The sequence below is a fragment of the Ixodes scapularis genome, unplaced genomic scaffold, assembly GCF_016920785.2.
Source record: "Ixodes scapularis isolate PalLabHiFi unplaced genomic scaffold, ASM1692078v2 PGA_scaffold8__174_contigs__length_109621045, whole genome shotgun sequence".
Lineage (NCBI taxonomy): Eukaryota > Metazoa > Arthropoda > Arachnida > Ixodida > Ixodidae > Ixodes > Ixodes scapularis.
Genome location: NW_024609883.1, coordinates 51,582,120 through 51,725,527, shown reverse-complemented (window position 1 = coordinate 51,725,527; position 143,408 = coordinate 51,582,120). Strand labels below are relative to the sequence as shown.

Sequence of the window (143,408 nt, the reverse complement as noted above, 5' to 3'; positions counted from 1 at the left end):
CCCCACCCCTGCCCGTTTCGATCTGGATGAGCATCGTACCGGCGTGCGGTCGTGTATCACTACTGCGTGATGCACGTTAAAGACCCCAGGCTAGCGGCTGTACCGCACTGGCTAAATTTCTCGTCTACAGCTGGGAGACTCGTCGCCCCTGTGAGGCAGACCAAGTTCTAGGCTGTATAAACACACACACAACCCAATTTTTTTTTGATAGACAGCTCTGTGTATGTCCTGTCCTGTCTGTGTGTAAATGTTTAATGTTCAAGCTGATTCTCATAAACACGGGCGACCTTTCCACCACCGCTTGTCTGGGGTTCGTGTCCGTGCAGTGGTATATCGACGCTAACACGATTTAAACGCTTCGTTGACTGCTACAAACTCGATCGCTACGAAGTCAACACAACTGTCATCGTTGGTAAAAGCCCCGTGCCAGTCGTTTGCAAAGCGACGTAAATGGAAACAAACCGCCGCGGCGTTTTTCGCGGCCTCGAAAAATGCAGGAGTGAGCCGACGTTAAAAAAGATACGTTTGAACTACGAGAGTGTCAGCAAGAGTCACGCAAATACCTGTTCACACTCGGAGCGGACGCGTGCGTTTGATCGAAGTGCTGGATTCAGACTGCGTTTCGGTAAGCGCTTCGGGACCGATCTTCTACGATTGCAACTCGATACTGACGTGACACTTGGCAAAGAAAGGTTGGACCGGGATCGCGTAGCTCCCACAAACTGATATAGCTCGACAGTTAAAAATGGCATACTAATAACAAAGTGTACATACCGTGTTGCGAAGGTAATCCATACGGCGTTTATTTGAGCTCTATATCACACAAAACAAGGAGATAGAATCGAGGAGTCCCTTTTCGACGACAGCGTTCGTCACCGCTGCCTCGGAAAACAAGGTGATCGAGATGATAAGGGGAATAGGTTGACCTCTGAAATTTAGTTCAGCTATCAAACTATTCATACGGGGAGGGTCCACAAGGGTCGCGCGGGCATATTCCATTCAGCAAGCCAGCCGGTCGTGGGCAGACGGTCTTGGCCAAGGACCGTCTGAGCAATGCTGCGCCGGAACGGGTCGGAGTGCCTGCTAGGCCTATATATTCTGCCGAGCTCGCTTGGTCGGTGGGATCTTTGCCTTTGTTGCCTTTTCCGGGTGTCTGTGGATCCAGCGTTCATGTTCGTCGTGGTCGGTTTCAAGTACTTCTTCATTTTTTTCTTGCTGCTTGAAGTCGGGCTGCGCAAGAAGAGGTAGAAAAATAAATGTCCGTTGGTCGTCGCGACCGAGCAACTGAGCGACGTAGTCGGCCATGTTAATTTAATCGTAGAAAGTGCGTAAGACAGCTTCGGAGCTGTCGTAGGATTCTGTCGTAACCTGCGCCTAAGTTACCACAATTTCGTTTCGAGAATACGGATTTTCTCTGAAATTTGTCGTGCGCATTTTTTTCGTCGTAAGTTCGCTTTGAGAATCTGGCCTCAGTCCCACAGCAGGTGTTGGATGGTCGGACGTGTGGGCTGTTGGTAATCCAGACACCACGTACCTGCTCCTTGTTCCGAGGGTTCGGCAGTGCCTTCCGTGTCTTGGCTGTCGGCCGGTGGTCGGGGTTGGACAAAGGTATGCGGTCCGATTCAGGTAGAGGTGTCGGCTACGGATTGGTGTTGCCGCACGTCCGGTTTGAGACGTATGCCCGCCACTTCTCAAGGACATCTGGTGTGTCGGCGAACCCAGTTTGTGCTTTGTAGGTAAGAACTTGGCCAAGTCGGGGGATACCTGGAGGAAGGCGATCCGGATCAGGTTGTGTAACGTTGACCAGGTCAATCCTTTGTTTCTGGCGTTACATGCGTGCAATGAGGGCCGGGTCGATGACATGGTCCGAGACCTTTGTGTTATCCACCGTGTACCTGCGTGTGAGGGGATCGATGTTCTTCCTTAAGAGGAGGCGGTCAGCTTCCAGAATCTTGCGCGCTGTCTGATGTGACAACTTGTTCTCCTCGATGCCGGTGTGACCAGGTAGCCAGCGTACTGTGGCCGTAGCGATGCAATTTTTTAGCATCTTGCAGTGGCGCAAGATGTCTCCCGGGAGGGTGAATGGGCGAGGCGGGTGACGGAGAACCCGCGCTGCAGCTTGGCTGTCCGTATATATGAAAGCTTGCACGTTTGACACCGCTGTGTCGTGGTACGGGTCTTATAACGCATCCTTGACGGCTAGTGACCCCTGGTCGTGTCCGAGCGGTGAAAGGGCGTGACCTTTGTTGTTGCGTCAGTGTATGTGATTCGCCTGCAGGAAACTGGATTCTTCACGCCCGTGAATGCGAGCGAGATACTGGCACCGAGCGTCTTGGGACTCTCTCCGCATGCTGCCTGGGAAGGGCTTTCGGTCAGTGATGCAGGTCACCTCCCACGGAGTGTGTAGTGGGGGCCGAGGTGCGTCTTCATAGTCACGTACCGTTGCCTTGAGGATCTGGCGTCCGTACCGCGAGTTTTTGTCGAAGAAGTTCGTGGCTTTTCAGTTGAGCATCTACGGTGGCACGAAGGGGTAGCATCCGAGAATATCGGAGCAGCTTTTCCCTTGCGGTGTGTCTGAATAAGCCCGTGATTGTGCTGATGGCATCATCCATTTGCTAATAAATATTTTCTGTATATTATTTTTTTGTCGTTGTTGTTGTTGTTTTCATTGCACGAAAACTGTTTGTTCAATGGTTGCCGATGGGGATAAGGGTAACGCTTCTTGTTAAGCTTTTTCCCTTTTTCTCCACAACCTCTTTCTTTTAAATGAAAATAACGATTATTGTTATTTCCAGGGCGACCTACGGTGGAGTGAACTATCAGCTGAGCGAAGCCTATGGGCAGCAGCTCGAGACATCTCAGATAAAACCCCACATATTAACACCATTTGAAGACGCCTGAGATCATTAACTGCTCACCTTTACTATATATTATTGTGCTTCGACGTCTTTTGAGGAATATATTATATTGTAGAGTGCGACAATATAAACGGCACATACAATTCTCGTCCTAAAAATAATTGCCTAGGGTCAACGTGTGCTTAGCGCATCCGCATAAATAGCGTAGGCGAGCGGGTCTTTTTATATTGTTGGAGACTGTACACTGAAAAAGTCAGTGAATAAATGCTGAGTACAGTGTACGGCCATTGTATGAACTGCTGAGAAATAAGAAACGACACTGCAAAAATATATATTTTGGAAAAAATATTCCATTTTTGTGTTCCATTTATTAAATATATATGCAACCATTTCGTAGCATCTTCGACCTCGACGTTACTTTTAAACATAATTTTAGCAAAAAGACACGTGTACACATTGAGAGTTGAGACCCTAAAAGTATTGGACGAACCCTTTGTATTTACCAAGTAAGAAAAATATTTAGGATAATAATATGTTAACTATAGATAGTATCCGATAAAATTCCACCATAAATAAAATAAACCTCCAAATTAAGAGCATTAGTAAAATACACCGAATCGTGGTTATGCTAGAAGAGCTAATAAGAAGTCAGTGGAAAAGAAAGATATAAATCAAATTCATGTGGTACTTGTCTAAACCCTACTTAATTTGACTTGCGGAAAGCCCTTGACGCAGTATGTCTGTATTATATAAGTTGCATAAAGCCGAAGTAAACATAACAAATTATGTGTTGCGTAAACATTTTATTTGCATGGTTATTTCAATATCTTAATCTGAATTGGTGAATGTCAGTAATATGATATAAAAAGTATAATACTGAAATTGGACGAACCCGACGTAGGAAAATAAGTCAAATCATCTGTGCGTCACACTTTTTTTTATTATAAATGTTTGCTATACGATCTATCAGTGCACCATTGAAACTTTCACAATCTGGAGAAGCTTTGTTGCTGCTCTACGCACAAGAGCTAGGTATAGGCGTATGTATGAATTATATTTTTATTCTACATCTCTGACTAAAATACCTGGTAGTTTGCTCATTATTCATGTAGTGATTACATTGATTGATTAGTTATCTTGTATTTTATGCGTGCTTTATATTTGTTCTTCGTCAAATGCCTTGCGAAATAGCTATTGATTGTATCAAACTAGTGGAGTGCGTCCCCACCCTGCACTTGTGTTTTATTAATTTGAATCACGTATGCCAGCACCAAAACTGCGAGGTTGTTCCTCTACGCTATAATAAACATCAATTCATTGTCTTCACTGAGAGTGTGCGCTGCGGACTCTTGATGAATAAAGCATTTCAGCCATCTGTGCCGTGATTTATTTATTTATTTGCTCGGTTCACTCCTTCCAAAGTCCTCTATCGCAGACTTATAACAAGTTTGGCAGGGGACTACATCGGATTGTATTCCCATCTCTCGGCCGGTGACTTGACGTGTGCTTTATAGTCCTGTGGTGATAAGAAGCAATTTCATTCATTTCATAAGAGCTTGACAGGAAGGTGTAGACACCTGTTCATTCCTGTAAAATTATATGTTTATTCCTGTAAAATTGGAATTCTAGCGTCCTTATTTAAGTGTATGCGAGGCATTTGACGCAAAGGGCTGAGCAAGCTTGAATCCCGAAGTGGAAGATAGAAAGTAAGAGCTGTACGGTAGGGTCACGTACATATGAAGGTACAGAAAAACTCTGAAGGCACGTAAGATCGCGTGCTAAGAAAGATGTAACCTCGCGCGTTGCGCAGAGCATGCCTGAGGCGCTTGCCGGTTTCTGCACGTTTGACTTCCGTAATCGTCTGGGCGAACTTTATTTCAGCCTTTGTTGCATTCGCTTTGTGACCACCTATGTACTATGTGCAATTCCCGTCGACAACAAATGCGGTGACCTAGCATTAAGATAAGAAGTGCGACATAATCCGCTCGTCAGGAAGGAATCTTAGGGTTTCGCGTTTTTGGCATATGGCATATAGGGTAAATGAAAAAAAAACAAAAAAGCGTTCTAAAGCTGTTCATGAACAAGAGAGATGTCAAGCTCCACGAAAAATAAACTATTGACATAGAGCTTTCTCTTTTTATTGTCTTTGTTGACCCGGCAAACAGCATCACCCCTCCCCCCCCCCCCCCCCCCCCCCGACCTCGCATTCGGCCTGCATATCCATCGAGATGGAAGATCCAACGAGTCGAAAAATCCAGTTGATCACGTGACAGGCAAGACGAAATATCTTTCGAGACGAAATATCCAATTGAGAAGGCAGCGTGTCTGAATATCCACGGATATGGAAGATCCAACCAGGCCTGAATGTCCACCGTGAATGAATATCCAGCCATACGGATGATTCAACCAGGTCTGAATGTCCACTGAAATTAGATATCAAATTCGGCAACCGTGGAGACGTGGGATATTACTGTATGCTGCGCAACGTAACAAGTTAGAACCTAAAGTAACAGTTTGGTAAAAATAAGTTTGCTGCTCGTAGTTGAGTAAATCTGTTTCTGACGATACTGCTCTCTGTGAATAAACGGGCGGTGAGAGAAAGCGTCACTGAATAAAAATTTTCTTAGCGATTCTCGCAATTTTTTGATAGATTTAAAATAAATGCCCCTGGTGTTCTGGCCTCCAGAGAAAACGGCCGGTTTCATGCACTGCTTCGGCAAAACTATACAGGTCTCCCTACTAGAACGAGCCAAGCTTAAAAAAGGCAGACCGCTCTATGCGATGAAACCAACTGTTCTTTGTAATCGTCTTGTGAAAGCGCAAGTATTTAATTTATGAACACTAATTAATTAATTAAGGATGATCTTTGAACTTTATGCTGGCCACACTAACTTCGCAGTAGTTTTTTTTTTTTTTTTCAGACTGGTCATTGAAGTTTTTAATGAACGGGAAACCAAGCAAAAGACTGCCACATTTCTAAAGGAAATACGAGAAGGAACCTGATTTCCTCAGGTTGTGCAGCATGCCGCAAAGAATGAAATCCAGGCTCTTCTGCTGGACCCACTCACTGTGGCAAGACCATGTCTCGGCAAGAAACAAGAAGCTTGACACAGAAATGGAAGCGTCTACCTCATTCACCCGTGGCCATGGTGTAACCTACCAGGACGTCTGCAATTACGTGGACAGATAGAGCCGCGAGCATTTCCGTGCTCCCAGGGGCTACTTAACAGTTCGTTCAGTACTCCTGTAGTGACGTATAGAGTGAATAAATATTTTATATTTCCCTCTCAAGACATGGAGAAAGGTGCCGCATGCCGAGATCGTAAACCTATCACTCTACAAAGCTTCGTCTCCGTAGCTTTTTTTTCGTGTAAATAGTTGGCCTTGTGTGCACCAAACACTTATTGTTGTATTTGTTTTCATTTTATTCTTAATGCCTAATTACTGTGCCCTCGCTTCTTTCGTTTTTGCCACATAATTTAATAATGAAACAATAACCCGTATAAAACAAGTTTCTAAAATAAATTTTGGGTTTTGTGCTGACGAGGCCCCGCAAACTTCTACATCTTTTTTCTTCATATTTTTTTGTTATTTGTAGATGTTCCGCATAATTAGCTAAGTTTAACCAACTTGCTAGAATTCCCCTTAGTGACCAACATTCTTTTTAACACATTTGAAGATCTATCAGCTCAAAATATGTGAACACTGCGAAACGCATTGCTCAAAGCAAATAGCCAGAGAAATGAGACTGCATTCCGTTCTTTGTAGAATATCCTCTTGGTCACGTGCCTAGCGAGACGGAATACCCATAGAGAAAGGATGTCCAACTGAAACGGAATGTCCAACGGGGTCCAAAGTGTCTGAATATTCATCGAGCCTAAATATCCACAAATGGATCTCTCGGCTCGTTAGATAATTTCACTCATCGGATATTCAGGCTCTGGACATTCCTACACGTTGGAAATTTCCGCTCAACTCTCCGCAATGTGGCTTTTCTGTTCAGAAAATGCATTCATCCTCCAGGTTCCTGCTCTTACCGGTACAAGGTCGCTTTCGAAATGTTTGGGTCACGCGCATGCCCACTGGATGTTCAGGGGGCCAGTGTTCTGTTTTCTTAGACGTAAACCTCAATAAACACCGATATTTGTTCGACACCAAAACACACCACCGAATCTGTGGGAACATAGGCCCGCAAAAGTACCCCCGAAATAAAAATATATATATATATAACCTCCACACTCAAGATATAAAGAACCTATACTCATTAAAAGGCAATACTACCTAAACTACGGCAGTTATTTACTGATTTCAAAAGATGAGTGTTCCACGTAATGTAAAAAGTCGATATGAAGATTTTGGTTCCCAAACTAGAAAATGGCGCTGATACACTATATTCCTGCTATGGGCGTTCAGTACAAACTTGGCGGCCTCGCCACTCCTTAAACTCGGGGTGGCTGGTTAGCAGACGCTCACGCGTGCGGGCCCCCGCCTATCTGCCTAGCCTTGCGAGCCACCCAGAGTACCTCAAGTTTCGCTAATGATGATTATTATTATTATTATAATTATTATTAAATAGAAAATTAACGCTTTTCCGTGTAGAATACCGTCTGCTGTCTTAAAGTGGTCTAGGCAGAACTACCGTCGACGCGCGAATCCGAAAAAAAAGCAAAAAATGAAGATAAAACTTGTGCTCGCCAGAGGAGGCGGGAGAAAATGTCGCTACCTTTCCGATTCAGGGACCCTACTGCTTCTTGCATGATAGTACCGCCTCCCGCAACAATTCTTTTTTTTTTTAATCTTGAATTTGTACCAAATCTACCATCCTGCGGCGCCACCAGTATCAGGAACAAATCACATCTCACCGTCGTTCGTTACCTATTCCAGCTACAGCAATCCATGGACATATTTTATACTATTTGGGGAGGTTGCTAAATAACCATGGCGCGGCGCTGGTTTGTCCATGATGGAGGACCATAGACCAAGTGTTCTTCTCTGTACATTTTTAGGTTCTTTGAAATCGTCATGCACAAATTTATGGCCTCATTTTGATGTCCTCTGTGAAACACCGTCAGCTATGTATTGTGTGGCGGAGGTAACGGGTGACGGGTGATGTGATGGAGGTAACGCCCGCTCAGTACAAAAATGGTAAAGTCGCAGGCAGTTTCTCCTAAGCCCCCGCAAAACTAAAGAGATAATGGGTCACTAAGTTTTTTGTATACTCTAGAAAATGAAACTCTAGGTATGAAACACTGGTACGGAATCTAGTAGTTCTTGTGGATCATTCGTTCTTTTCCTTTGGCTCTCGTGTGAGCTTTCTTGTTAGTCAATATCTGTATGATGGCAATAGTGGCTCATTTAATTGGATTGTTTCATACTCATCATTGTACTGTTACGCTCCGCAATACCTATGTGCGTTCAAGACTTCCCTTTTTATTTGTTTCATACAAATTCTTCTTTTCGCACAATTAAAGTTTTTGACAATTACCAAACGTAGATTGTAAACCTGACCAAGGACAAAATATTTTTGAATGAATTGTTTTTATTAACATAATTTTACTTTCGGAGACTACAATTGGAAACATAGCTAAAATGCACTAGTCTGTTGGAGATGTTTAGTTTTTTGCGTTGGTTTATTCGTAGTTTAACAAACAGCCCTACTGTTATTTCTTCACAGAGTTTCACATTCCATTACCACAATTCTAGAAATATTAAATTATTTTATTGTCTATTGCAATTTGTCGTTGGTTTCATGAAGACAACATTTGAGAGGTGCAGTTTACTAATGGTTTATGTTTTGCGCAATGTTGACCTTTTAAAAAACAAAAATGTATTGCGTGTGTGTAAAACATTTTACGTACATGAATGTTTGCTTTGCCGCGAAAAATGCATATGCTGAACTGAAGAAAACCGTAAAAATTCCTAACATACCTGGCACATATTCTACGCCAAGTATGTTAGAAATTTTTTGACGGATTTCTTCAATTCCGTATATGCATTTTTTCGTGGTAAAGCACAAATTTATGTACATAAAATGTCTTACTCACACGCAATCAACTTTCGCTTTTTAAAAGGTCAACTTTGAGCAAAACATAGAACCATTAGTACTCGTTGCATTGGCGGCAACAAATCTAGTTATTTTTAAATTCACTCACTACCTCTGGTTGCGTAAATAATAAAAATAAACTCGAAGTTATTTAATTTTACTTAAACGACGCTCTTAAAGTATTAATTATCGTGATAATTACCGTAACTATCTGAAATGTATGGTGCATGGTGTGGTGTTTCACTTGAGAACTAGCAATTAGTGTTTTCAAAGCAATACGGTGACATCTTTGAGGTACTTATTGAAATTAAGCCCCCTTTTCTTCTTTTTCTAAAAAAGATCGATTGTATTGCTTTTTCTAAATTACCGTTTCTCCAGTCTGTAGACGACAATCATGAAGACGTCTAAAATTTCACTAATTGTAATTAACTCATAAACAGACGTGCATTCCTTTAGTTCTCAGTGATTGAGTAATGTCTAATGTAGTTTTGAACTTTGACAACAATATTATCAAAAATATTATAAACATTTAGCAGGTCTAATCAACGGCAATATCGTGTTACGGTTGTCTCAGATTAGACATAAAATTTTGCTTGATTTTACCTTCTGATTTTATGGTCGCATTAACAGGGCACGTGATTCATCTTTACGAACGTCAGGCGCAGCACTGTGGAATAAGGATAATACTCGGTTCGAGTATACCTGTCTGTGGTATTAAACATTATTGGCCACAAAAAAAACGATAAGGGTTTAATGTGCACCGCGTGAACATGTCTCAATCCGGGGCAATGGCTATCTCAAGGAAGGCTGTCATTTAGGCAAAATACAAGTTTCAAGAGCGTTCTCTTGATTAGTTTACAGCGATGAGGAAAAAAAATATCGCGCATCGGGTTTCATTCAATACATTTCACATCTATGTGAATTATGTGGATCTGAAGTGATTCTACCTGAAGTGATTCTATCTCTATCTGAAGTGATTCTCTAGATCGCCCTTGTGACAACAAAGATCACATCATTAATGGTTCCATACTTCAAGGAACTGTTCCAAACTTCACCAACATCTGAATATGAAGCATTCTAGAAATAAAACATTGAACAATTAATATATTTTACTCGTGCCATGCTGATTTACTTGGATTCGTAACTTGTTTGCACCGACGAAAGACTATAGATTACTATGACATGTGAAGAGTTGTGTGCATTATATTGCATTATTTGTTATTTCTGCCTTTCTTAAACAGACTATTACGTTTACAAACATTTATGCCTCGAGCCCTGACTCGTTATTTCCTAATACTTTCGCAACATTGAAGTAACTCGTTTTTCCTGTGGTGTGTCTGTTATGTTCAGATTTACCAAGGCTTTTATTCGGTCTTCTTTTAACTAAACTGAGAATAAAACTTTCAGCCTTTCCACTCTGGCGAAGAAGGAATACCAGCGAAGCTGAACTATGGTGGGAATGAAGTAATGGCCGGCCGCAAGTCAGCAAGGCAGAGTGGAAAGGCTGGATAGGTTGCTGCCATCTATGAGCGACTGCGGCAACCAGACAACATGCAAGTCTGTTGTCTGGTGGCCGCCGCCGCTTATAGATGGTGGTAGTTTTCCAGAGTTTAGTGTCATTATTTGTTTGCTGACGGACACGATACTGGGAAAACTAGCCCTTTACAGCTCCGTTGTAAAAAGAATTTAAGATGGCTTCAAGGATTCCCGGCCCTAAAACACACATTCTCAAGGCACGAGGTACAGTCTTTGAATATATTTCAACAAAATGCTGTTTTTTACGGTAACGTTTGTGGGCTCTGGCCTGCGGGCGTTCCTTCGGCGCCACTGTTTAGTGAAAGACAGGGTGCGCCTAGCACGTGCAATTTGTGCAGCCCGTGCACGAACTGCAGTGAACAAGGAGGTGGTGCCCCGGCCACAAAAGGCCACCACAACAAGTGGCCAAGATACCTCTGGGTCAAGCAATCATTACCTGAAATAACCAAAACCCGTGCACTGGCATTTAAACGTCATCACATTGAGATCGTGCGCAGACACAGGTTGACCACGAGTGCTCTATCAACGTTCGGCTGGGCCCCGTGTCCTGTCAGTGCGTTGAAGGACGGTTGGCGTCGGGCTTTGGCACGATTCCTGAGTTGGCGCCATTGGAGTTTGATGACGTTACGGTGAAGTATAGGAGGCTCTTTGCAGACTTCGATGATTCTAGAAGGTGTTGGCCAAGCGCCTGCCAGGGATCTTCGCGCGCAGGTGTACCTCGTCAATCTCTAGCCGTCTCTCTGTCTAACACTAAACATAGACTCTTGTTTTGGAAAGCCTGAACCCCGCATTATTTTCCTGCAAGTCGAGAATGTAGCGAGGCAACCTTCTCACAGCCCAAGATTTTTTAAAGGTATTTTTCTCTTCACCTCCTGTGGCAGATGGACACCATGCATCGTCTATTCTACACCGTATCTGTACGCTCCGATGATAGATGGGTTATGTTGAAACGAAGAAACGCCTTCTCCCAAGAAGTTTTTATAAGGACCTTGAAATTACGTCACGTATGTAGTCGAATTATATTAGCACTAAGAGTGAACATGACTTGAGTGTCTACGCTTTGGCGAGGCACGGGGTAGCTCTTAGTTACAAGCTAGAGAAGACGCCGGGTGAATTACGACGCAGGAATAACCTTCTTCCACATGAATGTAATCCAAACCGCAACACGGTGAGACACTCCTAGATAGCAGAGCCTCAGTAGTATATTTTCGGCATCGCCTAAAGAAGACCAAGGCTGGGGACAAATTGAACGCGAACGCCGCGTCTGCGTTTCGCCGATATTCCTTCTCAGTCGGCGAGAACTTGAATCCGAGTGGAGCGCTGAAGCAGCACTTGTGCCCAATTTATGCCCCGCGTTTGCCTTATTTATGTGTCGCGGAAAATTCAAAACTCCGGCTCTAGAAGGCGTTGCATTAATCGGGCCGGACGTTTCGTCTATCCAAGCATTTAGGTTGGATGGGAGTTTTATAATTAAGCTCTTTCCGAACCTCGTCACTTTTTAGGCTCATCATGGTGATGTTGCTGACTGGCTTTACACCTTCTCTCTGGAATAGCAGGCAGGTAGATTGTGCATCGCTCGAATTAAAGAGCGACTGAAACTTTGGAGTTTTGACTCTTTTCTTGTACATCTTGAAATTACGACATGCATTTAACTGCATCTCAGGAACGCGGTGAGCCTAGTAACTCGAACGGCTCTTTGTTCCTAAAGTATTGTAAGTTATTGTTAATTACTGAAAGCATCGATTTAGCTTCATTTAGAGATCAGACAACATATATAAGTAAGGTCTTTACTATAAATTCCAGGTACCGAGCGGTGTGCCCTTTACACACTTGAACAAAAATACACGGAACACGCTCACTGACATAAAAAAGGTAATGTTTCGCTTTTGTTTCAATAAGTGGCGCTCCCTTCAAGGTGCAAGGTAACGCCACAAAACTGTGCTTGGAAAAATTTTAAAAAAAAAAACTGGGTAGCCCTATAGCCCTATCGCTGGCTGTCGGCACGCCATACTTATGGCGCATCCAAACTACCAAGACTAAAAAAAGGGAGCGGGCACTTTCAATGTCTGTAATCTGCCACACGTTTTACTGACCGGAAACTCATTCCCCGAGGATTAAGGTGCGCTAGCTACTAACACCTTTAAATACAAACTCTTCGCAGAAGGACCTTGATTGTGAAAGCGCGACGCTAACTGATAAAGAGCCATCCCGGAACACTGCAGACACTGCGCGAGCCAAACCTACTTCCTAACCAAGCGCCTGACCAATTCAGAATGCGCTTCCTCAATTTCACCGCTTAAACAATAGTGCACCGCAACGCTGAATACGTATCGCTCACAATGAGGTATTCGGGCAATCTTGCGTCGAGTGTTTTGCTCTTCAAGAACCGACGACGAACAAAAAAAAATCTCCTCTCCACGAAACTTGAAGATATATTAGGAGAAAAGTGCGGCTGGTTTCCCTTCCAGTCAAGAGACTTACTAAGATCGGCACACCGCGTAGGTGCGTGCCCGGCATCCCGAAGCGTCCGCACACCGCTATCTTTGCTACCGTTACCAGAAGCCCACGTCATCCGGTGCTAGAAGCACCGTAAGCGTCTGCACTGTATTGCGGCCTCAGCAGTAGTGAAACAGGCCGGGATGAGTGTGGAGCCGGCCACTTGAGGAGGCATTCCACGAGCGCGGATTGTGCAAGACACCTGACCCCGGCATACTATTCTCCACGGAGGACCAGGAGGCCAAGGTCATCCGAGAAGCTGCCGCCGCCGCCGCCGCCGCCGCTGCTTGCCCCAGGAGATCCTACCGGCGAGCCGGCTATGGATGAGCACGCTCGTGGTGGCATGCCATAAAAGTGGACTCACAAACGCGTGCCGTCGTCTTCTCAAGGACAGGTCGGTGAACTGGGCAGTCAGCGCCGCAGGCGCGGGAGCTTCTTGTGGGGCGGAGTTGTTTATGTAAGAGCTCGACAGCGGCTGCACATTTATCACAAAAGGCACTGCTTCGCACGAAGCCCGCACAAGAAGGAACGCTCGAAAGGGGACCATGCACCCTCTAATTCGGTTGCCCCCCTTGAGACCATCGACTGAAGTCACGTAATCGGTTCACGTTGGCTAACCCCAGCAGGCATCTAAGGAGCGAACGCTACTTTTTGATTACCCTGTTGTTGCAGTTTTGTAACTTTTCCTTTTACCACGGTGATAACGAACTTTTAGTAAGGGGCATTGTTCCTGTGGTGTTTGCTCTTGGAACACATTACGTCAAATTGCTAGGGTGCAGCCAGGTACGTTAAACTGCATAGATGTTGGCTGCGTGCAGAAAGACCGCATACGAGGCACATCAGTCAATAACAGCTATTCTTCCTGGTGTATCTCTACCTGTGAGCTTATATTCTTCCAATTTATTTAATTGGGTTTATAGCTGAACTAAGTTTTCTCATTCGTTCTTTTTTTTTTATATCTCATTGCTCGGGAAGGAGCAAATACGTGCCCTTACAATTAGCTTCATTTTAAATAGAACAAAAAATGACGTCTTTTTTATGAAAATGATTCAACTTCTAATTTTCTTTATCGTTTACCAAATCATCCATTTGTTCTAGTGCTGTCTAGTTCTCCAAACAATGTTTCTGATTTTTGGTATGGCCTTGACCACACCGAGTACCATGGACGCAATGCACGTAATGCATTGCGTCCATGGCGCTCGATCACACTTCATTGAGGTGACATACGTCACCTCAATGGAGTCCCTCAGAATTATGGAATACTGATGGTGATGGGCCTCAAAATGTTCAACCACTTTGGTCTCTATATTGATCACATTTTGAAGTTTAGGCTAAGTATCGGAAACCAAAGCGCAACTTCAGTGTTCTAAACCTGAGTCGCGTCTTTTCCAGAGCATGGTGGTGTCATTCATATTTCGAAGCGTTCAGACGCACAAGCTCCCCGTTGTTAAAAAAAAAATGTATCGATTTTATTGTCTGCATTCATTGTCTCGTAATCCGCCTTGGTGAATGTGTTCCGAAGTGCTTGCTAGAGTCCAGCTCGGGTGTTTGAATCTCAGCCGAGGCGTCTGCAATATGACGACGAGTCACTGTAGCAAATACATAGTCTAAGTAAACTCTCTGCTGGACGCTAGGGATCGCTATGGGCCATCAAAATTAACCTTATATATTTTGCTGGTGCGTGCAAAATGCAATTCGTTGCATACATATTACACATTGAACCAAGTTCAACCAACCATAGACGATTTCCAAGGGTTCACATGTTTGGTATTCTGAGCTTTTTCACTGTTCATTGTAAAGCATGGTGATATGCTTTTGGATAGTGCTTCTTTGTGTCGATTGATTACGAATAAAGTTAGATTTAAATTGTACTAACCTCCGAATCCCCGAAGAACGGGTCTTTCATTTCGGCCTTTTCTTACCTTCCCTAGTGAAAAAAGCCATTTGTATGAGAAATTTTTTGTGTCCAATAAACACATATGAATCATACAAGATATATAAGAACACACAAGAACCATATAAGAACCATGTAAGAACTATATAGGAGCGATATAAGATATAGTAGAACCATATAAGAAACTTATAAGAAACTCCTCACAGGTCTGTTATATGGCGCTTGAATGTTCTCATATATCTCATATAGTTCTTATATGGTTCTTGTACGTTCTTACACATCTTGTATGATTCATATGTGTTTATTGGACACAGGCATTTCTCATACAAATGAGAATTTTCAATAGAGTTACCTAAGGAAACAAAATGGCTTCACTTAAGGACAGGTGCCATTTCGTTTCAGAAACCCACCCCATCTTTTCCTTGGGTAAGCAGCGGACGAAGGACTCTTTCGCTGAGTAAGGAAAGGATGAAAGTATCTGGGGTCAAGATTATCGTAAAATTTGGTCTCAGCAGTGCTCAACAAATACTGAACATATGTATTTTATCAATTATTTTGACATTTTAAGTGTCTTAGGAAACCAAATATCTAAAATTGAGAATGATGTGTTGACCGTGCATTACGTGCATTGCGTCCATCGTCTGATAACAACAGGCAATTTCCTCGCTCGTTTATTTTTTTTTTTTTTTTTCATCAGCACTACCATTGACTTGAAAAGAAGACGAGTCGTAAACGTGGAACCAACAGCTACTTTGTTTTGCATTAATTTTGAGCAAACCCGATGCTACAAGAACAAGCATTTTGTTTTGAATGGCGCATTCACCTTCACGAGCGCGCGTGCATGGAGGGCCCGCTCAAAGAGACGCGCTCGCTCCTGTAGCTCCTCTTCCGCACTTACCCATAGCGAAACGATGTATAAGTCAAAGGTGTCATCGGTTTCCAGTGAATCGAATCGGGCCAAGAAATTCAACGACTCAAGAGATTCAATGTACCTAAGTCAAAAGGACCAACAGGTCAGAGTTTCAACGAGTCATAAGATACAATGACTCCAATGGTCAACTATGAAAGAGATTTATGGCTAGTTAAAACTGAACTAGATAAGTTAAAACTGAACCGAATTAGATATGGGGGCTAGTAAGAGATCCACTCAAGTTTTGCGGTTGTTTTTGTTTTAGAGTAAAAATTAAGGTTTGCTGTAAGACGGTGTTCCGAGTGCTCCATCTAAGTTCTTGTGCTCCAATCTAGTAGCACAACACTCTGTCATCCCGAGTCCTGGAATATATGTGAAATAAATTTAAGCTGCGTTTTAAAGGCGAAGGAAGAGGAGTTGAGAGGTAATACTAAATCTCCTGACTCGTTATACCTTTTGACTGGTTCAACATGAGTCAAGAGATCAAATGTGGGCCGAGAGATCCAATTAAGAGGTTAAACGAGTTAAGAGATCCACGATCAGCCAAGATGTCCAACCACTAAACAAAAACACAGAAGAGCTATAAAAATGGTTTGATACTTGCTCAAAATTCATTAAGCACTCTTTTTACGTCGTTTGGGGCGTGATTGCCATATAAAGAGAGCTTTCTTAGATCTATGCAAGCAATGCAAAGTGTTCCCTTCCTTGCTATCCTTCCTTCGCAGTTAATACTGGAAGCAGCTCAAGACTAACATTACTTTTTTGCCTTGCAAGCTCTTTGTGAGGTTGCGTTCATCAGGAAACCTCGTTGATTGCTGCTGCGCCCTGCTGCTATACGTTTTCTGCATCTCGCTTGCTTGGCCCCCTTACGTTTTCCACCAGCTTACCTGGCACGAGCATCTTCGGAGTAGAAAACGTCGGCATGCAAGAAAAACACTGCCCTTTTCACATTCATTTCACCTGTGCTGACTCCTTCGGCGTCGAAAAGCGTCCAATGCTTGTTATGCCAAGTGATCTCCTCAACGCGGCGACGCTTGCGACCGCTCGTCCACAGTCTACATCAGGTTTGTCTGCAGTCAACAATGGTACCTTCCTTGCCCAAATGACAGGTTAGTTCTTCTTTTCCTTGATTTCGACAAAAAGACACGCGCTTAAATGAGCGAGGACGTTCGGTAAATTTTACGGACAGCGTCCAGGTTAAATTTTGGCACTCCTGAACATACTCACAGCTGATTCCGTTGGCGTAGCTTGACAGCAAGATCCGACTCCTTTGCATTCTTGCTTGAGGTGAGACGTTTCTTGGAATTTGCTGATGCGAAATGCCGTCGATGTACGCGGATTCAAATGTCACTGGTTCACGCAACGGGGCCGCAAAACCCGACTTGACACGATACCAAAATGCACTGCCCAACCACACCCTCGGTGGACGCGCTTGGCTAGACGCGAGCAGCGCGGTCGCTTCTTTCGCCGCTGGTGGCGACAGCCATCAAACGCGCGCTCCGCTTATACTCTACAGCCCCTATTCCAGCACACTGTTCCAGTAATCAACGACGCGGGAAAAATTGCCAATACCCGAGAACGTCGCTATCTTGAAGGCGGAAAGGAAAGGGATCATCTAAGGTAGCTGCGTCGCTTCCTTTGATTTGTAAGGGAACGAGTAAGAAAACCTTACATTAAAGGAGCCAATATAAGGTAATGCCGATTCATGATTCCAAAGTGCGCACACTTACCAAAGGAAAGGTGCTGATCTAAGGAAAGGAGGCTTCTTGTATTCGAAGATCAATAAGATTACGCGATCGTTGAACATCTAAGTAATTTTAAAAGTATTCATATGTCCAACTTTTTTTTTTTATTATACTTTAGTTTTTGTGAGCCAGAGCGCAGTAGAAAGCTAGAGGACACAGAAACAGACGCACAGGCACAATGTACAAAGTCATGGCGTATTCATTACGCTTGGTTTAGTTAACCCGTGATAAGCAGAAGGAGGGCGACGCCATGACGTGGCGCTTGTGGCATCACTTGATTGGTCAAGTAAAACAAAACGTAGGTCACAGCATTACCATCCCACATCGACTTATGGTTTCCTGTTTTACATCTATTTTATTAAGTGCAAAGACCGCTTCCGTATATCCAAAGAAGTACATGAGACATCCGTTGAGGTTCGGTGTGTTCATCCAGTCGGTGAAACGTAGGGTTCAAACCTTGGGCGGCCCCTTTCCTGCAGATTTTTTGAGGTGTACGCTTATAGTATCAGTTGCATTGGGACGTAAAAACCGAATATGTTCTCTAAACAAAGCAGCTTAGAGCTTGCGTTACTTAATTCTTCTTTTCCTACACTGGGATTTGTACGTTCATCTCGTATTTTACGTACGATCAAATAAACTAGCTGAGAAGTAGGAAACGGCGGGGAAACCCTGGGAGGTAACGAATACCGAACACGCATCGGAAAAGTACAAGTATTCGCGGATTTTCTTCTCTGAGTTACTTGGTCAAAGGAATGCACACGAGTCGTTGACAAAGCAAACACCCGGAGACCTGGCTGCATTCTTCTGAGGTAAGTACGACCAGTTTGTTGACCACTAGCAAAATACTCTTCCTACAGCATGGCTTTCTGGTCGCCTGCTTTGGTACCTAGTCGCCCCATCCACGTGTCTTTATAGTGCATAAGGCTTCTGGGCTCCTGCCATAGCACGGCTTTACGATTATTTATATGAATGTACTATATGTACAGCGAGCGAACGAGAAATTGAAACAGGGTTTTTTGGCACATAATTAAACTACGCATAGCACAAATGTGGAAAATCCCTAAGAATGTAACCTGCTGATGAGATTTTTTACTGAAGAAAATTTTGCAGGTGCCCACAATACCAAAATTCGGTTTGATGAATAGTATGCTTAGGTGAACGTCGCTCATAAAAAAAAAATATTGTTTTTTGTGTTTTCTTTACACTGGCACCGTCATGTGCTTAAACTTTCGTGTGCAATCACCGCCGATAGCGTCACATACTCACGGCGTTTTCAGCTTTCTACGATGCATAGTTTCCCTATGCGGGCCCAAAATCTGAGTCAATTTTTCCCATCGATTTTTGGAAACGCAAATACAAAGCAATCTTGTACGCTGAAATCGGAAGTAAATTTGGATAGGCCTTACTTAAAACAGAAACCTTGCGTCGGTCGAACCTCGTAATAAATTATAAAACCGCTTATCTCTATACCCCAACCAACTCGACTATACATGAATAAAGCCATTCCTACAAAAGTAGAAATTCCACTAAATTAGAGGCACTGCAAACCTCTCGCAGGTTATAAATTTAATTTCTATTACAATCCAAACAATTAAAAACAAGACGTGACAGGACGACACTCTTTAGTTTCAGAGAGATACATTTGTTGATATCACTTATACCCACAGCCCTCAAAAATAACATGGAGCCGCTAAAGCTGGACTTCCTTCAAACCAGATTTAGCTAGGGCAGATATATGGGTCGTGGTTTAAATTACTACTGAACCTAAAATTAAAGAATACGGTACTGCTCAACAAAAATGAGGCACACAAATATGGGTTTATATCATAAAAAGAAAATTATTATATTATAAAGGTCAAAACCACACATGGCCACAACATATGTGCAACATTATTTCACTAACCACTATGTCTAAGAAAACATTAATTGGAAGGGATCAGATATATTTAAGAACCCACTTCGTCCCAACAATTACTGCCAAGAAAACAGGTCCTGATGAATTAGCCGAGACTGGGGCGAAAACTTAGAAAACATCAACACACCAGCTCGCCTGCGCGCTCACTGTAATTTCATAACAGTGGCCTCAGATTCTTATTACATATAAAGTTTTCACTTAACAGTATTATGCTGCTGATTTATTATTAATATTTAACGGTGTCTAACATGAAGTATGATATCGCTGCTTCATCCACATTAAGTACCTGATTACACCCCTGGTGTTTTACAACTCTAATAGTTATTCTATTTTTTTTATTAAAGTGAGGAGTAATAATTATAGTAGCATGTTTTAAATTCCCACTCTGTGGGACTTATTTCTTTTGTTAAATGTGAAACTTTATTATGAAATGTCTTAATTGGGCCTGTAGCAGAGTGTAAAAGTTTATCGTATTCATTCGGAATTCTGAAGTGGTTCTCGTTGTTATTAACTTGTACTTCTTGCAAGCTTCGAAATACATAATTTTCATATTTTTTTAGTTTTTAGCTAAAATCTCTCAAACAACTTTTTTATAATGTCTGAAGAATCAGAGGGCTCTCTTCCAAAGACCAAACGCATACCCTAAAACTAGACTCCACGGAAAGGTATAGCTCTCCAAAACAACGTATACTATTTATAAAATCACAATACACTACCGAGAAACTTCAAGGTTCCCCATATTTTTTAATTAATAAACCACAAAACGTAAATTACGTTTTGTCATTTACTTTAGAACACTTTGCTACTTATTTGTATAGTAATAACTAGGTTTATAAAATACGTTAAACTTCGTTTTATTATGTTAACAGGAAGTACTATTAATGATCAAACGACAGTCAAACCAGTTTGAATTTCAAGCGGATGCTGGTAACATTTGCATATAATTTTCCATCGTTTCTTTAACCGAAATATTTCTAGGATGTTATTACATTTACAAATATACACATGATAGGTAATTCTGCCTGAGATTCATCCTGGTTTATTTATGGTACCACAATGACTTTAAATTTAAATGTATATATATATATATATATATAGTTTTTAATTTTCCTGTGCTAGTTTTACTCAAATTCAGAGAACAAGAAACGCCAAAAATAATTGTAACCGCCTGATTTACTATAGGCGTTGATACAAAATCACTTCATACATATAAAAATATTACTTTGTACAGTATTGTTGTGCCGATGTTAGTTCTGTCCTTATAGTTTAGTCTTATAAACGATCACTTGATTGCTTGTAACTTAGACGCATATATGTATAATTAGTTAAATTTAAGAAAAAAGCAAAAGAACATCCAGCTATCTAGTCACAACTTTGTTTTTTTTTTTACACTTTCCAGCTCCTAAGAGCTCGTCTATATAGTCGTCATGAAGTTGCATTAAAATCGTTTCATGACCGAATCACTACTCACTTCAATATTTTCGACGTTGAGGTAGTAAGATATTAAAAATGCAAATCTATGGCAAGTAGGTAATCAAAGGTCTAGATGTACGCAATGAAATGTACAATATCTATACCAAAATCCAACATCGAATCAATCCCGACAAATGACCTCACTCTTTTGGAGATTCGCCTTGCTTTAGGCCGCAATAGCCTTGAAACATGATTTCGTTCATGTCTAACATAAAGACAGCAAAACTGTTATCAAATATTATCTCAGATCTAGGAACAATTCAGCAAAGATTAACCTTTCCATTTCGTCGCAAAAAATGTTATGTCTTGTTGATGTCCTAGGGAAACCTTCAATGCAATTCTCACTCGAAGGGGACAGTAGCAACTGGAATTTTTGTGGCGATCTTTAACAATGGTACGCATACGTAGTATAAAATATAAGATATATTTTAGCGTTGATTACCTTCCAGGGAATGAAAAAATCGTTTTGAGCTTGCTCGAAGGATTTTGTTTCGACACATTTTCCAGCGAATAAAATATGTTCGTCGGTGCACATTAAACATGTCTCGACAAAAGCTCTCGTAACTTTTTAATGTTAATTATAACCTTTAGAATTATATTTATTTTGAATTAAAATTTTATTATCTTAGGTGAAAGCCAAAAAGTGGAAAACCCAAAACCAAGCAAAACTTTATATACGAAACAGCTAATTGATCCTTCAGAAAGCGACCAAGCTCGTCCGCGTGAATTTAAAGCGAAGGCTGCAAAATGTAAAATTGTCTTAAAAAGAAGTAATATAAAGAACCTTTTGACCTGAAAAAATTTCCAGAGAGCTAAGAACAAATAGATTTTCCTTATGGTGCATGGGCGCCTTAAGTTCCGTTCAATAAAATTGTCAAACTGTTTTGTACAACACTCGAGCTCCATATTCGGTAATTAAATCAATAACCACGTTTAATAAAAGATGTCGATACAATGGTCTTGGCGTATATATAAAAATTTGATACGTGAAGGGAAAATCAATCTTATCTCTGGGTTTTTTGTGTCTTGGTTTCCTTTCAGACGAAATCACGTTTTTCTGCAATTTAAGCGAGTCATAAAAATAATTATCACCCGACGTGTCATGCTCCGTTTACCCTTAGGCTGAGAGTAGAAGCTCCGCCTTCAGCGCGATCCTTCTGCCCTTGCTAACACAAGTGTGAACGTGCAGGCAGGCGCAACCAAACCACCGCGGAAGCCAGCGAGCTCGCGCTGAAGGCGGAGCTTCTAGTCTCGGCTTAAGGCCAAAAGGAGCATAGTCAAATTTCATTCACATAACTCTAAAAACGGAAGCTCCTGAAAACAAAAATACTGTCAAACAAACCTAACCCTTAAAAAAAAAGAAAAAAAAAACCGCGAACCCTCATTGAACGACGACTTTATCTAAACACTCAATCGGACAGCCCATCTCACATCGAATACCCGGAGGCGCAATGCCCCGCATACATTGCAGGAACGTTCTCTTCCTCCCATACCTTTGCACCCCAGAAGTGCAAGTCGAGAGCGCGGAACGTGCAGACGGCGGTCAGCGCAACACCTCTTTTTCGTTCACCCCCAAGCTGACAGTGCGATGGGAGCCACGCGTTCGCAGGACCAATCAACTCCCTTCCATTCCCTGACTCCTCTGTGTGCTTGTTTGTAGGAGGAATGAGCGAGAGCATGATCACGTGACGAAACGTCGGCGTGTGACTGGTTTAGAGAGCACGTAAGTTTCCACCGCACTGTCAGCTTGGCAGTAAACGGGCTGTCCCGGCCTTGGTTACCGGTGGCGGCGCCGGCGGCCGGTCCAGAAGCTGTCGCGATGACGCGGACGAATCGGCCGAGCATCGAAGACGTGCCTCCAGGGGCAAGGGAGAGCGGATGCCTCGGGGTGGGGCCTTGACGTTGGTCAGGGTCAAGGTTGCGGCCGGCCGGACGCTCTCCCGAAGAAGAGGATCGCCATCTCTCCGCGGGCATATCTGCCAGTCTCTCCGGTGTCGTGCTCCGCAGAGGAGTTCATCCTTCAGACCGGTGTCCCGTGGTCGCTCGAGCGGCTGCTCTTCTCAACTGTCTCCCCGATCGCCGACAGGATGATATACAGGTAGGGGCTTCATAGGACTCCGTCTGCGTGGTGCATCGATCGTTCCCGTGATCGAACGAGTTCACAAAAAATGGTTTATCTGTCGTTCCTATGGTTTATAAAGTTTAAATATTGATAAACATTTCATCTACTAAAATGTTCGTAGATGGTGATGCAAAATAACAACCCCTTGTGTGTTCTCGAATAGCTTCAAGACTGGTTCAACTCTCATACAAAATTTTTTGAACTACTCAGTCAGTGTCAAAATTGCAACCTCAGACTATATTGTATATGTAAGTACGGAAGACCAAGAGGCGGACCAATAGGTTCTCAGCGATCGAATACGGTCATGCAAACTTATTCACAAAGCCAGTGGTATTCTTAGATCCGTGTGGGGCGACGGCCGTTTTGAAATACTTTGTTTTGTTTTACGTCATGCACAGGTAATATTATATCGATTGCATCTACTTCTTAAATTGTACAGCAGATACTAGATAATGCTAGAAATTCATTGAAACAGCAGCACTAAATTCTTCAAATTTACTGCTGTTTTGTAACATTAAGCGCCGATTGTATATATCAATTTCTTCTAAATGTATAACTGTGAGTAAATAGTTCTACAGGTTTATGAAGCCAGATTGCCACTTAAACTTATTTGATAGAAATACAGCTTCAATGAAGATGTCTCGCCTATATCTGAGAAAAAAAGAACAGGCTAAAACTAAATTGACATTCGAAAAAATATTTTCACTTTTTTATGACAGGCATAAAAATCCCGCATTACAGACTTCTTTTTTTAATTTCCATATGATTTTGCTTGAGCCTTAACATGATTCTAAATTTAATCTTGCTGCATCCTGATTATGTTAGATCAGAATAAAATTAGATCATTAATTTCAAAGGTGGAGGGGGGGGGGGGAGGGGGGGTTCTAAAAAAATTTCAGACACCAATCGCTGCTCGTTTCTTCAATTTTACACTGCATGTGTCTTCTGCCAGTATTGCTGCTCAATGTACAAAAATGCTTCGTTGCCATGTAGAGCTTCTCCGCTATAAAAATATTGTTAACACTAAATATATTCTTGTATTAGGAATAAATCGAATAGTACCTAATTGCGATACAACATTTTTTTGGAAAAAGGTATTGAAAAGTGTGCTTTTACCTAGCCCAGAGAGGCTTCAGTCTGCGATAGTTACTCGATCCTCAGATGTATGGGAGGGCCGATGCTAATCTGAATAAATGTGACCGTGGTAGATATTCTTCCGAGAGTTTATTTAATTGTGTAGACGTGGTCAAGCTCATTTTTAACTAGGCCTCTACAATTATGTCAAGTAGTTTAATATAATAAAAGTAATGGCTACACTGACAGAACTATAAAGAAATGCACTAGAAAAAAATGACCTCGATAAGAGCTCTTTTTTTTTCAAAATTGCCTTGACGTTGGTTATTAAACTTTTAGCTGCATTTGTATCCCTATGCCTTTGTAACTTTAAAAGAATTTGATAAAATCCTGTACTTCCAGAAACATTTCACTTATAGATTTCATGCCGTCCTCAAATGACAACAAGAACCTTCTAAGCCAATTAAGTATAATATCATCACGACTATGGCAAAAATTAATTTTACTAAATTAATACATAACCCAAGCTTCGAGGTATCACATATTACTCCTTCCGAATAAAATGGCTAGTTCCCGACGTTCTTAAAATAATACGGAGAAGTATCTGGTATGTTGTACTGAATCTTGGGACTTATATTATTGCTGTCTCAGCACTTGGTAAATTCAGGGACATCGACGCCTAAAAATAAATAAGCGCAAAAACACCGAAACGTGCCACACGTATTTTACGTACTTAACTACTGAGTCTGTTTGTATCTATATGGTTTTAAAACCCGATGTAATTGAGTCCTCCAAATTTTTCAGAACATGAATGCCGTTCGGTACTTTCATTTACCGCGAAGTTTAATCATTAATGCTTAAATTTTATCAGTTGTGACCATAGGTTACTATGACTTAAATAGAAACACACCATCCTTTTGAGAAAAAAAATGGTCAAAGCACAGGCAAGCTGGTGTATATTAATCATGATGCTCTGAGACTAAAAAGGAAACTTGAAGATAAAAAGACGGGACAGAAGAAAGTTAGCAGCACGGGTATGTCCACTTTCTCCTTTTTCGTCTACTTTGTCTTGCAATTTCCTTCCCAGTCTAACGGTTTAAACATCATGATCCTATCGATTCTCCCAAATCACTAAGTGATTATTATTCAATTTTATGTGCGATAAATAACAATACGGTTCAGTTATAGCTACTTTAAAGTAGATCGTGGTGAACCCCTGCTGGCTGTTTATGAGCGAAAAAAAATATTACTAATTTCTTTTTTATACATTTCGCCATTGCATGCTATTTCTCATTTTTAAAAGATCTTGTTCCAGGTATCTACCGAATACCTACACAAATCTAATTACTGATGACCGCACTATGCCTAATAAACTTTGAAAAAAAAATGTTTGTTTTAAATAGTTATTTACAAAAAAAAAATAAGTTGGCTAACTTTAACTGAGATTTAACAAAAACGACCTTCGGTCATATTATAAGAAGTTGCGCATTGAAATGAACCTGCGGTGAAAAAAAAGGTTATAAAATATAATGAGTTTCTGTGTTGTAGGCTTGAAATTAGATAGGTTGCAAAATTCGAGATGGTACGTAAGCTCAATGAGATGCCTCCCTCTCCTTCTCTACCTTCATTGGTTTTCGTCTCACTCATCCAGCTGCCTATCAAAATGTCCAGAAAAAATACCATCATATCAATTACAACATAATTACAATTGATATGATGGTATATGATAATACCATCATATCAATTACAACACAACACCTTCTCCTCCCTTTTTTTCTTTTCTTTTTTCTTGAGGCGCGGTAAAACCTCGTTGCGATTGTGTTGCATTAAGCAAACATAAGAATATATAATTTCTTCCTCTCATTTATGAATCCTTATCACCAATGAATCGTTACCTTAAAACTATTTGTATATTAACATTTATTTAAAGTCAAAACTATTTTAAATTATTATTTTTAATTTATGAAGCACTTCACTCCCGTTCAATATTATCACTTGACAAGTCAGGTCACACATCAAGCACGCTGGACTCATTTATTCTAGGTTAAAACTGCTTGATCGAAATAAAAAAAAAAAATGTTTGGAGTGTCTTATGAGCGCTATGACTTTGATTGACAAACTAATATGACACGATAGTAGCAATAATAATGACAATTGTACAATTAATATTAATAATAATAATATTACGCTTCATTATCTGGTAGTGTCCAAATTAGCTTTAAGCATTTTTTTATTTCTACACTACAAACCTAAACAACAAAAGCCCTTATCTTGTATGAATCGTTGAAAACTGCTGCTCTTTAACCATTGTTGATATAAACAGAACCATAAATATCCAGAAAAAGCAGTACATAAATGTCAGAGTATTCAAGCAAACATAAAACGTTAGAAAAAAAAAGGACACTGTAAAATATTATATTTTGTAGTATTCCCTGTAAAATATATTTTCAACCGTATAAGCATACCAAACAGCACTGCATAGCCGAGCTCTATCCACCCATGGCACCCAAGTACATTCCCAATTGCACAATGGTAATTGTGTAATTGTAAATTGATAAATGTAAAGTACAGAATCTACATGCGCAGGTATTTTATTTTTAGAAAAATAAACACCACAACCCTCTTTTGTTTGGGGTAATAAGATTGGTTTTTTTTTATATATACATTGTCTTCATGGTGTGCAGCTTGTTTCATATTGAAAGCAAACTTCTTCCATGAAAATATTCCAATAAAAATATATACATAAATTAGAAAAACAGTCGGCGCAACTTGCGTCTCTCAGCCCGTTAACTCAGGCTGACTTCGCATGGAATGGTCGATAATTGCCAAAGACAGTCTTCAATATACACCGCTCTAAAAAAGAGGTCCTAAATCAGGCGGAGTTTCCAGCATTATTGAGCAGAAACCATTCGACTAATAACAATTTGTGCGCTGCTGTTTTTGTCTACTGGACTGCACGTATCTCTCTACTACAGGAATATAGGGTAGCTCTCTTCTGTGGGGTATTACACGCCGCGCTTGCGTCCGCAACCCATTGCCTCGTAATTTTTAGCCCGGGTGATAAGACGTTGGAAAGCTGTATTGGGCGTGGTTTGCACACCTTCCGAAGCTATGGGCACGCGCATATGTTCAGCTACAGAGATGGCACGCAGGAATCGTGGAGCTATTGGACGTTGTAACCAATTGCTTTTGTTCCCCCCTTTTTTTTTTCTTTTTATTCTGCGTCTGGCCGATGACGCTGTTCACATTTGGCTGCAAATCTAGCTATTCGCCACAGTTTATTTTCATTTCCTTTTGCTTTCTTATCCTTCCCTTGAAGGTAATGTCAATTACACAAGCTTAGACAGTTTCACGACCCGCATAAAATATTGTCTAACAATATCACTGAGCGGGCATCGATATCGCAATACGTATATTGATTTTTTCTGCACGCCTATAATCCAGACAATTCTTTCCTTGTGAGAACACAAGATAAACAGATGATGATAATGATGCCGCACGCCGAGTCCCGCGTACAAGCACTCCAGTGCTTACGCGAGTCATTCTACCGCTTGGTTTATAAAAAGTACTAAAAAACAGGTACGTTCAATGTTTAAACAGTGCGGCGTTTTTTTGTTCTTTTGTTTGCCTTTGGCCTGCCTAGTATGGCTGCATTTGGTCCACGCTGTAGATAGGAAATTTAGCCAGTTTAGTACGTCTGCTAACCTGGGGCCTTTAAGGTACATCACGCAATAGTGTTACACGACCGCACACCGATACGATGGTCATTCAGATCGAAACGAGCAGGGATTGAACGCATGATCCGTGGGGGTGCGAGCTTTTGCTCCACGTGCTTCGAGCTACGGTACTTTACCATACTCGGTCACCGATGACAAGCCACGGCGCGATCAAATCAGCCAAGTTGCTCACGGGCGAAAGGAGCACGTACCAATCATATTCACATTTCGAACGGCAGGTGGCAAAATCAAGTTAGAACCATTGCCTCCTATATACTGACAAAGCTTGGCAGATCGCCACGAGAAGCGGCCGCCGAAACGGAAACAGTGGAGCGGAAATAACGGATGAAAGAAGAGCCACGTGACTGGCGCCCCGCTGCGGCGAGACGCCGAAACATACTTCTCCCGAGCAAACAAGTGTGTTTCGAATCCTCGCCGCTGCAAAAGCGGTGCGCCGACATCCAGGGTCCCCGGGAAATCCCTCTTTGATGCTCTGTGCTACCAGATCCTCGCGCTCCAAATCTGCGACCGGGCACTCTATGGCTCCTTCATTAAACTGCCAGGATTTGTGAGTATAAAGGAGGCTATGTTAGAATCTACTAGAAGCAGTTTTACGTGGTAATCAACGCAAGCATTGGGTGAAGTAACACATCACCTATGAGTAACAGCGTTGACGACGATGCAAAATTAATTGAGCGAAAAGTGAACGAACAGCCTACGTGCCACAGCGACGTGTACATTTATTTTCTGTTCTTTCGTTAGTGCATACTTTCGTTCAGCCGGAATATAACTGCCTGCATCTCAATCCGGCCTGTATTTTTTTAAGAATCTGCGAGCTGGCATCGCACCCTCGACGTCCTCACACGTAACGGCATTACACACGACGGCACTACGGAATAAGTTAGCCGGGATTCACGGTCGAAAGCGACAAGCGTCCGCTGCGACGCCGGAATGATAAGGAGACCAAAGCCGGACAAGGATAAGGAGAGTCTCTTGCGTGAACGAGCCTCGAATGCATTATCACCGCCATTTTTTTTAGTTCGCACTACGCAAGTACAGGAGATGGTCGCAAAGACAAGCCGTGGTCATTTCCCATTCCTTCCTTTACCCTTCGTTGCCTGTGTAGAGCATCTTTGATGTTGGTTGTGAAGTAATCTCCCAAGTAATCTCCCAAAGCTTTCATGCGATCGGATGTATACGTTCCCTATAAAATACTCCTCTCTTTTTTTTTCCCTCCTTCCACATTCTTTTATCTTTCTCTCGTTGTATCGCACTCCTTGCCAAAAAAGAAATGTGTTGAAAACATTTTCTGCGGCGAAGGGCACTGCGAAAGTGTCGCACCTCGTGAACGTTCAAACTAGGACACGATCAATTAGTGGGTTTTAAAATAACGTACGGGACCAAACGCAAGCGCTTTGCATGCACAAGAACATACCGTGCTCGTCACTGCGTATGCACCACACGACACCGCATCTACGCGTCTTAAGTACGTACATGATTAGTATGCGTTTTTCTTAAAGTACAGCGCAAGTGCGTGTAGCCCGCTTCGGTGTCGCTCTCGTTGCTCTGCAGTCGTGGTCTGCGCGCGTTCACTTACCGTTTGCGTTTTTATACGTATACTAAAAGACTTCTCGCGACATCCACCGCGATGTTCCGCAAGATCTTTGCGTTGTGTCGTGCGAGGGTATCGACGCTAAGCTAAAACTCACTAATATACACGTGTGGGACAAAAAGATGGGTATCCATAGCGCCGGTTGGGGTTGTTACTTGCAACTCCAAAAGAGGCGACGCCCCCAAGTGGAAAAAGCGTAAATGAGACAAGTGGTGACCTATCGATTACGCGTATGAGTGTGCCACGACATCTGGTGTGACCTGGCGGCAGGAATAAGAAACAGAAAAGGGGATCAAATGCACGTGGCTTAAGTGACGAATCCATGATCTCGAGAGCACTGTGTAGCCATACAAAAGACGCAGGAGCGGACGCGTGGCGTAAAAGAGTGCTGATTAGACTAGGGTGAAGATTTGCGATGAAGTGTATTTGTTCAACGTATTTGAACAAAAAAAAAAAAAAAAACTTAAACTAGCTCACGAACAATTCTTGTTATTTCTAGTTTTCTGTTTTTGCTGACTTCTAAATTTCTGAATGGCCAATTTCGCGCAAGAATTAGGATCATTTCACCCTTCTATTTTGAGAAGTAACTGTTCAAGTAAAGCTTTACAGTTTTAGTGCTGCCCTCTTTCGGCGACATGCGACAACTATAAGGTCATAATATGTTACGTCATTTCCAGACCTTGCTACTGCTATTAAACAAAAATACGAAAAACGTAGAAGCCGTCAAGTGGAATCTGAGATCGTCTATCTGTCGTGGTAACTGAATCCACGGGCTGTAAGCATCCTAGAAAATTCGAAATAACACTCATGGGCTGCCGATTTCCCTAATAAAAATATAATCAAAGATTGCTACAAGCCCCTTTTTCCGCGCCTTGGAGCACATACCAGGGGGCGCCGACGGAGGGCGTTTTCAAACAATAATTGCTGCATTAGGTATCCTTCACCCAATGATTTGACGTTTCTGTCAAAATAGAATGCGCAACGTGCCTAAGAGAGCAGTTATACTGAAAATTGGAATCTCCATGAAATTAACTATTTTCATTAGGCAAATTTTATGGGTGTACATAAAAAACATGTTTCTACAAAAATCCCTTTAGGATTATTATTCTGCTGATAAATAATTCAAAACGTACTGTACTCAACATACTAAAACATTTCGTGTGGGATGACCAAACATCACAATAAAATCATATATTGCATAAATTTCTATGACTTGGAATGTTAATTACAGGTGTTTTAAAGGCATATGAACTGAGTATAAAATATTTTGAGGCATTTGGATAACGACTATTTGTACCACTTCAATCCACGAAATTCCAATCAAGAAGACTCACCAGCATTTGCTTTTAATTTACTAATTATGATCACTCTGAGTAGGTTTTTGCTTACATTTCATTTTTACGTTACCATTCTAAGTATTTGGCGTTTTATAATACCATTTTTTTTTTTCGGAGCCTTGACTTGTACATTCTCTTCTACAATAGCACATGGCAAAAACTTCTCATGACCTTGTCCCCAACGCAAATAATTTGCATATACGTATTATATAATTTTATATATACTTGTTTTCTATTATATGTAGCGTGTAGAAAGCATGCAATGTCATATTTTATTTAAATTGCCGGTAAACAAATTCGGGATAGGCTGCTCAGTCACAAGTCAAAATTGAAAGGGCTCTGTTTTAATCTTTTTTTTAAACAGAGTCAATATTTTTTTTTTAATTAAGAAAACCAGAACTTTTGTAGGTATTTATAATAGTGGAACCTGACCTTCCGGATTTCTGCTTCTCTGCAGCTCTGTGTGATCTCGATTAGTGCTTTCTTTGTAATTGCGTAATGCCTCGGAAACATGCCAAGTAGGACAAACGCATTCGCTCTCTTCGTTGGCCTTTAAAACCTCAACACAAAAAAAAAAAATATAAAACTGTGGAGCTGTAATTGATGATTTGATAATAGCAAGGTTAAAATCATGATAAAAAAAATCGGAATCCAGAAATTAAATGTCTGGCAGTGGTTTATTTCTCCAAAGCACACTACAATTATACAAAGTTGGCCAAGGGCGAATGCTACAGCCCCCGTGAGCCAATCAGAGGGAACAAGCGGGATACGTGAGGCGTGCACACCATTGGCACAATAGTTGCAACGCATACACATTGGCACAATGCCATGTGCATCGTTTCGACGTTGACTGGTTCATAGGGGTCGTAGCATTCGCGATTTGCCACGTTATGCTGACACAGAAAAGTTCGTAGTTAGGTATCCAAGGTTATGCATTTGGTCTAGTACCGCTTTCACAGCGGTCGCACTGGCTAATTGTGTGCACTTCGAGCGAGTACACCTCAGCTCCCCCATGTGTCCCTTCAAATGCCTCGGTGGTACACGCGGGACGTTAGTGCCACTTTGTTGGCGTTTTCCCCGTTCATGAGTTACTACGTCTACCTTCAACCAGCTCGCCTGCAGTCTCGCTTTAGGTGAAGTGAGTTCGTCGACCCCAATTGAAGCTTAGTGTGTTCTTCATTCAGCAAGAGACACCAAAAGATGCCGTCTGGCACCACGCGCACTAAGGACAAAGTGCACGCGCTTCAAGTGATACTAAATTAGCCAGCCTGACAGGAATATAAGACACGCTCTCTTACTTCACTTCTTGCTCGCTACTTGTGTCACCTATTGGGCCATATGCTGACAGCCGCTGTAACCGCGTTCCAGGAGCACGGTGTCCCTGCCGGCGATGGCGCTGGTGCTGCTGATGCAAGTGATGACGGTCCAGTGGGCGGACACCATCCTGCTGACCGACCTGGAACTTCTCAGGCAGGCCGTGCTCGAAGCGCAGACCGTCCTCAACTACAGGCTCAGCCACGCGCCACTCTACGGTGAGCAGTCCCCAGATCCCGAAGAAGAACCTCTTACGGTGATACCCGTTATTGGCGAGGTTATCGCAGCGGATACAGGAGTGTGTTTGTGTCTCGATCGTGGACCACTAAATTCAGTGGGGAATCAAGGTGTCGAGTGACGTCATAACACGTGATGTCACAACTTCCCCTCTAAATTTAGCGGGAAAACGTGTTCAATCAATTTAGACTGAATTTAGTGTGACTTGACGTCACGCTGTCACAGAACCACGTCTTGTAACGTCAAAATGTGACTTGCAGTCATGGTATCATGTGACGTCCCAGTGCCATATGATGTCATGGTGTCATGTGACACCATGAGGGAGCTCACGTGACAGTGACACACCAAACCCGACCGCTTAATCAAGTGCACTTAAGTCCACCAAATATAAATATAGCAGTGTAACTGCGTGCAGCAGAGTGTGTCAGATGTGACGTCGTGCTACTCAAAGGTGTAAAATCTGCGTTATAAGAATTTTTTTTTCCCATAGGAAAGCGGCGGCTATTAAAAAGATACGCCCGTTTTCAGTGTAAACAGCATAACAGTTCGTATATCATAAATAAAGTAACAACGTTGCGATTTCGACACAAAGCAGAAGAGGTCGTTCGCCGCCACTGCCGTGCGTGTACAGCGGGTGTGCAGCATGCAGTGGTGGCGATGAACGGCCCTCTTTCATTGGCGCGCCTAGCGGCAAAACGCTGCACTTGCGACGACGGAGGCGGCTCATTGTAGTACAACTCTTTTGCCAGGCACTGAAAGTATGTAGGAGGCGCTGCCTGGCAGGAGGAGGACGGCAAGCCGACTCTTTTGGGATGCTTAACCTCCAGCATGCAATCGTTGTCTTTCGCCGTGCATTGGTAGTGCTTTGCACATTCGAGGATCACGAGACGCCCAAGCGTTATTAGGGAGTTTTAGAATAGGCAGCGCCTACGCTTTGGGTAACCCAATCATCGGAATTAAAAACAGCGCGGAAAGACGAGGACCCAATCAGCTTGGGACATCGCACTGCGAGTGTGCAGAGCTTTTATCGAGAGTTTTAGAAACTGTCTATTGAAGGCAGGAATCTTGCGGTGGGAACAGGAAAACCTATAAGGACCTCCCCGAAGTCTTCATTCCGTCAATCACTGAAAACTACGGAAGGCCATTAGCGAGCGGAGAGTTAGAAAAGTGGACACCATTTGACCTCTTGACATATCCTAATTTTCCGAGAGAGGTCAACACTATTCCCTTCAAATCCGAACAAACTAGGAAGACAAATGTGTACAAATTATGCGTCTGGACTCTAGTGTGTTCCTTAATTCCGTTGTTCGTTTCAAGGCTGTGCTTGGAAACATCCGATCCCAACTTAAGAAGTCACATTTCATAAATTGGACAAGACACGACTCTTTCCTCAAGCGATAAGTTTATGTCCTGCCCCAGTGATTTTTTTTTTTTTTTTATTTGGATGGTAGGTGCTCAGAACATAAAAAAGCGTTCACTAATAATCATTTTAAAGCTGCGGAGACGGGCTATTTTACGCTCTTGTGTGATCTTGGGAACTAGCGAAAAAATTGATAAAGCTCTCACGGTGGCTCCACGGCTGATGCAGGTGCAAACAGAGTTTGATGATCAGCACATACAGACGCGTGGCACCGGTCAATGACGCGAGCTTGAAATTCCGAACACCGTCTGGCAGTGTCCATTTCGCGGCCTTCACCCCCAATGTTGATGCTCTATCACTGCTCCAGGACCCGTAAAGCGCCTGTGCAGGTAATCGTTTTAGCGTCCCCCTTGAAACAAGATGCCGACGGAAAGCTTCTGTTTTCAATTATACAAACTTCGTGAGCTGCAATGAACCCTTCATGGCTGTTTGATCAATCGATGTTGCTAAAGGAACGGTCACAATCATTAGTTTCACTGCACTGTCTTTTTCTCTTCAACCCTCTCTCTTTCTACGAGTGCGAAGCGACCCGCTAAGGTTTTTCGCTACCCAACTTCATAATTCTGTCACGTATAGTTTAGCCTTATCTGTTCTGGAGTTTCATTTTTACATAGAAAAGCGTCATCATTCAAGATTGATGTCCAGTTTTGTAATTATCTGCAAACAGAATCGGGAGAAGGTTTGAAGACGCTCCCGGAGGTATAATCTTCTATACAACCTAAACCCCATTCCGAGAACGCAAAACCTGCCTATGAATGCATTATTGGAAACCAACTATTACGAAAACTCTGTGCACGACCGACGCCTAGAAAAATATCAGGCTTCAGTGCTGGTCAATATGAAGTCAAGGAACAGGCAGAAGGCGGACCGGGGCTGGATGAGTCCAACAGCGTGACGCCACTGCCACCATCCAATTGTAATTCTACGTTTTATTTACACCGTTGTCTCCATAACATTCAACACTGCGATTTCTGGCTATCAGCAGCCTGATACTGAAAAATATCTGGTGTTTCTCTTTTTTAAGAAAAAAGGAACGTGTCTTTCGGCCTGCGTAAATGAACCATGCATCGCACGAAGCCGGAGCTCCGGCAGAATGTGACACTAACGGTTGGGATATGACGCAAAAGTTTGAGAACATCTTATCACGTTCATATACCTTTCACCGATATTTAACTTTCATATACCTTTCACCGATATTTAACTTTCATATACCTTTCACCGATAAAACTATATTTTCTGACTCCCCGGCCTTTGCCCTTTCTGGTATGCTATTTAGTATCGTGAAATTCATAATAGTTATTGCGAAATCAGCAAATGAAAATGATGCAAAAAGCAACATTCAAATATACCCGCCCTTCTCAGTGCCGTGACGTCAGTGGAAGGCAGGCTTGTCAGTCGGGCGACCAGTCTAAAAAATAGAATACGCCAATCATTTGTTCCGTGCTGGAGCGCGGGGACTGGAGCGAGCTTCCAAAGCATTCATTTGACACCATGAAACTGCTTCGAATCAGTTGGGAACAAATTCTACAGTCCAAAGAGTGAACCCCTGCACTTCCACTGACGTCCCTTTTTCGTTGTTGCCAGTAGAGACTTCCGTTTGAAAAACACGATGAGGACCAAAGTTGTAAATTCAATACTTCGTGAAACAAAAAAATTATTTTGACCTAATATTTAGGATAATATTTTGGCAATGTTGTTTGGCGAGTTTAGCAAAATTTCAAGCAAATCGGGGACCATGAAGAAATCGGCGGAGTACCCCCACGCGATCGAGCCCCTGTGTTTGGAAGCCTGAACAACTTAGTTGATGAGGCAGAGGTAGCCATACGTATCGTCACTCGAATTATACGTTACTGGAATAGCGGATTTCTATTCAATAAGGGTAATAAAAAGGTTCCATTATAACCGTAGTGGATTGCTTTAAATGACAAAGGTAGTTTATTTCTTGAGTGCTGAAAAACTCTTTTTTCCCTCCGTCTTGCAGACGGCTCGGCCAACGGAGCCCCTTCGACCTGTCCGGGGTCGTCTCTGAGGCACCAAGCCAGCCGTGCTTCGACCATCAAGTCCCGACGCATGGCTCAGGCAGCCAAACTCTTTGAAGAGACAACCAAGGCCCTGGTGACGAGGTGACCCTTACTAGACGCTTCTCTCTCTCAGCTAAAGCTGATGGAATAATCTAAAGCTGGAGGATCAAGATTGGATCATGGGCATAACATCGGGTGTCTTTGTTGGGACTGTCTCAGATGGAGGATCGGTTGCTTTCCTTGCTGCCGCGTTTTCAGGTTCGTTCATCACCCTGGCAAAAACAAGCATCAGTCTGCTGGACGCCACATTAATATGCTCTGTTCAGCCCTAAACTGAAAGTGCGTTGCAAGTTGCGTGCTCGTTGTAGTCATGCGTCCATCCTTCGCAACGTCATCCCGCATTCGCCCATACAGACTCGCAGAAAGCAGAGTCAGGTGATGAAAGGGAAGCCATTGATTGGTCCAAGCTCCCACCACGCTATCAGCTTAGCGGTATGTGTTGTACAGGTACCGTCGGTTTGCAAACTCCCATAGACAGAAAATTGAGTCACCCCTCCCCTTGGTGTTGGTCCCCAGTTGACTCAAACAGTTAAAACGAACTTCATGGTTGGATAGTCTTGGAAGGTCCTCCCCCTCTCCCACAGACGCACACATACGCATCACAGGCCTATATGCCCAATGAAGTTTACCCCAATAAAATGTTCAGTTCTACTAGTTGGTTCATGACTGGATAAAAGCGCCGAAGGACAGAGACAAAGTGAAAGAGGTAACGACAACGCGGAGCGTATTTGCAACTGAAAGTTTAGTAGAAGCACAGTGATTTAACTACTTTAATAAAACCACGTCACTTTCAGCCACCCCACTCTCTCTCCCTATCTCTATTTCTAAAAATAACATTCGCTTATCTAACAATGCCACAGACGGCTCACTGATACACTTTTCGGCGCCCCCATGTTTTGATGACGAACGCTTCGTGAATTTCCCTAGTTACTTTACCCCAATGTTCACACATTCCCCATTGTTTTCAAAATCTGGGGAGGTTACTCACCAACACACATGAGCTGCTTATGAGTACTAAAGCAAGAGGAAGATACTTAGCGGAAATATTACACCGTAGAATGTAACTACTCGACCGCGACAACTATCATAAAATGATCGGCTGGTATCACCGGACATACACGGCTACCGTCGTAAAATGAGGATTCATTCTGCATTGAATTTAACATCGAAAGCAGCATTAAAGTGCATGTTTGGATACCCAAAAGTTCAGTAAACACCAGTAGACGCCAGCTCACTTGCGCCGTTGCGTAAGTTCGGTATATACCAACTTACTTGCACCCTTGCGTTCCACCCGAATACCTTTCATCATCCAAAGCGGCTTACATACCAAAATAAACGAAAATAAAAACAACATACACAAAAGAACAAGTTCGGTAGTTTTAACGCTGCACAAACCAGAGTCAAGAACAATCATAACGCGACCATAACTATGCCTCCAAAAAATTTGTCTTTTTTTAAGTATCACCCTTAGAAAAAAAAAATCTTTCACTTCCTCATGCTTTTTATGGTTGTGCGAAAAGTACAGGAAACTACCTCGACGCAGATTATTTCAAAAGATTAATACGCGTTGGCAGTTTGAGATTAACAATCTTGTAAAATACATCGCGCGATGCTTTCATTTCCTCGTTGCCTACCGCTCAAACCAGGATTCACGTCACGATCCTATAAACAGACGACAGGAGTAAATTGCGACCCTTGTTAACTCCGCAGTAATTCACTCTCGATAACGGGGACGAGGTAGCGTAACCCAATAATCGATTAAACGAGCATCTTCTCCGACTATTCCGGGAACACCACGATAATCACGAGCCGCCGCGGTTGCGCAGTAACTAGGAAGTATATCCCACCGGCGCTGATTGTACCGTCGGGCAAACCGAGTAATTACACTCTCACGACACAAAAAATAACCTTCAGGAGCCCGCGTGTGTCAACCCGTCGAAGCTGTACGATTCCCGCGTCTAACGTCAGCTAGAAGCAACGGGAAGGGAAGATTTATATCCTTTTGTCTGTACGCGACGATCCAATGCATACACAAGCGGGAGGAGGACACGACAGTTAGTGTTCTCTAGTCGTCATTTTTCTTCCCTCGATTGTCACGTCTTCACCATGTTACGCAAGTAAAGATAAAAAAGAAAAGAGAAGCTCGAGGAATTTGAGTTTTCTCAATGGAGGCGCCGCCTTGCGTAAGCGCGTCCCCTATCATCATGTCGGCTCCGTGACTCTCCGCAGTGGCGAAAGCGCGCGCCCGTATACTTCAGACACGATGATGACAGGCAATATCCGTAATCTGAGAGGGCCTAATTTTTAGGGTGGATCAATTTTTAAACGGGAGAAAGAGTCAGAAAGTCCGGCGGCTTACGGGCTTGCTCAAGATCCGCTTGAGGCTTAGCATACGAACAAACGTTTTTTTTTTCGAGTTCGAAGACATGCCACGGCAAGAGAACTTGCGTCGAAGTATCTCGTTCAGCAGACACAGGATCCGGTACTGCTCGCGTAACACTGTTGATTCTTCGCCTGACTATTGGGGTAACAGGCTATAATCAATCTAGGCTGTCAAAAAGCAGACGTGTTGCAGAAACCGTAGGCGTATATGAAGACTCCAAAACAGGAGACGCAATAGAATGAAAATCGCCGCACCGAATAAATGCCTGTTTACTAGAACCCCACTCAATCGCCTACACGCAGACGTTCGCCACAAGCACGTGCTTATGGCGAACGTCTGCGCGTAGTCTGATTATAGACTATAACGTCTGTTAGGTTAAGAAAAGCAGGACAAGCATTTCCCACAAAGCTTGCATCTTGCCGTGATTGGTTGTTTCCTCCACTCCAGGCGTTCGCTCCGCTAAAATGGAAAGAGGGGAGGGTTTCGATGGAGGTGCTTGTTCAGCCATTCTTAACATACAACAGATTATAAGGCAGGTACAATGAAATACAATGATGTTTGCGTTACCAGGCAGACAATCGGCAGACGACCGCGTAGGGAAGCGGAAAGTCCGCCAGTGTAAGGTTTGCACAAACTTTAATCTATCCACAATGGAAACGGAAGGGGAAATCCAGAGTCAGTTTCGCACATTGTCGCAGTCTGCTACTTTGTGTTGGGGGGGTGGGCGAGGAATCGAAAGAAAAGGGAAATAAAGATCGACGTCAGGCGACGTATCTATAAGTTCAAACCGCGAGCATAAATAAGCAGATAGCTGAAAATAAGACTATGTGATCAGACTATCTGGTTTACGACTGCAGATTTAGCGCGCGTTGAAATCACCTACTCCTCTAAAAACATTTAGGGACATCTCCTCAATGAAACGTATATTGTGAAAACACCGCATGGTCTCAATATCCCTCCCTAACGAGCATTATTTTTGCCACGGGGAAAAAAAGGTTTAACTATAGACGCTTTACGCACGCGCAAGATTACAGCCGCCATTGGTGACCTTCTCTTGTCTTGAGAGATACCGAGCCACTGAAAAGGTCGTTGACGAGCTTCCACAAAGGCCAACGCTGGGGAGATGGACTCAGTACAATCTAAAATGGTAATAGCCTGGCCTGTTATGGTAATAAGGAAGTGAAATAAATGTAATAAGAGGAAACAAAAACTGAAGGTCGGTTATGGCGGCGCCCATGCACTGCTGCTGCAGTGCATGGGCGCCGCCATGTTGACGTTGACGTAACCGAGTTAAAGCAAAATAAAGTCGATTTATTTGCCGATTGGAAGGCGCTAGGATTCAAGGGGCTCATGCCAATAGTTCCACTTTTCTCTTCGCTGTATCTGTTTGTTACTGTAGTTATGCAGAAACAATTTACTTTTTTGTCGCCCAACCATGGCTACCGCATAACTCGAAAGCGGTCTATACTCCTTTCCACGTGAAAATGACAGTTGACACGTACATCGCAGCACTAAATCAACAACAAAAACGGCGATGATGCAGTGCCGACTTGACCGTATAACTTAGCACTGATGCAGCACTGTATCGCCACTGTTTCCCCGCTACATGTATCAGTGACGTAACTTGAAGTCAGCGCTATTTCCAGCGCTGAGGAAGCGCTGTGGGAGCCAATGCTATGCGGAGCGCAACTTCGTCTGCTTCTTGCACAGGTGTTGCGATAATGTCAGAATGCCAAGCTCTCATTAATGCGAATGTATTAACTGTCCCATGGAGCGCAGCCGGCGGCGTCTGTAACCGCGGAAAACGGCACTTAAATTGGCTGCGACGCGTCATATCAGATGCTTTGTCACGGTAGCCGGCGCGGCGGCGCCTCGGAAATAAAACACAATGAAAAGCACAGTAATGCAGATGCCTCGTCGCGGAAGCCATCGTGAAGCCGGCAAGTTTCGCCGCGCATGCGCAGTGATGTCATCGCCGCAGCGCCGTGTACGATAGGAACACGTGGCGCGCTCCTGGTAGGAATGCGCTGCGCGTAGGAATGCTTTTGCATTCCTACACGTAAGTAGTTTAAAATGTCTCTGCCGAATTTTTTTCGCTAAACTATTGCGGTCAGTGCAGCTGAGTTCTTCGGCCAGAGGGACATACTATAGGAAGTTAATCGTCACGATAAGTCGAACAATCTACTAGAATTTGTTAATTAACTTTTTAATTAGTGATACTACATACATATATGGTTCAAATTAGGAACATCTCGAGCGTAATCGAAAACCACTAAATCAGTCATTTTTAGAAAGACTTCAAGCTCGTGGGAAGCGCACCTGGTCGTGCGCTTAAATTATCACTCGCCCAACAGGCGCAAGGCTGGCGGTGAAAAAACACGCATTTTAAGAGAGAATAACGGCGCGGGCGCTTCATCGCACCGGTAGCCTTGTTCCTGCTGCACGAGGGGTAACTTTAGCGCTCTACCGCGTTCTCCACGTGCTCCAAGTTCTTTTTTTTTTTTTTTTTTTTTTAATGATTGATTTAGTAGTGGTTTTCGGTCACGCTCAGCACGTTTCTTATTTAAACCATACGTTTGTTTTCTCCAATGAAAAAGTTAATTAACATAGTTTAGTTTGATTAGCCGACTAATCGCGAAAATTAGCCCCCCATATTACGTTCCCTTGGCCGTATAACTCACCCGGCGCAAACCGCATAAGTGACGCTTTCGCGGATTTTCTAAAACAAATTTGTAAAGCCTAACGAAAACACCCCGTACATTGCGGTAAAACAAAGTTTCGAAGAGCCTGTCTGCTAACGCCACGGCGTCTCTTGAGTTTGACGGTGCACGCGTAGCCAAAGCCCGCCGGAAGCCAACGAGCGGGTCTGGAGGCCGGGCGTTCGAAAGAAACGCCCTGCCGTTCTGACCTTTGTCGCTGACTAGGCGGGCAGCAACTGAAAGAGAGGAGGAGACGAGAGGAAACGTAAAAACACCGAGCGCTGGTTGGAACGATCAGTGGGTAGACCTAAAGCTAGCTGTCTCTGTTTCCGCTGCCATAACCTCCTATATCCTGACAAAGCCTGGCAGATCGCCACGAGAAACGGCCGCCGAAATGGAAAAGGTGGAGCGGAAGACAACGGAGAAGAGGAGAGCCACGTGACTGGCGCCCCGCTGCGGCGAGACGCCGAAACACACTTCTCCCGAACGAACAAGTGTGTTTCGGGTCCTCGCCGCTGCAAAAGCTGTGCAAAGGTGCCGATGTGGGTTAGTTGGTTCATACTGACGAAAAGGCAAACAGCGCACAGTAAACGGGTGCGAACCTATCTTCAGTAAGACTGGTATCATTGGCAAGGGGAGGGACAGAGTGAATAGAGAAATTTTAGAGGCGCATGCAATTATCAAAGCAGGCGCGAACTGCGTAAGCCAAACGTCACTGGGCCTGAGTAGCAAAGAGATTGTTTTTTTTTTTTTTTGACACGTGGTGAAAGTATCATGTCACATGGGCGGAGTTGCTGTTTTCTTTGTTTTTGTTTTCATGTGATTAAATTTCAGTTGAGAGTCAGCGCTTGTCCTGTTTACACTTCCTTTCGTCCCCGATTACTGTGCGCTGTTTGCCTTTTCGTCAAAAGCTGTGCGCTGACATCCAGATTCCCCGAGAAATGGCCCTTTGACGCTCGGTGCTACCTGATCCTCGCGCTCCAAATCTGCGACCGCAAGCACTCTATGGCTCCGTCGTCGAACTGACAGGCTTTGTGAGTATAGAGGAGGTTATGGCTCGGCGTTCTGACGTCCACGCTCGCGCTCTTTTCTCCTCCCCTCCCTCAATGTCTGTCCTCGTAGTTCACCGTATTAGAACAGCGCACAAGCAGAGAGGAAGAGAAGAGGACACGAGGGACAGAGCGCCGACTCCCAACCGATGTATTGCGAAAGAAGTTCATACGTGTCTATGAATATATTGAAAGAAGTTTTAGGCAAATCGGTGACAAGGAAAATTTGGCCGGAGTCCCCCTTTAATTCGCAGTCCCTCTGCTCGCACATCATAAAAAAAGACACTGTGTTCGCTCCATATATGATGACACAACAGTGTGTGAGCATGTTCGGAGTGTGTTTGGTTTGTGCATGTGTATGCTAAGAACTTGTTTGCAGGCGGTTTTTGTTTCTGCTAATGTGACAAGATCAGGAAGAAACGCCTGTTAGTCAGTGTCTGGAGACTGTCTTTTGAAGGATGTATTAGCGGCGCGAACACGTCTTTAGGGGAGTGCATATTTTTCGAGTGCGTACAGCCTCGAGACGCGTTGTCAACCCTGCCGTTCTTTGACCGACGTATCTCCTTTCCCACGTAGGCTCCCGGGCGGCCTGGAAGCGGCGCAGTCCCTGCAGTCCCTGGCCGACCAAGATCTGTCTTTGGAACAGGCGAGCCAGGAATGCAACCTGGACTCACGAATCGTGCCCTGCGACCCGGACTCGGCCTTCCGACGCTCCGAGGGTTCCTGCAACAACCTGGCCAATCCGCGCTGGGGCATGGCCGGCAGCTGCATGTCCAGACTTCTGGAGCCTGCCTACCAAGACGGTGAGCGAAGATAGAAATCCTGAATTCTGTAACGTAATATGTGAAAAGAAACTGACAGAGCAGTGACGTCATCAGCGTCGTGTGACCAAGTTACGATGACGTCATTGCCGTCATGTGACAACTTCCCGTGACGCTGATGACTCCTGGAGGTCCAGCAGCTCCTACCTAACAGGACGGCGAGGAAGAGATTTTGAAGCCATTTCTTTTTAACGTGTCGAATATATAAGAAACCGACGGAAAAAGAGACATTAAAATTACGTCATCAGCGTCGAGTAACGTGTTCTCGCGTCGCTGAAAGCTCCCGGAGGTTCCTGGAGCCTGCCTACGAAGACGGCAGGGGAAGGTATGGAGTCGCCCTCTTCAATAAAACAGATAATAGTAATAATAATAGTTTATTTACCATATACATGTATGTATGGCGGGAGCTGGGGAAAAAAGCTTGCAAGGAGCTTGAGTGGTCCCCAGCCCCTCGCAGGACCACAGCGGTGTCAAAAATTATACAAAGCAAAGATTAAGCAAAGCAAAGAAAGGAAGAGAGAAACAGAAAAGCGACATCAAAGTGACGTCATCTGAGCGTCACGTAGTCACTCGACATTAAGGAGTTTTCGTAGATCCTTTCCGCTGTCCCGCAACGTTCCCCGCAACCCGCTACGAGGTCCGTGACTCTGCAGACAAGACTAGCGCCGCGCATGAGTAGTGGAGTCTTCGTTCCGGAGAGCGTAACGGAGGTGGGAAAATGCTCTACGAAAACTCCCTTTTGCCATGGTGGCTACGTTACCACCGTCCCATAAGTTTAGTGGACGGTGGTCACGCCGGACCGCTCAATTCAGCTGATTTGATTTACTAGGTACATCTATAACTTTGGTGGCCAATGCAACAGTGTCAGCTTAAACGATCATATGACCATAGCGAGAACCACTGGCGTTCTCGTCGGACGTCACGGTTTGAGTCTCGGTACATAAACGACACTGAAACCTTTCCACCCAGAAACGCGTTCTATGTGTGCATATTTCGTCGGGTATGACTAAAGTACTGCCACAAATATTTTATTCGAATCTGTGAAAATCAAAGTAGATGCTGGCCACGGGCCTAAGTTGAGCTAGTTGGGTCTTTCTTACGATGGGCCAGCTAAGCAAAGATACCACGCAGAAAAAACACTATACACACTGCTGGATCATTAACTGTTTAATGCTCCTCTTTTTATTTTTCTCTTTGCAAGTGATCGATAATTTCTTTTTCTTTTTATCGTGTAATTCATAATTTTTTTTTATTATTTTTCTTTAGGTCGTTTTTTGATTTTTGCTTTTCCGGTTCTTAGGCGGTTGCGCATTCTTTTTTAGGGGTAAGGCTGGCGCATTCTTTATTTTATCCTTGCCCGGACACCGTGGCTCCCCACAGGAACACTTCCTCCTTGTGGTAGAGTGCAACTGAAGAAGCACTAACACAGTTCTTCCCGTTGTCCTTGATGGCTAGGGCCTCTAGCAATTCACGCGCGAGTCGGTTTCTGTTTTTTCCAACAATGCCAAATTCGTGTAGTTTTGCTTCACATTCGCATGTACGGCAGTGAGCTACTAAGTGTCCTGCTGCTGTTAAGGCTCGTAAAGATGCGGCATGCTCTCTTGTTCTATAGTTTATACAGCGTCCCTTTTGGCCTATATAGCATCTCCCACATGTCATGGGAATCTTATAGATGACCTCTCTTTGACATTGGGCATACTTGGTCTCGTGTGCCACGCCACGTTGTTTTGCGTGCGTGCGTGCGTGCGTGCGTGCGTGCGTGCGTGCGTGCGTGCGTGCGTGCGTGCGTGCGTGCGTGCGTGCGTGCGTGCGTGCGTGCGTGCGTGCGTGCGTGTGTATGTGTGTGTGTGTGTGTGTGTGTGTGTGTGTGTGTGTGTGTGTGTGTGTGTGTGTGTGTGTGTGTGTGTGTGTGTGTGTGTGTGTGTGTGTGTGTGTGTGTGTGTGTGTTGCCTTGTTGATTTTCCCACACATGGAAGAAGCCTTGTTCGGCGCGGGACACACGACGTGTACCCCTTGCCGGCTTGCTATCTTCTTTAGCTTGTGGGTGCCCTGCAAGTGTATTCTTAGCATGGAAATACCTCCTGACAACAAAAGTCAAGGCAACCCCCAGAAGGCCACCGCTTCAGGTCATCGGGGAAGTCAACCTTTCAACACAAGCCAGAAAGGTACTCGAGCAAGGTCCGAAATTTGCAAGTCCTGTGCAAACCAAGTTGAGAGAAGTTTTGACATACAAATGTCTAGTCTACTTGAAGCTGGCTATCCGAACACGCTTCTGACATCAGTATGCGAAAAGATCTGCAAGTATTTGAAGCGCGGTCCGGCAAACGTACAACAAACAAAAAAGAAACCTGGAAGCCCCACAGTGGTGGTACCATATCTTCATGGCATTACCCACAAGCTAAAGAAGATAGCAAGCCGGCAAAGTGTACACGCCGTGTGTTCCGCGCCGAACAAGCTTCTTCCATGTGTCCCCTTTGTTTTCTATATTTCTATTGCTTGTACCCTCTGTCTCTGTCCCCTTTGTTTTCTATATTTCTATTGCTTGCTCCTAGCCACTTCTCGTAACGCACTCTCGTAACGGAAAGCGTCACACCAGTGCTGCGTCACCGTTCGGATGAAGGCCGCGTCCTCAATAAGTGAACAAGAGCCTCAGCTGAACGCTGATGCACTCTTCGCCTCCAATTTGTACCCCGCGCGCTCCTCGGCTGGGTGACGTAGAAAAGGAAGCAGCAAAACTCGAACGCATGCTTAAATATCCGTTACTTTTTCGTGGCGAAGGCTTTTGGTGCCTGGAACGAACCACACAAGGAAACAAGGGCCACAGAAACTCTCGTTTCTTTCCTAACAAAGACAGACTCGAATTTCCGCTTGTAGATTTTGAAACCTCGTTGTTCGTGAACAGTGTCATGTTTGCAGCGTTCGAATGTTGTCACCCTTACGCCTTTTACTTGTTAAGCTTTAATCCAACCCGCTTTTTTTGTCGGACGCAGGCATCAGCAGCCCCCGAGTGTCCCGCAGCGGCAAAGAACTGCCCAATGCCCGTCTGGTGTCGTCCACGGTGCATCCGGACCGCACGGTGCCCAGCCCCAGGTTCTCGCACATGCTCATGCAGTTCGGACAGTTCATGGACCATGACGTGGCCCTGGCTCCCCTCGAGGCCCATCCCGGAGAGATCAGGAACCTCGGAAGTGAGTGCAGTTCTTAAATAAACCATTGACCTTCGGCATCCTTGGATATGTTCATGTTTCGAATGTAATTTCTAAATGCATCATGGAGCCCCTTTTTATCGAACTTGGTTATGACGTGTGAACAGTACACCTTTGACACCTTTACATCCATAAGGGCGCCTTAAGTGTCTATAAGCTGCACCGTAAAGGCCCGTTCACACTCTTGCGACCGAGTAAAGGCACGTCCACACTCTTGCAACCGAGTACGACCGAGAGAGACCAGACCGGTTTTTAAGCCTCTTGCGACCTCTTAGGACCAGCTCCGCTGCACCGCATCTGGTCCTAAGAAGTCGCAAGAGGCTTAAAAACCTGTCTGGTCTCTCCCGGTCGTACTCGGTCGCAAGAGTGTGAACGGCGCTTAAGACCGAGAGAGACCAGACCGATTTTTAAGCCTCTTGCGATCTCTTAGGACCAGCTCCGCTGCAGCGCATCCGATCCTAAGAAGTCGCAAAAGGCTTAAAAACCGGTCTGGTCTCTCTCGGTCTTACTCGGTCGCAAGAGTGTGGACGGCACTTTACACCATATAAAAGGGCATTTTTTTGCGCTTTAACTGTCTTACAAAGCCTTCGGTACTCTTGGATATGTTTGCGTGTCAAGTATTTCTTCTAAATGAATCAGGGAAACCCATCAAATTTATTCCAATTTTTTTTTACAATATATTGTAGACTGTTGATGCCTTTCCACATATAAGGACATTTTAGGTCCGTTACACCCCACAAAAAGTCCATTTTGCACGCGGAAACTATCTTCCAAAGCCTTCGGCATCCTTGGATATGTCTGTGTCTCACGTTTGCTTTCTGAATTCATCATGGAAACCCTCAATATCGGATTTGTCCCAGATGTTTCGCGTGATGCACGTTAGAAACCCCAGGCTAGAGGTTGTTTTGCACTGGCTAAATTTCTTATCTACAGCTGGGAGACTCGTCGCCCGTTGAGGCTACCAAGTTCTAGGCTGGATAAACATACACAGAACCCAATTTTTTTCCAGATGTTTCCACATTGCACTCTTATCATGTTCATTACCAACACGGAGTTTTAAGTGGCTATAACTTACGCCGTTACACCCTACGAAAGCAGAGTTTTTATGCGCATATATCGTGTGAAACGGAATTCCTATGATAAAAACATCAGTACAGAAAATTATTATTTGACGCAATCGCTAAAGCAACGTCCAAAAGCGGTCCTATGTGGGTATTTCACAAATTCTTGCGCTTTAGCCAGCATTATAAGAACCACTCTCAGTACCCAAGCGCCCCCCCCCCCCCCCCTCCCTCCTCGTGCATACTTAAATATTTTAAGAGCAGTTTCTATTGCGGAAACACGTCATTTCGGAAATTAGAGGATCGAAAGGACGTCTTAAATTTTTAAATATTGTTGTCTTTAAAGGTGTGAGTTAGTTTACTGTCACATTGTAGCATGGGCCATAACCCCAGAGACGTTAATGTGCATCGGGTGGTATCGCATAGAATGCACGCCGGTATGTATTTTAATTTTTCAAGTTTGCACAGGAGAACACGAACTAAAGTGATGACAAAATATGTCATGTGATCTTCCGCTTCACGCGCTTTCTCACTTTGTTAGCAAACACGGTCGCCAATTTGTTGAGTTCCTTGCATATTTGTGCCTGCATTTCTGTGTAGGTGAAACGCCCTGCCGCATAGTTCGTATCGCCCTTGCCGTGGTCACATCCTCAATATTATTCTGGTTTATAACTAACCTATATATATATATATATATATATATATATAGGCATACGGAATGCTGCATAGGCATACTCCGAAAAAAAATTTTATACGTGAAAACGTTTGATTTTCAGTAAATATAGTATGCAACTACAAATGCACTATTCTACTGGCGATTTCTGCACTATCGACACCACTCTTTTTCTGATCAGATGTGCGCAAAGAAAATTATCTCCCAGGTTCCTCGCAGCCCTTTCGTAGTCCTTGCACGACAGTAGCGAGCAGATGGTCAAGTAGAAAAATTAGTTAAGAAGCGAACGCCTAGTACGTTAGTCACTACTTTATTCCCTTTCACTATTGACGGCTTGTTTGTACGCCCGCAGACCCCAACAACCCAATCGACTGCTGCACGCCCGAACGGTGGGTGCTGCCGGAGTGCTACTCCATTGCGGTGCCCGAGGGGGATGAGTTCTTCGCGGCTCTGGGACAAACCTGTCTCAACATGCCACGATCGGCACCCTGCTCCTGCAAGTTGGGTGAGTAAATTCAGATCGTCGATGATGACACCTAAGACAGCGTCGTTTTCTATCTAAACGGACAAAGAATAACCACACCCTACAGAAAGGTAGCAATTTCGGATGAGTCCCTTATGCATTCGACATAGTTACCCAACTGAAGGAGTTTCACTGCGTCCTTACAATGCAGTATTAATGATTCGTATTATTGTCGTCCGTGCATTTAAGGTAGCGGATCCACTTGGCTGGAAATTAATTAAACTCGCTAATCGTCTTTGCGTGATCGCCTGTCACTGACAAGGCCAAGATTGTGACATGTGGCAATCAACGATGTTCTGTACGCCGCCACGGGCGCAAATTTACTTCTTGATTGGGGGAGGAGGACGAGGATCTTTGACGGGCTCTTTCGTACGTTTTATTTTTTTCCACGGTTAAATTTCTTTTCAGGGTGGGGTTTGTCACGCGGTTCTGAAGCGTTCGACATGATAAAAAAGCATCGATTTAGGGGTTGTCAGTGGCCCTTTAACTATAGCGCCTTTATTAAACTCCAGTCCAATGTCCCGTATGTGCACACTGATGAACGACTGAAGCCCGTGACGCTTGTCTGTGTCGCGCGCTGCAGGCTACCGGGAGCAACAGGACGCTCTGACCTCGTACCTGGACCTGTCCCAGGTCTACGGCAGCAGTACCGAGGACACCCTAAGGCTCAGACTCGGCCAGGGAGGTGAGACTGCCTCAGGGCCACAACCGCCGACCCGCGTTCGCTCAACACTCTGTAAAAACGTTCCCACACGCTTTCGTGAGAAGAAGCACATACCGAATGCTTCAGCGAAGACTTCCCAAATGTTCTACCAGTGCGAAGAAGCAAGTCGTCTGCTTCTTGCGCAGATGTTGTGGTGACATCGGTACGACGCCGAGCTCTGATTGGCTCTGATTGAAGGATAGTGGGTAGACCTCAAAGCAAGCTGCCTTCAGATGTACCCACTATTCTTCATTCAGGACCAATCAGAGCTGGAAGTTCTGACGTCACCCCTGCAGAAGAAGCAGACGAACTCGCGCTCCGCATAAGGAGGCCGAGGAAAATATATTCTTCCGGAAACTAGCCTAAAAGAAATCAGGAATGGCAAAAAAAGACTAATGCGCAAAATAATTAACTATACTTCGTTTTTGTTTCACTCCAGACGCAGCCGACGCTATGAGCTAATGGGACCAATCAAGGAGCGTCAAAAGCGCAAGTCACTGGGCCTTTTCAGTTTATGATTGGCTTAGCGATGATACAGCACGTGCTATTACACCGTGAAGGTGCGCTTTTGAGACTGTCTGATTAGTCCCATCAGCTTATAGCGTCGGCTGCGTCTGGACTTGAGGCGAAGCGAAGTATAACTAACCTTTACTTAGTAGCTCTTTGACCAGTGAATACAAAAATATGACTTCAATTAGTATACTTTGCTGAGCGTCATCGAAAACCCCCAAAATCAGAGAATTTTAAGAAGGCTTGTAGCACGCGTCAAGCTTGGGGGTGTGCTAAAGTTTCCACTCTCGCAACAGAAACAAAGCTGGCGACTTGAAAACGGAATAATAAGAATACTAGTCTTGTGCGAATAGTGGATTTTGAGTTCGAAGCAAATTCGAAGCGAATAGTGGTTTGGGCCGAATATTTTCGATTCGAATATCTAATAGTTTTTCCACGCCTTTAACTACCACTAAGGTAGCAATTTGGGACAGTTAATTGGTTCATGATCACCTAAAAAGCGCCAAAAAATACAAGGACGAGGAAGTAGAAAGAGCACTCTTGTCTGTCTACTTCCTTGTCCTTGTGTTTTTTGTTTTTTTTTTGCGCTTTTTTTAGGTACTTTCACTACCATTGCAGAATGCTTAGACGGAAACCCAGCTAAACCTGTGAAGGTTGGTCACCTTGTTCATTTATAAGCTAAGTTGAATCTATCCATATTTATGAACTGTGAACTTAGAAAATCTAGTGTCTTGGAATGGCAAGTAAGTGACGGATTTGACATAACATGAATTTTATAAAGATGGCCAACTATTCCCAATTGATTGAATTTACAAATCTTGCTCTATAAAATATTCTTTCTTTAATCTCGAGCTAAAAAAAACGAATGAATCGCGCGTGATGAACGCAGGTTGTACGGGCATCTCTGCCTAGCATGGAGTGCTCTTGTATCACAGTAATTTTGAAACTTTTACTACACTGTAGATATACAAATTCACAAAGTTTCCATTTATTTTCAAATAAAGTCGGCACGGGTGCACCATCCCGTTTTGAATGCATGCTTTTCTTTTAGGCACGCAATTACGATATTCATACTTTTTCGAGTGTTTACCGCGGCGGGTTACCCCGTTGAGTGCGCTTCTTACCGAGCACCGATGTAATGCAGAGAAGCAACACCCGCGGAGCTCGCTTCCGCGGTATTGCTTCTCCGCAGCGCACCGTTGCTTGGTAAGAAGCGCACTCAACGGGGCTAACCTGCCGCAATCAACACTGAGAAACGCGAATAGTGCAGTTCTTCTCAAAGCGAATATCGAATAGTGTATTATTCGGAACTAATATTCGAAGTTTCGAATATTCGTACAACCCTAAAGAATACCATCTGTTGTTTTATGTTTGTTTGTGTGTGTGTGTGTGTGTGTGTGTGTGTGTGTGTGTGTGTGTGTGTGTGTGTGTGTGTGTGTGTGTGTGTGTGTGTGTGTGTGTGTGTGTGTGTGTTTGCGTGTGTGTGTTTTCGCATTGCCAGTTTTGTGCCTGCTGCACGAGTGGAAACTTAGGGCACCGCCATGCTTCACGCGTGCTCTGGAGGCGGGACAAATGGAGATCCTCCATCCTGCCGTTCTCTCCTCGATGATAAGGGCAGGGGGAGGTTTCAGCCGGCACAGCGGAAGGCATAAGCGGGTGCTGGAGGACAGGCGTTCGAAATACACGCCCTGCACGCTGTTTTCATGCACTCTTTTACTACAGACCTTTGCATCGCGTATCACACGAGCAAAAAACGCTGAGTCACTGAGCTGTGGACGCATGCGCAGTGTTCAATATACCGTACAGCGGAGCAACAGCGCATGCTCAGAAGACGTTCCACAGCCCAGCAGACAAAGATGGCAGAGCGCAAAGGCGATTTTTGCAAAGGTCTATAGTGTAGCATTTTTGTTTTGTTATTTTTTGTAAGCATGAAATGCTTTTTAACGCTACTCCCTAACCCCAAAATTTTGCCCGTCCGTCCGGTCATCTGCCGCTAAGTTTAGCGGGGAAAGTGGCGTCACGTGACCTATACACCTTGGGGAAATGGACGCCACGTAACCCATACGTCAACTCAGTTTCCCCGCTAATTTCGCGGGAAAATTCGCGTCTCGGGTCCAAAACATCACTTCAGTTTCCCCGCTACAGTTAGCGGAAAATCGGCGTCACGTGACCTATACAGAAATTCAGTTACCCCCTGAATTTAGCGGAAACATTCACGTCTCGTGACCCAGACACTAGTCCAGTTTCCCCGCTAAATTTAGCGGGAAGAAGAAGGTTAGCGTGACGGACCAATTCGCTCACATTTTCCCTATAATGTATTTCATGCATTACAAAACTTTAAAGGTAAAAATCGCTGCCATTTGTTTTCTGCACAGTTTAACGCGAGACACTGTCTAATACAAGAACTGTGCTTGGGCCTCGAAGAGGCCAAGCCCAGTTCTAGGGTCTTGAAAAACTCAGGTCACATACCCTACTGTGCTCAGCCTTCTCGCTTTACGTTCGTATCGGCTAACGCCGCGATATTATTAGGGAGTTTTCGTAGATGGCTTCCGTCGTTCCGCAACGCTCTCCACAACCCGCTACGATGCCAAAAAAGCCTGAGCGTCTCTTTTCCCGCACAACATTCGGAGAGCCAATCATTGCAACTTTGAGGCAGCTCATCGAACGCCGATACCGAAACATATGTTTAGGCCAAAAACGCAAACAAAAAACGCCAAAAAGCGTGACGTTTTGCATTGCTTAATGTCTCAACTCAGGCTGCGTTTTTGGTCTAAACATATGTTTCAGCATCGTCATTCGCTGAGCTGCCTTCATAAGTTGCGGCGATTGGCTCTCCGAGTGTTGTGCAGGAAAGTAGACACGCGGGTCTTTTTTTAGTGTGTATCGGCGCGCAGGCGCAGTAGAGGCTTCTTCGTTACGGAGGGCTTAGCGGAGGGGGAATTACGGTCTACGAAAACTCTCTAATTCTTGGAAGTGATAATTAGATGTTCGGGACTTGCCACGCCCCGAGTTTCTTAAACTGTCAACGACTGTACACGGAATTCAAGAACTAACGGTTTTAAGGCATTTTAGATTGCCCCCGAAAATCGGCTTCTCAAAGTATCGCGCTGCGATCCACTAAAGGTGCAACTGAGTGTTCAAAGTTTACAGTAAAACAGTAACAAACAAATCAAGAAATGAGTTTGCATCGTTCAAAATTAGAAAAAATAAAAACAAAAAGAAACCTGCTTTGGGCAATCTAGGACGCCACTTCGCAGACGATAAACACTCAGTGAAAAGTTCTGCCGACAGATTGCGTATGCAGGCAATCCCGCAAAAGAACCCGAATCGGCCGGCTCTCCTCGAAGCGGCGTAAAAATAATTGCGTTGTGTGTATGTATACCCAGCCTGGGGTTGGTCTGCCTCAACGGAAGTCTTATCTCCCAGCTGTAGATGAGCAATTTAGCCAGTGCAGCACAACCGCTAGCCCGGGGTCTTTAACGTGCACCACGCAGTAGTGATACATGACCGCACGACGGTACGATCCTCGGTGGCCGAGTGGGCTGGCCTGGCGCACACCAGCTCTGCGCACGTGGAGCGAAAGCTCGCACTGCAAAACCGAGTAATCCTGTGTTCAATCCCCACCCCTGCCCGATTCAGTGGAGCGAAAGCTCGCACTGCAGAACCGAGTAATCCTGGGTTTAATCCCCACCCCTGCCCGCACACTATAAAAAGGGGTGTCATACTGTACACCCATAGGGGGTGTAAGGCTTGTCACATATACTACACCCTTTGGGGGAATAGATATACACCCTAAATGTTGGAGTATGTGTACACCCGTTGGTGTGGTGCACATGTACACCTTTTTCTACAGAAATCTCACTCAAAGGAAACACAGGTGGACCCCATTCCATGGTGTACGGCTGCACCTCTTTCTACACCCAATGAAATGAAAGGGAACACAGATGCACCCTATTCGAAGGTGTACCATTGCCCGGTTCATAAACCCGCATCACCCAAAGGGAACACAGATGCACCCTATTCGAAGGTGTACCATTGCCCGGTTCATAAACCCGCATCACCCAAAGGGAACACAGATGCACCCCGCTCCAATTGTGTACCATTACTCCTCTTTCTACACCTACTGCTCTCAAAGGGAACACAGGAGCACCCCGTTCAATAGTGTACCGTTACACCTCTTTCTACACCCACTGAATTAAAAGAGAACACATATGCGCCCGATTCAAAGGTGCATGGCCACACCACTTTATGCACCCACCTTCATAACTAACTTCATAAACCTATTTCAGACATCAAGGAAACCCTTAAAAAATGTACGCGCCCCGGTGATGGCAAAAAAGTAGGTAAACGGACAAACGGGATTGTTTTCAAATCTGATAGAAGTTTATTAGACAGCCTATTCCGTAAGCAAGTACAAACTTGCAAACAATCCGTGATATGTGAAGAGGTGTTACACAAATGAGAACATTACTAAGCAAACAAGAACCGGGGGTCAGTTTAGGTAGTGTCTATCCTCCCAGCAGCCGGCAGAATTATTTCCACGAAATTCCACTGGCAGTCGCCATTCATTCATCGAACGACGTTTCATCGACAGCTCAGATTAGCTTTCCTATATTAGCTTCTTTTTCCTTTTTTTTTTTTTTTTTCTTTTCTTGTAATGAGTTGCCCCGGAATGTATCCGCGAAGTGACGTGTACGGGTGGGACAAATGGGTTAACATCTTTGTAATGAGCCGCCGCAGACTGTCGCCACAACGCGGCGTGAACGGGTGGGCTAGGTCGGTGAGACGCACCTCTGATACGCACGCGACAAAATGCAGCGTGCATCTCGCGTAACGAGTAACGATGAAACGTTAGTGTCGATGAAACGTGTCTACAACACGGGTATCAACGAAAACGCGATTTTATCTAAATCGGGCAGGGGTGGGGATTGAACCCAGGATTACTCGGTTCTGCAGTGCGAGCTTTCGCTCCACGTGTTCGGAGCTGGTGTGCGCCAGCCCACTCGGCCACCGATCCCATCTGTCGCCAGCATTTCTCAATGCGCATGCATTGTCTGCAAAGTGGCGGACTAGATTACCCAGAACAGGTTTCTGCTGTTGTGGTTGTTGTTGTTTTTCTTTTGAACGAGTTAAGTTAATTCCGTGATCTTTGTCACTAAACTTTCGCCACCTGCTTGCCCCTCGGTAGTAAATTGTAGCACGATACGTTGAGAAGCCGATTTTTGCGGGCTGCTTAAAGTGGCTTAAAAGCGTCAGTTTACATGTTGTAGTTATTCGCTTTATTTCGTGACCTGTCGACTTTACGTCCGCGCGCTTCGTTGGCAGGTCTTCTGCGCACCCAGACGCTGGACGGGGAGGAGTTGCTGCCGCGCAGTTTCTACCCAGACTCGGATCGATGTAGCAACCTGGAGAAAGGAGAAGTGTGCTTCCGAGCCGGTAGGTGGCTCTCCTTAAGAAGGTTCCATAAAGTCGAAATTATGCGCTCATGTGGTTTCTGACCTACAGATCTTAAGGGTACCTGTGCTTCAAAAGTTTTATTTAAAATAGCACAAATTATTAGCACGTGCAATTTGCTTCCCTCTAAAGAACACAATTGGAGATTTATATTCCTTTCCTCTTCTGCGCCAAAACCTGGTCTCTTTTTTGCCGCAGGATTTGGGAAGACTAAAGCGTTTGAACGGCTTTCGGTGGATTTGCTTTGATCACGAAATTGAGGAAAATGTACTCTGGGCTAGTGACATGCCTTAAAAGCGATTGTAACTATTTTGAGTAAGTCATGCGCTGCCGAGATCGCAGCAGCACCGCAGCTGAAGCTTGTGCTATGAGCACCCAGTCCATGTATACTCGATTTGGGGACGGGGCCCCAGCATACTGCACGAATGGCCCATGACGCCCACCCTTTCTGTGACATAATCTATTTGATAAAGTAAGCTCACTACTTAAGGCTACGACCGTGATGGCTGCATTCATTCATCCATCTACGGGCCGCCATGTCTTTCTAGTTTGCCTGACTGGCTCACCTGCCCTTGGGGCCAACCGAAACAGTCATAAGAGGATTCCGTGGTATTACGCCGGTGTTACTATAATATACTATACTGTTGACATTGGAAGGCACAGCAGGCACTAACCAGGAAGGGAAGTACGTGGACGTCAGTACATTGCTTACGCATAAACAATGCCGATTATACATGATTTAATCAGCAAGGTTGTACAAACAACCAGGGTCAAACTTAAATTGACCTTCTTGAGAAAAAGGCGTCTAACAAGGCATATCGATATTTCATAAGGTGTTATTAGATTGCAATTGCACGGTGGTGTTGAATTGCTTTCACTACAGCAGGTTTTGAAAATCATGCTCAAACAATCGAGCACAATTGCGGATGCCCTGCCCACAAGAGTACTTGCACAAACGACCAGCATATTCTAGAAAAAGAAGAATCATCTGATAAGTGAATAAGAGTGAACCATGGCTGCGATAGGTTCTGTGGTCCTCGGGTGACCCCACTGCTCGACCTGTCCTCGCAGGAGACGAGCGCGTCAACGAGCACCCAGCCTTGGCGTGCCTCCACACGGTGTGGTTGCGTCAGCACAACAAGGTTGCCAGAGAACTGGCGCGACTCAACAGTCTGTGGGACGACGAAAGGCTGTTCCAGGAAACCAGGTGGGTACTTCGATGGACAGCCGAGTACATATACAAGTTGAAAAGAGGTGTTGGAACTTTGAAGTACGTGGACACCCCTTGGCGTCCATTCTCATACGCATGCACAAAAAAGTTTTTTTTTTTTTTTTTTTGAATACCAATAATAAACAATCTGAGTTAATGTCCGATTGTGATTACCCCAGACAGTACTAACCAAGTTGTGAACCCTTCAGACGGTTCTTTCTTTCCCCAAATCAAGGTATCAAGGCAGTAAAGGGCAAAATAAAAGTAGGAAAAAAAACAGACGCCCGTGAGGTCTTTGTTTCTCGTAGTCCTGAGCTCCACTGTGGCGTCACACCATCTCTCCCAAATTTCCCAGATAATCAGCAAAATGTTTGGCTTAACTTTTGCTGGTTTGAGCTAGTTGTCGTCTGCTGTATATATATATATATATATATATATATATATATATATATATATATATATATATATATATATATATATATATATATATATATATATATAAAGTGGTGAAGGTTTACAAATGCTTCCGTTGATACAAGACAAAAGTAAGGTGACAGAGTGAACCAGAGTGAACATTGCTAATGAGGAGAACCCATAAAAAGTGGCGGACATCATTTGCGGAGGAAAAAAAAAAAGAAAGTTGGAACTGTGTTTAATCTACCTCTACGACCCTTTAGCTATAGTCCCTTTTACCTTACAAGAGACCGAAGCAGACGCTAGAAACCATCCGAGCCAATTCAGTGCTGTGGACGTATCACGTCACTATACATTCCCCAAGCATTACTGCGCCCTTCCCAAAGGTTACGTGAAACTCCCAAGGCATCGGATTGGCTCCGACGGCTCGTAGCGTCCGCTATACGATTCACCATAGACGACACCGAGTAAGTATACCCCGAGGAAAGTGCTAAGATCTTGTTCGCCTGCCCAGACGCATCGTGGGCGCCCAGTGGCAGCACATCGCGTACAGCGAGTGGATGCTCGTTGTGCTGGGACCCGACGCGATGGCCCGGTACCAGCTCACGCCCACGGGCAGAAGCCGCTACTCGCCCACCGTCGACGGCAGCCTCCTCAACGAGTTCGCCTCGGCGGCCTTCCGGCTCGGGCACACGCTCATCGACGGGGTCTTCAACAGGTAAACACCATGGAAACCGAAAGCCCCAAGAAGACGACGACACGGGAAGAAGACAACACAACGTGGATTGTGGGGTCTTCCTCGCGTGTCCTTGTCTCCTTTGTGCTTTCTTTTTCTCTATAAATGCGCCAATTACTAGTCCATTTGTTTGAAGTAAGCGGGATTTCTCTTAAAATGCGGTCAGAAGGAGGTGAAACGCATGCACGAACTTAATTAGCGTATCCCTGAATTAGGGGACAGTAAGACGCACACAAAAAGGCAATAATATCCGCGATGTCACGCTTTGGATGCTGCTTGGTTGGCGCCCGTCGGCTGACGCCCTTAACTGCCTTCACTAAAGAAATGCTTGACCTCTATTTCTAGAACGCTAGCTTGACTGGAGGCTTCCAATATTCCAAATATCCACAAACTCTTACGCTTCTTGCTCTCTTGTCAAAGACGCGTCCGAGTATTCGTTTATTTTTTTCTCGTTTGTTCCAAAATTTATCCGAAAAAGAGGCCCATCACCTCTTTCTGGAAAAAAAAAACACATTAACTCAGTTATCCGGGTGTACTTCGTTGGAGTACACCGCGTAGTCAAACGGAGTAGCTATCCCTCATAGTTTATAGTAAACCCTCGAACCTTAGCACGATTGGCGACCGTTCCGAAATACGCTTATTTATGCCTGTCTACAACGCAAGAGAGCAGCAAACATGATTGTTATTCATCCTTGCCTGACTCGTCTCTCCCCACTCGCACCCCGCGCAGAGTAACCGAGCACGGAGAGGCGAGCCCGTACGAGCTGCAGGACTTCTACTTTTTCCCATTCTACCTGTACCACGGAGACATGGACAACGTGGTGCGAGGGCTGCTGCGCCAGTCCAGCCAGGACTACGACAGGTCAGGCAGTGGCACAAAGAGCGAAGAGACGACGGGTACCATTGTCAGAAATGGATGACTTTTAACGTAGCCAAATTTTATTCTCAAGAGCCTTCGCCATATGTCACAGTGGAACAAGGAGTTTGCATGGCAAAGAAAAAATTGCTTCGACACATCTTCAATAATATCCAAATCTGGTTCACCAGATCAATACCCGTGCTTGCCTCCAGTATATGACGCAGAAAATCCAGCCTTAAGCTCTTGTTCTCTAACAGGTATTTACCCGATTTAGTTTGACGAGATAAATCGATTGGTGCTTAAATTTTCAAAATTGGTTCATAAAAATCGAAGTTTTGAGCATATGAGGGGCCCATGAAAGACCCAGAACTACTCCACCGTGGACTGGGATGCACACAGTGATGCGCATATGCCACGATACCTCTACTTCTGCTGGCAGACGATGACACAGCACTTCCACTTTCCATTTTCGTCACATCGGCTTCATAAATCCCCATGCCGTGGCCTAAGATGTTTTCACGTAAAAATGAGTAGCATTTGAAGAACAAAAGTATGCATGTGCTGCAGGTTCTTCTTACATAAATAACACTGACACTCGCATTTTTACAAACTACCTACTACTTCTACTTCCATTCCTGTGTCTCTATTGATAAACAAACAAGTACAAGTTCAAATATTACGTTTTGCTTACAAATTTCCGAGAAAAAGAGGTAAGATAATTAAAGTGCTACAAATGGTAGAGGAGTTCTACAAGAGAAGCTCAATTCCCAATTTCCTTAAGAAGAAGGTTCCACTAATCGTGTTTTAGGAGAGTAAAAAATGAAACACGTTAGTTCTACTTTGTAATGGTTGGATCATTTTGGAATTACTACTTCATAATGCACGAGTTAATCGAGGCTTCTAATGACGAGAATATAAACGTTCAATGGTTCATAGCACAAATGAAAATGTAGGTACTTTAGGATTTCCACACCGATCGGAAAGAAGTGCAAGGCCGAGTTGTTTTAACATAGCGCTAAAAGAGTCCCACTTCATATTCGCATACTTTACTACCGGTAGTATGCCTGTTCTTATGAACAGCCAGATAAAATGTAGGGAAATCGCACAACTAAAATTCCGTTTCCTAGAGTGTACGTTTTACAAACAGCAAATTTCCAACTTGCTTTTTCTATTTTAGTTTTTTTTTTAATATTACGCCTGGGTATTTCTAAGTCCTCTTTAATATAATACCTATTTACCACTTATACATCAAGCAACATATTTTCTTATTTGTAAACCGTAGTACTATTTATTTTGGGGTATTAATTATCACTCCTCGCTATCGGCGCCACGACTCAATGTTTTTAATCCACCTTTCTCGGTTTTCTAGGTTGTCTTGATCCCCTACGTTTTGACATCTATGCATAGACAATATATTCGTCTGCAAATAACTGAACTCTTTGCTCTGTCTGTTTTTAATATTGGATCTCATTGACGAGATCAACGCCATGTTTCGGCTAACAATGAATTTTTCAGCAGTGGGAACAACATTATACTTTTAGCTCATGTTTTTCACGTCGCGCCGAGGTGTTAGCGCCGGCTGTGAAATGAAGGAAATGCAGTCTCCTCGCCGCGCACAGGCCCATGAGCATGCCCAGTGACCATAACTCCTTTGAGAAAACTCACATATGTTAGTAAACGTTGAGTTAATTTGTCATCGTCTCCAAGGCGCTTTTGGGTGCCGCCATCTTGCTGATGGTCTGTGCTGATCGATTGTCTGTTAGTCAAGCTTTGCTAAAGCATGCTCTTAATTGCCAGACTCATGCCCCAAAGCGTTTCTCTCCCACGGTGGGAAGAGTAGCATTTGAAGCGTGGCTGTTGGTAGCAAAACGGAACGGTGCCGGCAATGGAGGATCTTTATATAGACTTTCTGACGTCAGAGCTGCTGACCTTAGAGTTGAACCTTGAGGTCTACACTTACAGCACGCCTGTGCAAGCTCGGGACGTCCGGGAGTCTATAGACTCCCGGACGTTTCAACAAAACACGAAACTGGTAGAAGCCGATAGGAAGCAACGAAAAAGTCTCCTGGGCGCCTCCGAGTGGCGGCCGACGTTTCGCTAAGAACCTTAGCGAAACCTCGGACGCTGCTATGAGGTATGAGGCCCCCAGGAGGTTCCTTTCCCGTTTCTGGAGGTCTAGCGCGAACTTGACCTCGAGCCCCTGCACGCATCCACGCAGCTTCGTGACCATCGGCGTGTCCCAGCACCTGTACCGGCTCCGCAACGAGTCCTACGGCCTGGACTTGATCGCCCTGAACCTGCAGCGCGGGCGCGAGCACGGGCTCAGGCCCTACATCGACTACCTGACCTACTGCACGGGCCACGTGGTCAACAGCTTCGACGACCTGCTGCGTTACATCCCGGCCAAGGTCGTCAACCAGTACATCAGTCTCTACGAGTGAGTGCTCAAAGCGATTATAGACCCTTTTCAAAAGTATGCGCCACCAAGTAGTTGCTGCGCCAATTATCCAAATCGGCCATTGTTTGGGCGCGCAATCAGCGCATCACGAAGGTTGCGCCAGCGTTCGGCGTGAATTCGGATCCAATCGCATACATCGTGCCCAAGAAATGGTGACACCAATGTTGCTTGGTGACTGCTCCTTCTTGGCAGGGTACATGGAGGGGACAATGAAACTTTTAATATCTTTGACTAAAATGTTCACAGAAGATAATTTCCATGTTCATAACATTGTATAGGACAGGCGTTCAATATAGCTCCACGAGCAGAGTGGTGCAATATGATAGCAAAGAAAATTGAGAAGGTTTAAGAGCCCTTCCTCACATTTTGAAGTTATCATTTCATTCATTTTCCAGGGAATGATGTCTGGAGATCATCTTCGATATTTGAAGCTTGGGAGCCGCGTATTTGCAAAGAACAGAAAAATCTGGATTTAGCCCTTCGCGAGGGTCAGGAACCTATAGATAGCAAAATGGTGCACTATCTAAGTTACTGGTTGTTTGGAGGACTTCAAACAGGAAGTGTCGTTTAACCCTCTCCTTGCCTTTCATTGATAGGTATACGCGCGCGTGCCAACCCTGTATCTCTTTCACCACGTGCCATATGCGTGCTTTCTTTGTGTGCAGACGACGCGTCACGTTTCAGTTTGTTTTTAAATGCGATACCACCCCCTGCCAGGAATCGGGAAGTGGGGCCAGAAATTGGGTGTCTGGGATGGCTGGCGTTCCCATGACTTGGGGAAGGGAAGTTCGGTGCCATGCATATGCTTTATGGGTCGACTAAATTTCCGGGCGAGAGGGGTGAAAGACTTATGCCTCAGAAGCTTCCCCGCAGTGGCGTCGGAATACAAAAAATTGCCCCCCCCCCCCCCCTCCCCAAGAACTTTCCTCATACGTTTTAGGCATTGCTTCATGTAAACAGTTGAAGAAAGTCAACAACCCTTGGACAAAGGCTCAAATTTCAGTTCAAGCTAACCTCTGCCTAAGCAAACGACCAATTTATCTTCCTTCGCATGTGCTAAAGATAACTTCACACTGCTTGCAGAGATGTGACGGACATTGACCTCTTCACTGGCGGTGTGTCGGAGACCAGTGTCCCGGGAGGTCTGGTGGGTCCGACCTTTGCCTGCATCCTCGGCGAGACCTTCAACAAGCTCAAGTTCGGAGACAGATTCTACTACGAGCACGAGGGACAGGCAGGCTCCTTCGCTCCCGGTAAGAGCACAGCTCTGCTCCCACGACGTATTTGTTGAGCGATCTCGAGCAGGGATGTCGAACCGTCAGATGGCTCAGCCACTGCTTGTGTCGTTTTCTTCTCAGATTAATTCATTGTCATCTTGCTACTCCATGTTAAATGCCTGGTGCCTCGGTGGCTGCAACTCAAAGTGCTTGTTGACTCCTGCATGGTATACAGTACACATCCTGCAAACTATATTTAGTTTACTAGGGTGCCCTCATCTGTGCGCTGCTTAGGGTAGTAAGATGATTCCATGTTGAGTAAGTGAGAAAACATTTATTAACCCTTCAGTTGAAAAAAAAATCCGTCACCATGCTTTTTTTTTTTTTTTTTTCTGGTGTGCGTGAAAGGGGGTCTTCCCGCACAACCTGTTAAGCTAAGACTGCAGGCAAAGCTACAAGCGCGAGCTAGCCCGCGCTTTTGGCTTTGAGAAGTGCCTTTCTATACATCGCAAGCATGACGTGAGATGTTCACTAAGGCAAATTAAACATCTACGCAATATAGCGCGAGCGCTCGTTCTACGGAAGGACGTTTCAAAGCCTCTGCCTCGTGCTCTCTCGCTTGATCGGCATATTACTGTGCTATGACGGCTTTTTTTTTTTTTTTTTTTTTCCCCGTGAGCGCGTGTTGTCGGCATCAGGTACTATTTGGTACTACAAAGAATGGCATCACCCTAAACTAGAGTGCTTCAATGTCATTCTCTTTTGCCGACAGCACGCACTCACGGAAAAAGTACAGCGAAATAGCCGGAAACAAAATGCCACCGTAGCCCATGCAGTATTATGTCAGGGGTCAAAAATATTTTTATTGCCGACCAGAACATAGTCAACATGGCTGCTCGCCAAACCGCCAAAAACTATCCAGCAGCGGCATCTAGCAACGGCAATGCCCTTTGTCTTGCCTTGGCACCCAATGTTGCCAGCCGCAACAAAGTTTCGGAAAACTTTAACGGACACAACACACAGTCGGTGCCAAGAGCTCGTGCCGGGAGATGAGCTTTCACGCAATCTAGAACAAAACAAAAAGTTTTCGGAACGAAATGGTCAGATGTTCAAGCAAAGCGCACATGAAGGCACTCTACCCTACACTAGACCCTAAACAGCACGACATCTGCTATTTAGGCTGCCGATCGAGGATTGCCAGGCCAGGTAGCCTAAATTAAATCATTTGTCGACACATTCTTTCTCAGATCTTTGTACTAACTTGCAAGGGCATTCACTCGTGTCACAACGTGCATTGTTTTATTTGAAGTTTCATCGAGGGTCTGAATCAGTTCTGAGTGTGCGTGGACTTTGTGAATGTGCAGAGCAACTGCAGCAGATCCGCAAGACCAGCCTGTCCCAGATCCTGTGCGATAACAGCTACTCCCTCCGGACGATTCAGCTCAACGCAATGCTCGGACCCAACCCCGTCGAGTAAGATCTAGTAGCATTAGTATTCCATTTCCGTCGGCACCGAGTGTATAATGCGCTACTCATAATAACTGTGTGTGTTTAGACAGCCGGAAGTTAGTAAGCCTGAATGGGGCGTTTGGTGTCTCAGCTGTAGATGATAAATTCTGCCAGTGCAGTGCCACTCCTATCCTGGGGACTTTAACGTGCATCATGCAGTAGTGATACACGACCCCACGCCGGCACAATGCTCAGCGTGACTGAAACGGGCAGAGGTGGGGCCCGTTTCCAGAACCTAGGATCCCCGAGTTCTGGAGAGCGAGCTTTCGCTTCACGCGCTCCGGGCTGCTGTGCGTAAACACTTGCTACTCACGGTTAAAACTTTAGATAACCACAAAAACATTCATGCTGTAGACTGGCAAACATGCGAGGTGGCGACTTCATTCCCTAAATGTCGTCGTCAATTTCTTTTATTTTTTTCTCCATCTGGTGAGTTATAAATTTATTGAGGAAATGCTACTTCGTACGTAAAATGTTTCCAATGGCAAAGTCAGCTGACAATGGGATGTTATTTAAGTTGTCTGTACTGCAATATGGATACGCCCATATCAATGTAGGCCTAATTAAACAGCGTACGAGACGCGGCCGGCCTCGGAATTTTACATACCGTATGTCGTCTGATATTTCTAAATGTTTTGAAGCTCGGGGTACGTACACGAATCTGTCCGTTAATGCCCAAGATGAAGCACTAGCGCGAGTGCTTATTTTTCGCGAGGTCATGCTATTTGCGCTTCTCAGAAATAAGTTTCTTTATTAAATGTACCCATGTGCATTTCCCTTTCATTTCCGCTGAAGCCAGTGCGTGCTCGGTTGCGCCGTCAAAGCGAACTCTCCGCACGTTCGCAATGCTCAGCTCCCCTCTCTGAAGGGAGCTCCAGCGGTCTTTTGGTGCTATTCAGACTAAACCCATCTTCGGCATGCCCTTCTAAAGCCAAAATAGTTATTAAAAAAGCGGCAAACAAAGGTTCTGCCAAAACCAATATTCAAAATTTTCCTGCGCTCTCTGGTGGGGTGACACCACGCGTTGTGCACCTTGCGAGTTGGGTATTGGTTGAGCAGACAGTCTGAAAACACTGTATTTTTAGGGTTTTAGTTGTTTTTTTCTTTATGTTTCTTTCCTTTTTACTTTTTTTTTCTTTTTTTTTTTTGCTGGCGTGAGCTTTTTCGGCCCGCATAAATTGGTTAAATTGAGAAAATTAAACTCGGTTTTTTGGTCGGCATAAATAAACTATGCAAGGCAGAAGCTGGAACTCCGCGAGTGATTCTAACGGTACGTGATAATAAAATGTGAAAGATTAAGCACGTGACGTTACCTAAATCAACAAATAGCAAAAAAAAAAAAAAAGTTATTTAGAAGTTGATATTTACCTAAGCTTAATATTTATCAAAGCGAAATTTGGGATTGTGGGTGCCCGTAGCATTTCTTTCAGTGTAAAACCCTTGTCAATTAAGAAGAGGAAATCGTTTTCTTGCTTACAAGCTTATTAGCGAAATATATGGTACACGAGTTCAATCAGTGAGCACGAGTCTCAGCCAACCGCCGAGACTTGTGCTCTGTTGACACAGAAAATAGACCGCAACGGCCTTGTAATGTACAAGGTGTTGCGCCGATTGCATTGATGCTTAAAATAATGCTAATTTTCCTACATTCATCTGCTTAGTCCTGCCAGCAGACTTTATAAGACGCAATTGCTCACGGATACCCTGTTCCCTTTCCAGCAACCCGGAGGTGGAGTGCGAGAGTTTACCCCGGCCGGACCTATCCTTCTGGCAGTACCCGTGAACCCCTGCAGCGAGGCAGAGGGGACTGCGGAAGCCTAGTCAAACTCAAGCCCTACCTCTTTCGGGATGCAAACTTTTCCATCGCGTCGCACAGAAGGCTCCGCCTATTTTGCGGCCAGGGCTTCCGGTTATCGATATTTGTCCATTCCCGATATTGGAAGCGTAAATCGCTAATTTCTTCCATACAGAGCGGGCTGAGTAGGTAGTATTTATAGGCAACCGAACTAATTAAGTTCGGGTAGTGCTTAAAAAAATGTAGAAAAGAAAGTCTGAAAAAACTGCTGCATCTGTGCGACGCAAAAGTTCTATGACAACCTTTGTGACAACTTAAAACTACGAGAATTGGGTTTTGTCCACGTCTATTTATTGAAGTTGAATCGCCAAAATTACGTTCAGTGGTTGTTGGTCGGTGTTTTTCCGTGCATAGCGAAACCGGAAGTCCTGAATGTCAGCCATTTTCAACCTTCAGTAGTTCAAAGCCCTGTTGTTGTTATTTTTTTTTTCGGCATTCTTCCGTGTAAATTAAGTTGTCGCATTGGCTGGCAAAGTACAGGCAGTATTCACCGACTGCCCCATTGAGTCCGTCGCTCCTCAGCACATTCTTATATTGGCTGCCAAAACAAATTTCTGATTTTTGCCTAATGCTGTTCAAAAGTAATTCATGATGCACATAAAAGAATGCATGAATTTCATGGTGCATTTCTACATCCAATACAAAACATGCATTAGGTTTCCTCTCTGTGCGTCAACAATTGCTTATGCAGTGGCCATGTCCAATTCATAACCTCATGCAAACTTGGCAAACTTTGCAAAGACGAGACAAAAAAATAATTCTGCTTCTTTTCTTCGATTTATACAGTAACAAAGAAGTGTCTAGACCAGTAGCAAAGCCCCATTTGCAACAATATGCTTCTGTAAAGTGCATATTGTTTAAATCTAATTTCATGTAAAATGATATTAGATAAAATAATATGTAAAATCTTCCTCTAAAAGCAAGATTTTACATATTATTTGTACATAAAAACGAACTTTATGCTGTGAAGTGCCGCCACCCAAAGTTGAAGGGCATGTGGAATCTCACTGCGAGCAAGTGCTCCGCAGCAACGGGCGCAGCTGGTGAATGCTGCCTATACTCTTGCACATCGAAAGCAAGTAGCAGAAATTACCTCTAAAAAAAAGCATGTCAGGACTCCAAGAGTCTGACTCTCAGGACCATTCAGACACTTTCAATGCCTTTTTATGTCTTGTCTGTTTATTCCCAACTTCTAGAAAAACCCGTTTGTCTGCCCTTTCTTGGTTTATGTACATGCGTTCAGTGCTGAACTCTCAGGAATAAGGAGGGTGTGTCGTCTTTTCCGCTGTCTTCATGGTCGTTGTAGCTCCATGGCCTTCTGTAGGAGCTCCTTCATCACCGGATAGACGGGAGCAAACTCCTTGCCCTGCCGCTGGTGTACCATTTGCACGTAGGACTCCATTGCACCCCTGCACACCAGTGGCACCCAGATCAGTGACTCCAGGGGGAGTGAACGGTGTGCACTATAGTCTGTTGTAGGCTAAGAACAGCGGGACAAACTCTTCCCAGAAAGCCCTCTGCTCTATCTACTTTAGCAGAGCAAACATTGGAGAGGAAGAAACTCCCAGTCATGGCTAGCAGAGAGGGGCTTGTCCTGCTATTCTAAACCTGCAACAGACTACAGGTGCTTCACCGGGTCTTTGAACAGGCTGTAAATAAGTGAAGTGCTAAAAGCATTGCAATGTGATTCATTACACAGGCACAGTTTGGTGGCATGTTTATTTGATCTTGGAATTGAAGAATAAACTTGCTGCAGTAAGAAACGAGGAATAAAATTAATTCGTGAGTATCTGGGCACAGGTAGCAAACTGGATAGATCTTGCTCCTCTTTAGGGCCCAAAGGGAATGCCAGCTTGTTTATGTATCTTTGTTTTCTTTCGACCATGCTGGACAGCTACATCACTCCTTCGAAGCACACCCTCAAAAGTGAAGCACGCTTTGTCCCTGCTGTTTGTTTTTTGCCTGATGATTCACAAAGACCATTAAAATGGGTTCCTTTCGAAATTGGCTACCACACTCTCTTACCAAGCCCATACAATTGACCTGGGACATGTGGACACATCACCATTTGTCAAAAAAGTGTGTATTGCATCTTTAAATTTTTCTCAAATTAACTGGCCAATCGTGCTAGGCCACCTCACAGTGTAGATGGCCAATGGGTTACTGGTGTATGGGCAACCTGGCCCCTTCGATGCTTGTGCACCCTGAAGTTTAGCCTTTGTAATCTGCACCACCTAACTGTCTTGCACTGAAACAGAGTAGTACGTCGAAAAACCAATCTCTGTGGTCTATCTAAGGATCCCCCCCCCCCCCCCCCCCTCCTCAGTGACACTTCATGAAAAGAGCCCGACACCGTGGATGTCTCAAGAAAGGAATTCTAGAGCTCACCGAATGAGGACGAGGCGCTCTTTCTCCGAAGGGTGCTCGTCCAACCACTTGGAGTAGCGGCTGCGCGACCATGAGGCTGCCTGGAAGAACCGTCCCAGTGAATAGAAGTCGTGACTATCTATGGTTCAAGAAATAATAAAAAGCTCCAACAAAAGAACGCTGTCGTTGGTCTCCATGGTAGGTAGCACCAACAGCCCTTCCCGCCCGATTCTGGGCAAAGACTATGGTCCCTGAAAGGACAAGAATGGCGGGGCGTCTCTTTACGATGTCCGGCTGCAGGCGTGCAATCATTGCCTTTGGTCATAGTTGGGTTGCGCTTGTACATTTGGGGCTTACGGTTGAAGGCAGGAACCTCACGCTAGAGGCAGGATAACTAGAATATCGCCCCGCAAATTCTTGTCCTGTCAGCCATGTTTGTCAGTAGACCGATAAGGAATGAAATTTAAATCCTGCCTGCCATCCTGCCAAGGGCGACTCACTTTACTGGCCAGATAACGCGAGTCATATCGGGTGAACGAAGCATACCTGGACTGCAGAGCTTCGCTCTAGCCCTGGACGTTGATGGTCTGAGGTGGCACCATCAAGCTGCCAGGGCTTGACCCTCTTGAGTATTAATCAAACAGCCCCCCGAAGGTTACCTTGGCTCGCACAGCGGTTTTCGCGACGTTTGGAAGAGCATGTCGTCCTCATCCCATAACCAACCTCACTAGACGTGGCACCGCAGGCCTCCATAATTTGGGCTGTTGCCTTTCTGTGGTGCCGTGGCTCTCCCGAGTCATTAAAGATTGTTATTATTATTATTATTTAAGAGGCTTTGTCATAGAGCTTTTCTCTAGTTTGCCTCTACTTTCTACAGTTTTCTTTGAGATACTTACCGTATTTACTCGCAGAATGAACACACTTTTTTTCCCTAAAAATCGATGCAAAGTTGGGGGGGGGGGGGGGTCATTACGCAAAGTAAAATTTTTGCGTCCGTATTTACTCGCATAATGAACGCATAATGAACGGACCTTTTATCCTGAAAAATCGAAGTAACTTCTTATATCTTTCCGCGCGGCGCCCGACCCCGTAACCAAACTAAGCTGTGCAAAAAAAACAAAAAACCTCTTTGTTTCCTTTTTCTTTTAATTCCTTGGGTGTTTTTTTTTTTTTTTTGCCTTTAGCAAGTTGTTTTGTTTGCTCAGGCGAGGACTCTCCGCTTATCTTTCTCATCTTCTTGCGCGCGGCGCGCGACGCACGACCCTCCCCTCCTCCCTCCCTCCCCTCCCCTCCCCTCCCCTCCCCCCCCCCCCCCTGTAACCAAACTGCGCTGTGCAAAAAAAAAAAAGAAAAAAAATTTCGGAATTAAAAACAGCGCGGAAAGACGAGGACCAGACAAAGAAGTGACACGGACGTAGCGCTGTAAACAATTAAAAGGGCCTATTGTACTAGAAATGAACGATGCTAAAGTTGAGGCTTGGGCGAGTTGGTACATACTTCGGAATTAAAAACAGCGCGGAAAGAGGAGGATACAGACAAAGAAGTGTCACTTCTTTGTCTGTATCCTCCTCTTTCCGCGCTGTTTAACAAAAACAAAAAGGAGCTTTCTTTTTTTTTTTTTTTTTTTGCACCGCGCAGTTTTGTTACGGGGGTCGCCGCCGGGCGTAAGGAGGTGAGAAAATGGAGCGGAGAAGCCCTCTAAGCAAACGAAACAGCTTGCAAAAAACGGCAAAAAGAAAAAAAAGACAAAAAAAAACAACAGCTCACGGAACTGAGAAAAAAACAAAAGAAAAAGAGGAGCTTTTTTTTTTCTAAAGTTGAGGATTGGGCGAGTTGGTACATACTTCGGAATTAAAAACAGCGCGGAAAGAGGAGCATACAGACTTTCCGCGCTGTTTTTAATTCCGAAGTATGTACCAACTCGCCCAATCCTCTACTTTAAAAAAAAAAAAAAAAAAAAAAAAAGCTCCTCTTTTTCTTTTGTTTTTTTTTCTCAGTTCCGTGAACTTTTTTTTTTTTCTTTTTTTGCCGTTTTTTGCAAGCTGTTTTGTTTGCTTAGAGGGCTTCTCCGCTCTATTTTCTTACCTCCTTACGCCCGGCGGCGACCCCCGTAACAAAACTGCGCGGTGCAAAAAAAAAAAAAAAAAAAAAAAAGCTCCTTTTTGTTTTTGTTTTTTCTTAGTTCCGTGTTTCTTTTCTTTTTTTATTCTTTTTGCAGCCTTTTGCAAGCTGTTTCGTTCGCTTAGAGCGCTTCTCCGCTTCTCTTCCTTACCTCCTTACGCGCGACGGCGCTGTGCTAAAAAACAAAAGCTCCTCTCCATGTTTTTTTTTCTTGCTTCCGTTGGTTGGATCTTTGCGAATCTTTTTAACGCCTTCCCATGCATTCGCGACCTCGCTGCACCAGGATAAAAAAGTGCGTTCATTTGGTTCATTTCGCGCGCGTGGGGGGAGGGCAAGGAGGTTAGAAGTACTAGGAGGGGGCACGTTGCAATATTGGTGAAGCCTAGTCATAAAAAGTTTAAACGATTTTGAGCCCAGCGTGACCGCAGATCTGTCTGGCGATTGGTGCGCGTGACATGTCACGTGCGAGATGGATGGTTGATTGTAGGAGGATTCCTTGCAGGCTTGCGCGCGCTCCGTCCGGTAGGTTTCATCAGATCGAAGGCTAGGCGAAGGCTAACTACGGTCACGTGATGTGGTGAGAGTAAGGATAAAAATGAGAAAGGGGCGAGGCGTCAAGGGAGCATGGCTTGCGGAGGCTACGCGGCTGACGTCATGCCCTCTCCTACCCTTCTATTCTCCATGGGGGAGGGGGTCAAAATTTTGACGTCCGAGTTGGGGGTGCGTTTATTACGCGAGTGAAAAAAAAAGTCGAAATTTTGAGAGCCGACTTGGGGGGTGCGTTTATTACGCGAGTGCGTTCATTGTGCGAGTAAATACTGTAAGTGGAAAAACTAACTACAGTGTAAAGAGGAAAACAAAAACCTTTCCTGGGCCTTGACTTTTCAGTTCTCAGTCAATCAATCTATAGGTCAGACAAACAATCATATTAATCACAATGCTAATGAATGAATCCCCATTTGTGAAGTACCTATACTTATGTTCGCCCCAAGAACTGCAATAGAAAAAGTTCAATGCCTCGCAGAATAGTAGTAATTTCCCGGTTTATGTGATGAATTAAGATTAGTTGTATGGCAAGTGCATTTAAGATTAGCTATTAGCTGTTTTATCTATGCACAAAACTTGCTCCTTTCCTTGGATAACATGGAGTACGGACATTGGTAGAACATATCTGTTAATTCCCTAACACGAAAACATATGTAGAGAGCAAACTTCCATATACAGTAGGCTCACAATAAATCAAACTCGGATATTTCATACTTCTTGCTAATTCAAACAAATTTCTAATTTTTGCTTGCCCCACTATGTTTTTAATGTACTTAAAGCCGCCTAATTCGAACGGCGTTTTTGAGTAATTCATTCTGCAAAACAGTCCATGATAGACAACACTTCGAGGGATGAAAACTTATCGCATGCATTTGACAAATGTTTCATGTGCAGCACACTTACTTATGATTAGTAGGCTTGCATATCCGCTGTGTATGTGTTGCCATCCATACAACTAACCATAATTTTATCTTGCATCATATTTTAATGAATTTCTGATAATTCAAACAAAAATTTGTAGTTTCCTGGGGTGTAAAATAATGAGTAGAGTAGAGGGAGCACACAGCGTCCATCCTGTATGCTCCTTCTACTGTTGTCCCGTCCTTTTGCGCTGTTTTTAATAATGTCATATAATGAGAGTCTATTGTATAGTTAATGTAGGACATTTCTTGGGATTCTGAGCACTTGCAACTGTTCAGTGTCCTACAGCAGGGTGCATTTTGGGGGATTGCATGTTGTCCCTCCCTTGGTGTTCCCACGGCTGTAGACAAAAAATGGTTGATTCACCACGGATCCTCTGAGAAGGAGGTGCAGCTTATATGCAAGCAAATGTGACAGGCAACGCCAATCGTTGCACAAGAGGCAAGCGATTGCTAAAGGTTTGTGTGTGCACCAAAGAAACCAGAAAGTGCATGACATCTATCATAATCATATTTACAAATGCTCTCAAAGACTTGAGAAAGACAATAGTAACACCAACACTACAACCACCTTAATGAAAAGAAATAATAGGCATGTTCAATCTACCTACATCTCCTGTACCAGCCACATATGGTGCACAAAGCCATATTCAATTTATGAGTGCAGCCTACCTCAAAGCACACTGGAACTACACTGCCCTGCACTTTCCTGCACTGCACTACACCTCTCTGCACCGGTGCACATTAGTGCAGGTAAACTGAATGAGTTCAATATTAATTTGTATTTGGTGTGACCAATCTTAACAGTATACTTAGTGAATTTTTGAACAACCCACAATGGGCATGCCCACGAAAACTTCCTCAGAAATGGGCTTCCAACACACTTCACCGACTCTGTACAGTTTGTGGCCAAATTCCTTAACCTGAGGTACTTTTTGGCCAAATACCCCGACAATCCCTCGGGTCCTCCAGCATCACTAAGATTCCCCAAGTTTCCCCCGATGGCACACTTCAATTTACGCAAGATACATGTACCATTATAATTAGGACATGTACAGCATGGTTTCCCAAGCTGGGTTTCTAGAAAAACCCCGGGTTCCCCAGGATACCCTCATGAGTTTCTCGAGCGTCTAAATTTCTCTAATTGTCCCTCCCCGTGTAAGCACTTCTTCCAGTTTCAGCACTATCCGAGCAAATTTGAGGCATCCATTGGTGTGTAGGTATGTGCAAAACGCTGCCTAGTGTATGCATCCTTGCCAAGATTGGAAGGGCTTTCTCAAGGGCAAGGCATTTGAGCACCACTGATGTAAAGGAATCATCTAACCCTGACCTCGACTCACCATGCACAAATGCTAGTCCTATATGATAGGCTGCTGATGCGACAAACGCGCCATTTCAATTTTTAGAGTTTGTCCCGAGGTTTCACACTTTTATGCGGCGTCACTTCTCTTGAAACAAACATCTCCATCTAATGATGAATTACAGAATTGTTAATGTGCACCTCACCTCGTAAGGTGAGCGCAGCTCTGGTGGCGCCCTGGCGAAGAGGAAGTGAAGCAGCAGAGAGTACGGCACCGTCTCCCCCACCACGGGCGACTGTGCCATGTGCTGGGGACTCTGGAACAGCAGGGGACGAAGGGCACGCAGAGCCTGTGCCAAACAAAGGAGTTCACTTAAGGCACTGAAAACATTTGAAGCAGTCTTCACCTCCAAAGTCCTATAATGCGTGGAATACAGCATTTAGAGAATGATCGTTTAAGTTCGTTTAGAAGACAGTCCTTCCCGGGAGAGGATCCAAACTCTTTGTTTGTCGATTTCCCCGATGAATTCATAACGGGGAAAGTGAATCGGCGTGCGAGTCACATCATGTCAAGTAACGCAACATTAATTTTCCATCTAAATTTAGAGGGGGAATGCACAGTTGGGCGGGGATGGACGGATAGATGGATGGATGGACGGACCAGTTTCTGGCATTGGGGGGTTCCGTTGAAAATCATTCCACTCTTTAAATATTCCCTGGGAGCACTCATACTCTGTGCACGTCCACAATGTTAGATCATCCCAAAGACATTTGCAAAAACCGTGTGAGCTGCTGGGTCATCACGGCCATTAAACAAAATGTTTACTTCAAACTAAGTGCACACGCAAATGATCAAATAAGAATCAAATATGAATAATGCACAAAACTGATTACAAATATCAAACCAAATATTGAATATGCACATAGAGCGCACCTATCTCCCTGAATATCTCTGTACCCTCTCGACACAACTTGGGTAGTGATTATTTGTTGTTTGTCCAAACAGTCCTTGTTTTATAAAATAATTAGACTGCAGACAGAGATTTGCAAAATGCTGAATAGGAAATTTTCTAATGAAATATAATTACCATAATGAAAGTATTCCATTTGTTCTTCTTTTGCTTTAATTTGGTATGTTTCCCGGTAGTATGCTGAAAATAATTCCAAGGGAAGCTCCAAACCCGTACGGCGGGAGAAACAGAACCATAAGATGTGAACTTTGTCCCATGTATTTTTTAGCACTGTTTGTTTTTAGAAAGATGCCCTTTGTTGTTTTTCTTAGATTATCGTCTTGTGTGTGAAACACCAATGTCACCAGATGTGCAAACTTGGCACTGTTTCGCCTTATCATGACGCTGAACATCCTGCTTGCCGAATTATGCATAGATTTTGGGATTTAAACTTGGTTTACGGACAGCACAAGCCATAAACAGCACCACAAAAAAAAAAAAAAGGAAATTTTTTTTTAAGAAAAAGAAAAAACTTTTTTACAAACACTATTTTGCATGACACTACAAAATCGTTACACTAAGATCTTCGAGTTTTCACCATTCAGATAAAAATTGATATCTTCTGTGGTAGAGTCAGATATACCTGGTTAATATTTATGAAGATGCCAGTCATAATAACGCTTTCTCTCTGGCGATATATAACGAGAATATCTTGCAACAATTAGGCGAAGGATACCACGTTCCACATACATTTGACTATAACCCTTTCGCTTTCTTTTGTGCATCACTCATTGCTATGTAATCTACGTGGCAGAAGCTCAGCAGGCAAAATGAACCCAGATAGACGCCAATCTTACCTCGGTGAAATAAACACGGACCTATATAACGACAAATGCTGTCGAAAATAATGCTGAAACAAACTCAAGTGAGCCAAATTTCACAGAGTGGACGAAATTATTCTCGCAAATTGCTTCGCTTCTTTCAAGAGTACCAAAACTCAGTGTTGGGTGTAGTACATATAAAAAGTACTTGAAGTAAAGTAGAAAGTAAATGAAAGGTGATGTACTCAGTAAAGTAATAAGTACACCAGGTCCAATGTACTTGAAGTAAAGTACTATAAATAGAATGAACTTTAAAACTAAAGTACAAGTACATTTTAACACAATCGTTCATTATGCCCTTTTATTCCCATACACAGTGAATTTTTAACTGGTATGCATTGCCCCAGGATTAATCGGGGTGCATCACTTATTTTCCGAAATGACGCCGAATATTAGATAAAGTTAAGTGGTCACAGAGTAAGTTATTTTCAGAAATGGCGCAAAATTCAGAAATCCAACTTCTGAATTTGGCATCGCTTGTACTGGCTTGTTGCACCCAAGGGGGTTAAACAATCTAGGAGAGAGCACGACGTCAGCCCTGTAGCTTCCGCAAGCAATCCTCTAGGAGAGGAGTGTCTCCCCTTTCCGAAAAAACGATGAGTGTGCGGGCAAGCTGGTGATGATTGATATTCATAATTTAACACCTGAGACTGTGGTGCGGAAAAATTAAGAAATTTCCAAGTCGAAGGAAAAGACAATAGAAAATGACATCTCAAAAGATTGAGACGTTCTCCTCCATTGTCTTTTCTTCGACTTGAGAGTTTCTTAATTTTTTTTGCACCACAGTCTCGGGTGTTTTACGACTAATTGTCCCCTGCTTGCGCTGACCGAGTGAGAAGTGGCGAAAGTTTGCAAAGCTACGGGAAAGCCACCCCCAGAACAAACGGAGCGATGCATCGTCTGCTCGCGTTTCTGGTGAGAGTAGAATATCCCTCCCAGTGTTTCTTCAGAGTTGACAAAGCATCATTTTGTGATACAAATTTAACAATATCATAGTAGGGAAATGTACTTTGAATTCGAGAGTTGTACTTTTCTCGGAAAGTACCGGAAAAACATTCTTCAAAGGCCGGCGACCAGACTCAAATTTCTGCAAGGCAGAATATCCTCCTCACCATGGGGGAGGAGGAAACAAACAACAGTGGACAGGGTAGAAGGGGGAGAGGAGGAAACGAGGAAAAAGTTGAAAGTGTGAACTGGTCGTCGGTCTCTAACTAAAGTACAAGTACATGCTCAAAAAACGTACTTCAAGTAAAGTACAAGTTTTCTAAACCTAGTACTTGAAGGAGTACCTTAAAGGGCCCCTGCAAGGACTTTATTACTGGTTTTTAGTTTGCACCGAACCTGAGCATACTGAACGTAGTAACTTAGTGAAACTTTTCTCTTCTCGAAATTCATTTTATTTTTGAAGGTTATAGGCAAATTAAAATTACAAAAACAAGCAAAAAATAACCTCCCTCATGACGTCCTTGGTTGCTTGAGTGATTGTGAACTAAAAGAGGGGTAGTGAGCTCATCGAGCACTCACGGCTGCCGCATTCAGTGTCGACGGCCACTAAAGCATGTTTTGGATAGGCTGTATACAGCAAACAGCGAGAGTGGCTCTCAATGCATTTGCTGCGCAAATGCAATGAGAGCCACACTAATTCCGCATGACACTTCATTGGCCACAAACGACAGCAAACACGGGGTAAAGATCAGTTCAGAATGGGAGCCACTTCGCGCTGCCATACCGCGAAATGGCTAAACCGCAAGACAAAGCTTGTCGCCGAAGGCCTTGGGAACGCTCGGAGCCGGTAAGATCCTCCTGTCCATGCAACCACAGCGCCGCCGCGTACATCCGGGACCTTTTTGTGTCGGAACCTGATCCCACTACTCCTTTGTAGTCTGTGCCGTTTCTTCCACCACTTGGTGGCGGGTATGTCGACGGGTCACTTGTTTTCATACTTTATAAACTGCATTCGTTTCTTTTCTGTTCTAAAATACAGAACAAAAACTTTTATAAATAATTTAAACGGTTCGCGCCACTTATATTTTGTATTTAGACTAAAAAGAAGCTTTTAGCGGCTCTGACCAGTATTTTTCACAGCTTTTGGCGACCAGTGGAAGTGGTGAGCCATCCCTACATGTAGAACCTCTCTACAGACATACGATGATGCACACCTATAGTACCTGACCGAATGAGAACGACCGGGCACGTCTTTCGAACGCCCACCCTCCAGAATGTGCCTTTTGCCTTCCACAGTGCTTTGGCTGTGCGTGCGCACCCGGGAGCACAAGACGTCAAGTGTGTGTTTGCGGGTTTCATGGTGCAACAGCAACGAAGGCCATACTGCGCCAGACTAAACTAACCGATGAAGCTCCAACAGTTACGTCCTTATAAAATGGCAATCTCGAAAATAGCTAGGACTAGATCTGATGCGTAGGGCTAGTACTAGTAGTGACAAATGCGAAAACTTGATCAAGAGGGGTGAGAGGGTGCTTTCCCAGCAAGACAGCGGGATGAAATCAAACACGGTACTTAAAAAACTCTTAAAAATTAGCACGTCGTTCAGTGTCAAAACCTGGGCAGAGCCACCAAATCTGGATGATAGTAAGATGGCCTCCACAGTGTTCACAAATGGGTGGATCCTCCCCACAAAAGAGATATCTGCGTGTAAGGAAAGAGCGACCGATTCGAAGCTGGCACAATACTACAACTTTGTGCAAGCGGTTTTTAAGTGAGGAGCTGTCCCAGGACCCAAGGACTGGCTTGGTTACATGGAGCTTGTTATTACACTCCATGGCCCACTCTGACTGCTCTAAACAAAAAAGTGACGACTTAATTAACTGCTCAATATCCTGATAGGGTAAGCTAGTTAGGTATTGAGAGCAGTTACCTGAGGATGCAGCAAGCTTGTGACTCCTCACTACCCTTTAATTCCACATGACTTGGAACCCAGCAGAATTTTATACTGTGACCCTTATGTAAAGCTCCAATAAGTTCACTTGGCACTTGTTCTAAGCTGCGCATTTTAGTGCATGTAATCTGGCTTGGTTGTCTGCCAGCCCCGCAACGCAAGCAATGTGCTTGCCACTGGCGCAATTCGATCGCGGGCAGCCAGGCTTCAATCGCTATATCAAGTGTCCCGCCATGGGAGTTCAATACAAAAAGACAACGCTCCTGTAGCATTGTATTTTTGTACATGTGATTTTCAAGGGGATGTTTGGACTGTTTGATATAAACAATATTTAGAAATACCCGAGTGTGATATAACCGAGCTTACCTAACTGTACAACCAACCACAAGGATCACGACGTCGAACAACATGACATGTCGGCTTATGTAAGCCTCGTTTGTTGCCGCGTCGGGACCACTGTGGATGCATTAGCGGTACGGGATGCCAAACACGCCGGTCGAAGTCGCGTTCCAGGCGTTGAAGTTCTACCAAAGCTACGAGTGGGTCCCCTGACGTACCTTGTAAGGACGTCCCAGCTCAGCCAGGGGCTGCCCCAGGGGAGCCAGGGCCATCTCGATCTGGGCAAAGTCGGCAGCCAGCCGCATCTTGCCGCCGTCTCCGAGCGGGCGCACCAGGCTGGCGTGCCGCGCCAGCAGCTCCAGGGCTCGGGACGCCAGGCCTCGAATCCTACGCAGACGGGCACCGGGCGTCACCCTCCACGATCGGCAAATGCAGCTTGGCATATTCCTTTACCATTTGTTTATTCAAAAACATCCTTGGACACCTCCTGACGGCTGCTGAAGGATACTATGTACCGTGCAATCCACTTATTACAATAATGAGAAAACCTCAAAATGTAATCGTTATAACCAATTACCGTTGTATCTAAACTAGAAACCGATCAATTCTATTCTAGAAACTCTAGAAACTTTCAAAATAAGCTTTGTATTTTATTTAGAAGCTTCATTTCTCTCTAAGAAAGCCAAAATCCAAAACTGATCACTCAAGATAGACACCTCGAGTCACCATCTTGAGCAATAAGTTGCTTAGTGCTTACCATTCTTAGTGTTCTAGACAGACAAAGAAGGATGCAGACGAACAGAGGCAGCCTACCCTTGTGTGACCGTCTCGCTCGGAGGCCAAGCGGCGAAGTAGTCGGTCTGGCAGTGCGCCACAAACTGCTGCAACTCCCGCATGTACAGGGAGCAGGGGGCATCCGGAACAGCAGTCCGATCCGACGCAGGCCTTCACAAAACAAGAAAAAAAAGGCCACTGTTTTATGCCACATACTGCATGTACAAAACCGGCAAAAAATACAAAAAGTTATGAGCGCTCGTCTTGTCACATTCCCATTCTTCCCTCCATTCAGAGATGTTTACCGGCATGCATCCTGCCTTGATGAAATTTGGGGAGCTGAATTTAACTTTCTGGTTCAAAGTTCTCCTTACACCTTTTGCTACGCTGAAGCAAACTTCTGCTTCAGTGTAGGAACACGGAAGATGCAAGGACCTTGCGATGCTTCGAAAGTCCTAATAAACTTGACTGTCAATACTGCCAATTGCATTGCAGCTTACCTAATACTGTTGAGACCGGTTTTAACAAAGTCAAGGGGAATCGGAAATCACTTCGCTATATTCGCTATTTCGTTATAACCAACTTTGTTTATAACGAAGTGCAAAAGGGAATAGAAAATCATGATCGCTTCGGTGTAGCTGCTATTTCGTTATAACCGACTTCGTTATAACCGGTCTCAACAGTAGGCATAGGTAAGCCATGCCCTGTGCATTGTAAAGAACTCACACATCCATCCCTCTTCCTAGTACATGAAGTACGGTTAAAAACAATATTTGTAAGCATGTGAACTCTTTTATGGGAGTTTTACACATAGGGGTTCCTCAATTATCTTTAAACTTTGGCTAGGAGTTTCCCTTAGAGATCCTTAGGTGGGAATCTTTAGAGGAAACCTTTGGAAATTCCCTCAAAGGATTTGAAAACCCTCTGCTGGAGTGTACTTGAAGTGTAGAAGAAATTAACCCGTCAATCAGCATGGTCCCAAAAGATCAGGCTCGTTGTGGTGTGTTATGTTGTATTACACACGTTTCAGCACGTTTGACGTGCCCCCTTTTCTTTCAATCGCTCCTCCTCCGCCTACCCTTTCCCTCTCTGATAACATGCTATAAGGTATGCATGCCTGTCCAGCCGCGCCCTCTTCCCGCTCACTTTGTCATGGAATAAAGTCATTCCACCTCGCCACTCGCCGAGCTGCTCTCGTCAATCCTTTTTGTCCACACGCACAAACACTACATGGTGCTTTTGCAAAATCTGGCTAACTTCCCTTAAGTGGCCTCGTTTGACCGTTCTGCAAGGGGAAACTCAGCCAGCACATGACACTCAGTAGTGATTACAGTAATGCAAGCGAGACAAATCGAAACTGGCAGACCTTAAAATTGAATTCACGATATTTGAGCCTGCTGCACAATCTATGGCCCCACATAGCACTAAAACCCTCTCATATTATTGAGCGAGTGGAATAATAAAAAAAACGAGCAGTCCTGCGTTAATGCACAGTAGTCGGAGCAATATCTGCGACATGTCACGGCGAAGTTGGGTGGCATCAGTGCTGCCTTCATGCCCCATTGGGTCTTGACGGCAAAGTCTCAATTGGCTTTGTTCTCACGAGCATGCAGCTCACTGTTCTACCTGCGACGACCGGCGAGACGTGTCAGCATCGCCGCCAGTGCGTCTTTCAACATCTTGTAACAAGTGCAATGCAAGCACGCGGCAAAGCCAGGACGCACGCGTCTGCCGTTTTGCGCCTTACTCGGCGCGCTTTCCACTCGGGGCGGCTCAAGGATCCACTAATGACTGCGTAATGCACGGGCCCGTCTTCTACATGGTGTCGGATCGACGGACACGGCCAATCCCTTTTAATCAGGCGACAGCTCCTGCCACCCACTTGAAGTTTTAGAGCGATTGCTTTAAGGCCCATTCACACACTTGCGACTCCTTAGAACTGAACGCCTTAAAACCTCTTCAAATCTCTTACGACGACTAACATGCTGGCACCATCTACACGGTTACCCTGGAACTGCATTTCACTAGACCGAGGGTACAGTGGCTTAAAGGGGGTAGTGTGGTTCTTGCGTAGCCTCCACCATGCATCGGGAACGGCCGCTCCTTGGAAGACGGTGTAGGTGGCGCTTCGATCCGTAGCTCCGTTGGGTGCCTCAATCGGCCGGCAGATAGAGGCACCCTAACACGCTTCATAACTAATATAAATACCTCAAAAACAATTATTTGTTTCCAGTGAACTTCCAACGACATAATTTGTGTTTGAAGGTGAATAAAAAATGTGAAACTAGCAGACGACAGTGTAGTCGACCGCTGCGAATCGGCCGGAGCTGGCTGGAGCCAAGCTGACCAAGCGGCCAAGCCGGAGCCATAGCCGCAACGACGGCGATGCAAGCGCCAGCGCCACCCGCGGCCGTCTTCCAACGCTGTGCCGTTTCTCCGATTTCGTTCGTTACACTACCCCCTTTAAACCACTGTACCGAGGGTTTGGCAGTATTCGCAAGGTCAAATGTATATACTAGTTATGCGAAATGTTCGTTCATAACATTGACAAAAGTTTTTCAGGGCAAAAAAAAAGAACGATGCCCAAAAGAAGTTGAGAATATACGGCACCACCCAGCGTTCCACTGCTGCCCGATAGATGGTGCCAGTGTGTCCTCTCGTCGTAAGAGATTTTAAAGGGGATTGTCCGGTCAAATTTTGTATTCGAGAAAACAATTGAATATCATTGTTATTGCCTCGAGACACATCGTACGTGCAATATCTGAATTTTATGTGCCCCTCTGAGTGAGTAATTGAATTTATACTGCTCCAATCGCATTCTAGCGTAAACGCTGCTTTCGTTGGCAACATTGAAGCTCTGACGTCACAAAACACAAAGCGAGCATTCCCGTCTCGTCGTTTGCCTGCGAGTGAACGCCTCAGCGTGCTTCGTTTTTGTTGTTGCGCTCGACTTGTTTCGTGGTTGGGTGAGATTTTTGTTGCGGGGTTGGATGCCAAAACCACCGGGCAGCACATGTGAGCCAAGACATGACGGTCCACTCTTTTCCACGAGACGTGCTGTGACGAGCAAAATGGATCGTCGCCGTGCGTAGGGACTGGGTTCCCGTCAAGATTGAGATCCCGCTTATGCAGCAATCATTTCACAGAAGAGAGCTACGAGCTGAGCTCTAAGCGGATCGAAGGCTCGCAAGCTGAGGTGTGATGCTGTGCTGACGATATTAAACTACGTCCACCCATTCCTCGCCCAAATCGGATCAGTCAGTTTAGGTCTGTTCGATTTGCCTGAACTGACTGAACTAGTTCAGCAGTGCAGGAACTGGTGCATTCGATTCAACCGGCAGTTGCACGACCGCTGCACTGGCGCGTTCGATTCATCCCAGTTCTGAACGAGTTCAGACCCAGTTCCTCAAAATCTTGCACCGGCTCCACTGTTCAGCGTCTGTGCAGAAGCAGACGACAAGAGTAGTTGGCGATAGCAGACGACACTCCTCGTCCGTCTCTGCTCGCGGTGCCATTTTTCGCAGCTCTTGCTCAAATGTCTGCAATGTTTAACAATAACGCCGATACGGAGGTTGCATTTCCTCTCATTTATGATAATAACGTACCCGCGATGGACGCGGAATTAAGATCATAACCGAATGTAGGAATTTGCTTGATTACGATTTTCTAAAAGAGGTTAGGCTCCATGTGGTGAGTGTTGAAATATTGGCTCACGTAAATATTTTCTTTTTGATGCTATGTGGGGATCCACAGTGTTGATATTCTTACTTACAGACATGAGAAAGGTATTGCCCTCTTGATAGTCCCTGCCTTCAGTTGCTCTTGGATGCATACTGACGACTCCGATACATTGAAGAGGTCTGGGATTTAGTGCGTTGGCACTCGCATGTCCCCGTAGCTGAGCATAATACTGCATGCTTTGTCCGCTGGTATCTGTGGACGCCCACTAACGGGCCTGGGAAAAACGCCAAGAATCGTCATTTTTGCCGATTCTCGCTTCAACTTGACGGCAAAGTTATGGTCGATAACTGTCCTGGCCAAGACACTATCGTCAGGCCTTCATCTTCAAGGTGACCGGTATACCGACCGCGCGCTGCCGCCAGTGACTCCCTACGCAAAATCATCCTGCTGCCGCGAACCTATCGTCGAAATGCAAAGATTCTTTTTGAGGGGCATTTCCCACTACCTTCTTGACTTGTAACCGACTATAGTTCAGCCTGGCCGAATCGAACAGACCTTGATTATGCAGCGAAACCGAAACCAACAGCCAGGCCAGGGGTGGCCAGGCTGACCCAGCCTAAGAGCCGCAAACGAAACCTCGAGACTTCTAAGAGCCACGGGGGGGGGGGGGGGGGGGGGGGGCAAATTAAAATTTTGTTTAGAGTCTGACTGTACGTATGAGTGCACAAGGCTGTACAAATGTATGTGTGGAGCTACAAGTCTGCCAAACCGCGAGCCGTACTTTATTCTGCCTGAAATCCCTTCTTTTTTTCCTGGGGAAACGCGGAAAGGGGCGGGGGGGTCCCCTTACGAGGGATCCGCGAGCTGCACTTGGACCAGCAAAGAGCCGCATGCGGCGAGCCGCGGTTTGGCCACCCTTGAGCTAGGCCATCTCGACATGATACCAGAAGTTGTATTTAGCACGCGTGCAGTCCGATATCTGTTTGACCCGCGTGTGAAAATGGAGCGTGACTACGATTCACCAAGCTTGCCCAAGTCAAGTGACGACATGCATTTGAGCGGTTCGCCGTTTGCCTTCGACCCGCGGACATCGCCTCTGAGCGAATGACTCGCAGCCTCATCACCGATCCAGTGGATCCACCGAAATGTGTTCCCAGCTGCCGCTTCGTGTACCTAGGTGCCGCTTCAGAGGCGAAATTTGCATCCTTTGCTTTGCAAGCGCCCCTAGTTCGATTGGCGTCCGTCGCAGTTGTGTCTGCGCGAAACGGCATATGTTTGCTCAAAGCTTATGGCTGTCTGCGAGTAATATCCTGCTAAAAGGCATGACTTTTTTTGCACGTGCTTGGGAACTGCATTAAAATAACCGTATTTCATTAGAGTACTGCATAGGAGACTATATAATTCGAAACAAAATACAAGACGTCCGTCGACCAACGCTTGTTATCCCGACCATCCGACAAACCTTTGCGTTTGTGCAAAGGTTTGTGCAATAATAAAGCAAGTGTTTCTCAAAGCGTGCTGTGCAAGAGAAGTTCTTTCCTTGCAGAATATGCATAGGGTACAGACTATGCAATGGGTAAAGCCTAAGGAAAATTAGAGTAAAAACGCAGGCGAGCTGGTGCACATCCATAATAACCTGAGACGGTGTTGTCCCTGTCCTTCTGCTCCTGGTCTCAAAGTTTCTCATTATGGACTAAGGAAAAACCTCCTTTTTAAGTCGTCATTTACTTTTATGAGTTATACACAGGGTGCAGACTTTAGCCAGAAAAATATGGTAAACCAAAATGTAAACTTCTACCAGTTTCCTGCCCCAAAAGCTCTAAAGAGAAACAAGCAAACCACTCACGTGGAAAAGTCCTCTTCATGCATGGTGAGGATGATTGCCTCCACGGACTGAGCAACCGCAGACAGCAGAGGCTGCACAGTGCCTTGAATCACCGTCTCTACCGTCTGCGAAACAGGGTGTGGGCGACATTCCAGCGCTTGCTCACGAAGGAACGGTTCTTCGATGTATGAGAATCACTTGGAAACAGGTAAGGAGACTTTCAATATTCAGCTAAAAGATTCCTTGTTCTAGAAAAAGTTTGACCCCGGCAGCTTTTAGAGCTGCTCATCAGCACTTCAGAAACAAAATTTAAGAGAAACACCTTTAATGAAATGATCTATCAGTTCCAGACAATTCAGACAGAGAAGCACTCATTCACAATGGTACACAAAAAATTGCAAACTACTGTGTTCCAAAGAGTGTTGAAGCAAGCTTCAAAACACCGATTTTGGCTAAAATGCCTCCGCATTGACGGAATGTCTAGGGGCATGCGAATAACAAAATTTTCTAATAGAAATCGAACACGAATAATGCAAAAATATGATTTCGAATACCAAGATAAATATTAAATATGTACATAATAAAAAAAAAAAAAAAAACTTTTTAGACAGAACATTAGGTGCAGCTCCAATACCTTTCAAGCTAATATTGTATGGTAGCCCAGAGTGGGATAGCCTTAATGAATTGCATAACAACCCAAAATTAGTCCAAATACAAATGTGACAAGTGCAGTTTGGAAAAGAAATGGCTTTTAAATGTCAGTGAGAAAATTACTATTATAATTATAAATTAATTTTGAAATAAGCTTGCAAAAACAGGAACACTACTAGTACTAGGCACATTTTATTCGGCTCTTCTCCAGAAAGTACCTTGACAAATGAAAGCCAATAAATTTAAAAAAAAGTTAAATGCACATTTTCTCACAGCCACATTTTCTTTTTGTATTTAGAAGAATAGATATGTCATCGAAGAATACACAGAACCAAAAGAAAGCTTTGAGCATTTGATTAAAAAAAAAAAAAACACAAAATGTCCTTGACTGGTCAAGCACATGGGCTGTGGTTACAGAATAAGGTTGTCATTGAATGCATTGTTTACCTTTTCTTTTGCAGTTTTTTGTTTGCCCTCTATGTCTTTGCTGTATTTTGTTTCTGCTATATTCTGTTGCTTGTTTGAAGTTTTTGCATAGATGAAAAGGGAGATGCTTCTTTTTCATGCTTCCTAAAGTTTTTCTTTTCTGTCTGCTTCGTTTCTTGTGCCCACTCGATGCAGAGATGCGCAAAAGCCTAGGTGTGGGCGAGGTGACCACGAGCTGCGGCACGTTGTGCTTTTTTCGTCCCAGGCGCCTAGGGGCTTGTATGGGGAGTATAGTTGGTGGATTTTTCACATGACATTGCCGGAGAAGTGATGATGGCATATTAAGCACCTTTTTTGGACAATTTTTTCGCTCTTATAATACACCCTGTGTACCATAAGACTGAATATTTGCAAGTGCCAAATAGAAAATTCTAGACTCAAATAAGAATCAAATATTAACTCCTATTCCAACTTTCCAATATTCGCAAACCCGTAAAACTGACACACGACAAAACGTCAACTATGGCACCACATTTCTCAGTGCCGTTTTCTCACATATTCTCCCGCTTAATCTTTTCCTCCCTCCTTAAAACTGTACCTTCAGAGAACCTCGCACAATGGACACTGCTTCCGCCGACTGCACGGCATCACCATTCAGGAACTGCAAAAAGCACAAAAAACAGACCCATCCGCTAAGTTTAAATCAAGCCTTTTCTACAGTAGGAAGATGTCTCATTATCAGCCTTGCCAAGTTCACAGGAGGCTTGGAAGCTGTTCATAACAAGCACATACCTAGACGTAAGAGCTGTATGCAACGTTGTGCAACGAAGCTGCAAAAGGTTCCATACGGCTTTATACATCGTAACAGCTAAGGCAGCGGTCATGTTTTGGCTACGGTTCAATGCTAAAAATAATTGTAGAAAGCTTGAAGAGAAGCTCGTAAGCTTCGCCGCAATGAGAAAGCTGCTCGGACACCTTCACCCGAGCCCCATTAACAAATGGTTCTCGACAAACTCTTGCTGCGACGGCCGCACTGAAGTCGATAACGTGGGGCGTGGGGGGGAAGGAGTGCACCACGGCGGACGCCAAGAGACGTCCCAGCCAATTCGGTGCTACAAAAGTATAGTGCAAGTACGGTGTGTGCCCCATGTGTAGCTGCACCCCTCCCTTAGGTCACCTGACACTTGCAGCACGTGATTGGCTTCGGCGGCTTGTGGCATCCTCTATGGTACGTCGTGCGGCGAAACGCACCATAAAGGGCAGCTCGCAAAACGATTAGCGTTCCCTGCTGCACAATCACCCCCGCAAAAAAAACACCCCGAGCGAAGTGAACGGGACTCACAGCACTCAGCTCTCCCTGAAAGCGATGCAGGAGGTGCAGAAGAGCCGCGTTGCACTGTTGTTCGGCCGTGGCCGGACCGATCACCTGCAGCGCTTCAGCGCCGTCCACGGCAGTCAGTTGCTCGCATCTGGCGGCCAGCTGGTGCACCGCCTGGGCCACGTTCTTGGCCACCGTCCGACACAGACGCGCATCCACCGCAGCCACGCGCAGTTCGCTGTGCGGCAGGGGGCGGTTGTTCATTTATTTGTCAACGCGGGGCTAGGGTTATGTAATGCAGAGTGTACTGCAGAAGTGCAACGCAAAATCAAATTGCAGAAATTTAATACAAAATTGTTAAGCAGTAAATTTAATGGACTTACATTTCATTTAATTTATTTCTCCTTAAGGGCTCGATGGGGCTTTACATAAGGGCGGATGTGAGCGAACATAATACAATAATTTGAAACACAAGAAAACAAAGTAAAACAAAAGTAGAAACAATAGTAATAACAAGTGCATACAGTGACAATCTGGTAAGACAGTGGTGGTTAGCAGGGGTGCAAGGTGACTGACTGGCAGAAGATGGATGGGTCTGAAATAAGTACTATTTCCTCGAGGAGGAAATTCCAGATGGTTATAGCTTCTGGGAAAATTGAGGTGTTGAAGGCTAGTGTTTTGCCCACTATACGTTTGATGCAGGGACTGTGATTGAGGCAAGATGATATCCTATCTGGAAGTAAAAGAAGGGCGTCATCTGGAATTGTGTTTTTGCGGCAAAATTTACGTATGAGACACATTCAAGAACTTAGTCTGCGGTCAGACAATAATGAAAGTTCTAGGGGTTGTTTAAGTTGTGTTACACTGACATCATAGGAATATGTTGATGTAAAAAAATCGAGCTGAACGGTTTTGGATTGCTTCAAGGGTAGGATTGTGAAGGATGCCGGATGGACAATGCATATTCTAGTTTTGGACGGGCAAATGTTATGTCGGCCAGTTTTCTCAGGCAAAAGGGTGCTGTTTTCAGATAATGTTTTAAGTACCCGAGGGTGCCTGATGCTTCAGCTGTAACTATGTCGATATGCCGTATCCATGACAGCGAGGGAACCAAATGAACACCGAGGTACTTATATAATGGTGCAGTGCCGATTATAACGCCGCTTAGAGAGTATAAATCAATAATAGTAGATTTTCTCCGTGTAAATGATATAAGTTTGCTTTCCTTGTGGTTAAGAGGCATAAGCCATTTATCGCACAAAGCGCCAATTCGTGTTAGGTAATTTTGTAGAGTAAGGTGATCGGAGATATTTGAGACCGGATGGTAAATGACGCAGTCGTCGGCGAACAGTCTCATTTTTTAATTGATGCCATGCGGAAGGTTCTTTATGTATATAAGAAACAAAAATGGGGAAAGTCCTGCACCCTGGGGAACACCTGAAGACACGTTTGCAAGAAGTGATTTATGATTCTTAGCTATTGTGAACTGTGTTCGGGAAGTGAGAAAATCATGAATCCAGGAGAGGATGGCTGTGTCCAGGCCAACCACCGAAAGCTTAGACAGAAGACAATTCAGCAAGTTGGGTTTCACAAGAAATATTTACAGAAAGCCATGTTGGGGAAGGTAAAAAAAAATTAAACCTTTACAATTCCCTGTAATTCTGAATTAGAGTGCAACTCTTGAGGAGGAGGATACGGAAAATAGTGTATCCTCCTCCTCCTCCTCCTCCTCCTCCTCCTCCTCCTCCTCCTCCTCCTCCTCACTCGTGACACTCGTAATGTCACACGTGACATCACGTGGGACGTCATTATGGGAACCATCCCATAATGCCACGCGCTGTTACGCCAATGGCGACGGCGTCGCCGCTCAAGTCGGAAACGTGCCTAAGAGCTGCACTCCAAAAAAAGAACTGCATTAAGGTGACTGATTATGCTGGAGCTGAGTATATGTTCCAAAAGTGATGGTGGAATGATGGAATGCTAGTTAAAGAAATTGGACGTTAATTAGATGTGAGTGATTGGCTCCAGCAAAACTTAACGGAGAAATTGAATTGGTGTTATTATATACACTGGTTCATGTTTTCCAACTAAATATGGTGAGAAGAGCGCAAATCTGCCAAATTCGGAAGAATTTCGCGTGGCCCCGAGCTCAAAAATGCTCACAAACAATTGGCATAGCTCAAGATATGCTGCACATTCCCAACTTCATCCAGAAGATAAGTTTAAACATTAACTAACACCTCGAAGGTCCTAGCAAATGGCATTAATCAAGTGGTGAGCTCTTAACAATTTTAATGGGTGAACATTGACATAATAACACATACTACACTCAAAAACAAGAAAACAAATGCCGAAAAAAAATAAGAACAATATTATTAAAAAAGAGCACTTTATCAATTCAATAATACTACTAGTGTATGTACGGGCCCTCAAGGTTATATAAATGATGGAGAGATGTGATCCCAACCTGGCAATAGCCCTGAGGATTCCGTCTAGGTCCTCATGAGATGGACTTTCCCTCGTGCTCCCTGACAGGGCCACATTCACTGCGTCCAGCAGACGGGACAGGGACCGTGTCAGGTATGCATTCTCCAGCGGCGATAGCGTCCCGCACAGAGCTTCTTCTGGCCTGGGAAAAGAAAGTCACTAGCTCAAGCAAGACGCCCCAACCGCACAGCGCAATCTCTTTCGGCGACTCAGCAAAATTTTCCTCTTTGAACAGCTTATACAGCTTTCCGGCAGTTATCACTCGGGCGAAAACTATTAGGTTACTGGGCAGTGGAAACATGTGCAGCATTTGATGCTTCACAAAATAGAGCTGCTGCACATGCTCAGAATGCATTCCGCAGTCGGCTGGTGAAAATGACAGCGTGCACAAGGTGATCATATGCCAAAACGCTGTATAAACAACCCCATGTTTGCCCACACCGGGTGAGGGCACCGCATGTACACGGAAACCGGATTCGTGCGATGTAAAACGTCTGCACATGCACCATGATGACACTGCACATGCATCACGATGGTAACAGCGTCACCGCAGCGGCGCGACGTCCAAGCCGCACATTGGTCAGACTCTATAGCAACGGTCTATGAAAAGGCCCAGTCAGCAAAAACGAAAAGACAAGCTTAACAACACTGAAAACCAAACTGATGTTTTCTGAACTTCCACTTGTGAAAGTTCCACTTAAAAAGATTCTAGCGCAGTGACATCTATAAATTCCCCAACTTCTTAGGTTCTTTTCCCGAACTTGGAATAACAAGATGTCCATAATTGTCACTATTATGATGACAATTGCGTACAACTGCAAAATCTAAAAGAACAAAAAGGTTCCTATTTAGACCCTTCATTGGCACTTTTAGTAAAGAGTTTCCACTAATTTATGGGTTTACGAGCACACCAAATAACTTGGACGACCCGAACAGATGTTTAAAAGAGCTGTGCAACGAATTTAACTTTGAAAGAATTGGCATCTTCTGCTTTTGATATTGTTCACCTTGTCATAAATGACAAAAAACACACCCCCTTTCATCGAAATGTTGCGATTCCGCCGCGTAATAGCGAGGCAAAACTTAGAATATTCTCCGACCTGCAGCCGCAAGCGGCGGCCATGAGAAACACGCGGTGTGACGTCGATGGGGAATCTTGTAGAAAGATTGCAAGTTGTGCGAATATCTGCTCGATAAAAGGTAACTTTTCTATAAATCTTGTCGTTCCAACATATATATAGTAAATGCATCAAAAACCTGGTATCATCAACAAAACTTTTATTATACGGAGTTTTAGTGGCGCCATCTATCCTAGGTCCACAAAACCGTCCGCTCTCTCTGCTACCGCGAACAGCTGCCAGAAGTCGGAGGGGGAGGGGGACAGGGTCGGACGGGTATGGCTGGACCCGGATGAGACTTTCCTCCTTTCACCATATTGTTTGCGCGGCGCCCGCCAGCATGTGGTCATGCGGTCGCGAGCGGATGAGTTCTCGCTGCTCACTGATGGCTCTAAAGAGAGAACTTTTCCGGAACCCCGTGCCTACCCCCTCAACGTCACTGCGCACGTGACCCGGAAGACGACGTACGAGTTGAGAGGCGGCAAAAACCTGGATCTTTTTCATTTTTTTAAATAAAAACTAAAGTATCCAGGCAAAATCTGTTCTGTAGTTCACTTCAGAAGTGTCGGGCATCAACTTCCACAATAATTTAAGCGAAGCCCTGAAATTGTTGCACAGCTCCTTTAAAAGAAAGCATGAAGTAATGTTTATTCCTAAGTTTCCCCGATCGTTGCATCATCTGACCCAAGCAACACAACAAACTGACTTTTCCGACAGAATTCCGCAAGTTTCGGGCTTTTCCCTCTAAGCAAATGGCCTGTTGCGAGTCCATCTCTCGCCTGGTACAAACAGAAATTTCCCCGACGCTACAAGGTGATTCATATATAGGCTGTGCAGATCTGCTACTCCCCTCATTTGCTCCAGCCTAAACTGAGATGCACGAGTACTGGAGAACACAACGGTAACGCCGCAAGGTTCTGACCTGACAAGAGGATTGAACCACGGGGTGTGCTTCGTCCGGCTCGTTTGCCACACAGCTCGGTGTTCACCCGACATGAGGATGACATTCCTTGCATTGTGCGTTCTCAAACCAAGTTCCTAAGAACACGAGAATCCACCAGAGTACCCTCGCGGGTTTTCCGAACATGTAAATTTCCTCTACCGTCCCTACCCCCCAGTGATCCATCTTTCCAGTTTAATTTAAATTGTGTACCGGCACGCCTGAAGCTATCATTGATGCCTACATGTTTACAAAGTATGCAGTATCATGTGCCGCGTTTACACATCAATGCCGACACCGAAACTGGTTCCTCGGTTGCCATACGAGGCAGATTTACACCGTCTACCTCGAGCGCGTTCGGGGCACAACTCGACACAAGTCCCAGCAGAATCTTGCGTCGAAAAGTAATTTACGTTTGCTGTCGCCACGACCGAAGTGAACTGTCGAGGCACGATCGTTCAATCTCTCGTCCGACAAGAAATGCCGGCCGCCCGCTCACCGAAACTCTTCCTGCTGCCCAAAGAAACGTCCACGAGGCTCGTCAGCCGCGTCTAGAGAAGGTGGGGTGCTGCCTTCCAGCTGTTCCAGGCGCCGCCACAAGTCGTTAAACAGGCTCAGGAGCTTGGGGTACTCCCCTTCAAAGGCCTGGCGCAGGAAGGTCGACTCTGCACGAAAAGACCACGGTTTCAACGGTTTGCGCCTAATGTTGTTGCAGCCAGGTGGGAGGTGGCGCAAACGCCGACTTCTAACCGAATGCAAGGTGTCACTTTTGAAAGATTCTGGAGCTTAGGCAAGCCATCAATGTCGAGCGCAAGGAGGAATGATTTTGCTGTGGATGCAGTCGTGGACGTACTGGAGAAGAGTGGGAAAATGTGGCCAGGTGGCACGGGACTTAAGAAATGACAGCTGCTTAAGAGAGCAAGCTTAACAGTGCAGAAAAATTACAGCAAGTGCTTCGCATGGAGAACTGAACCTTTTATAGGGGGTGTTGCCTTGGGATTACTGATGCCTGGTCCAAACCTAATATGAAGTGTCCAGAGTCTTTGTTCTCGTCACTGCGATCCTGAATATCAAAGTATTGCAAATACCATAGTTACTTGCATAATGAGCATATTTGCATAACGAACACCACCCCCCCCCCCCCCAAAGGGCACTAATATTTGGACTTTTTTATCCCTCGCGTAATGAACGCACCTTTAATTTTTGGTTCCGCGAGTCTCAAATTGCATCCAACTTAGCTAGCTAACAAGCCCACCAAGCCAATTTTCTTTTGCAGCCAAGTGGTCAGGCCAAGCCAAGCCAAGCCACGCCGCTCTCGTAATGGCTGCATGTGTGTCGTTGCGGAAATGATCAATTGTGAAACTGAGCGGCGCGCACACTCGACAAAGCTTGGGTCGAGGAATTGCCCAGCCCCGGACATTCTTCGCCTATCGGATGCATTGATGTCAACAAACACTCCGTCGTCTGTGGTTCGTTTTTGGACAGTGAAAATGTGAAAGTCATTAGGCCTAAGAATGGCCGCGTTACTCTACGTGCTGAGTCAGCTTCGTAGGGCGCTTTTCCTTCGGCAAAAGGCACGCCAAAAGCGCCCCAAGATTTGCAATGTATAAACCATAGTTATTGTGGCGCGCCCCCAACCAGCCGTGGGTGCGCCTCTATCACTGGAAACGTGCCACAGTACCTTGTCGTGTTATATTGGCACCTGATATAACATTTGCACGAAGGGTGTAAATGCAAAAATTCTACCCTACGTAATGAATGCACCCCCCCCCCCCCCCCCTCCCCGATATGTCAATTTTTCGGGAAAAAAAGTGTGTTCATTATGCGAGTAAATACGGTAAACCTGGAATAACAAAAATCTTAGTTCCAAGCAATTTTTATTTTTTTTTGTTTTTACCTGGAAACACGGAACTTTGTATTCATTGACTATGAACCCAGCGATCGCACACTACACACGTCGTCATTAATTCATCTGCAGTTTCTCCGACCCGCGTTCGAATCGCATTCACAGGGCTGCAGTGTATTTGTGAGGCTTACCGGCGGCCGCTCTCGCCAGCTCGTCGGAGAGGGTCTGAGCAACAGAGAGCCAGAAGGAGTGGAGGATGTCGCCGTGGCCGCTCTGGAAAGCACCCGAGAGAAGGACCATTTGAGCACATATGATTCAGTAGGCGATTCATTTCTTATCTGTCTAAAAAAATAAAATTATTCCATCCAAAATATTTGACCCTACCTCTAAGCTCGAGTAAGAGCACGGGCAAACTGCTGACGATACCTGCTTGAAACAAACTCAGCGATAAACACGTGAAGCAGCTGTGATTGATAACTCCAACTTTTTCATGCCGAGCTTACTGTAAAATTTTGGAAGATGCCCCACCCTCGAAAGGTAACCACCCACCTTTTGGGCTAGACCGCTATTTCCTTTTAAGCACCAAAAGATAGCCCACTCCTAGTAATCACAGTGTTTTGATCAATGATGTCCTCGGCGTAAATCCGCCTAGTTGGCTATGGCGGATAGCGTATTTACTCCCATAATGAATGCATCCCTTACAACGGGCATCAATATTTTGACTTTTTTCTTTTTCTAATGTAATGAACGCACTTTTAATTTCCGGCTCTGCGAGTCTTGAAGCCAATTTTCTTTTGCCACCAAGCGGCTAGGCCAAGTCAAGCCAAGCTAAGCCGCTCCCATAATGGCTGCCATTGCGTGGTTGCGGAAGCGATCAACCGTGAAACCAAGCGGCGCGTACGCCTAGCGAAGCTGAAGTCGAGGAATTGCCCAGCCCCGGATGTGCTTGGTCCATCGGATGCATTGGTGTCAACAAACACGCTGTCGTCTGTGATCCACTTTCGGACAGTGAATGGTCACGTTGCCCTTCGTGCTGAGTGAGCTTCGTAGGGCGCTTTTTCTTCGGCAAAAGGCACACCAAAAGCACCCTAAAAAAGGTTTGCAATTTATACAGCATGGTTACTGTGGCATATCCACGACCAGCCGTGGGTGCACCTCCGTCATTGGAGACATGCCACAGTACCCTGCCATGTCATATTGGCACCTAAAATGACATTCGCAGAAAGTCTGTAAATGCAAAAATTTTACCCCGCATAATGAAACAAATATGTGCAAATATGTGTAAATTTTTCGGAAAAAAAGAAACTACTCATTATGCAAGTAAATATGGTATACAGTCATGTCTCGTTAATATGGACCTTGTTAATATGAACACCCCCCTACATGAACACCATTTTCGGGGATAAACTGGGAAAATACATGCATTTTTGTCTCCTCATTATGGACAACTCACCTTATGGACGATATTTCGGTGGAATGGAGGTGTATGTATTACCGAGACATCACTGCATAAGCGAACAGTGCTGACTGGGAAGTATCTTCGCTTCATTGCCCCTCGCCACAATAACAAGTTTGGCAGGGACATATGATCTAAAAATAGCATATTTTTCCAACCTTTCTTGATTGCACATTGAAAGTTAGCCCACTTCTTATTTTCACCCAATTTTCTTTCAATTTTAGGTAGGGTATCTCTGGAATATTACAGTATACAAGTGCTTAGGCTCACAAATAAAACAACCAATTGCCACCCTTCTCTAGGGGCATTAATGGAATGTTTAAATGCTTAGTGCCGTTGGTGCCTTCAAAGGTCAACTCTACTTAATTGTGCAATATATATCAGCAACACATATTCCTTGATTGCCCTGCAATTTGTTGAGCAAAAAGGTGCCATTTCTTAAGGAGTTGTGCTTCAGAGATGCTAGAAACCAAAACCAAGTGTTGCGATCAACATATGCTCAAATTATTACATTACGCATAACCAATGCACCATTCCACTGAACCACTGATTCGGCAGGCTTGGTGTTGCTCAAGAGGATGCGATTCTCTTTCAAACCTGTAGACACTAGTTTTAATGCGTTTAATCTCACAACTTTACTCCAAGGGTACGCCTGGTAAGAGGTTGCGTGACAGAGTGTTCCTTCATAGGCCGAGATTTTTTCCTAGGCATTCCTCGTTCCCACAGACATATGTCTACTTCGCGAAGTGCACTAAAAAGTAAAGGTGTGTGAATATCACTTTGAATTGAACAGCACAGTGTCATTCCCATCAACACTGAAAGAGAAGTCAGTACATTGAGGCCATCCCTTGAACTGCAAAGGTTCAGAATGATACAATGCCATTTGATTCGAGCTACTATTCGCACACCCTATTAAGAGAGATTTGTAGCTTCGACTGTGACACAAGCAGTGCTTAAGACAGAGTGACCTAAGGTAGCCGTGTCACCTTGCTCAACTCCTGCAGAAAGCTGCTGTGGGTCACCGGATCCTTCTTCTTTGCCAGCACCTGCTCAAGCTGCTGGATCTGGGGTGGGTCGAAAAGAAGGGACATGAATAAACAATAGTAATTATAAATTTATAAAAACAATATAACTATTTTTTTTTGTTCCCCACATTGACTGCATCGGGTTTTTTAGTGCTGCACATCGCATACAGAGAAGTGGCAGATAGCTCAAACGAGCTGTCTGCCATTTTATACTATTAACACATAAGGACACATTTGCTTCATCTAATCATTCAGAACCGAACCAGCATTTTGTGCGACTTCAATATCCCGACCCCGCCCACTCGCAAAATCTTCAGAATAATAATTCTGTAAACAAAGACATACAATACGGGAAGGATAGGCACAGGGACAGACACAACAACACATCTTTCATGTGTCATTGCATTTCTTTCAGTAACAATAATTCTACCGACGTGCTCACCTTTAAAGCTCAGCAACGTATGCTTTGCCACCTTTTTTGTACAGGCAATCGACTGGCTGAATGATCGCAACATGGCTCACCTGTCCGCAGGCTTGGCACACGTGGTCCACGAGGCGGTCCATGTTGGTCCACAGGGCAGCCCGGAACGCAGCGCTGCTCCCAGTCACCGGCATGGATGACCTCCCTGGCACTGGGTGCAAGGTTGCAGAGAGTCGCAGTTACAGCCACCCATATTCAAAGTGCTGCCACAACCAGGCCTGTAGCACCTATTTGGTTGCGGGAAACCTGGTTGCGGCAGAACTGGGCGCGAGAAACCTGGTTGCGGCAGACCAGGTTGTGGCAAACCTAGTTGCTGCAAACCTGGTTGCGGCAGGCCTGGTTATGGCAAACTTGGTTGCAGAAAACCTGGTTGCAACAAACCTGGTTGTCGGAAACCTAATTGTGGTAACCCTGGTTGGGACAACCCTAGTTGCAGCAATTAGGGTTGTGAAAATTTTTCAAAAGCAGTTTTCACAGTTTCGAATATGTGCAAATGTTATTTTCAAAATTGCCAGTCTGTAGGAGCCAGATTAGTGCATACCAGTAACAATTCTAATGTGTTACAATGGTAGATTTGGAACCAGAACAAAAAAAGTGGAAGAGCATTGTGGGGAAAAATATGAAACATCTAAGCCAAAAAGATAACCGCCTGATAAACTTTGATTAAGGGGAAACACTGCTTCTTGAGCTTTTTTTTTTTATTTATGATCCAATCCTTCATCAGTCAAAAAACTCGCAAATTAGTGTTTTGATTGGCTGATTAGAATTTGCTCCGTGCTTACACTTCAAAATGTGACAACACTGGTACATTTTGCAAGACAAAAGAGTTTTCTCCTCTCCCCGACTATCAGGGAAGCAAAAGAAGAGACTGAAAGAGGAGCAAGTGACACTGCACATGCTCCGCTCAGCTAGGAATGGAAAAAGTGTTCGAACAAACAGGGACGAGAGTGCAACAGGATGTGTGAGGGAGAGCCAGCAATGACGAAGGGCACAGAATGCCTACCAGTTCTTGAATACCAAAACCCTGAAACTATTATCAGTAGTCATTTATTAGTGTTTCAGGAAGCTCAACTGCAGCCACTCAACAAAACAAAATCTCGCAATAAAAGATGGTTTTGTGATCCACCATAGTTCAAAAGCATGGAGTTCATAGCACAAGATCAAATAGGTGTTAGGATTCTGAATTCATCAACATCATGCTATGTCCATCTTTACAGTGCAGTCCACTTGTAACGATATTATTAAATGCGGAAAATCCGATCGTTATTACCGATTATCGTTGTATCCGGACTGACCCTGAAAACTGCCCAAAATAGTTCCCCCAAGCAAAAGGTTACTCATCGGTGTTCACTGAATCACACCATAGAAGAAGCGAAACAATATAACAAAGTTTTATTGTAGGGTCATCAGCAAGCACGCAATGAAATGGTGTCAAACACGCTAAAAAAAATCCAAGACCTCCGCTCGCTTGCACGGCAGCTGGAGCTTGACTATCGCGGTGTGCATTGCGTCCAGTTGCTGCGCGTACGCCGACGGTAATCCCTTGGAGTTGACGAAATCGATCAGTGACTGGATTGAGAGCAAGGCACCTTGGGTGGACATTGGAGGCAAACCACTGTCATTGTCACCGCCGTTGTCACTATCGTCGTCGTCGTCGTCGTTGCTCAGACTAGCTCCCCGTCGAGACAACAGTTCTTCGACGATCGCTTCTTTGCTCGTCTCGTCACAGGAAGCAGCATCACTGTCAGCATTCAAATACTCCGATAACATAGCTCCGCCTGTGTTTTCTTCTGATGCTGCGATGTGCTCCCACAATGCGGTCACGTCAGATGGTTCCATCTCTTTCACCAGAGCGTCACTTTCGTTTTCACTGTTTACATCGTCCAGCGAAGCGGGGAAGGGGAGGGCGAGGAGGGGTTACGGGTATGATGATGACGATAGCGACGAGGTTTTAAGGCCGCGCGCGGCGCCTACTCACGGAGTATTCGGTCGGGGCCCATCGGCGATGATCGCGTCCGCCGATCTCGGTCGTTTCTTAGCGAAATTTCACAATTTTTATCTCATTTTCTGTTGAATTTATGTAGTAAACACATTCTACGCGATCATTTATTGATCATTATATCCGATATGCCGGGAAAAATGCATCGCTATATATGGTTTATTTTTACATAGAACCAATGTAAAAATTTATGCTTCTATAAAATTGATCGTTATAACCGATATATCGTTATAAGTGGTATCGTTATGAGTGGACTGTACTGTATTTGCCCATCTCCTTCCTTAGATTGCAGTGACTGGACCTTCACAAGCTCTACGAAAAAACAAACAAAAGGGCTTCCTTCGCCAAGGGGCTGCAGTTGATTTTGCCAAGGCAGCGAACCTCGTGCAAATTTCTACGGATGGAGCAAAAGAACCTCTCAAACGAGTCGTTCCTTGGCTGCCCTGAAACACAGGAAGAGCAAGGCTTCTCAAACTTCTTGATCTTGAGGGACGCCCGTCTCTTGAGTGATGGGTAAAGAACGCCTCCCGGTTTCGGCATTAAAGCAGTAAAGGAGTGCAGAAGCCTACAAACCTTGTAAACAATACCACACATCTCCAAAGTCCTACAATGCATGGATTGATCAACCATTCACATTTGCTTAGCAGACAATAAATGTCACGTGACATTATCATCTAAAGTTGCAGCGTCACGTGATCTAATGTCACGAGGCACGGTGTCGCGTGACCTGTCACAAGCACAGCGACACGATACCCAACATCACACTAGAACACCGATACTTGAAACCCAACAACAACCAAGCCAGTTGAGCTGAGGTGTCCCACCATGCAGTAGGCACAGACAGACAAACACATTTTTGGGAGTAGGGGGTTCTTTTGAAGTGTACCATGTTTAAAAAGCGTGCTTCCTTAGTGCATATGCTACCTCTGGCCCCCAGGGCAGCGTTGGCCGTGGAGGAGGCCTGTTGGTCGAGGCTGTTTATGCTGAGGCTGCAGCGCACCGACTCCCTCAGCCTTTCGGCGGTGGCCCGCACCAGCTGCACCACGCGCAGCTGCAGCAGCTGCAGGTGGAAGAGCACCTGCAGGGCCACGCCCACCTGGCTCTTGTTCTGCAGGGGAAGGAGAGGACAAATATAGGATCTCATATTAAGCACCCAGTCACCAAGTGAAACACAGGGCATGGCAAGCAGCAATCATTTTATTGCCCCCCTATTGCAGCATTAGCTGATAAGAATGCTGAAGAACAAATCATGAAGCATAAAGATGACGGGCCACCCCGCGTGCTTCTTAACTGTCAATGACTATAGCAGGAAAACTTCAGTTGAAACAAATTCCAGATGTAGAACAGGACTGCAAAAAACAAACGTAGCACATGTCTAGTAATAAACACCACTATGATCTTAACATTTCCATGTGGGATGACTACCCGTACCGCGGTTCGCGAGACCATCCCGCATCGAGGGCTCATATCCCACGTCCCGCAAAAAATGCCAAAATCTTCAAAATGTTCCGTATTTACGCTATCGTAAAATTCACTACGCAACACATGGCATTGTCGAGCAACGAGGCACGGGGAAATGCGGAGGTCGCTGATAATCATGTGAATCGCAGTGGCACGCCATTTTCTATCCAAGCATGGCGGGAGACGACCATCGTTCTTACGGAAGTATTGACGCACATGTGCCGCTGCATGTGCGTCAATACTTCGTGGCAAAATACTGCAAAAAAATTGCTCGCCATAAGTTAAAAAAAAAAATTTATTGTCATTATTTTCAAATTCAACTGTGTCAATGATAAAGGGTTACTGTGGAGAGATTTTTCTAGTGAAGACGCCCACACAAAGCAAAAAACCTGCAACTCACGACGGTCGAAAAAAACAAACAGAAGGTTCTATATTTGTGTAAGAACATGCTGATAAAATTAAGCATCGACAGGAAACAATAAGCTGAAAGAGATTTAGCGTTTCTTTTTTCCTCTTGATGTATCGAGTCCTGTGCAGACACTTTTTATGTTTTCAACCCAGACGCATTTATTATTTGACATTAAAACTTAAAAAATATATCACTGGGAGTGAAAATTATTTGAGCTTAATTGAGGCAATCCAATTTGCAGGTGTATAACGTGTTTTCAGACGGCACAGGATATTAAAAGTGCTAGCAGAGCCACATTTCGTGTTGTGCGTGTTGGTAAATTTTCTTTAATATTGTAAGACCCTGAATTTTCAAGGCCTTGATTTTTCGCGAATTGGGCAGAGGGGTTACACTCTAAGCTCGTTACAGCAGATTTGGTTACAGTGGACATTTGGATATAGTATACCGATTTGTAAAGTTTGGTTGGTTTTTCTCTACACGCCATTGACTCCACTTCATATCTGCATACAACGTACTCCTCTTACAACAGACCGAAATCTTAGTCAAAATCAAGGTCTGTTATAACGAGCTTAGACTGTATTATCGCGCTCCCTAAAGTTCATCCTCCACTCCCTCCCTCCCTCCCTCCCTCCCTCCCTCCCTCCCTCCCTCCCTCCCTCCCTCCCTCCCCCCTCCCCCCTCCCCTCCCCTCCCCTACCCCCCCCCCCCCTTCCCCCCCCATGGTCAGTGTGTAGAGCTGAGGAGGTTCCAACATACGGCTGAGCAAATTACGTATTAACAATATCGTCTGTTGCGCGGCTTGTGTTTGTTGAATCAGGAGTTTGTTATGGGGTAGGGAACATGCAGTAAAATGAACACTTCAAAACATACACGTGTTAAAGTGGACATTTTTGCCTGTCACAATAAATGAGTTTTCCTACAAATTGGAGATCCGGACGTGATGTCTGTCACCGTCCAAATCGTTAGTCGTTCTGCTGCCCGTGTCCCAAGCCAGCAGCTCTCATGATGGCGGCGCACAACCAATGCACCATCTAATTCAGTTATCATCTTCGCCGCTACAGAAATATTGATGGACCAATTCCCCTAAGCTTTGTTAGCATGCATGGAGCTGTCACTGACTCCAGTGGTGTGTCTTCAAGTTGTGATAAGCTTGTGATGCAGGTACAAACACACAAAAATATTTAGTTGTGCAAAGACATAAATGCTGTGACGGTATTCAGCATGGTACCTTTAGCAATCCATGCATCAACGGGAGCTTGGTTTCGAGCTCGAGTGCAATCCGACGCTGTGCACTCAAAGCAATGGCTAAAATATAACAACCACCAATGATGTTTACTATAAGGTTACCAACTCTTCAATGAAGGAAGTTGAGACGGGGTGGGGGGGGGGGGGGGGGGGGGGGGGGTGCAGTACGAGGGAAAAGTGGGGAGATACAAAGGGGTTTATACAAATGATGATGATGATAACAGTCACCAGGCGCGATTTCCGGCTTGCCATTGCTTTTGCATGCTAAAGTGGCTAAAACCTTGCAGCCAACGCTAGTCACCACAGCACTGTTTGTGCAATTCATGTGAACTCCGTGTTTCGCAGCGTGGCGCGCATTGTTGGCCGTACGTTGGATCACATACACCTTTCCAAAAAACGCTCCTAAGCCGCCGCCATGTCGCTGATGCTGATGCGGCTGGTGCGACCCTCGCGCCCTCTATCGGCTAGAAATTTTCTGCCACTCTCTTGGACTGTGAAAACCTGCTCAGCGCGGTTCTCTACCTACGTTTTTTGCGGTTTTGCATTCAATGTTTTCTCGCCCCTCCTGAAAGTTTCCACTTAATTTTTGTTATGCATGCTGCGTACCCTTTTTGTGTTATCTTCCACGGTGAGAAATAAGGCTGGTAAGTGCCTGTCATTCCAGCTTTTCTCCTCGACATTCACGGGAAACGAAGGAGGTGAAGGATGTCGAACGACCCTCGACGTGATTTTGCAAACATTGTTTTCCCCCTCCCAGAGATAATCCGCGTAGAATCCTCAGTCATCTCCAAAAACAGTTGTCCGGGTTGGGGTGAGAACCGGGTCAGTCGCGTTTATTTCTTTGCCTTGGTGCTGTTGTGAAAAAAATGAAGCTCTCCCCAAAACGTGCCCCAAAACGAAGTCATCTTGGATTATGTCCGATTGTCAAGATGTGACTGTCGTCGACTCTGACTATGTTATTTGAGATCTTTCTCAAATGAATTTGTTTCAGATAACCCTGCATCGTGTGGTACATACAATATATTGTTGGAATGTTAACACTTTCTAAATTGTATGTCCGAGTCCTGTCCATCGGCAAACACGTTATTTGTGAGCTTGAAAAGTGCATGCCTTTTGGCTCTCTTTTGTTGCGATTTATTTTTGACAGCTAAGCGCTTTGTCATTTCACATGCGGCGAATTGCGCGGTGCCGTCAAAACTTATCATAAGAAAAGAAACACAAATAACTAGAACTATACATTCCAGTCGCGCGTACCCAATAAAAAGTTTAGTTTTTTTTTTGCTTTTTTGTTTTTGCAAATGTGGCACAATGCTTTCTCAATGTCCTCAGGGAAAATACATGTACCATGAAACACGAAATACAGCGGAAAAAGACGAGAATTTAGCCGCAAACGCGTTTGAAACTGCGCCTATTGAAATCACAGTCCACTCGGTTAGGGTTAGGAGGGACGCCGGTGAGAGTCTAGCCTCAAACTCAGTGACTGGGCTCGAAAACGGTTTGTTGCCTCTCGGGTCAAGTGTTTTTTGGAAAGGTGTATAGATTTCTAGCTCGACCCTCTGGACCAAATCCGAAACATAGACCTGTCCCGACAGGGACGATGAGGGACTCGGGATGCTTTATGAAAAGTTGGGACAGTCCCGCAAAATCCGGGATGGTTGGTAACCCTAGTTTAATAGGATTCTGAAAAAAATCTATCGAAGTACCGATAAGACTAAAAACAGTGACACAATAAAAAGGATTTCCTTTCTTAGAATTTCTAAATTGCCTACAGTAAAATGGCTTCACTGCAGGCACACTGAACCATATATACAAGTAACATTGATGGATTTCGGTATTGACTTCCAACATGATCCAGTGCAAGCGATGTATTTATTTTCATCCAGTTTGTTGTGTTGAATTGGTGAAAATATGGTGCATAAGAGGCAAGATGCAGCGGCTCGGATTCACCTTCGCTTAGACGCTCAAGCATTTTTATTAAAAGTAAGCATTACCACTACACCTGGCACATGTAGATTTATAGTACAGCATCTGCCACATCAAGCTGTGTGACACAAGGAGCAGAATAAATGTAACCATAAAATAATCAACCAAAGTCTCGACACCAATCCAACATTTTCAGAAATCCCGGTTTGAGTGTTTTTTGTTTTTTTTATACAAAAATAAGTGGACGTGGCAAGCAGCGAAGCTTCCGAAACATTGCATATATGCCCATCGTAGCTCGTCTTTCACCGCCAAGTTTATATAAAACCCTCTTCCAACCCCTTCCTAATAAGGCCCTTTGTTTCCTCAAATTTCTATCAAGAAATCCTCGAACCAAGCCTCCGGCGGGGGGCACCGATTCTTCCAAAAGAGGTGGACCTTTTCCTGCCAATGCACCAAACTAACAATCAGCACACGCTTGTCGACATTTTCTCCAAACACAAAGCAGCAGACACCAGATGCGTATAACGATACCACATATGACAATGTGCTGCTTATAACGACCAGTTTCTAGAGTTTCTAGACTAGAAACTCTTAGTTTCCAGTCCATATACAACAATAATCAGTTATAACAATTAAATTTTCGGCTTTTTTCATTATCGTTATAAGTGGATTGCGCTGTAGTACCACCTAAAAGACAAGGACCGCACACGACTCCATCTAAAGCTCGCTGAAGCTCGACGGGGGCCGCTGCGAGGCAGCAGACGCGTCCGTCTTGGTGTCGTCGCCTGCTAGCGTCGCTGCTTTAGTAATACAATGCGAAACGCACCGGCGGCGCTGCAGATGCATGCCGGGCAGTGCTGCCCGGATCCACCAGTGATGGAGTTTGGGAAGGAAATGCATGCTTGGTCTCCCCGGTAGTACTGGGGACCCTCACCTGAGCCTCGGTGCCCTTCTCGAGCATCTTCTCCGCCTGCCTCTCGAGCGACTGCCTCGCCTCGGCAATGAAGGCCAGCTCCTCCTGCACCACGTCCACTCCGCTCAGGTCAACTCCTTCCAGGAGCTGGTCTGCACACCACCGAGAAGAGGAATGCACTTTATCATTAAATTAAGCACATGCCGAATCGAGCGAACCTAGAGATAAGAAGCCTGAAAGGTTGAGTGTAGATGAGGCTCCTTATCCTTCAGTCTCAAGGACAGACTCCATACGCTGACTCGACGCTTCAATGTCACGTTAAAACAATGATGCTGCTGCGTGGCCAAATGCTTCATCTTTCGCAAATCTGCTTTTTGAGCATGCGCAGTCCTCACATCTGGTGTGGGCATTGCTTGCTTGTAAACAATGTGTTGCCTATTTTGTAAACAAAGCGTAGCTCCCTTTCTGTAAAAAATACGGCCAAGAGACTTGCCAGGGTCAACGGCGGGCGGCGACGCAGACGACCAAATTGAGAGGCAGGGAGTGCTTGGCGCTTGTATTGATAGATGGCACTACCCTCCTTATTGAGACGGCTCGCAACCACCGTGGTTTATTAAAATGAACATAATCTTTGAATGCGAAAGCATTAACTGTCCCATAGAGCGAGCCGACATCATCAGTCTGAAGCGCGAAAACGGACCCTAGTTTCCCTGATCCCAAAGGTCCCATTGGCTGGCGCGCGGCAACAAGGCTCCCATTCGCCGCTGCGTGCATCAGTTTCAACGACCGCCGCCAGATGGCGCTGTATGTCCAAGCCGCCAGCTCGCCGATAAAACTAACCGCTGCAACCCCATGCCACTATGGGCCCCACGCCGGTTAAAACGGACACGCTGGCGTGCGCTCGCAGGCTTCTGCTCGTCTCCCCGCCGACCGACGTGCCGGCGCCTCCATCATCCACATCGTCGGCGGTGCTTCTGTTCGTCTCGCCACCGACAAATATGGCGCCGCCTCTAGCATCCACATTGTCAAACATTCATGCTTTCGCATTCACAACTCATAAGGAGTGCTCAGGTGTTTTCTGACTTTTTTGTAATGTACCTTTAGTTAAAAAATAAATGGAAATAATAAAAGCAAAACTCAAAGTAAAAAAAAAAATGTCTGCATAACGACGGCGTTTTTGCTGCTAACGGATTTTGTGTGCCTGTCGTCTGCTTTCTTTCGCTGGTCAGCTGCACCTTCCAATGCTGCTCCCGACGCCATCTATCAATATGCGTGCCAAATGCCCGCCGCTACACAACTTAGTCGTCTGTGTTGCCGCCCACTGTTAACCCTGCCAAGTTTCTTGGCCCTAATTTTTACAGAAAGAGAGCTATGCTTTGTAATTTTACAAAGAAAAAAATGACCTGTGAAATACATCTTTGAAGAAAAGTTCAGACTGCTACGTGCAAGCATTGATTTTTACGGTCAATTTTTGATTGAGCCTGGTGACTTGGGACACCCTATATTACAAAAGTGAAATCAAGTTTTGGAGAAATGTTGGTGCAAATTCATAATATTTTAGTAAAATGTAGCAGGATGTAGCAGGGTAAGCACTTAGGTGCAGTTTGGCACAAATTGTGCAGCAATCACATCACTGCAGGTGTTTGAAAAAATTTCAAACTTTACTTAAACCTTTGTCTATTAGTATATACACCAACTCATGTTTACAAACAAACCAGAGCGCTCCTAGCGGACGCCACTGGCGCCGCGCATGCGTGATGGAGTGTAGGCAAGCAGCTCGCCGTCGCCCATAAACAAATGATTGAAATGCGATGTTGTCAACGTCGCTGTGAGTTCCACTGCCCTTTTTCGCAATCGAATTGTTGATTCTACATCTTCATGGCAATGTCTGACTATTTGAGCGGCCTCAGTGAAATTACCGAGGCTCGTTACACAGCAAAACTTCACGTGAATAATTAAACATGCAGCGAGTCATTCCGCATGGACGTCGCAGAATGTACACTAAAGCCTAATTCACATGATGAGAATTCGTTCGCAATATCCGGTCGCGACGTCGCTTGGGCTGCGAAAGCATGAACCTTAGCTGAGATGGTCAACGTTGATACTTAAAATCGCAAGCAGAATAGGACTGAGTGAATTAGGCATAACAAGTTAATGATGGCCACAGGTAACAATGATCAACATCTCCTTCTATCTACTGTTTACATCGAACCTTCTTACCAACCTTCAAACTTAAGTCTTTTGAGGCATGCACTTACTTCTTATCGCAAGTACTGGGCCAATATTTGGTCTACAGGCCAGTGTCGTCTAAAAGAGCAGACGACAAGCAGAAACGTTTGAAAGAGCCGACGACAGTTCAAACGATCAGGCGGTCGTTTGAACTTGAAGACGCACTGAACGTAGTCCGCAGGTGGTCCGTACAACTTGACAGTTTTCCGGCGTTCATGTTGGAACAAAGCAAATAAATCCGATGACTACAAGCATCTATGAATTTAACCCAAAGTGCTTCCCGCCCAAGCAATCGTGGTCCAACGGCGTCTGGTTTTCCCTTTTCACGGCACATATCCACGTTCTCGGACGAACCAAGTACATGACAACTGACCTTCAAACCTTTCTCGACTCTTTTGGTACAGCCCCAGTTGCGGCGTTTTGGTGAGAAGGCAGGTTTTTGTCAGGTTCCTTTCAAAACAATGCAGGAATACACGTCTCACATGGGGACTTCCGCCCACAGCCCCAGACCGGAATGCGCCCGACACGCCACCACCGCGCCGTGACGTAACAGAGATGAGTTCGTGTATATCCAAAAATTAAAAACAATTTAGATTAAAAAAAATCTAAAACTGTCAAAGTTTTTAGATACACATTGGTTTTGTTTGCTTGATAGCCTGACCGATCAAGACCTGCTTATGAGCATACATGCGAGTTCAATTCAATGTGCTACCCTTGAATAAGGTAGCACAAAAGTTGCAGCTTATGTTGGAGGTCTCATTTTTAACAAAGATGTAAGAATCACTTTACATAGTGTCTAGTTTGCCAGACCTTATTTGCAAAGAATCTAAATGGCGCCGCAGTTATCAAATGCAGGGTAGACACCTCACTATTTTTCATTCCGCACAGCAAGCAATGTAACTCTTTACAGGGTGCTTTGAAGTGAAATCTGGGCATAAAAAGAAAAAAATTAACATATTATAATAAGGCCAATGAACTGAGTGTAATGAAAATTTTCACAAAGGTGTCTTTACGTCGGGCATTTATTGTACACAAATTTTATTAGTGTAGGTTTTAGGAAAAAGAAAACATTTAATCCTAAAATATCTTGTTTTTTTCCATGCACAGGAAGGAAAACGATAAAAACAGTCTGATTAAAGCTGCTACTTACAGATCATACCATAAGGTACACATATGATACAGGATGGCACAACATAAGGCAAAAACGTGAAAACTAGTTTGAGATGAACACCCACAAGCAGATGCAAGTGTGTGTGGTACGATATGTGAATAACACCCAGAAACACCCTAGCTGTAGACTAATTGTAAGGATTGTTGCACAGAGCAGCCTCGTGTGTTCACTTGTGCAACACATCATCCTTACAAAGCATCCCAGGCGAAAATCAGTCCACTTCCAGCTGGATTATGAAACTACAAATGGGGCGGTCCAGCTGGACCGCCTCATTTCTAGTTCCATAATCCAGCTGGAAGTGGACTGATTTTCTTCTGGGATATGCATCACCCATCACCAGACCCCGACCTGCTTCGTTGAGGCTCTGGGCAGCCTTGGTGATCTCCTTGGCACCCCCCTGCATCTGGGTCTGCAGGCGCTTCACCAGCTGGAAGAGGCGCCCAATGCGCCGGATCATGTCGCATGTGTGCTGCAGCCTGGCAAGCATGGCCGTCTGGTTCCAGGTCTTGTTGTACGGCTCCACCACCTTGCTCTGCAACCTGCATGCCATCGCCACGGCGCATCGAGGCCATTGTATCGCTCGTGAACACATCAACAATACATAGTGAATGTATGAATGAATGGATTCCCACATTATCTCTGCTTCTGTTTCTTGTATCATTTATGTCTCCAGTTTCATAAGACTTACTCGAAAGTCTCATAAAGCTGGCTGGCAAACACAGGAGACCTTTCCATTATCAATGGGAAGCTATGAGAGGAGTGAAAAGGAGTTAAAACTGTATATAACAGGCATAATGAATAAATTGTTCAATAAAAAAATGACCACATCTCCACGTGGTGAATGATGTTGATTGGGACGAAGCTCTGATGGTGCTTGTCTGCGTAGACGCTGAGCCGCAGCATGCAGAGCCTTTCGTTCGTTTTCATCCATGTCAGAAAGAGAATGTGTGGTATGGAACGTACGTGGTTATATACACATTTGAGCATTTGACCACAGCGCCCTCTCGTTGCATTAAGCCAATGCACGCAAAGTTTAACGCGATTATATACGCATTTGACCGCAGCGCCCTCTCCTGTATAGACGTTGAGCGGCTACATGCAACGTTTCATCCATGACATCCCCTGCTCTTGAGTTACTACCACATCTCAGAGCCCCGTACTTGGCCCGCAGTCGTGGCCGAGTGGTTAAGGCGATGAACTAGAAATCTATTTGGGTCTCCCCGCACAGATTTGAATCCTGTCGACTGCGCTTTTTATTTATTTTTTTTTTTTTTTCTACACGAGCACGTGAGCACGTGCTCATGAGCTCGATCACGAGCAGGAGCACCAGCAAGATCTATGTGAGCACGGACGCCGGACGTGGACAAGGCCAGACCCTAAGGAGCTTTGCCCCTAAAAGTAATCTCGAGGAATGCTAATCTGCCATATTGATGACCTGCCCTGTGACTGTGGCTTCTTGTTTGTTGATGATGTGAAAAAAGGCTGAACGAAACTTGCGAGCTCGCTGTCAGCACACTCTCAAACGCCACTGAAACGCGAGTTTCCACGCCGAACCCGAAAAATTAACTCACCGTTCAGACGTCTGCTGCAAGTTCTGTATGGACACAAACATGGTTTGAAGCGCGCTTTCCAATGTCTCGATGCCGGTAGCCTGTGCCAGCAGGTCTTCATAGTGGGCGGACACCTGGACATGGGCACATCATCCACAAACCACATCACAAACACTATCAAACTGATAACGCGGCGTAAAAATAACGGGCGCAAGGAAAAGTTTAAAAACAACTGCCTTCGGATCGTAGCGCACCTGAGTATGGAGTTCCTTGTCCAAGAGCGAGATTCCGGTGGCAAGTTTGCCCAAATGCTGAGCGATCGAGAGGTCTTGAATCGCGCTGCAGGCAACGGCCTTCGCGTCGAACTCATCCGACAAGAACTGTTTGAACACACCTGTTGAAAGTGAAAAAAATATGACAGGTTTCAGGACGCACGACGGACTTACGAGGAAAGTCCTTACCATCGTCCCGAAACTGGTCCAGCACCCCTGACGTGTCGTCCGCCATGTTTGTTTATGTTCCAGGAGTGATCGACCGATCAGTAGTTGACAGCGCGACAGCGCTCGAGCACGTGTGCGTGTGCCCCGTGTGCCGTTCCGTTCCTCCGTGTGCGGCACAGAGATGTTTTTAAACGGCGTGGGCTCTTTAAACTGAATTTTTATACTCCTGCAATGAAGAGTGACAGCCATAGAAAGCCTTTGGATCTGTTGGAAAGCGGCGACCTCATCAAAATATGTGCTCCGATGGTGCGGTATTCCAAGTGAGTTGCTCTGGTGCTCTGGCTACGGCGCGGTTTGATGATCCGCGTCCGTAACGGGTCGTTACCTCGTTACTTTTCCGGCATCATTTTAGGCAGGCTTTTCGGATGTTGGTCAGGAGGTACTCCGTCGACGTTGCCTACACACCGATGATTATATCGGATTCGTTTGTGAAGTCTCGGAAGGCAAGGGATGCCGAATTCACCACCGGACCAGGTAAGTGGGTGGAAGCATATGATCTTGATTCGTGCTGAAGATCATGTTTTTCTTGCCCTCACAAGGTGATCGTCCATTGATTGTCCAATTCGCTGCAAACAACGCGACCGACCTGGCTAACGCATCTGAGCTAGTTTACCCGTAAGTGAGAAACAGATGAGAGATATAGCACCTCAGTTCATCTTTAAAGTGAACAAATTGTTCCCAGGTACGCTGATGGTGTGGATCTCAACTGTGGCTGCCCACAAAGGTATAGAACATCTTTCACGCCTTTCTTTTACAAACATGTTTGGTGGGCACCGCCTATGTAAAGCTCCCCCGTCATCATGCATGTCTTCATCAATTGTCCGTAACCGCTAGTCTATATATGTAAGCTGGACACTAGCTGTTTTTCTCCAAGATGGGCCATGGCAGAAGGTTACGGCGCGCACCTGCTGAGTGACCCAGAGCTGGTTCGAGACATGGTGCATCAAACACGGAACCGGCTGAGTGATCCTGGCTTCACGGTGTCCGTCAAGATAAGGATTTGTGAAGATATGAGGTAATTGTATGCGATAAACACGCCAGACAAAGCGTGATACACATTCTTCATGCGTTGTACATACATGTTGAGAACACTACAAGCAGTGCTTCATCCCAGATTTCTTGTCTGCAACATATTTGTTTCATATCACAAGAGAGAAAGATGAATTACATACTTGCTATAGCATATATGCAGAGGGGGGAAGGGCCATAATCTAGAGCAGTGGTTCTCAAATGGGGGTCCGCGAAGCCCTCACTCATCAAGAAAGCCTGGCAATAAAGGTTGTATTGTTTCTGATCGAGGAGAATTTTTTAAGTTTTCGGGCGCGTATCTTGTGTAGGATGTCAACAATAGAAGTCTACTTCACACCAGCCATTAGTTATACCCATTTATTAAATCATTATTATATTTAACGTTTACCTTTCCCCTCTCTTCACCACAAACGGGGTCCTCCATCATTTCCGCCGAACCACAAGGGGTCCGCGAAACATCGATGGTTGAGAACCACTGATCTAGAGTTAGCCCATTGTCACTGTCTTGCATCATATGGAACACACACTTTGAACTTTCACAGATATCCCCAACCATTATTGAATTGGAAAATAGTCCCTTTTATTCCTTATGTTGCCGAGCCAAAAACTCCTTGGAAGCAGTTAGGTCCCGATATGCTTTGCCACTTTTAGAAAGAAACACTTTTAATATAGAAATAGTAGGGAAAAAAGCTTGGGGCTTTACTGCACATTAAGCATCCCAACCCGATCTTTGTGATTGTGCCACAGGAAGACTGTTGACATGTGCCAGAAGCTGGAGGCTGCCAGAGTTTCATTTGTGACTGTCCACGGTCGCACCAAAGACCAGCGCAGCGAGCCGGTCAACCTGGAAGCCATCAAAAACGTCAAGGACGCCTTGCGGATACCAGTGGTTGCCAACGGAGACGTGACCAGCTTACGGGAGGCCGACAGGGTGTACCGCGCCACCGGAACCAATGGTAACGATGGGAAGGCTTCTAAAACAAACCGTAATTCAGTTGTTTGAAAAATTTAACGTGATTTGTGCTTTGCCTTACGGGAACTTTTAGCAACATTCACTGGAAATACGTCATTGTCGAATGAGTTCAAGGCAATTCATTCAAAGTCACTGTTGGACCAGCTGCATTATCTCAACGGCGAAAGATTGGAGTGCAGAACACCAACGGGAAGTTGTAGTAAAAAAAGGTGTAGAATCTAAGTTACCGGTATAAATGTGTCATTAGATATTTATTAGTTTATTGGCATATGGAGGTTCTGCATCAGAATTTAAAAATGTGACTTCTGTACCTCAGAATAAGAAAAAAAGAAGAGTAGAAAGGGATACTCTTGGGTCCAGATCCAAAAATTGACACCAGACAATAGCCTCGGGGCCACAGGTGCCGTAGAATTAGTATGGCGACTGGCGTGTGTAGCGTCCTATTCTGCCCATGCATCTAGGGTGGTCCCAAAATGGCTACAAATGATGTCGCAAAAGCCGTAGTGTAATGACATTGGAATGGATGCGACTCTGTTGAGCGGAGATGGAATGGGACATTAAGCATCTCTCGGTCTGCTCACAGAACACAAATTTCAGAACCGGCATTTTACTCGTCTCCATCGACTGCAGGTGTGATGGCAGCGCGGGGGCTTTTGGAGAACCCAGCCATGTTCCAGGGAACCGAGCACACACCAGCAAGGTGCGTGAGGGACTGGCTTCGGCTGAGCACCCAGCTGGGCTGCCCCCTGGCTCAGTTCCACCACCACCTCATGTTCATGTTGGAACATGTGCTGCCACGAAGCGAGAAGAGGGTTTTCAACGCCCTCACCAGCTCTTCGGCAGTTGTAGACTACCTCCGGGACTCTTACGGACTTTGGGACGTTTCTTCGACTGCTCACGACACGCAGGCTGCAACAGCCGCTTGCAGCTGAGGAAAAAGTCGCCCGTGACGAAGCAAGACTTCAGTTGGAAGTGTTGACAATGAGCAAGTGGTGCATGCAAGAGACAGAAACAGCAGAAGTGGCGAGGGTGCAAGAAGACCGTCCTATTCATTTGTGTTATCATCTGTGCTACTTTCACTTCTTATGCATAGAAAATCTCCAGCAGTCACAAAGTATAGTGTAGTTTACAAAAAGCCTGTGCCTCAGAATTCCCCACTGTCGAAACAGCACTTCAGGGGCTGAAATACTGGACAAGCAGCATTTATTACTTTACGAGGCATTTCATTTGAGGTTGAAAAAGCAATGAATGTAGTTCACCTTGTAGCTACATTCTATGTTAAGATGTCATTAGTGACCAAGCATGCTTCAAGTTGATAGCATGAGGAAGTGGAGTTTGCAGCTTTGACTAAAAATCAAATCACCGCAGAGGAAAGCTTTGACTGTGACAGACGGACTACAACAGTGATGGGTGCGATGGACGCTTATGACATTGGAGACACTTGTGATGTGGATGGAAACTTTTTTTTATTGACACTTTTCCAATTGGGTGACAGTAATGATGACCTTGTGCATGATGAAGTGGAGGCCTAGTTTGTGCCTCGAACCGGAGGGGACACGAGGATGACACCATCTCCCCGAACAAAGAGCATCGGGATGGACCTCTTGGTACTCTGCACACACAAACCAAGTAAAGCAATCACCATACAGCAGCTGTGTTTTTACACATTTTTGTTTGGGGCAACACTGCCAACTTTGCCCACTGCTGTGGCAGGAATGGCGCAGTAAAACAGAGCTATGCAGAACTCCTTCGAGCAGAACTCCCACCCGTTCCACTTACAAGTAAACCTTTCTGGCGAAGTTCCACTTATCTCGAAGTTAAAGGCCATCGCATAGCCTTGACTTCCTGTAAGAAAGACAATCCACCTCTTCTCCTCTTATGCTGCAAGTGGGGCCGTGTAGAAACAGACAGGGAGTGAAGAGCCTTCTATATTTTTATTGATTTTCTCACTAAATTTAGCAGGGAAACTGACTTGGTACAAAGGTCATGTGACATCAATTTTTCCACTAAATTTAGCAGGGAAACTGAATTGGTCCAGGTGTCGTGTTGTCAAATCACACAACATAATTTTTTTGCCACTAAATTTAACGGGGAAACTGAACTGGTGTTTAGGTCGCATTATGTCAATTTCCCCACAAATGTTTGACATAAAATGCTTGGACGGACGAATGGACAAAATTTAGCGATTGGGGGGTTTCATTTAAGTGTGTTTCATGCTTTAAAAGTGGAGAGGATATAGGAAAGGAGGAGGCAGACAAGAGTGGAAAGCATGTAGTGCATGTTGGCCCTTAAAGTTCTAGGCAGGGTGCTCAGTCGAGCATAGGTCAGAATTTTCTTGTAAAAGCTATGCATCGCACAGAAGGTTGGTAACTGTGGAACACCAAATTTTACTGCTCTTATTAGTGTCCCATAGGAACACATTCTGCCACATTCGAGTAACTTGAAGATGGCCAATCTGTGCTAAAGAAAACATTAAACGAACACTGGCAATAGTGTGTGTTACGTATCCAACTGTCACCATTACTGTTCCAGAACCAAAATGACATCTGGTCTCAGGTACTGTATTCACATTTTTCCAGCGACGTGGTCGCCACCTAGTGAACTGGGAGTGAACCACTACAAGGGGCTTGTTGCTGGTACTTTCACAACAAACACGTCAGTTACTTTTATACTGCCGAACAGACATTGTGGCCCGGAAGGATAAAATGCACGGCACAAGAGAGCTATTCCGTGACTGACTGTTCGAAGAACTGCATCACCGGGGACGTGCTCTCGTACGATAATGGTGTGATCTGCTGGGAATCCGACAACCAACTTTACCTCCGACCAATCTTTTTTTCTACATGCAAGGTACGCCCAGAATCACGTATGGAACCGCGCTCGAAATACTGCTTACCTTATAGACTTCCTCGTACGTCTCTTCATCAATCTCAACGCTAGTCACGGTTTCCTCAACGTCCCCCAAGATCATGTTGAGATGTTGGTCGTACGCCTGTGAAAACATGCCTGTTATACCAAGCGTGGCTAGAGGCCTTTCTAAGTTCACAAGATAAAGATTAATTAAACCCCTCACGTGCAACCTTCCTCGAAGTTCGCGCTCGTTGCGCATTTTCACGTAGATCTTCTCGTCCAAACTCAGCCTGACCAGGTCGAGCGGCTCCTCCACAGCCGTCGTCGGTGCCTGAAACGCGGAACAGTTTCGATTATTTCCGTGTTTGCGTCTGCCTCCTGAAATCATTATCAAGTAAACCCCATCACAGTGGTTTGAATGAACCAATATACTCAGTAATTTGCAAATAAAACGAGAAACTAACTTGTTCGCCGTCATCCGCCATGGTTACTCGAGTTGAAGCTCGCCCCACACAACACAACCGGAAGTAAGCGCCCGGAAAAAGCTTTCGCGAGTAGCCGCGCCAGGTCCGATTGACGCGCTCGCGCAAAGCCAAGCGGAGAAATGCGGCAACAAACTCTAAAAGAATACGCCAGAAACGCTTCAGAACAATCGCCGCTTCTTCCTGGTCTATGGTCGCGGTTTTGCGGCCTCATCTTGTGCCTCTCGGCGTCGTGACTGGCGTTCTCTGGACCGATGTTGACGTGGATTCGTCCCCGACTCCGCGTCGCTTTGTAGACCATCGACAGCGACCGTGAGTAGGACCATTCAGCGCTCTCGGCACGCTTGTGTCGCGCGTCCCCGCGGTTCAAGAACGCGTCAGCCACTCGAGAGCGAGCGATCCCGCTGTCGTCCTATCAACTTTGTCCAATGGGGCGGTCAGTGCTCCTGTGATTGGCCTGCCAGCGCTAAGAAACTTTCCAGTCATGTTTTGCGTGGACTCTTGGCCCACCGCCGCGAATTTGAACTGGAGCTCGATTAATCGCCGGGGACCCGAGTTCGAGCACTATCCGAGCCGGAGTTTTGTCGGCCTCTGTAGCGTTCCCCCACTTAGGCCTAGGATTTTGGCGAGTCCGGCTGTCATGGATGGAACGTGTGTGTCCTCATGGGACGTGGCGTTTCGGTACTGCATTTTGGTCCATTTTCGCACGAATAAACGATGAACAAAGTGTGAGGCGTCTGCGGTATCGACTTATATATGTATATTTTTTTTAATGTGTCCAGGAAGGAGCAAAGATGTCCGATTCCCAGGCGTACACGAACGCGTTGGGGGCCCCAGAGGCCCATTCGGCGCTGGAATTTTTCTGGCCCCGAATCATGGAAGAAACGAGGAATTTAGGAATGGTACCTATCCTTCTACTTCCCCACTGTCAAAATATTTTTCATGGAAACTTGGTGCGTAGAAATTCCATTGCGTGCGCTTTTTCAGAACGAGTTCAAGAACCAAGAGCTGCCCTTGGCTCGCATAAAAAAGATCATGAAACTCGACGAAGACGTGAAGGTATGTAATTCGATGTAGAGCAGGACAACCCCTCCCACAAGGCTGTTCTGCTTGCCATGATTTGCTGGTTTCCTCCCTTCCAGCATTTGCTCTGCTAAAGGGGAAAGGGCGGAGGGCTTAATGGGAGATAGGAGCTTGCCCTGCTTTTGTTAAACTGCAACCCACTATTCGCGACTCCAGGGAACTATAGGGGGCGCGCTGGTCAGGCGAAATGGCAGACAAAAGGAGGCTGTTTTCGTCGTTCAGCACGCGAACCACCATAAATTTCTTGCACTGCAGCATGAAATCGGTGTCACATGTGAAAGCAAAGCAGTGGCGGATCCAAGGGGGGGGGGGGGGGGGGGGGGGGGGGGCGGGCGACGGGAGCGGTCGCCCCACCCTTAACGAGGCACTTAAAATGAAGGAACTCGACAGGCAAGTATTCCCGAGCCTGTGCGGGAGGCTTCGGAAGGAAGAAGTATGGACTTGGAGAAGGCTCCAGGCGGGCACTCTTGTGACCCCCACCAAGTTGCACCAGTGGTACCCCGACCGGTACACTACGGGAGCCTGCCCCTTCTGTGGTGACCCCTGGGAGGCCGCGTGCATCACATTACTTGGAAATGTAAAAAGATCGCTGGACTGGCTCTACTGGTGGAGCCGTCTACTCAAGAGTGGGAAGCGGGGCTGCAGAGTGAAGTCATCGATGTGCAAAAGCTGCTGGTGACCTGCATGCTGCGTGCCCAAGCCGCAATTGGAGCCCTGGAATGAGGGCATACACCCACTCTCTATCTCTTTAAACTCCCCCTTCCCTTCCTAATCTTTCCTGTTATGTCCAGTAAAGTTTTCAACAACACCAACCCCCCCCCCTCCCCCCTTCTCGGAGGGCAATTAGACATGGGTGGTCCTCCCTTGCACAAGAAAGAATAGGAGAATAGTATCCTTAAAAATTCCCCCCCCCACCCCCCCACCCCTCAAAAACGGAGTTCTGGATCTGCCCCCGAAGCAAGGCGATCTTTCGGCGGTAGAAACCTCCTTCTAGCCAGTGTGTAGGAATGAAATGCTGGAAGCATAAAAGTAGTTACTGGAAACAGTGTTTGTTTCTATGCTGCCTACAAGAACCAAGCAGCAATAGCAGACGACAGTCGAAATGACCTCTCTTGAGCTTCTCGGCATTGCCGCTGTGCGGCGTTGATTTCGCTTGAGTCGCCAGTATGGGTTTTGCTCACAGTTCTCACTGACTGTTGCCATTGGTATATGATTCCAGATGATAAGTGCAGAGGCACCAGTACTTTTCGCAAGGGCTGCTGAGATCTTCATCACCGAGCTCTCCCTTCGGGCCTGGGTCCATACGGAGGACAATAAGAGGCGTACTTTGCAGGTGACCGAATTTTTTCTCAAGAGGATTGTGTACACACCTTATTTGTTCTCGGGTAGGGCACCTCCATGTGTGTTTTGCTTAGGGTGGGGACATCAAACTATTTTCATTAAATGCTCCTGTTTCATCTTTTTTCTCTCTCTTTTTTTTTTTTTTTTTTTTTTTTTGCTTTGGAGTGCATGAAAGAGTGTTTCTTGGTACAAGCTTTTGGCATTGACTGTGCTCTGGTTAACATTTGCCTTCCGGCTATTTCTTTGCAAACACGTGCCATTTCATCATCATCATTTATTAAACCTTGAAAGGCCCTGACAGGCATTACGCAAGGTAGGGGTACAGGCTGGAGAACAGTGCTATATAAAGCCAGAAACAAAAATAAACACTCAGACCTTTAAAAAAAAAAAACATAATTAAACAAAAAACTAACACAAATAAAACATTTCTACAAACACAAATCGAATTTGCTATTAGTGCAACTACAAATGGGTGGTTAGTTAAATGTGAATGTTTTCACATTTAAGTGTGAAGTGAAAGGACCTATTTGGGTCACGAAACTGTTGGGCAGTGAAGTGAAAGTTTGACTGTCTTTACAGACATTATCAATGCGAGGACATATGCGAGTGGGTGGGAATAACAATAATGGCATCAGGTGCTACAAATAATGGGATCACTTTAATCGGAAGATCATTAGGGCACCCCAATCTCACCCCTCCTACATCTGGTGACGTTTAACAAGGATATCGCCAGGATGATCTTTGGGGGATCAGGCAAGGAGACTAAAAAACCTCACCCCCAACCTTCTCCCCAGTCAATTTTCCTTTGGTCAAACCTTGTCGGTGTTGCCCCAATACCAAATCCACCGGAAGACAGAGTTAAAACTTTTGGCCAAAGCCAAGCAAGAGGGACCCCCATTTTCTTCTGTCCCGCCTGTCCCCAGCTACGCTATTTAAATTTAGATCATTTCCTCCAATCTTTTAACGATGGAAGTGTAAATATGCAGACGAGCTGATGAATTAACTCCGTAATGAAAAACCCGAGACTGGGGAAAGATCATTAGGGCACCCCAACCTCACCCCTCTTACATCTCGTGACATTTAATGACGATATTGCCAGGTTGATCTTTGGGGGTCAGGCAACAAGACTAGAAAACATTACCCCCCACCTTCTCCCCAGCCAATTTTCCTTTGATCAAACCTTGTCGGTGTTACCCCAACACCGAATCCACCGGAAGACAGAGTTGAGACTTTGGGCCAAAGCCACACAAGAGGGAGTCCCAATTTTCTTCTGCCCCACCTTTCCCCAGCTGTGCTAGTTAGTTTTAGATAATTTCCACCAATTTTCTAACGATGAAAGGGCAAATATGCAGGCGAGCTGATGAATTTTTCCATAATGAAAAACTTGAGACTGGGCAAACATAACAGACAAGGCAGGTTTTCCATTATGGAATCTTCTAACCTCCTTTTTGTGACTACAGTCCTTTTCTTCTCTATTATTCCATCCTTGCCACCAAAACCTGGCTCCCCCGCCAAATCCATTACTCCTTCAGTGCAAAGCCCCGTGCATGTGCACTTCAAGACCAAATGTTCCAGCAACTCACTCTCACTATGGCATACGACACATAATTTCCCAAAGCGAAATTATGGTCAAACATAATTTCACTTTATTAATATTGAATGTATAATAGCTGAGGCCTTGCTCCAGCTATTATACATTCCGAATCGTTACGGTAGACTGAATCCGAATCGTTACAGTAGACTCGTGAAAATTTTCAGAACTTTTGATTATTCCCTTAGATTGCATGCTGCTTGATTTGATCTCCTTGTCAAACACTGACTACTCTGAGGTCGTGCAATATTTCTCATGTTCGTGGTCAGGTGGGTTAGGTAGCTGTGCAATGCTGCGCCGCAGTCAAGTGAGAACTGCGGAGTAGGCATCGCGATTTTTGAATCTTGCTTTGCCACAGTGCAGCCACGTGCGAAGGGGAAAGCACTCCTCCAGAGCGAGGCAGTGCACAGACAAACATCAAATATGTTTTTTAAAAAAACTTGTTAATTGCTTATTTAACAACTCTACCTTCCAGTAAAAAATTCTAAATGAAACTTGCTAGTATGTGTAATAGACTGCAATATTATGATTTCTTTTTTTTTCTTTTCTTTTTTTTTAATTCGAGATTTAGCAAGGATTTTTCTGTATCGTGGAAAGATTTTTGTACACTTCTCTATATACTTAATTTTTTTTTATGTGAACTTGCTAGTTTAGTTGTTACCTTTGCATAGGTTCCATTTGTGTGATGGCACGGTGAGCAAAGTAAATTAAAACTCTATTAGCTGTAGGAGTGGATAGGATCTGGGGAAGAACCTTAAAGGGACACTGGCAAGGTATTTATGCTCTTCAAGGCTTTTGTTTGTACACGACATATGAAAGCCCAACTACCCAGAACATGCTTGGCTCTGGCGTTTTTTGTGCGACATTCCAATATTTCACCTGCCTCGCACAACCGGAAAAAAAGAATATGTGGCTGGGTGTAGCCACGTGACCTCCAACATCGCTCTCCTCCCCAGTCCAGTTTCGGTTTCAAATGGTTTCGTTTTTTTACTTTATAAAAATGATACACAGTGGCAAAATATTGATTGGGCAATCATCTGACACCATATTAAATTGCCTTGCAAAAAATAAAAAAAAAATATAATAAAAAAATGGGGTGTGTTGGTGTCCATTTAATGAATGCAACTGGATTGTTTTTAAGGCTTATTTATCATTCACTTGCCGATTCTTTGTTATCCTGAAGTCCTGCATATAAATTTTCATTCATCTAATGAAATGACAAAAGCTTTCTCTAGCTGAATTTTTAATGGCAGTTTTATTACCATCTTTAGGACTTCAATGAAACACAAACATGGGGGCTCAATCTTATCAATGAAATAGGAGCACGGGTGCTCAATATTATTGTTTTAAAATAGTTTCTGTGGAATATACCATTTGGTTTACCTTTGGCCTGGTACTTCTACCAGGAGCAGGTAGTTCTGTGTTTGAGGGAATCAAACCTGCCATGCAATAGAGGCTAGCAAAAAGTTGTACAGAATTGGGAAGGCAAAATAGACTGTTTCTTTTATGGACAGGCCAACACACGAATTTGACGTATAACATTTGGAGCTGTAGGAATGAAAATGAAGGGTGAACTTGTATACTCCAAAAGTTTCTTTAGCTGCTTAAATATGGACTTGTAGCAGCTCCCGCTCCAAGGTGACTTGGGCCAATCACATCACTGAACTCAACGGGCATGCCGGGCTTATGCCATTGCAAACATATGTCCTACGTACGTGTCTTATCTGTGCCATCGGTGTTTTGCGAGACCTTCGGAAGCCACCTGGACATTTTCACGTCTCGAAGGCACCGCCCGAAGTCTCGCAGTTGCAGCCGCTTTCTGTGGAACGTTGGTGGTCCTAGGCTGGAAGGTGCTAATGGGGTGCCCGATTTCTTTTCCAGAGGAATGATATCGCCATGGCCATAACAAAGTACGATCAGTTTGACTTCCTCATCGACATTGTCCCGAGAGATGAGCTCAAGCCAGCAGCCAAGCGCACCGACGACACTGTCCGTACCACGGTCATGCCACCTGACCAGGTTTGTGCTCATTCTTTTTTCTGTTTTTTTCCTCTCTAGGCACATTAGCAGGTGCATCGTGTCTCAGAAACTTGGGGCAGTTGGCCTTGCATAGCCTCGGGAATAAACGGTGCTTCGCTGTAGAGCCGTGGAGTTGGGTTGTATGAATTCCAGTGTCATTTCTCGTTGTCCTAATCTTTTCCTCTCCTTGCAACTATAAAGCTGCGCTCACTGCTGCATTTGCACAATGATTGCGCATGCTGTTGCTTTCAAGATCCAGTTCGATTTCATGCACCTTCCATGGAGAAAAGTGGCGAGTCCGCCTTTCATTCGCGACTCAACCGCTAGTCTTTGGTTTTCTCTTAGACAGTAGTTTCGGGAGCGAAAGGCCAGCAGGCTGCCATGTCTAACTAGAAGTAAGGTGACTTGGTGTTCTTTTTTGTGCCAGTGGCACACACTTGCGAGGAAAATACAAAGAAATAACAGTAAACAAAATGGCGCCATGCCATATGTAATAGCGCATGCTAGCCCGACTGCATTATTTGTTGCGGAAAATGCACAGGTGGGGCCGCAGTCTGAGGTAGAGTTGGGAACCGGTCCGAGCCAGTTTACACCTGGTGGAACCGGTAACCGAACCAATATTTCAAATGCATAAGTGAACCGGTAATGAACCAGAACAAAATAAAAGCTACTCTATCCGAACAGAACGAGAATAATAACCGGTTTGACACCCTGCCCTAAGTAGAAGGTTCCGACAGAAGCCATATTTTTTCAGAAAGCTTCCCTCGGATGAATCGTGTAGGGCTGGATCATACTGATTCTAGCCTTTGTAATGAGAGGTAGCTTGCACGACCCAGCCGCCGATTTTGAAAACGTCTTTACTTTCTGTCTAAGTGGACCTCAAGCTGCTAATGCCACTTTGATTTGCTGTGGCTTTGCAGGTGCAGTACTACTTCCAGCTTGCCCAGCAACATCGGGAAGCTCTTCAGCAGCAACAACAGCCCACGACACTGACCGCAGCTCAGGCACAGCAGCCACAGGTATGCTGTGTTCTCTAGAATTCCCTCGACATTCTAACATTAACGGGAAAAATGCCCTGCTAAATTTAGAGGAAAAAATTCCCCGCTAAATTTAGCGGGAAGAATTCCTTCCTCTCCATACCTTCCCCTCCTCCTCAAGAGTTGTGCTTTAATTCGGTGTTACAGGGGATTGTAAACGTCTTTCATTTTTTTTTGTTGTTGTTTCTGCACGTTTGAAGCATCTATTTTTTTAACCTTTCTTGCCAAATAGAAACAACTCGGAAAGGATAACGATACTTCATGGAGCGATACACTTTATTTAGCCTGCATGAAGGAATCTGATGGCTCTTGCCAAGGCTTCCAATCACACAGTCGGGCCATAAAACGTCACCACTGTGCCACCAGCCGCGCTTTTTGAATACACCGGGGTGCCGCCGGGCATTGTGGTGTTTTTGCCTGATCGAACTAAATAATGATGCACTAATATTTAGTGGCTACTACTTGTTCCCTGAGTAGGTTGACCCACTAATGAGGTAATAACATAAAAAAACTTTCAGCCTTTCCACTCTGGTGAAGAAGGAAGAGCAGCAGAGCTGTACTATGTGCCGCCATCTATGAGCGACAACGGCAACCAGGCAACTGGCATGCAGGTTGTCTAGTTGCTGCCGTCTCTCATAGATGGCGTTGGCTGTCCAGAGGGTTGTGTCGAGATTTCTTTGTCTACTGACATGAAACTGGGGAAACTAGCCCTTAACAGCTCCGCTGTAAAAAGTGCAAGAGCTTAAATATTGCCTCTTTGAAGTAAAAAAAGAGTTTCAAGTTGTTGAATTTTATTTTCTCCAGTTGGGTCTACACTTAGTGAGGTATTTCACTTGAAACTCGAGCGAAAGAGAAATAAATACAAAATATGGACGCCTTGTCTTTTTTATTTGAGTCTCGGGTCTTATCTGGATGTCTGATTTTACCTAAGCTTTTGGTGCTGCATTGCCGTGTTCCACTGGCACTCATCGGCCTAGCATTTCAAATACTTAGGAAATAAACTAGCCTTTGCTATTGATGGATCTCTGTATGGTTCAATGCCTTGGTCTTCCAGCAAATCCAGATTGTGCAAACCACCGGAGCCAACCCACAGACCCTGACCGTACAGAACGTGCAGAATGCGGCACAGGCTTTCTCAATGCCCTCCGTCCTGCAAGTGCAGCAGGTCAGTTGCCCCTGTTTCTTGTGAAACTGCTAACTGCTTTCTGGCGGGGGTTTGCTATCTGCCATGCTCTAACATTTGGAGCAGTCGGCACTATACATCTGCAAACATGCAATTACATTCTTGCGTACAAAACATATTGCGGAGTACAAACAGGTCGGACAGTCCAGCTCAATCACGAATTCTGGGTGGAGGCAGGAAGTTGGCACAGACATAAGATCAGCTAAGGAGACAGGGTAGGCCAAAGTAAAATAAATATATTCATTTTTATTTTTTGTGTGCCCGATGCACGGCTGCTTCCATGGAAACTCGTATTTGTTCCATCGCAGAATTGCGCAGTATCAAAAGGTCCTCTAAACTTGAATTCAAATTCTGGTCAACCCTCTAAAGTTCAATGGACCATCATCTTCGCTATTGTTTGTTTTAGATCTTCCTCTCTTGGCAAGTTTTGATGGGGACCTTTTTTAGAATGCGCTAGGTTGCCACTTGACAGAAACCAGAGACGAAAGGGTTGTTTTGGCTCGATGTGCTGAGCTTGCTTCCTCTAGAACAGGAAAGGAGGGGACTGGAAAGCATAAAAGAAACAGAGTGGATTGCAATGGAGGGATTGTGCCTACAGTTGGAGTACTAGGCCAAGCATTATACCTTCCAAGATCTCTAACCAGTGCCTGCTTCTAATAGTCTGAGAAAACACTGTAGTTTGGCAGTTTTGGCAGACTAGTGCCGAAGAAGCCACCCTCGCCACTCATACGTGTTCCCCGCTCACTCGCCGCTTTTGCGCTTGCTCGTGCTGTGTCCTGGTGTGTGGTGTTTGTGTTTGTGTGCTGTTCCCTCCCCACTGCCCTGGCTGCCCTGAAGCTCTTAGTGTCTCTGAAAACAGTGTGGTTCAACTTGGCTGAACCAGGTGGGAGCAGCCAGTGCTGAGCAACAGCAACAGAATGCCCAGCAACAGCAGATTCAGCTGCAGGTGAGGGCATGCCACTGCTGGTGTTGCAGCTTGCTCCCCACTCCACGCAACCCCAGCCCCTATCCTTCGTTCATATTCAGCATGGCCACTGCTTTCACCAAAACCCTTTGTTGGGTCGCTCGAGAGCTACGCTTGCAGCTACAACACCTTCCTTCCCTGCTCAACTGTCGTTTGTTTGCTGTGCTACACGAGCCTATGGTGCACCGTATCGCAACGGGCGCTTACCAAAACGCAACTTTGCATCCGAGACCCAAGGTTGGATGGTCTGCGACACTGCCGTCTCGCTCCATGGCGCACTATTTTAAAAAGCCATTTTTGATCATATAAAAGTTTCCGAAGAACAGGTGCAGCTGGCAACATTGATCCTCGCAACAGCGTGGCCTCTGTGGCTGCACAGCTTATCTCCGAGACTCTGTTTGCACCAGCATGCAAAAGGAGAGTTGCACGTCTTGATTGTGCCCAGCCTCGGTCTCCGAGCAACCGTTTTCTCGAAAGTGACCTTCCAAATGCTAAAACAACCCGCAGGGGGGCTGTGCAAGACTTGTTCCTTGTCCCTTTGCTGATCGAACACAACTCATGTGACACAACACGAAAAGAGGACACGACCCGTGTCCTGCACTGGCCGCCAATGGGCGACTTAGAAGACACTGCGGTACTGTCATCTGGGAGGTGCTGATACACGTGTGTTTGTGCACTCGATGCAAGCTTGTGCGGAAAACGAAATGATAAAGACAAAGCATGTGCTTCGGAGAAAATGGAGAATCGCGAAATAGCGAGGTCGTGCAACCGCAACTGCACGACCATGTTCCCTCTGTTGTGGGACAAAGTGCACGCCAAGTTCGTCTTGTGTGCGAGGCGACGCGCAATACATTTTTGTGTTGCCACCACCCTTGCCACAATAGTGCAAGGAAGAGACTGATTTCTGTAAAAGTCAAACGTTTTAGTTTAGAAACATTTTTTAAAACCTGCTGTTACTGTGTACTGCCGTGATATCCCGATCAATAGCCCAGCTAAAATCGAAAGCAAATCAGGTGAAAAGAAGAAGTAAACTAACTTTTAGTGTACGATAAAAACTTTTTTTTTTTTTTAAATGCCAGTTTTGTGATTGCAGGGAAGGGCGATAGACCAAAGACGACTGTCCTTTCCAGTAAGCAATGTTCTGTTATCTCCCGCCATGGACAAGGCCATGCAATTACTAGAAGTGGCCTATCTATCAGCGTTTTATGAAAAATAGAAAATTGTGCCAAAAATAGTGGTGGGTTATCTTCCAGGGATGGGGCATCTGCTGTCAGGGTTGCGTAGGGTTGTGCGAATATTCAAATTTTTCAATAGTAGTTTCGAATAATGCGCTATTCAATATTCTTATTTTTCGAAGTGTTCATTGTGGCAGGTTAGTCCTGTTAGGAGCACGTGTGCCCTGTGGAAGAACAACACCTGCGGAGCTAGCTTTTGCGGGTGTTGCTTCTCTGCAGTGCACTGGTGCTCGGCAAGAAGCGCACTCCACGGGGCTAAAACGCCACAATCAACACTTCAAAAAGTACAATATTGCAGCCGCATGCTTAGGAGGAAAGCATACTTTCAAAGCAGGATTGTGCACCTTCGTGCCTGGTGTATTTGAAAAGAAGGGGGTACTTTGGGAATGTTGATATCTATATTGCAGTAAATTCAAAAAGTACAATATTGCGGCCACATGCTTAGGAGGAAAGCATACTTTCAAAGCAGGATTGCGTGCCTGGTGTATTTGAAAAGAAGCGGGTACTTTTGTTGATATCTACATTGCAGTAATATTTTCAAAATTAAACTGGTTATTAGTATATGTTAAGCATAGGTGCCCTGACGACCTGTGTCAATCGTTCGTGACTGAAGAAAGGTATTTGCTTATAGATAGTATATTTACAAATCCCCTGAATTAGGCATAGCCAGGCATCTCGCTACGTTTAATTTTATGGCAGAAGCCTCGTTTACTTGCCATCCTAATGCAGGCATAGTGCTTTCTAAGGCCCCAGTAAGTAAATATAGTTGGATTAAAATTAACGTAAAAATAGACGAGTGGGAAGCTTGGGAACAATCTTCACATAAGCATGGAGCTGTAGTGAAAGGCTTAGAGAAGCTATTCGATGTTCAATTTGCAGATATCCGGCCAAAACCACTATTTCCTTTGAATTCGCTGCAAACTCAGTATCCACTATTTCCGCATGCCTATGGTGTACCTTAAAGGGGCACTGAAACCCTAAAGGTTTTTTTTTTTTTTTTTTTATGTCTAAAACAATGTATGTTGTAGTCTTAAACACAAAAAATATGGCATCGCAAAAGAAAAATTTCTTACCCGCGCGCACCTTTTTATTTTTGGCGTTTTCCTCCCCCGCTCCTCACCTCCTCGCTTCTTTTGATTGGCGACGTCAAAAATCATGAAATTTAGAAGCTTTGTAGGCGACATTTCTATAAAAATTTAATAACAGCAATCATAATACATGTTTTTAACGCAATTGCAAATGCACAACGGCCCATGCTCAACGCATGTAGCAGAGGGTGATCGGTGAGTCGGGGAATCGGACGAAGTGACCTTTTATAGGTGCCCGGCGACCTCTCAGATTTCGAAAAGGAAGTCGTCAGACGGTCAAAACAACTGGGTTTGGTGTCTGTGTATCGTAGTTTCGGTTGTGACACTGCCGGGCATAGTTATCTGCTCGAAGCGATGGGCAGCACGGCACTCACGCAGGAAACCGGTTTCCCACTACAGTAGTTCCTGCGGCGCCGGCGCCCTTCTCTCCTCGCTTGGGTCGCGGAGACACGTTTCGGAGCGGAGGCGCGAAAGAAACTCGACTCTCAGGAGCCCCTTAAAATTTGACGTCACTCCACTGGCGCGGATCGCGCAATAACTTCAAATTTGGCATCTGGAAATTGTTTTTTTACTTCACAAATACTGCCTTCCTAAGTTTAGAATTTTTAGGGTAATGTCGAGGCATCGTTTTCATTTGTTTCAAACAATAAAAAAAAATGTTCTTTTTTTGAAACAGTCTTGTTGGGACACGCATGTAAAAATATAAATTTTAGTAAAAAAAAAATTTTTTACAGCAATATTGACAGCGTGAGATTTATTTTAAATTCTGCGCGCAAAGTCCATGACGTCACACATACACTCGTTCCGCCTTAATGAAATCGTCATACACTCTTTCCATCTCAATGCGATGGCCCAGCCGATCCACCTCTTCATGCGCCAGAAATGCCAAGAGAGGAAACAAGTGGAAAGGAGGTAACTTTCGACTAACTCGCATCTCGCGACGTCAATATTGCACTAAATATTATTTTTTTTGCATGAAGTTTATTTTGTGACACGTGTGTCCCAATTAGACTAATTAAAAAGCTTTTTTTTTTTTTAGTGGCCCTTTTAAGGGGAAATTCAATGGTGTTTGTACTTTCGGTAAATGCCACTTAAAATTATTCCTTGACATTCGTGATCTATCAAACACATGTTTCGTTTCTTTCTACACATGTTGGCAGTTGCGGGAAAATGAGAGAAAAACGAGCAGCATTCACCCCCTCAACCCGCACTCAAAACAAGTAGCCACGTGATTTGGAGTCAATTATGTGCCGCCAATGTTTATGACAGCCACGCGCTGGGGTTTGCAAAGCACGAGCCACTGCCCGAATGAACGTCGAGGCACTGACTACACAAAATAGATTTTATCATCACCGCGGGGATCACAAAGCCTGATAACGAAATCCCGAAGATAGCAATGTTGACGACGCCAACGGTGGGATCCTCGCAACTTCGTTGTCAAATTTCGCAAAGGAGAGACAGAAAGCGTCCTCTTTTATCCGCGAAATTGCGCGGCAACAAAGAAGCTTCTTGGTCGGCGGCATCGTGCGCGAGTAGACATGGGTCCTGCTATACTCTGTTTCACCTTATGATGTACCGCAAGAAAGGCTACAAGCGCGAGTTCCTTGCTCTAGGGCACATCTCGGCGGCACAAGTTCTCGTGCGTTAACAGCAGCTCTCAACGCTATGAGCTCGTGCTTCTAGCCTTCTCTGCGGTACAACATAAGGTGAAACGGGGCATAGTGCCTGTTAGCTTGTATAAAGTTAGAAGCATTCCCAGTGATTCCAAAGCATGGTTCCCTTTCGGCACTCGCGTCCGACTATAGAAGCGTGTTTTGTAGTCGCTTCTAACTCAAAACGAGTCTTGCGACTTTTTCTAAAAAAACAAGTTCCCTTTAAGTTCCGTCCAGGCGATAAAAATGTTTTTAAAAATGTTTGTAAAAGCATTTTTGAGGGGACTTTAATCCTGAAACATGCTTCTATTTTGGGTACATGGTGACGAAAAAAACAGTGCAAAAGTCTAGGACAGAAGAGGAACATACACAACAGGACTGGTGCTGGCCTTGTGTATGTTGTACATCACCATGAACAATTTTTAGGGGGCTTCTCAAGATGGAGGCATGTTTCAAAATCTTTTCAAATCAAACTGTGTTCTGCAACACAAATGTTGTGCTAAAAATTTGTTTTTTGTATGCGAAAGTTTATTTTGTGTTGTATGTGCCTTACGCATGCACTTCAATTTTTTTTTCTTTTAAATTTTTATAGATGCTTTTTACCATTCTTTAGACAGCTTAAGGGTACAGATGTGCTAAAAGGCAGCTCCACTAAATTTTTTAAGTGTTGGAGTTTCAGCATTATTAGTGCTGCAACTTCGCTTAATTATGGGATGCAACTATTTTTTTTTTTTTCTCGCTCTACAAAATGTATTTTTCCAGGACGAAAGATATCTCCTAATGGGCACTGAAAATAAAGAAATTATTCCTTCGGGACAACATTATTCACCGCAGTGGACATCAAGTGGAGACTGTAAAGTACCAATTAGCAGAATAATTACCTGAAGCTCACTAATTAACTTTAAAAAATAAGTTTTTTAGTTGGCATCTTTTAATTCGAGACGTGTTGCTCGCCATCAAAATATGTCATAGCAGGCATTAGAATTTAGACAAGTAAATTCTGCTCCGCGCTACTCTTCGACAAATTAAAGTTGCGAGCAGAAACTGGACGCGAAAGAAAATAACAGAAGTCCCCCCCCCGAAGTGACATCACCTTCCACAGCAGATGCAGGAAGCGAGTCACCACGAGCCACGGAAGTAGGGATAAGAGGAGGCGACACACTGGCTCGAGCCAGCCATACGAGAAAATCACGAGCAAAGCTGGAAGTAGAGGTCACTGTCGGCGAGAATGCCCCCAAGGATTCCCAAGTCCATCCAATAGCAGCTTTTGGTTTTGGTCATCACTGGGAGCGTGACCCCCCCAAACAGGAAGTCTCCCACGGCTTCGCCCCTGGTGGCATCGTTCCACCTCCAGAAGCTTCCCACCTCCGCGAGCTTATAAGGGTCACGTCGCGGTAGAACTCGATGTCTGGTGAAAGAGTGTCGGGAATACCGCTTTTTGAATATGTTGACCGCCACTTCACCAACTTACCTTCCAGCTTTCACAATGAGCGTTGCTTCCTCGTTTATGTCGAGTCGAGCGGACGAACCTGTTTTTCCGGCCCCTACGGATGAATCGGAGGCGTTTCATGTATTTATGGGACTTGGTAATAGCAGAAGTCAGGACATTGATGACATGCAAATAAAGCCCGTTAAATTTGTGACTGTTACAATTGCCCCAGTGTTGCTGTACATATTTAACTTGGCCTTATCAACTGGCACGTTCCCAAATACCATGAAATTCGCAAAAATTTTCGTTTTGCATAAAGGAGGTGATAAAAATGTTGTTACGAATTATAGACCAATATCTGTACTACCCATATTTTCTAAAGGGCTATAAAAAATAATTTTGTGTCGTTGAGACAACTTTTTTCATTAAGCATTCAGTGTTAACTGACTTTCAGTTTGGTTTCCGCAAGGGAAATACCACAGGCAAAGGCTACATTGTCAAGTGACGTCACAGTTTGCCCACTAAATTTAGTGAGAAAGTATAAAGGAGAACCGCTTTCTGCAATGTCACGCAACACCATAATTCCTGCTAAATTTAGCGGACTGCACCGTACACTGTACGCACACCGAACCACAGCAAAACCTCGCATACAACAACTGCCACAGTAAAAAGTTTTCATTTTCTCTTTAACCCTTTGACCATCGACTTTTTTTTTTCCAGAAGATGTTTTTCAGTGGTGCGGTTCTGTTCGAAAGGAACAGTACAAAGAAAGGGTGAACACGCAGATTTTTTTTTTATTGTCTAGCGGGAGCACGTACAGTGCTTGCAAACTGTTTAGGTTTAGAAGCGTCCGATGAAGAAAGTATTAAAGGCGAAAAATCACCTTTCTTTCATTCAATTTTATTTTGGCGTATCCGCTTCTGCGACATTTCAGCGGCTTCAAATTTCTAACCGGAGGTACTTAACAAAACTTCTCCATCGCACGATTCACTCTTATCCTCGGAATTTAAGGGGAGACATAGGTTTTTAGAGCCGAAAAATCCCTAAAAAACTTGTTTGGAAATTGGTGATATTGAAATCTACAGCTATATCTTTTTTTTTTTTTTTTTGAAGATTAATATTGGAGCTATAATATCACTTTATAATATCGTACCTGCCAACTCTTCCGAATTTTTCGTAAAATGTATGAATTGGGACTAAATTTACGATTTTTCAAATCTTGCTTCAAATCTTACAAAAAAAAATTTTTTGTAATTTTTTTTTTTGTAAATCTGTTGTTGGCGGTATCTTGCACCGCCACAAGAGGGTGATTGGTACCGTCCACGGCAGCGTCAGTGTTTTTACTATCAGTCTATCGGTGGCCACGGATCAAAAACCAATCCAAAGCTCAAAGCCTTTGTTCGCGTGTTCGGTGGCGCACGTTGGTTCGACGTGTTTAGACGTTGTTGGGCCTCGTTGTTTCGGCCAGTTTCGAGGCAAGAAGTATGGCGTCTGTGTTTGTTGCACATGTAACCATAGCATTCCCCTGGTCGCGGTGGCTTCGCGCAGCAATGGCGAACTGCAAACCTCAAAAGAGGTACTTTCGGGTGTTCCTGGAGTCCTACACGTCGGATTCCCGTGCTTGGTGCCGACCAAAAAAGGAGAGAAGTTTGGATTCTGTAGCACGTGCACGTGTGATGTAATGCCCGTGTCCCACTAGAGTGACAGACAGAAACAAGAGACAGCGACAAGCCTCAAACCCATGCAGCATGCTTGCGATGGTACCTTTGGCAGGCGTTTAGTCGTTTGGTGCTCGTGAAGTAAGCATGCGCGATTGCAAGCCTGCCAAAGATACCCTCGCGTGCATGATGCTCGTGTTTGAGCATAGCCTTCTTTAATCTACAAAGCCTCTCAAATCGCGAAAGACTGTGGTTGAGGCTTGTCGCTGTCGTTTGTTTCTGTCTCTTGCTGTAGTGGGACACGGGCATAAGCTTTTCGCAAGGTGGCCAGGCACTGCACATCGCTTCGCATAACCCCCACCCCCCGTGGTCACGGAACTTTTATGAATTTGAAAGTCCACAGGTTGGCAGGTATGTAATATCTATTTGGGCTGAAATTGCACTGAAGCTGATGGTAAAACAACACTTTCTCAAAACACAAATTTTGGACTGCTTACAAATTTTCCGGAGGGCTGTCTCAGCATATAGGGCAGACAAATAACTTTTTTTAGTGGCGTTAGAAGCAGATTTTTCAAAATAGCTGTAGGAAAATTTTAACTGAGCTATTGTTTTATTGCTTGGTAGCCACACATTGAGCACGGAACTTCAATGTGCTGTGAAGTCACTGATAATGGTTAAACCTAAAAAGTGGTTCCAACATTGCATTCTTCATAATTCCTAGTATCCTCCCATATGTTAAAAACATTATTTTTTTAAAATGGGTTATCACTATTGTTTCTGGAAACAGTCTGGTTAATTAGTATAATTATCCTGAGAACTAACCTACTAATTAAAGAAACTACACATATCTGAAACCAGCACAAAAGTCTGAACAAGCCTGTGCTGTTTCGTTGGGCTCGTCCAGAAAATAAGGAAGAAAGCTCCGAGACTAGTGCTCCCACCCTTAATCCGAAAAGCGTCGGAGGTTTGAATCTAAAGAGCCAGTGCTCCCGTCGGCACTGCCGCCGGAGCAGCCGGTGTGCCAAGCGAGCGTCACGTGCGCGAAGCGTCTAATTTTAAAACCACAACTAGCCCAGCAATGCGAAAACAGTGTGCGAATATGACGTCGATAGCTCGCCAAAAATGCAACAAATGACAACACCCGCCGCGGCGTGCGCAGTCTCTCGTTTGGGTGAGCAATTCCAAACGTGTCGTCGCTGCCATATGGCTGCGACTGTTGAAGGGTTAACAGGTTTCCAGATCATCGGGGGAGTCTAGTTTCTCATCTCGGGGCGTCTGTTCTGCCGGCAGGTGCAGGCCCAGCCCCAGGTGGTGCAGCTGCAGCAGCCGGTGCAGCAGCAGGTGGCGCAACAGGGGGGCATCCAGATCGTCCAGCAGATCATCAACAGCAATGGAGAGATACAGCAGATCCCCGTAAGTGGCAACGCGGCAAACCGGCCGCCCGATTTTCGTCGCGGGTATGCTAAAACCACCGGTACGGTGCTCGGGGCACATCTCCGGTTGGTGCATTTACCAGGTACTCAAAATTCGGACCCTCGAGTGAGTGACACCCTATGGCGTCTCTCGTCTGGAGAGCTTGATGGATGGACGTGGGTTTGGAGAAGCCACAGGGAAGTACAAGGTTGTCGAATGCGTCTAGTCTTTCGTAAAACATTGGAGACTCGTCGAAAGGATGAACGACTGAAGACGCCATCTATGCTGGAGATTTATGGGTCGTCATATTTTGGATTATTCGAAGCACCACGCGATTGGTGCTAACCTGCTTCCAAGAGACCATGAAGGCAATTTGGAAGTTTTTGACGATCGAAATGGGCGTCGGGCACACCTTGGACACTGTTGACCAAGCTCTATCCCAAACATTTGAGTGCTGCGCCAACCAATTATATGGGTGTAGTAATAATTGCGCTGGGAATGCTGCCCGTGCACTTTGTGAAGTCGAAGCACGACAACAGGCTCCTCGTCGGGCGATTGGTTCAAACGAACGACGCGCTCATGGCGTTCCAGCGACATCGATGAGTCGGGTGAAGAGTTAGGAGACTTGCTTGCTCTTATGCGGTGACGCGGCGGCCAAGGTGCCGGCGGCAAGTCTGGGGCATTCTCGTAAATCACCAATCCAGAGTCATGCGACCTGAGAAGCATCTCCCGTTCCGTCGACTTGAGGTCGCTGAACAGGAGCACGAACTCGTCTGCGATTGCAGCGTTGTCGTCCATTTTTCTAGTTCACAGACCCTTGTGCACTATAGCCAACTGCGCCAAGCGTCCACTAAATCCCACCAAAAACCAACAGTGGTCCTCGACGTCATGTCCGAATCTTTGTTTCGGTGTAGTAAATTTATTTGCAGGCACAAAAATAAAAGTTGCAGAGCTAAAAAAAATGTAGTGGCATGCTGGGATGTCAGTGCGTCCAAAAGCACCTTTTGAAATTTTTAAAATTGCCTTCGTGGTCCGTCTAAAAAAATTGTAGAGCCCATCTACTTCACGTGGAGATGGAGGACCAGCGAAGCTGTTTTCTTTACAACAAATTTACAAGGTCTCTGATTTACACATGATAGCAATGAAGACACAAACACAACTTTGTTGTTTAATTGTCTTTATTTAATTCTTAGTGACTAAAGTGATCATTGCCTTATGGTCACTGTGGTAAACCACCACTGGTTGTATTTTGACTTTAAATATGTTCTTGCTAAACATGTTGTCAATACACATTCTGTTGTTGGTCGTTGGTATATGTGTACGTCTCAGCATCGCGTGAGCGAAAGAAGGTTAGATCAGTGCATTCTGCCCTCAGCCTCCTCACAGCGCACTCTTAGCTGAGATAAGTCGGCGACTGTGGATGATAACAAAGGATCAGGACCTCACTCCATAATAATGGCAAGGAAGGCTGACTCACGCGGGTTGCCCCCTCTTTTTATTTATACTTGCCACGACCTATCGAAACGAAGGAGCGCCATTTAAACGGAGTTGTTTTTTTGTTAACATCTATGGACACATTTTTTTCCGTATCCTAGCACATACCGTAAAATACCGGGCAAGTGCCCACTCACAATTTAGAGATGATAGCGAAAAAAGGGGGGATGGGCACTTGTCCGGTCATCAATTTTACATATAAATGTACTGTGCATATTTTTTCATATCTTACAAGTTTGGATATGGGTGCTTAATGTGGAATGGGCTGATGCGCGGTGTTTTACGGTAACAGCTTCGGTGTAAAATGCTATCTAAATTTTTCAAATTTTTTTTTTTTAGCTTTTGGTTACTTTTATATGGATCAGCACCACTTGTGGTAACACATCTTACTAGGGTAGAAACTACCGAAGTTTCTGTGCTACTAAATAATTTATCTAAGGACCGGGATAGTTCTCTGTTTGTGTTCTTTCTATTTCTTCCCTGGTGGTTTTAGTATCCTTGCAACAAACATACTAACCAGCTAGCATAATAGAACCGGAGAGAGAAAAACAAAAAGGATGTACACAACACCGTCTCAGATGCAGCCAAATGTTTTCTTTGCACGAGCCTCCCTATTATAGCCGACGACCCTCCCCCTTGTCGCTGCAAAAGGCTCGTGGTCAGTAGCTGTCTTATCTGTTCCCAGAATGGAAAACAAACCCAACCCTCCGCACCCACTTCCAACCTACAAGGTTACACTCTTCAAAAAAAGACCGGACAAGTTCTCAAACTACACAAGGACGAATTCTGGGAAACCAAACATGGAAGGAAAATACCCACATCGTCCACTTTTAACCCACAGGTCAACCTCTCCAACAGAAATGCTAATTCTAAAACTATAAAAAAAAAAAAAAAAAAAAAACTGTAGGTGCAAAAAGGTTAGCACTTGTTTGTCCAACACCATGGAGGAAACACAACACACAAAGAGAGGAAAGAAAGAAGACAGAAAAGTTGGTTGCCTACCATTTTTCTAATGCCATTTCTCGCAATTGGAAGGGCTTGGCGGCAAGATATGGCATCTGAGTAGTTTTCAGAACTAAATTTAGACTCAGCCTTCTGGCACCTTGGGAGCGAATGAGGAGTGTGGGAAGAAGTGCAGGGATCTGGCCGTGAATTGCAAAAGGGTGTCGTTTATGATATTCCCTTGGCTTGCGGTTTTTCGTACATTGGCCATACTGCCCATTGAATCTACGAGAGAATATTAGGACACAAAAGGTGGCCAACTTAGAAATAGTGAAATATCTGGAATGCTACAATGGGTTTCCCAAGTTAACCTCAACAGTGATTGTTAGCTGAGTTGAACCCATTCAAATGTGTGGTTAAGGAAACAATTAAAATCGCAACCGCAGGAGGTTGTTTGAGTGTTTCCTCTCTGTTGTTGGACAAACAAGTGCAAACTTTTTGTAACTAAGTTGTTTTTGTTTTGTTTTACAATTGTTATTTTTGTTGAAGAGGTTGACCTGTAGGATAAAAATGGACGATGTGGGTTTTTTCACTTTTGTTTGGTTTCCCAGAATTCCTCCTTGTGTAGATTGAGAACTTGTCCTGTCTTTTGTTAGAAAGTGTGACCTTGTTGGGTGGAAGTGGGTGCAGAGGGAGGGGTATCGGTGGCCGTGTGGGCTAGCGCACGCCAGCTCGGAGCACGTGAAGCGAAAGCTCGCGCTGCAGAACCCGGGGATCCTGGGTTCAATACCCACCCCTGCCTGTTTCGATCTGGATGAGCATCGTACAGGCGTGCAGTCGCGTATCACTACTGCATGATCGTTAAATACCCCAGGCTAGCGTACTGCACTGGCTAAATTTCTCATCTACAGCTGGGAGACAAGTCGCCCGTTGAGGCAGAGTAAGATCTAGACTCTATAAACGTGCACACACCCCAATTATTCTTTTTGGGTGCAGAAAGTTGGGTTTGTTCTCCCTTCAGGGAACAGATAAGACAGCAAGTGACCATGTGTCTTTCACGGTGACTGGGCGTCGTCGGCTATATAGGGAAGCTGATGTGAATAAATGTTTTAGCTGTGACTGAAACGATGTTGCATACATCCTTTGTTTCCTTGCAGTCCCTGTGATTCCCTTATGAACTGGTTGCATCTTGTTTTTCGGGGTCTTCCTGTTGGCAGAGTAGGGTGCTTCCTTCGGTGTCTTTCTGGTCTCTCTTCCCGTTAATCTTATTGTCTCATTTTACGAGCGGTGGCGCTTTATTAGAACATTAGGTACGCAAGCTACTCTGAAAGTGCCAGCTAGCTTGTAGAATTTGCTCGCACGATGCCTGTGGTCCTCTTGTAAATCCCTTTGGGAGCCGTCGAGTTCTTTCCTAATCTTTATTATTATTTTGTTACATGGCCTCAATCTTTCAAAGCCCTTCCTTTCTATGAGCTTACAAATGCTAAGCGCGAGCTTTACCGCCTTGTTCTTTGATTCACTAACTTCATTATTCCGTCGCAACTACATTGCGTGGGGTGGGCAGGACACCCTAGGACCGATCTTTCATGATACCTTACAAAAGAACACACTGGCAGAATGACGCCATCCATGAAGGGACCCTGGAGCAGCATTTCACTAGAGCACAGGTATTGCGGTATATTTGCAAGACCAAGATATATCACCTATAAGAAATGGTCATTTATAACATTGTTAAATGTTTTTCGAGCCAAAAAAAAAAAAAGAATGACACCCGTAAAAAAAAATGAGACGTTTACAGCTACTTGTCATGCTGAATTAGAGTACAGCTCTTGAGGAGGGTATGCTCCTCTTCCTGTCCTGCTCCCCCTTCCATTCAGCGGGAAATTTCCGCTAAATTTACCAGAAAAAATATCCTCCTTCTCCTTCTTCTCCCACGAGACGTCACTTGTGATCCTCATAACATCACTCTTGACCCTCGTGATGTCACGTGTGACGTCATTAGGAAAGCAGTCATATAATGCAATGCACGGTTACGTTGACAGTGACGTTGCTCAAGCCGGAAACGGGCGCCTAAGAGCTACACTCTAAAATAAGGAATGTACGGAAACTCAGCATCCCATGGCTACCTAATAGGTGGCACCAGTGTGCTTCTTCATTGTAAGTGAATTTAGGAGGTTTTAAGGTGCACGATCCGAAGCAGTTGCAGGTGTGTGAATGGGCCTTCAGAATCTTAGCCCAGCTACTCTGTAAAGGAGCCTGTCTATGGTAAAGTCTGTTTGATTGGGAGAAAGCTTATTTCCTACCTTGGTATACCACCTCGGGCATTCATGGCGTGGGCCACCTGCCGTTCCAAGACGTGGCTCCCCCCCTCCCCATCTTGAGTGTAAATGAGCGTCATTTTATTATAATTATCCTCGCCGTATAAACGCACAAAAAGCTCGTCCCTGTGTTGCAGGCGCATTTCGATTTTGCTTCGCTCTGCCCATTCGTTTGCCGTAATGAGTGCATCACCAAACATCGGCCAAACTTTTACCACAAAAACTAAGCGTCGCAGAGAAAAGCAGTCAATGCTAGGTTAATCACTGCTAATGGGAAATTTAGCGAGGTGTGTAGCATTTTAAATAATTAGTCTTGCATAATTAATTTTGCAGTCCGTAAAAATAACCGTGGTTCCAATTGGAAGCTTACTGAGCGCTATGCATTTAATGCACATTTCGTTTCGTGTGCCTCTCTTGTCCTCTTGCTAAGCAGTTCTGTGGCAACTCCAGCAACTCCCCGTATATCGCCCGTCTACCCCACCATGAACTCGGTCACATTCTTTTTCGGATTATTCCCCGCAGATCCAGCTGACTCAGGCCCAGCTACAGCTGATCCGCATGCAGATGCAGGGCCAGAGCTCGGGCCAGCCCATCATCATCCAGACGGCACCCATCCAGCAGGCTGCTCCACCTCCACAACCAGTTCAGCAGACGCAGGTGGGTGCCTGGGGGCAGAACTATGGGGTGTTTGTGCCCCCTACAAATGAACACTAAAGTGGGTTTTGAGATTGTTTTTTGTGGTGCAAACCACCTTAACACGAAATGTGTAGGTCGAGCAATCCGTAAGCACTAAACAATCTTTAAAAAAAATCGGCAATCAGTGCCAAGGATCAAACTTCGGTCACCGGCATGGAAGCCAAGTGCACTACTGGCTGGTCTAGCAGGTGGTGTGAGAAAGTGCACAGAGGAAAGAAGGTGGAAAGGGCAAGAAAGTGAGGAGCAGATTGGTGTAAAAAGAGCACATGAAAGTGCACTTCCCCTCTCTTGGCGACCCAGAAAATTCTGCACAAAGGCTTTTTATCCAGATGGTGCTGAAGGGAAGTGCTCGGAGTGTCGCGAAGAGACAAAGTTGTGACGTAATCTGTATTCACACAAAACCCTGCCCTAGGCACTACCCAAACTAAGGGCACCGCCCACCCTATAAAGTTACCGCATCTGAACATGTTTGGCAGAATGACCAGACATGCAGCCAATTTTTTTTAACAAAGATAATTTGGGGAACTTTAATCTAGTAGTCAGAAAAAACTGGGAAGAGTCTGAGAACTTCTAAATGTATTGATGGCACATGCCCCAAAATGGCCAGCCTTTGCTACCAATCTTGGGGCATCTGGTTTCAGAAAAGCAGATGCCCTAAAGCACCAGTTCTTATTCCTAGTACATTATGGGGTCCCAAGAGAACTTTCATGGCTTTGTTGTGCTCCCAAATTTTCTCGACTGTTCCTGCCTACAAGTAAACCGTTTTTTCCAGATTACCGTAAAGTCCCATATGAATGCCTGCCCATTTTGCAGAGATAAACGGTGAAAAATATTGTGTGGGGAACCTTTAAAAATAAGACAGCAAAAATTAAAAAAAAAAAATACCAATAAATGGTGCCTGCTATGAACCACATGATGCAGGAATTTATACCGCAGGTCACGGACCCTACAGATTTGCATTTCACGGTGCAGTAAACGTGCAGGAACCGGCTACATAGTGGCATGTCATGCAGAGTGGAGAATAAAGATCAAAATGATTTAAATCGTAATTTAAATTGTGATCTAAATCGTATTGGTTTCACTACGATGATGATTCAAATCAAACCTTTCCCTGCAGAAATATTCCCCAAAATACTTTTTATTTACTGTTTGCCTATCACTTGATGCTTTCTGTGTGCTTTTCTTTTGGATTTAAATAAAGAAATCATCAAGCAAAACAGCTTTAAACAAGGTTGACTGCGAACAACTCCTCTGAGTCAATCAGAGTGTTTAGCTTTTTTTCTGTGTTTTAGTAATATTGATAGTGATTTGTTTCGGCTCAGGAGAGCTGCGGCCCTGCAGAAAGGCAAGTTGCCTATACCGTGAAGGCCCACGGCGCTGCGTCCAATGATGATAATATAGAATTTGTTTGTCAGCTACGTAACATAGCTACTGGAAGCAAATCAATATATAAAATAAAATAAAGAAAAGCAGCATCCTATTGCAAGCCAATGTGAATTTGAAAGAAAAAGCAAATAGTGCAGCTTTCTCACTAACATAAAAAATAAGCTGCTTTTGTTCTAGTGATGCAGGTTTGCATCAATGAAAAGTTGTTAAATAAACTAGTTAAAAGACTTAAATGTACAGTAATTTTCCATATTGTTTTCATTGAAGAGACTGATAAATTATTCTGTCATGTTTATAAATACGTAATATAGCAATAAAAAATCATTCGTTTTTCTAGCTAGACTTTAATTGAATTAATCAAATCTAAATTTTAAAAATCTTATTGAATTTTTTTTTTTTTTCATTTTGATGATAACAGTTAAATTTACTGGATCCTTGGGAAAGTGGCACCATTGCCTTCCCTGCCTGCTAGCCGGACACAAACATATACTAACGTTCAGAAGGCTCAACCCCGCAAGATGATTCACTGATCCGTCTCCACGAATCTCTTACAATGGTATTGTTGTTCTTGCGTATATGAAGACAGGAAAATTATTTTTTAATGCCACCAAGCACTGGCACCTCATGTGGGGCGGTGCAAAGATGTGCGATTGTTTGGCCGATGTGTGGCAAACAAAATCTCAGTACTCAAGAAATCTCTCTATTGGCGACGAGATGTTTAGATGACGCCACCTCGCGGGCGCCCTCCTGTGACGGAGCTGGTAGGATGCGAGCAGACGACGCACCATGTCGAGGCACGGAGTGGCCATGTTAGTTTGCATCAATGCCGATTAAAAACGGTTCATTTATTAAAGAAATGTGTATGGCGTTTTCGTGAGTGATCTTTCTCATGAATAACAGTGCCTCGAAGTTGCTTTTTATATTATAAAATGTTCAAGAACAACCCTGGAGCTTTATATTACAGCTTGCACTGTGTGTGTCAGGGCTATTCACTGCATCTCTGAGTCTTGTTTTTTCGGATCTCTTTTTCGGGGTAGAGCAGTCTCCACAGATCCGAAAGATCTTCACCAGAGCAAATGATGTGCTGTCAAATGCTCGTCAGCAACGGATGCTTAGCTCCACCCGCTTCAAATATGTGGCAGAGAAGTATGTCACATCGCAACTTCTGCTCAAAAGAAAAGCAGAAATTTTCATGAATTCGTTAATTGTCGACTATGGCCAGGAAAATTTAGGCGATTGATTAATTTGTTCTATCCTATTTTTACTAAGAATTGTTTACAACTTTAAAATCTCTGGCTGAGGAGCGCATCACGTATTATGCGCATTTGGGTCCGCAAAAATTAAACATACAAGCAGTAGTAATTCACAGCAGATCTCATTTTTTGGGACGCTGAAGTGTCGTTGAGTTACCAGATTTAACAGGCTTAGATCGCGAAGGGGCTTCGCACGTTTTGCGTTGACAGGGTGAATACGCAGGGATTTAGTTGAAACGACTCTGGAAACCAGCCACCGCTTCTTCCTGACAGTTATTTTGAGGAAATGTTTGCTTATTACAAGATTAAAAAAAAGAATCGGCTTGGAACTACAGTCAAACGTCGCTACAACGAACGCTTGTACTACGAAATAGCCTGTACGACGGGCTATTTCGTTGCTTATCTGCTTTATTGGGGTCATTAAAGTGTGCGACGGATATAACGAAGTGACATGTATAACGAAGAATTATTGCGGTCCCACACGCTTTGTTGTACAGGCGTTTGACTGTAATGAGAGACCAGCACTCACAGAGCACATTGGAGCCAACAGTATACACAGAATTGCTTTCACTGAAATGTTTTTTACATTTCAGTGTTGTCTGTCCCCCTTTTCTATGTATTTTCCTTATGCTTAATAACTGTTACCAACACGCTCGTTTTGTACTTAGTTTACTACACACTTGACAGGTTCTCGAATTTCACTTTCTTATTTTCAATTTGATGAGACATTCCTTTCTCAGTTTTATTTTGTCCAAAAATAAAAATATATGCCCTATTTGCCATAATAGATGTGTTAGTGGGGTAAAGCGCTGGATATCCTATTAGCATCATCCAGCTTTTTGTACTGGGGATAGAACAACAAGCCACCATCCGAGCGCTTCAACACCTCAGCGTCAAAAGTGTTCGTTGGCACGACTATGCGTGCTACGGTTTTAAGCTTCGGTAAAATGTTCTACTACAAATATCACTTCACCCAATAAACAACGCGCAAAACAGGCTTTGCCGCACGTTACCCCAACAGTGCATGAAGAGAGCCGACAAATCGAGGGATCCAAGACCTGCGTGGTCTGTCCCAGTCTGTCCTACCCGTGACGTCACAAACGATGATGATGACAGCTAGAGAAGCACCATCTGTAGTTTGCAAGGTGCCGCCAATAAAGCTATCCGCCGCCGTCTAATTTGGATCGACTACCCAAAAATGAAAAGGTCAAGGAGAAACTGCTCATTCCCCGAGCCAAGGTGGCAATCGTACGGGAAGCTTGGTGCTACTTTTCCACCAGCCAGTGACATTAGTCACGGTAACCGACATTGTGCCCGCAGCTTGCAGTAATGGCAAACTCAGGTTCTATGGTGCTATTACAGCGAACCCGTATATATTGAATTCAAAGGGGATTGTAAAATAGTTTGATATACCAAGAATTTGTTAGTATACAAAAATATGTTAAATTAAGCTCGAGTGGAAATTTCCTAGCGTCTCTGCTAATGCCAAAGGTTGCGACAAACTGGAGCTTACGGAATAGAGCATTCAAGAGCCGCTAAGTACAGTAGAGCGTAGGTGGTGGAGACCGCAAACACCGCCAGCATAAGCAACAAAACACGAAACTAAAAAAAAGAATAGAAGAAAAACGGAAAAGCAAGATGCATAAAAAAAAATCATAAAAGAAAGTTAAGCAAGCAACAAAAAAGAAAGCTTCTAAATTCATGCCGCAAGAAAAGAAAGGAAAAAATAAATGGACAAAGCAATAATGGCAAAAGAAAAAGGTAAACAAACATAAGGGGGTGGAAGTGCGATTGCACAGCTGTTGTTGTCAACACACTCAACTTGCTCTAGACTTTTTTTTTTTTTGCTCATTTTATTTTGGGGTTAGAGAGTTGCGCAGCATCAGCAGTGTTTGCAGGCTACCGTTCCCAGAGCGGGCACTCCCTGCTCTCCCTACGGGCGCGCGTGTGCCCTTCCCCTTGCTTTTGCCATCCTCCACATTTTTCCGGGTGCTCATATGCGTCTTTGCGTAAAAGAGCCTCGGAGCACGTTCACTGCAGCGCTTTTTCGTTTCGCACGAGCATTTTCCGGCTAGTCGCGGTCCAGTCACCGGCAGCGGCGATCTAACACATGTGGACCGCAATTTTTCTAAACGGTGGGAGTCTATGTCACCATGTTTGTGTATCTCCGCAGACCCTGTACCAGATCCAGCAGGGCCCAGGACAGCCCGCCTCGGTGTTCCTGGCACCGGCCGGCTCCATGACCGCCGCCGGTCAGACGGCGGTCCAGATCCAGACCCAGCAGGATGGCCAGCAGTCAGAAGACGACGGAACCGACCAGTGAATCTCTGGCCCCTGCGACTCCACCGGGTTCCCTCGAAAGCACTGCCCCACTGCCCTGTACAGACCCCCCCCCCCCCGTCTCCCTCGAGGCCAGGATTCTCCCAAGCGTCGACCTTACTTTGCCTTCGCCGGGAATAAACCAACCTTCCTTTCTTCTTGTTTTGAGTCCCATCGCGTGCAAACGAATGTGTGAATGAGCGCGACGCTTTTTGCAGGAAATCCGGCCCCACAAACTACCGTACATTGCGTGTTAAAGCAAAAAGCTGCAAATGGGACAACAACACATCTCACCTTTGGACCAGCCAACAGCGACGGGAGAGACACCTAAGAGGTTTTAGCGGGCTTTTAATGTGAGCTCAATCTGAAGCATGTTCTTTAAACATCACCCTCAAATATGGCGTCCAGTGAATACTGCCTATAGTCTGTTGCAAGGATTGCCAGTTCATGCTCTGCCTCCAGCCCCAGCTTCCTACTTTCCCCAACACTCTGGTGCGCGTGAAGCCTTACATGCCGGAAGGCAACGCATACATGCTGGAGTCTGGGCATCTAGTGCTGAGCAGCGGTTGATGCAGCGTGTCTGCATTAGCTCAAACAGTACCAAAAAAAAACAATATGTAAAGCTACTTTCACCTGAGACGAGTAGTGAAGCACACAACACAGCTCAAATGCAGGATTGGTTGCTGCTCTCAAATCTTTTCAATTCTAATTTCACCTTCAAATAGCTTCAAGACCCTCGGGTTATTCAAAAATACAGGATATGTAATCGCACGATCAAAACTATCTGGACAAATTTTATGTGTGCCGCTAGAGAGAGCGGCAAGTTATTCTTCCTTAAAGTGTCGTCTGGTGTCATTGCAGTACGTTAAATGGTCACCGTTTACAGTGATGGAAGCAGCGTTCGACCTTTTGTAGCAGGCAAAATGTTGGTTTGGAGCAGATGCCTAGATCTGTTAATGACTGAGGGTTTCTGTTTGATACGGGAGCATATTATGTGTTACCTTTTGTAATAAGCATAGGTGGGCGCCAAAGGAACACAGAAAGCTCACACTTTTACATCCAGTAGTTTATTTAGCCTGTATATAGGGTGTCCGAAGTCAAC

The 143,408-nt window shown here is 44.9% G+C and overlaps 5 protein-coding genes across 8 annotated transcripts; 3 read left to right on the top strand and 2 right to left on the bottom strand.

Moving 5' to 3' along the window:
- Window positions 1-32,121: 32,121 nt before the first annotated feature.
- On the top strand, window positions 32,122-65,051 carry LOC120841491 (peroxidase). The gene is made up of 14 exons (XM_040501653.2): window positions 32,122-32,263; window positions 35,684-35,825; window positions 42,491-42,717; window positions 45,726-45,923; window positions 48,028-48,180; window positions 48,782-48,883; window positions 54,737-54,847; window positions 55,937-56,072; window positions 57,004-57,207; window positions 57,956-58,087; window positions 60,303-60,521; window positions 61,626-61,795; window positions 63,124-63,232; window positions 64,988-65,051. Exons 1-14 carry the CDS (start codon window positions 32,122-32,124, stop codon window positions 65,049-65,051), a joined length of 2,109 nt encoding a protein of 702 aa, XP_040357587.1.
- Window positions 65,052-66,266: 1,215 nt separating this feature from the next.
- Window positions 66,267-108,964, bottom strand: LOC120841471 (conserved oligomeric Golgi complex subunit 5). The gene is made up of 19 exons (XM_040212368.3): window positions 108,833-108,964; window positions 108,626-108,765; window positions 108,393-108,505; window positions 107,170-107,360; window positions 103,443-103,573; window positions 98,395-98,578; window positions 95,513-95,622; window positions 94,952-95,029; window positions 92,701-92,782; window positions 91,163-91,328; window positions 88,586-88,747; window positions 86,143-86,356; window positions 85,399-85,461; window positions 83,745-83,848; window positions 78,257-78,388; window positions 77,662-77,830; window positions 72,584-72,727; window positions 67,512-67,591; window positions 66,267-66,532 (listed from the first exon to the last, which is right to left on the bottom strand). Exons 1-19 carry the CDS (start codon window positions 108,876-108,878, stop codon window positions 66,415-66,417), a joined length of 2,427 nt encoding a protein of 808 aa, XP_040068302.1. The 5' UTR covers window positions 108,879-108,964; the 3' UTR covers window positions 66,267-66,414.
- LOC120841467 (tRNA-dihydrouridine(20a/20b) synthase [NAD(P)+]-like) lies at window positions 108,883-112,524 on the top strand. 2 transcript variants are annotated; one of them, XM_040212364.2, is made up of 7 exons: window positions 108,883-109,131; window positions 109,224-109,345; window positions 109,411-109,486; window positions 109,554-109,595; window positions 109,746-109,886; window positions 110,648-110,856; window positions 111,504-112,524. In XM_040212364.2, the coding sequence occupies exons 1-7, from the start codon at window positions 109,043-109,045 to the stop codon at window positions 111,803-111,805; spliced, it is 981 nt and encodes a 326-aa protein (XP_040068298.1). In that variant the 5' UTR covers window positions 108,883-109,042; the 3' UTR covers window positions 111,806-112,524. The 2 variants fall into 2 exon arrangements, with proteins under 2 accessions (XP_040068298.1, XP_040068299.1); XM_040212365.2 differs by lacking the exon at window positions 108,883-109,131 and having other exon boundaries at window positions 109,232-109,345; window positions 109,386-109,486.
- LOC120841470 (U6 snRNA-associated Sm-like protein LSm3) lies at window positions 112,318-114,341 on the bottom strand. Its single transcript, XM_040212367.3, has 4 exons — window positions 114,188-114,341; window positions 113,947-114,054; window positions 113,770-113,865; window positions 112,318-112,485 (listed from the first exon to the last, which is right to left on the bottom strand). Exons 1-4 carry the CDS (start codon window positions 114,206-114,208, stop codon window positions 112,402-112,404), a joined length of 309 nt encoding a protein of 102 aa, XP_040068301.1. The 5' UTR covers window positions 114,209-114,341; the 3' UTR covers window positions 112,318-112,401.
- An 8-nt stretch (window positions 114,342-114,349) lies between these two features.
- On the top strand, window positions 114,350-142,467 carry LOC120837776 (nuclear transcription factor Y subunit gamma). Of its 3 annotated transcripts, none has more exons than XM_042286839.1 (11): window positions 114,350-114,517; window positions 114,988-115,107; window positions 115,193-115,264; window positions 116,508-116,621; window positions 120,102-120,239; window positions 121,160-121,258; window positions 122,331-122,441; window positions 123,319-123,405; window positions 131,776-131,898; window positions 137,175-137,309; window positions 142,161-142,467. In XM_042286839.1, the coding sequence occupies exons 2-11, from the start codon at window positions 115,000-115,002 to the stop codon at window positions 142,308-142,310; spliced, it is 1,137 nt and encodes a 378-aa protein (XP_042142773.1). In that variant the 5' UTR covers window positions 114,350-114,517; window positions 114,988-114,999; the 3' UTR covers window positions 142,311-142,467. The 3 variants fall into 3 exon arrangements, with proteins under 3 accessions (XP_042142773.1, XP_042142774.1, XP_042142772.1); XM_042286838.1 differs by lacking the exon at window positions 114,350-114,517 and adding an exon at window positions 114,706-114,886; XM_042286840.1 differs by lacking the exons at window positions 114,350-114,517; window positions 123,319-123,405 and adding an exon at window positions 114,620-114,886.
- The last annotated feature ends 941 nt before the right edge of the window (window positions 142,468-143,408 follow it).

Coding starts and splice junctions, on each gene's coding strand:
- LOC120841491 (XM_040501653.2), top strand. CDS start 32,122: ATGGCGCTGGTGCTGCTGATGCAAGTGATGACGGTCCAGTGGGCGGAC. Junction 48,181..48,781: donor ACCCTGCTCCTGCAAGTTGG/GTGAGTAAATTC, acceptor CGCGCGCTGCAG/GCTACCGGGAGCAACAGGAC. Junction 63,233..64,987: donor CTCGGACCCAACCCCGTCGA/GTAAGATCTAGT, acceptor TTCCCTTTCCAG/CAACCCGGAGGTGGAGTGCG.
- LOC120841471 (XM_040212368.3), bottom strand. CDS start 108,878: ATGGCGGACGACACGTCAGGGGTGCTGGACCAGTTTCGGGACGATG. Junction 108,766..108,832: donor GGACCAGTTTCGGGACGATG/GTAAGGACTTTC, acceptor CACTTTCAACAG/GTGTGTTCAAACAGTTCTTG. Junction 98,579..103,442: donor AGAAGGGCACCGAGGCTCAG/GTGAGGGTCCCC, acceptor CTTCCCCTGCAG/AACAAGAGCCAGGTGGGCGT.
- LOC120841467 (XM_040212364.2), top strand. CDS start 109,043: ATGAAGAGTGACAGCCATAGAAAGCCTTTGGATCTGTTGGAAAGCGGC. Junction 109,346..109,410: donor CGAATTCACCACCGGACCAG/GTAAGTGGGTGG, acceptor TGCCCTCACAAG/GTGATCGTCCATTGATTGTC. Junction 109,887..110,647: donor AGGATTTGTGAAGATATGAG/GTAATTGTATGC, acceptor ATTGTGCCACAG/GAAGACTGTTGACATGTGCC.
- LOC120841470 (XM_040212367.3), bottom strand. CDS start 114,208: ATGGCGGATGACGGCGAACAA. Junction 114,055..114,187: donor TGGCGGATGACGGCGAACAA/GTTAGTTTCTCG, acceptor TCCGCGTTTCAG/GCACCGACGACGGCTGTGGA. Junction 113,866..113,946: donor AACTTCGAGGAAGGTTGCAC/GTGAGGGGTTTA, acceptor ATGTTTTCACAG/GCGTACGACCAACATCTCAA.
- LOC120837776 (XM_042286838.1), top strand. Junction 120,240..121,159: donor CGGTCATGCCACCTGACCAG/GTTTGTGCTCAT, acceptor GTGGCTTTGCAG/GTGCAGTACTACTTCCAGCT. Junction 123,406..131,775: donor AACAGCAGATTCAGCTGCAG/GTGAGGGCATGC, acceptor TTCTGCCGGCAG/GTGCAGGCCCAGCCCCAGGT.